At 42.8% G+C, this 144,179-nt stretch overlaps 6 protein-coding genes and 1 long non-coding RNA gene across 20 annotated transcripts in view; 5 read left to right on the forward strand and 2 right to left on the reverse strand.

The window, feature by feature from the left end:
• Positions 1 to 4,420: 4,420 nt before the first annotated feature.
• LOC132977739 (mucin-4-like) lies at positions 4,421 to 15,244 on the forward strand. Of its 2 annotated transcripts, XM_061042674.1 has the most exons (14): positions 4,421 to 4,582; positions 5,859 to 6,064; positions 6,714 to 6,854; positions 7,403 to 7,541; positions 7,630 to 9,012; positions 9,076 to 9,130; positions 10,212 to 10,353; positions 10,441 to 10,584; positions 11,029 to 11,087; positions 11,782 to 11,972; positions 12,065 to 12,465; positions 12,672 to 12,771; positions 13,778 to 13,967; positions 14,071 to 15,244. In XM_061042674.1, the coding sequence occupies exons 1-14, from the start codon at positions 4,445 to 4,447 to the stop codon at positions 14,205 to 14,207; spliced, it is 3,426 nt and encodes a 1,141-aa protein (XP_060898657.1). In that variant the 5' UTR covers positions 4,421 to 4,444; the 3' UTR covers positions 14,208 to 15,244. The 2 variants fall into 2 exon arrangements, with proteins under 2 accessions (XP_060898657.1, XP_060898572.1); XM_061042589.1 differs by having other exon boundaries at positions 7,630 to 9,130.
• Positions 15,245 to 26,863: 11,619 nt separating this feature from the next.
• On the forward strand, positions 26,864 to 36,812 carry LOC132977946 (CUB and zona pellucida-like domain-containing protein 1). The gene is made up of 13 exons (XM_061042919.1): positions 26,864 to 27,022; positions 27,977 to 28,182; positions 29,465 to 29,605; positions 30,690 to 30,828; positions 30,917 to 31,148; positions 31,689 to 31,830; positions 31,918 to 32,061; positions 32,655 to 32,713; positions 34,005 to 34,195; positions 34,283 to 34,686; positions 35,911 to 36,010; positions 36,226 to 36,415; positions 36,519 to 36,812. Exons 1-13 carry the CDS (start codon positions 26,900 to 26,902, stop codon positions 36,653 to 36,655), a joined length of 2,208 nt encoding a protein of 735 aa, XP_060898902.1. The 5' UTR covers positions 26,864 to 26,899; the 3' UTR covers positions 36,656 to 36,812.
• Positions 36,813 to 40,101: 3,289 nt separating this feature from the next.
• Positions 40,102 to 53,770, forward strand: LOC132977863 (uncharacterized). Its single transcript, XM_061042801.1, has 13 exons — positions 40,102 to 40,263; positions 41,311 to 41,516; positions 42,395 to 42,538; positions 45,023 to 45,161; positions 45,538 to 46,303; positions 48,574 to 48,715; positions 48,800 to 48,943; positions 49,474 to 49,532; positions 50,997 to 51,187; positions 51,280 to 51,680; positions 51,858 to 51,957; positions 52,395 to 52,584; positions 52,688 to 53,770. The coding sequence occupies exons 1-13, from the start codon at positions 40,126 to 40,128 to the stop codon at positions 52,822 to 52,824; spliced, it is 2,757 nt and encodes a 918-aa protein (XP_060898784.1). The 5' UTR covers positions 40,102 to 40,125; the 3' UTR covers positions 52,825 to 53,770.
• A 2,174-nt stretch (positions 53,771 to 55,944) lies between these two features.
• On the reverse strand, positions 55,945 to 57,260 carry LOC132978019 (uncharacterized). The gene is made up of 2 exons (XR_009673863.1): positions 56,998 to 57,260; positions 55,945 to 56,400 (listed from the first exon to the last, which is right to left on the reverse strand). It is a non-coding gene; the product is annotated as an uncharacterized LOC132978019 (long non-coding RNA).
• A 4,268-nt stretch (positions 57,261 to 61,528) lies between these two features.
• ppfia1 (PTPRF interacting protein alpha 1) lies at positions 61,529 to 106,531 on the forward strand. Of its 11 annotated transcripts, none has more exons than XM_061045845.1 (31): positions 61,529 to 62,587; positions 66,001 to 66,261; positions 77,101 to 77,202; positions 78,425 to 78,589; positions 78,744 to 78,818; positions 80,482 to 80,583; positions 82,278 to 82,511; positions 82,735 to 82,881; positions 84,674 to 84,808; positions 86,319 to 86,402; positions 86,981 to 87,112; positions 87,282 to 87,344; positions 87,922 to 88,001; positions 88,092 to 88,242; positions 89,552 to 89,775; positions 89,857 to 90,088; positions 92,997 to 93,026; positions 93,582 to 93,706; positions 93,789 to 93,964; positions 94,911 to 95,001; positions 95,399 to 95,410; positions 97,861 to 97,942; positions 98,937 to 99,137; positions 99,446 to 99,508; positions 101,130 to 101,156; positions 102,414 to 102,589; positions 102,685 to 102,782; positions 102,870 to 103,042; positions 104,040 to 104,108; positions 104,322 to 104,499; positions 105,836 to 106,531. In XM_061045845.1, exons 2-31 carry the CDS (start codon positions 66,001 to 66,003, stop codon positions 105,895 to 105,897), a joined length of 3,750 nt encoding a protein of 1,249 aa, XP_060901828.1. In that variant the 5' UTR covers positions 61,529 to 62,587; the 3' UTR covers positions 105,898 to 106,531. The 11 variants fall into 11 exon arrangements, with proteins under 11 accessions (XP_060901828.1, XP_060901748.1, XP_060901993.1 ...); XM_061045765.1 differs by having other exon boundaries at positions 61,530 to 62,587; positions 102,867 to 103,042; XM_061046010.1 differs by lacking the exon at positions 95,399 to 95,410 and adding an exon at positions 105,502 to 105,566 and having other exon boundaries at positions 61,530 to 62,587; positions 102,867 to 103,042; positions 105,814 to 106,531.
• Positions 106,532 to 109,414: 2,883 nt separating this feature from the next.
• LOC132978074 (src substrate protein p85-like) lies at positions 109,415 to 126,312 on the forward strand. Of its 3 annotated transcripts, XM_061043126.1 has the most exons (16): positions 109,416 to 109,583; positions 112,034 to 112,134; positions 112,250 to 112,323; positions 112,418 to 112,547; positions 113,784 to 113,894; positions 114,629 to 114,683; positions 116,610 to 116,720; positions 117,561 to 117,671; positions 118,875 to 118,985; positions 121,176 to 121,286; positions 122,688 to 122,743; positions 122,814 to 122,883; positions 122,972 to 123,249; positions 123,368 to 123,491; positions 124,436 to 124,504; positions 124,844 to 126,312. In XM_061043126.1, exons 2-16 carry the CDS (start codon positions 112,051 to 112,053, stop codon positions 124,978 to 124,980), a joined length of 1,632 nt encoding a protein of 543 aa, XP_060899109.1. In that variant the 5' UTR covers positions 109,416 to 109,583; positions 112,034 to 112,050; the 3' UTR covers positions 124,981 to 126,312. The 3 variants fall into 3 exon arrangements, with proteins under 3 accessions (XP_060899284.1, XP_060899109.1, XP_060899196.1); XM_061043301.1 differs by lacking the exon at positions 116,610 to 116,720 and having other exon boundaries at positions 109,415 to 109,583; XM_061043213.1 differs by lacking the exon at positions 121,176 to 121,286 and having other exon boundaries at positions 109,418 to 109,583.
• Positions 126,313 to 129,131: 2,819 nt separating this feature from the next.
• Positions 129,132 to 144,179, reverse strand: part of LOC132979130 (SH3 and multiple ankyrin repeat domains protein 2-like) — a 240,976-nt gene continuing 225,928 nt past the window's right edge. Inside the window, exon 24 of the mRNA XM_061044700.1 lies at positions 129,132 to 136,855. Coding sequence (XP_060900683.1) covers positions 136,333 to 136,855 — 523 coding nt within the window. The 3' untranslated portion in view covers positions 129,132 to 136,332. The remainder of the gene's footprint in view (positions 136,856 to 144,179) is intronic.

Here is a 144,179-nt window from a genome sequence, read left to right on the forward strand (position 1 = left end):
TCAAAGATGTTAAATTCAGTCACCTTCATAATCACCGCAGTTTTTGTCAGGCTTGGTAAATCGCAGTGCGATGCCTTAATGGCAAAAATACTAAATGGACAATGCGTGTTGTTTTGCTCTAATGAAAGACGCAATCCTCACTGCGCGACATTAGTAGATCAAATAGTACATTTTTTGCTAGTGGTATCAAGTTTGCACACTTTTTAAGACACGCAAACCTTTAGTAAATCTGGCCCATAGTATGAAGGCTCATCCAGGATTACCCTGATGAAGGCCACAAGCCCAAACACGTCAGTGCTATTCATGAATGAAGTTAATATGAAGCTCTAGCGTGAGTTCAGTCAGGAAGACTATATATAATTGCCTTCGCGATCTTTCTCTCATTCATCCCTTTTTGCACGCTCATTCACGTTTCCGCTGTCATTCTTGTGCTTTAATTTTCTGGGGCTGTCATTGCATAATCAGCTGTCCCGTCAGCGGTACTCATCAACCAAAAATTTGAAAATCATTGGCCTGGATGAACGGTCAGGTTTATTGACAAGTTACATACACAGCACTTTAAACGACAAAGCAGGTGTGTGCTAAAGTACTCTAAAGAAACACAAGGACTTAAAAACATCTCTCCTTTTTCCAGTCTAAATAGGAGTCTCGCTACAACGATTAGCACCGGTTGTGAGCACGGTAGTCCAGTCATTAGGACATGAGAGCTTTTTTTAACCTTGATTCTTATCTTTCAAAAAAATCAGAGCTGGAAGAAGTGTGATCTGACATGTGCATATATCTATCTGTTCAACTGCTGAAAATTATAAAAGTCCCAGAACTTTTCAAGGAATATACCCCAGGTACATGGGCCAATCGGATCATTTGGTTCAGTCAGGAGGATGTACAGCTGAGTGTCATCTGCGTAACAGGGAAATTAGATATTGTGGTGTTTTTTTTAATTTGCCCAGCAAAAACATTTAGATTAGTTGGGACCAACGACTGAATCGTGAGGGACCCCAAACGAGATATAAGCAAAGGGTTAATGTTGACTATGTATTTTTGTCCTTACCTGTATGTTTATGTGTAAGAAGAGAGCACATGCATGGAAAACAAACCAGTGTTAAGTTCTGACATTCAGTCAAGCTTCTAAGTGGACAAACTGGTCTGATGAGTGGGAGTTTTTACTTTCATTTTCCCGGCATCACTGTAACATTATTTCCTGGTGACACAAAACAATGATTGCATGGATGTGTGCCAAGTATGCAGGGGTGGAGCAGCGATTTTAAAAGTGCGGGTGTTCAAATGCTGATATATTACCACACTCTAGCAAATCAACACATTCTGTTTCATTTCATGTCCAATAACTAATGTTAGCTGACACATCATACAACAAGACAAAGTTACAAAAGATAATTAGACACTAACTTTATGAACATCCATTGTGAGTAACCCAGTTAGCTCTAAAAACGAGATTCAAAACTGCTCTTTGTGATGCTTTTATTTTGCTTTTCTTATTGCCTTATGCCTCAGTCTCTTTATTTCCGGTCTTCAAATATAATGCGCTTTTATTTTGAAAAACTGCAAAGGGGACTTCCGCTACATCGTTAAGTTACGCAAGTAAATAAATACAGCTAAAAGAACATCCAAGAGGAGAAAATGTTACACTTACGTTGTTTTGTGAGGTGGATTTATCTTAAAAACATTTGTTTGGGTGATTAACTGTCTTTCAGAAGGATGCTACATGTAGCATGTATCTATTTGTTAGCGCTGACTCAACCAGTGATGAGTGACAGGAGGATTAAATGCACGTAACTTTACCGTGCTTCAACTGTAACCGAACAGCTATGATTGGCTTAATTGTCACTTAATAAATCTTAACTGACCAATAGGTTTTCATCAATGACTCCACTGGTAAAAAGTGTGGGGGGTGAAAATACGTTTCAGTGAAAGTGTGGGTGTCACAACACCCACAACATCCACGGGTGAGACGCGCCTGCAAGTATGAATATCGCAGCTGCCTCAGTTCTTTATGCACAATGGGGTCAGTTAAATACATTGTAAGGTAGATTGTATTTGTAAGGAAAACAAAATGTTTTTCAGCATTTCTTGATTTGATTTGAATATTTCTCATTGGCCTTGCTCAGTCTGCCTCACCCTGTTTTGTTTCTGAATTTAAATTCACAGTGCGGCACACCTGCAAAAGTCTGTGTTTCTTTAGTTTAGGAGCAGCACTTTGACACAAACCTTTTGTTCCAAAGCACTCTATAAACAAATCTGACCTTGAACCTTGGTTTCTTTGTATTGATAATGAGGTCTTGTGAGCAGGTTTGAGCAGGGCATGTTGTTCATGCATGATACAATAACAGGATGACATCAATCAATGTGGACAAACTGGTCTGACGACGGAGTTTTTGCTTTCTTTTTACCAGCATTGCTGTGAAATTATTTCCTGGTGACTAAACAATTGGACGGATGTGTGCCAAGTATACAAATCAAAGCTGTCTCAGTTGTTTGATCGATTTGTCTCTATGTTGCATTTCCAAGAAAAATTCTGCATTATCACCCAAACAGTTTGTCGTCAAACATCATGGAGATCATGTATCATTGTATGCAAAAGCTGCATTATATTCAGAAGCTGTGAACTTTGTCATCCTGAATTTGGTTTAACTTCAGTTTGCATATTTATACTTGTAGGTGCATGATGTGACATACAGTATGTAACACAATGGCGTAAAACTTCCAGAAATAATTGAAAGAGGTGACTTGCCATGTTGCAGTGGGACCACAGATTGGATGGATAATGGACGAGGCGATCATGACATCATCCATTGGTTTATACAATACATTTCTGAAGCATCAGCAATTTGGTCAACAGCATGCTGCAATTGTTGGAGCCAAAAATTGGTACACATTGGAGGACATTAGTTCAGAGGCTGTAGCTAGGGAAGATCAAGGGCTGGTGAACTGCAAGTTTTCATAACATGCATCCCTTGGCTTCATAACTAACCCAAAAACCCCTTACTCACCACTGCAATCTTTCAGATTCGGTGGGTTGGACATCATTTACAACTCACAGACACAACAATACTTGGCAAAATTTGAGATTACCTAGGTACGCTGCTTTATTTCAGTCCTACTGGTTACCAAATGTGATCCTCAAGTTGGCTTCTCTTCACTGTACCCTGAGTACAACATAAAAATAGCTTAAACTAGACAAACTGATGTCTCCAAAGAAATGTTAAGAGTATAAGAAGGAAGGCGGCGAAGGTGGGCATGAGGTTGTTTTTCCTGAAAGGTCGCTCTGTATTATAATGATGGTAAGGAGTGACAGGTCGGACTTGGTCCCGGGCTGCTCACTTGAAGGACTACAGCCATATGGGGTGCGACCTAACCACGAGGCCATTTGATTTTACATTTGAATTATTTATTATTTCTTGCTTTACCAAGCTGGATGCTGTAGAGGTAAATATGAATCATCATATAGGGCACTGATCTCACTCTGTCTGTAACTTTTAATCTAAATTAAAGGGGTCATATTATGCTTTTTCTGGTTTTATATGCTCTTTAGTGTGTTTTCCATGTGTCCTGTGCGTGTTTAGGCACATCTATGTGCAAAAATTCAAGACCGTGGAAACGCGGCTTCTCCTACGTCCTCCTGTTAGCTGTAGCATTAGCTGCATGTAACGCTCGGTTCTAGCCCCCCTCGAAAAAAAATTCTCAGTGTTACGTCTTGTCAGTGTGATATCACTGATCTAAGCCCATTGGCTCGTTGTGGCAACCCAGCAGCTCATGTTGTATGCCCATTAACTTCTGTATCAGTAACTTCTTAGCACAGTAGTGCTAAGGTGCTAATGTTTTTGCTCCCCTGAGCGACTGACCAATCACGGCAGAGCCGACAGGCCGACCAATCAGATCAGACTTGGCAAATGCGGGGACTCTGAACGTGGGCACTTCAGAGCCTTAGAGAGAGAGTCAGAAGCGAGCCGGTGCATGGAGCGGCAGTACATGAAAACAGACACTTTTTTATAACTTCAGCTATTGTGAACATACTTTAGTAGGAACATAGATTAAATATACGAACCCCAAAAAGGGCATAATATGGGCTCTTTTAATATCTGCTGTTATTGGTTGTTTCACCTGGATGTATCCATTACCTTTGTTACATGAAGATGGAAGTATTGACAAAACTGTACAATAAATTAAATTTGATCATACACTACAATGATTGATTCTCCTGACAGTTTGAGTGACAACAGTTACATATTAAAACAAGACGTTTCAAAAAACACCTTTAATTATTAGTACAAATATTTTTAATCCTTGAAACCAGTTCTGAAGAAGGCCTTTTGTTCTGGGACATAGCACTCATACCTTTCAGCTTACATCAATGCCTTCTGTCCGGGCTGGAGAGGTATAAAAGAATGATGCATGTGGATTTGGCTGCGGAGGATCTGAGGAAGAGATGAGTCTGAGCATCATGGCCTTCACACTGGTGCTCCTGCTTCAGCTGCTCCTGGTCTCACTGACATCTGCCTCTCATCACATTGGGGGAACCACGACCTACACCTACAGAGGAAAAACCCCTGATGGGAGACATATTGTAAGTGAAACAACTTTAAATTAACTTTGTGCAAATATAATTTTAGATTAATTCGAGAGGATTTTTGTCTCATTCTGAGAACTGCCTTTCTTATTTATCGTTACAAATGTCATTCTTTATTGGCATTTCATTACTCTCATAGAATATACACAACAACATTAATTTCAGTATCCCATTTATGAGTGCAGTAAAAAAAGGGTCGAGACCTGAGAAAAATTGAGGTTATTTCTGTTAATGCTGGAGTTTTATTTAACATGAAAAAGAGGGATCACAGTTCAGGTTACATTCTGTGAAAGCAGTCTCATAAAAACAATGACAACTTTTGAAAAAAGCATGCGGGGAGGTGTGAGACTCAGGGCATCGTGTAAATTAACCTCGGGTGCGTCGGTCCTGGAGAACATTTTGAAAAATTGTGAATTGGTGTCAGATGGGGGAGGGGGGGGGGATCTCCTGAGGTAAGATGTGACAACGCAGAAGTAGCGGATGAAGCAACAGTCCTCTATACGACGCTATAATGAGAATATGTGTCTTTATATCAATGCTGCGTGTAGTTGAACAGAATCTCAATCTGAACTAAAGAGTGGAGAAGAACATCCTGGAGAACAGGAAACATAATGCAGCAGGTTCATTAGAGCACGGAGATGGTAGAGGTGGCGTGCAGACAGTCTATGGTCGTGCAGCGATCACAGGGAATAAACGTCACCACCCCCTCCCACTCGCTCCAGGTGAATTCTCCTGATTATATCCTGCTGCGTTCTCACATCAGCTCACTCTGACTTTCTGCAGAATAAATACGAGGAGGCTGGAGGAGAAACTCCGGGTGAAGAGAGAAACATTCAGCTGTTTGTGTTCACACGTGACACTCAGTCTGCAAATATCCAAAATTTTTCTGCAAGTGTGACAGCCCTTAAATATAATATTTATTATCTAAACAGGAACAGAGTAAGGTACTGGTTAGTCATAAAGTTGGCTCGTTTCGACAGCTCACACGCAGCACACTGATTAATGAAAGCACGTGAATTTAACACGGAAGCTAATGAATACAATATTGTTATATGGACATTTTAGCAACACAGAAATTACAGTAAGCCTCTCTTAACTTGCACTTTATATAAATCCTGACATAATCTTTGTAATGGTTTGTAGCTTTATCAATAAAATTGATTGACCTTTCTTTAAATATATTGAATTGCAAAGATACATGCAGTTTTTGTTTTGTTGTTTGCTGAATTTCATCTAAAAAACAACCTAACCACAGAATTGCTCTATTCCACAGGTGGACTTTCACAACAGGGACACCTACGACCGCTGTTCCTCCTCACACTACTGGTCTTGTCACCAGGGTCAGTGTGGCTCTAAAGCCAATAGACAGCATGGGGTAATAGACAACAGCACCAATGCTCCGTCTAACGAAAGACTTTGGTGTGAAACTGAAACAGTTGATACGAGATACATTTCCAGTGACAAACCTTTTCAATTGAGGTGAGCTTTTTCATCAAATAAGCATTGTTGCTGCAGGATATGTACTTTTTAATGATTTATTCCAGCTTCATTATGAATCAAAAAAGGTCCAGAATGTAAATAAGGTTGAATGTGAAGGAGAATAGCCGTAAAAACTGTGAGGTGCTTGTAGAGTGGGGACCTCTAGACAATGTACAGCGGGAGATAATTACAGGGAAAAATAAGTGATTGAATATTTTTCTTCCAACTAGGGATGGGTACGGGTACTCGAGTACTTGTTGCAGGTGTAATTATTCAAGAATCATTGAATAATTAAAGACTATAATCAGCTCTCTCCTAAGGAGTCATGTGTTTACCATCACTCCTCATTTAATTTAGAACTGGGATTTGAAGACTGCTGTCCTACAGACACACAATACTAATGAGCAACACACTGCAGGAAACAAAGCAGAACGTTTTCTTTTTCTGAGGAAAATATTATAAAAAAGTGAGAACTGGCAGTATTTGAGTGTTAAGATTGTAAATGCTCATCCCTAGTTTCAACCAATTGTTCTCACATTGTAACCAGACTGTTCTGCCCAGAGCCCAGCAGCAATGCCTCTAAATACTGATCCACTTATCCATGAAATAAAGACGAAAGTTAAGAAGTGTTTTTCCTCACACTATCCAGGGCAGCTAGCTGTTGTTGGATTAGAACGCGTAATGCAGGTTCTTCAAGTTGGAGGCTACTGACTACTGTGGATTTGGGAACCAGATCTGACACCCAAGAACCCAACAGATCACCAGACATCGCCATCCTACCTGTCCTAAGGTGAGTCCCCTGCTCTGAGCATGAAAAGTTTAGGCTTACCTTTCATCTATTTTGGAAAGATGTACATTGAAAATGGCTATTTCTGGCAACTCCAGCGGTGAATAAAAACAAACTGAAGCAACCATGTAGCAATGATAGTTCACAATTACTAAACACAAAGACTACCACAATTACACTGCAAAAACAAATGCAATCAAAGAATTTGAAAATGTAGTCATTTAAAAAATAAAATAAAACAAAATAGCTTCAAAATGATTTCTGAATAATGAAAGTGCAGAACACATGGCAAAAAGTTTACCACATTTTTTCAGTGAGAAAGATGCAACAGATTTTTTTATATGAAAGGTCCAGGCTAACCTGTCATCAATCAAGAGAACTTATAAAAACTTGTATTTTCAATAGTTTTTTGCACCCTAGTGGTACACAAAAAAAACCCCATCAATGTCTGTCAATATATGCATGTTTGTAATTTGTCTGTTGGTATTCTTTAGTGCTAAGGATTCTTACCAGCACACTGTCACTTACTCTTGTTAATATGTGTGTTGAAGAGTTCCTCAGAATTGCCCACGGACCTACAAGCTGACTACCTTTGATCCTGACGGTGACAAAGTTCGATGCCGATACGGAAATGTCAGAAATGTGGAATGTGGCTCATGTGACCAACCTTCAGGCTTCCACTTAAATCCGGTTAGTTCTAAAATCTATATCCTAATTCATAGTACAAAACTGTACTGATGCTGTACTTAACCTAAATCCTGAATGTTCACATTATTAGGACTCCTGCACGTTACAATACAACAGCGCCAGTTATGACTACAGAAGTTATGCGTTTGAGATGGTGGTGGAAGACTTTCCACGAGGGCACATCACTCTTCAATACTCAGACGGATCTCAATCCTCCAAGAGTGCAGCATTGATGAGGAAAAAGAGGCAGCTTTATTATGCAGCTGCAGCAACAACCACAACTCCTTGGTGGTGGTGGCAAACTACAACAACTGCAGCACCAACTACAACTCCGTGGTGGTGGTGGCATACTACAACAACTGCAGCACCAACTACAACTCCTTGGTGGTGGTGGCAAACCACAACAACTGCAGCACCAACTACAACTCCTTGGTGGTGGTGGCAAACTACAACAACTGCAGCACCAACCACAACAACTGCAGCACCAACCACAACAACTGCAGCACCAACCACAACAACTGCAGCACCAACCACAACAACTGTAGCACCAACTACAACAACTGCAGCACCAACCACAACAACTGCAGCACCAACTACAACAACTGCAGCACCAACCACAACAACTGCAGCACCAACTACAACAACTGCAGCACCAACCACAACAACTGCAGCACCAACCACAACAACTGCAGCACCAACCACAACAACTGCAGCACCAACTACAACAACTGCAGCACCAACTACAACAACTGCAGCACCAACTACAACTCCTTGGTGGTGGTGGCAAACTACAACAACTGCAGCACCAACTACAACTCCTTGGTGGTGGTGGCAAACTACAACAACTGCAGCACCAACCACAACAACTGCAGCACCAACTACAACAACTGCAGCACCAACCACAACAACTGCAGCACCAACCACAACAACTGCAGCACCAACTACAACAACTGCAGCACCAACCACAACAACAACTGCAGCACCAACCACAACAACTGCAGCACCAACTACAACAACTGCAGCACCAACCACAACAACTGCAGCACCAACCACAACAACAACTGCAGCACCAACCACAACAACTGCAGCACCAACTACAACAACTGCAGCACCAACCACAACAACTGCAGCACCAACCACAACAACTGCAGCACCAACTACAACAACTGCAGCACCAACCACAACAACTGCAGCACCAACTACAACAACTGCAGCACCAACCACAACAACTGCAGCACCAACCACAACAACTGCAGCACCAACCACAACAACTGCAGCACCAACTACAACAACTGCAGCACCAACTACAACAACTGCAGCACCAACCACAACAACTGCAGCACCAACTACAACAACTGCAGCACCAACCACAACAACTGCAGCACCAACCACAACAACTGTAGCACCAACTACAACAACTGCAGCACCAACCACAACAACTGCAGCACCAACCACAACAACTGCAGCACCAACTACAACAACTGCAGCACCAACTACAACAACTGTAGCACCAACCACAACAACTGCAGCACCAACCACAACAACTCCAACTTCTCCTCTCAGTAAACTTCCCCTACAATTCTCCCTTCTTGGTAAGCCAGATTTAACTTGCTCCTTATTTTTTTCACCTTTTTCTCTTTGCGGCCATTTTCCTGCTAATCAAATGCTCATTGTGTGGAGCTCAGATGCTGTTGTAATGTCCTCCTGCATCTAAGATGCATCAAAGCCTTATCCCTCTATCCTTATTTTCAATACAAATACATCAGATCAAAACAATCTAAAGGAGGGGTAAGAGCATATTTCAAGGTAAAAAAACATAGATTTCATAACCAAATCAGTACATTTCTTCATTTAATTTGATTTTTTCTGCTCATTGTAATGCTCACAGCTTTTCATAATAAGGTTTACAATTAGAACACGTTTCATGTAGGCAGAGGAAAAATCTAATTTTGCCTGTCATCATCATCAGTGTGGTTCCATCCGGATTTAATTATTAGCAATAATATCGTCATCATCCAAGGTAGACTGACCACAAGCTACCCAAGAGTGAAAGGATGGTATATGCTCCTGTTGAAGACCCAATTTTGTATTTCAAACTTGAAACATGGTTAAATCGATCTCTTGCACCAATAATGCAGTAGCCAATTGTAAAAAGAAACAATAACAACTTTGAAGCTGTTACATACACTCCCCAATTAAAAATAAAAAAGCACATAAGAAAATAGTCAACATAAGCGTTCAACTAATGTTTAACTAATACCACCATTTGATAGTTATATACGGTATGTTTCTAATTGCTGATCAATGGAGAACCTATTAAATTTAATCAATTCATCAGATTCTCTACATCTATGAGTTATTTATTCTGACAAAGAATAGTACGTCATTTTAACACCATTTCAGCTTGGATATTTTGGTGCGTTTTTGATGGACATTATACTCTCACTCAGATTGTCAGTGATCCATCTTACCTCGTAAGGTGGGGTTTGGATGTTATCAAAAACCAAATTTACCAGAAGTTAAGATTTCGACAATTTTTTTTTCAAATGAACGTTCACATTAAAAATTGATAAAAACATTAACGGCTATAATAATTGGTTAATGGTTAACGGACGTTTGACGTTTTAGCTCTTCTACTAAAAAAACAATAATCATTTTTTCATTTTTCTCCAGTGGACAAACCCGTTCCCTCATGTCAGCCAGGACAATACTTGCCTGAGTATGTAAGCCCAACACCCCAAAACGGAGCACACATTCATGCAGAGGTCGACATGGAGGTGGAGATCAGAGTCAAAGCACAATCTTCACTTTCAGTGTAAGTGAAACAATGCAGCAAAACATTCTCATCATATTGACACGTAAAAAAAACCTGGGAATGTTTGAATTTCTTGTTTTTATGCAGAATACAGGACATCATCTTCAGCGGGCCACTGAATACCAGAAAGCATAGGACCACCCATAACGAGTTTGTCATTACATGGACACCAACTTCAGACCACCTGGGAAATCATTACGTCATCTGCTTTGCTGTAGAATCAGTGAGCGGGTAAGTGTGTTCAGCTTATTTACTTTTAATGACTGTATTAGTATGTGAGGGCATCTCCTTCAATCTAAACAAATGTTAGTATATCTTGTGTTTTGATATGCTCTGATACGATGCAATATGGTGATACAATAATGAACAAAACTAGACTACAAATTGTGAAATGATAATAATACCATATTATAGGATATGAAATGATATAATACGAGAAAAAACAATGAGATGATTTTATAATTTAATATTAATATCTCTGGGTGCCAATGTCAGTGGCACTGGTAGTTGTACTGGTATGTTTGTCCGTGCCTGTTCTTTGAGAGTGCATGCATTAGACTGAGTGTGCATAATGGAGAGTTGGGTGACGGTTTTGGGCTGGAGTTTTTGATCGGTGCAGGGCTTAGTTGAAAAATAAGGTCGAAAGAGATACATTTGTTCTCTAATATTTTTCAGGTCTAACGTCTATCAGTCCGACATGAGGTGTGTAGTTGTGGACGTTGGCAAGAAGCAAGGTGAGACATCCATTTGCCACTTTAACTGAAAATGTTGAAGCAGTTTAAGGCCATTTATAACATATGCTGTTAAACTATTGGCGCCGGATTGTCATCATTATCATAATGTTTATTTTATTTATTTATTTAAATAAGCAGCGCAATGTAAGTGAGTGCTATTAGACGAGACCCCAAAGGGAGGTTTCATACTGTCAATGAAAAATGTACACATTTTGAGACACTGTGGTTTGAAGTTTGATCAGTATTCGGGGCGTCCAACTGGCCTGGGGTCCCTAGCATTTACCTGGCTTGTCTGTTGACAAGCAGTGCTCCTGTATACAACAAAGTACATGGCAAAGGTGTTTAGATCAACAGACACTGAATCAGTTTGGATTTCTTCCTACTAATTTAGGAAGGTTCAGTGGTACTTAGCTTCAAAAATGTTTCCAATGTTTGAGAACCACTAAATGAAAAAACATTTTCAAGCTGCAAGACATGCACTAAAGGAAGGAGCTCTTTGGACCAACTTTTCTACCACAAAATAAATGCACTGACAAATTAAAGTCCCTCGTACAACCCCACGTAAAAGAAATCAACACTATTCCTTGAAGGAATTATGTGTCAAAAACGTGGTTACTGATACAAAGAAAAATGTGTACAGTTCTCAGCTTAATGCATTTGCTTTAAATGAATACATTTCTATCTCTTGTTCAAGTTGAAGCCAATGTGATCTGCAGTCAGTCCACAATGAGAGTGGAGATTGAGAAATCTTCATTCCCCCGACTCAGCGAGGATGATTTACGGCTCAATGACCCCTCAAACGTCCTCTGCAGCCTGAAGACTCATTCCAACAGCACTCATGTCATCGGCATCATCCCTCTCAACTCTTGTGGCACCCAGATCGAGGTAACACAGTGTTTTTGTTTTTTTTTGGTAGATGTTGCTTTTCTTTCTCATAAACAGCGAGAGAACTGAATATACAACCTCTAACTCTGCAGGAAGATGAGGAATTCCTAAAGTTCAAGAATGAAATCACCACTTTTGATAACAGCAACAACCTGATCACCAGAACACACTTGCTGGAGGTTAAGTTCTACTGTCAGTATCCCAAACGAGGGAACGTGACTCAGAGCTTCACAGCACACAGGAATGCAACCACTGTGTGGGAGAAAGGCTTCGGCAAGTTCACGTACCAGTTTGAGTTCTATCCCAACGTTCAGTTCCAGACCATGATCGACCCGCACTATTACCCTCTGGAGTACGACTTAGGGAGCCGCATCTACATGCAGATCGAGGCCACGTCTTCACTCAACAACACCGAGCTGTTTGTGGAGTCCTGCAGCGCTGCACCGTATGACAACCCCAACTACATGCCAGTCTACCCTATCATCCAGAATGGGTAAGTGTGCTTATGACCCCGACTAGAAACAGATTTGCCTCTAACCTATTCTGGCTCTTCTCACTTTTTGGCGTATTTTATATTTAATTCTCTATTTCATCAGTGTTTAAAAACTACAATTCAATAATTATCTACCCCTGCAATGACTTCCATTCTCTTTTTAAAAAAAGGTGATATTTATTATGTTATTTATTTACTCTCAATAGGTGCGTAATGGACTCGACTGTTGTCATCCACTCCCCCGCCCACCAGAGACAGTTCAAATTCAGCATGGAGGCCTTCAAGTTTATCGGATTACATGATCAGGTGAAGAATGCACCTTGTGGTTAATCTGACTGGAAATGGCATAAACTCTGTCCTTTTTTTTTTTTCAACTGAATGTATATTTTGTGGGTCAAGCAGGTGAAATAATATGGAAGAAGTTAGGAAAATCCATTGTATTTGGTCAGACTTTTGACTTCCACACTTTCACTCTTATTTCTCAAATGGAGTGGTGGTTCACTTCTGCCTTTTGTGGCCTAAATGAGGATAACACCAACATTTATTCAACTTCCCAATGATCCAAAGATAAAAAGTAACTCTGAAATATTATTATTACACATTACACTTAAAAAATGCAAAAGAAATCACCTGTTTGAAAGAATTGCAATAAAAGTTACTTATAGAAAGTGTTGTAGTCAAGACCACATACCTGAGACCAGAGTGCCCTGAGACCAAGACAAGACCAAGATATTTAGGGATAAAGACCAGGTCAAGTCCAAGACCAAGGCAAGGCCAGACAGAGAGAAGATCAAGACCATAAATATCACTGAAAATCATCATCTTAGGGAAGGATGCAGCCGTAACCGGGGGATAAAAGTCAAACCACAAATGAATTGAAGTTATTTGTTCTTTTAGAAAGGGGTGTTTTCGTTCTCATCACAGTTATGACGTGGAGAAATAGCCAATCAGTGGTGGTCTTGACTGGTATTGATTTAAAATCCGGAGTCCATTCAGTCTGAGACCAAGACAAGACCATGTCTAAATTGCTTTTGATTCTGAGACAAGACCTTCAAAAATTGGTCTCGAGACTAAGACCGATTTAAAGTACTACAACACTACTCCTAGAAATGACTGAAGAAAATAATTTGTCCACTTGTCTGAACGCTTTCTTTATAACACTTTCAAAGATTTAATAAAGATTTAATTTTTTCTCATGACTAAGAAGCAGCTAAGAGACCATAAGAGTTTTCTGTTTTGTGTCTTCTTCTCAGGTAACCTGTTAAAACAGTTTTTCTGCCCTCATAATTACAGCATGTCTTGTTGTATTCAGGTGTACATCAGCTGCTCAGTCCTGATGTGTCAGGCAGGAGAACCCAACACCAGGTGCTCACAGGGATGCATGACAATGAATCAAGGCCTCGACAGGCGTAAGAGAGAGACTGTCAGCCAGACTTCATCCCACCTTGTCTCCCAGGGTCCCCTGCGCATGAGGAGGTCAGCAGAGAGAGCAGAAAGCCCAGGTAAGAAAACAGGACTTGCTTTGTTTACAGCACACCTTAAATTTTTCAAACCCAGGTACACTTTGATGAGGTCAAAATAAAATCTTTCACTTTTTTCCTCCAGTGATGAACCTGAATCTGAACCTGGTTTTCATCGCTGGATGTCTTGTTGCAGCCGTTGGCATGATCAGTGGAGTGGCCGTGTACAAAGCCAAAACATCAAGGGTCAAATACCAGCCTCTGCCCACATTTGAGGATTAAGACAGCTGCATGTGCATCTCTATTAATTACACAGGAATATAGTTATTGGGATTTTTTCTGGTAATGGATATGGGGTCTTGTTGTGTCTTATTATGTACACTTCAAAAATAAGTAATTTTTTACTGATACTCATTCCGCCACATGGTATAGTCCACTGGTTCCCAACAAAACAATTCTGTATAAATTACATTGGAATATATTGTACTAATCCTTGAGGATTGAGACAAAACCCTAATTTTGGGTTACCCTAACCCTAACCCCTGTGGTAAGTTCTCATTTCAGTTTCTAAAGTTGCTAAGAGTTCTCTCAATGCTAATCAAAACACATTAATAAACCATAAACCTAATTTAGTTCTGATTTAAAAGGGATATGACTTTCTTGAAAAATTGAAAGCTTGACGATGCTTGAAAAACACCCTCTCCTCCCTGCTTTTTGAAACCAGGGGTCCTTTGGTTGTAGCTCACCTCTTTTTATGCCTGACTATTTTATGTCTTTAGAAAAGTCTGACGAAGTTGACAAAAATCTGTGACAAAACTTTAATGGGTCAAAATCTTCATAGAAAAATACATCTAATATGTAGATGACTATAATAGTATTTTTTACAACTATTATATCAGTAGGCATTGTAGTTTTAGGATTTTATATGCTTTTGAAACATTTAAATAAATAGTTTAAAGTTTTAAATGGTTGTCTGGGACAAGGTGTTTTCTGGCAGAAATCGGAACTAAAAGGTGGTATTACATGTTCGTTTCATCTATAAAAATCTTTTAGAAGAGATTTTGATTTAAAAAATAGGAATAAGCATTTTAGTAAGTGGGATTTTTAAATTTGTTTGCCTGGGACATGATTTTTCCCAATTCTCAAGAATAGGTGATAGTTATTGCATCTACGTGTTAAGAATTAAATCATTGAAGTCATTGAAGATATCCATAACATGCGGATACACCTATGTTACTGTGTACTCTCATTCACCCTTTTTTGAATATTGACATGATCCTGATACAATCCCTCATTCAATAAAATATTATTCTCTCACATTTATGTCTCTTCCTCTCTTGCACACAAAAGCACTCTTATTCCAGTTTAGTGTATGTCACCTCTAGTCATGTTCAAGTTCTCTTTATTGTCTATCAACTATATACAAAGTTCACAGTGAGATGAAATTTTCTTCCTCTAGGACCGTGAAGACATTTGAGAATTAAGAATCAAGAGGCAGGAATATGATATTAAATGCAGTGATAAGGCAGTGGCTAAAATTAGGCTAGTAAAGTTAGCGAACAAAATGAAGTGTATTAAAAACACAGTTAAACCAGTGATAATCAAAATTACTAAAACGATGAAGGGGCAAAACAGATAAGTTGGCAAAGTTAAAGTGACATTTTAAGTGGCAGAGTTATTTTTTAAAAACAGACCAGAATTAAATGAACCACTTGTACTTGTAAAGTGCAGCTATTATATATAATTCAGTATACTCATGTTGGGGTTGTATCAGGTCAACTTTGGTTATATTCTTTAATAATTATATTTAATTATTAATAATATAAATAACAATATCATTAAACTATGTTTAATCTCATTCGGGGCACCACCCTGTAATCAGGGAAATATAACCAAAATATCACTCGAATCAGTCTCAAATTAGTTACTTAATTACTAATATTCTTAATAATTAATAATGTAGCCGTTATCAGCAGCCACGTTTTACAACCTCTCTTCCTGCAGGACTCAGGACTGTGGATTAGCATCTGGGTTTATTTTACTAAAGAACAAAGGAACTGATCAATGATTTAAGTATCCCTCTCAGACAGGATATTATGAACTTTTACAACACCTTGAATAAACAACCGAGCGGAGACAGAACACTGCTATCTACGAATTGACCCCAAAGACACGAACTGTGACCGAAACCAGTCTCTGCAAAGTCGTAAAATTGACCATCTGTTAAAGGACTGCTGGAGAACTGAATTAAACCACAGCGTTCAATTCTGCATCAATTGAACATTTATTAATGTAATGTTTTAAACTCAAAATCTGATCTTCAGAACAGGAATAAGAGTTATATGAGTTTTAATATGAATTTGACGTGGAGCGCTATTGCCATCTAGTGTTAGAATATCCATGAACACGTAACCTTCATAACTATACATTTAGACGTGATATAAAGCATACTCTTTGATATTAACTATAGGAAGTGATATTTAAAGACACCAATTTATTTTCCTACTTTATTAATATGTCTTATTAAGAGTGCTGACTGTATAACATGTTTTTGTTCACCTACAGGCTGGGATTGACTGAGGATGTTCCCAGATGGTGTGATTTTCATCTCAACATGAATCTGATAGAAATGTTTGTCTAAATATATGACGTGAACCTACATCAATGTGGATCTGATAGAAATAATATCGAAATGAATGTATGGTGACGTATATATGTGTAGATTCTTATTCTTAATCTTATTCAGTAAACTCAGTTTAGTTTAAACTATTGTCCTCCGATCAGAATGGGAGTGACCCTTCTCATGCAGGCCAACCTCCTTCGGCAGCAGCAGATAAGAGTTCACACTCAGCTCAGATCGTTAGTTTTCTGTTTGTTTTTGGTTTGTGAAGTTTAGAGCTTCAGCTCTTGCTCGCTTCTCTTTGGACTTCGGTCCGAATCACTTCTTTTAAGTTTGTGCCGTAGAGACGAGTCTCTGCCAAACTTTCTTTTTCACGCACAATTTTTGGAAACATCAATTCTTTCTGGCTCAAGCAAGGTTTTTGAACTTTCTTCTCTAGAGTCTTTGCTCTTCAATTTTGAACGCCAATTCCTTAGTTTGGATTCATCGAGATGGCCAGCCGGTTAATCTGAATTGGAAATCGACGTATCAAAAGACTCTTTAATAATTTCTTTCCTGTCTTTCCTGAAAACAGACACTTTTTTCGAATGCAAAGGCGCATCCCAAGACCTCTCCTTTTTCAGCACGGTTCTCGGAAATGTCACGCCCCTTTTACCATATTGGGAATGCAGCGACTTTGGCTCCGAAGGGAGCAAAAACACTGGTATACAAACAGCAATTGCCGGTTTTCAACTTCACCAATCTGACAACGGAGAGGAACAAACACAACAACCCTTGCCACGAAGGCATGAGCACGACGTTTCAGTGTTGTAGGTATTTATTTTGCAGCCTTTTCAGATGTAATATGTGTGTAATATATGCTCATCGATTGAAGATGTAATGAAATCACAGTGTTCTGATATTCTTGATGAGATTTCAGCAGTTGGACAATTTTTTAGGTGTGTGTACGTACGTTTGCTTGTCCCTTAGTGTACCCCAGGCCAACGGTGTGTGGACTTATGACCCCTTTGGAGGTAGGTATGTCTGTGTGGTCTCTGAGACTTGTGGGGAGTCTGTCTGCCACCCAACCTCATCATGGAACCTTGGTACACTCGTTGGGATACTGGAGCTTGTTGTCTGTGTAGTCTGCTGTATGTACTCTGAAAAAAGAGACAGCAAAAATAGTAGCATGGCAATCTAACGTGATTCAGAAATGCACTGTCTTCTTGTTCATAGCTAAATAATCAGACCACTCATATCTTTCAAAATAAAGTGCCTGCTGCACACATCTTTACGTTTCTCGTGTTATTGAATAGCCTATATATATATGAGTTATATATATGGGTTAACCCGTTCTTTTGCAGTCAGTGCTATGATTAAACAACACCACCTGAGTACTGGCCGAGCTGTTTAGATCAATTATCAATACTTTAGCAATGGTACGGCTTACTACATCAATAAAAAATCACCACGTAACGAAGCAGTTTCACGCAGAGGTGGATAAGAGAGTAGAAAGAGGACAACAACAACAGTGTTAGCCGGGAAGTTAGCAGAGTCTTATAAAGCTCAGATACTGTAACAAAGCAGATTTTACATTAATTAGACTGTATCCAACCACAGTCATAAACCCGAACTTTAGCACCGTTCAAGCTTCTCACACCAATAAACAAATGCAAAGTAACAAAACCGTTTTATGCAGAAGTGGGGACACAGCAGAGTAGAGAGAGGCTAACCACAACAATGTCAGCCATTTGCAAAGTCCAATAATGCTCTGAGTCCATAAAAAGCTGATCAGGACCCCTAAAACTTACTTACATGTCTGAGGGTGGTTAACAATGCTATACCTGTAACCGCTTTAGGTGAAAGTTGATAAATAGTTTAGTACTGCTCAAATTTTGAAAAATTGCATTACTTAGCATGTTAGCCGAGGCTTACAGTTCAGCTACAAAGAGCCTTCACAGAACTAATGTATCCGTAGCAGCTAAAAAGTTGTTTTCAAACAAATTAAAAACACAATTAATGAAGCGTACTTACATGTTGTGGTTGTGAACTTCCAGAAGCATCAGAATCTCCATAGCTGCCACAGAGAGTAGGAGCTGAAACTTCTTTCCAAGTCTGTTTTTTGCTCAAGCTAACGTGCATTAGGACCTTAGCACTACTGTGCTACCACAGCCTGCGGCATATCGTGGGCGTGCCACAGAAGTTTAACGGGCGTGCAACATGAGCTGCTGGGCTTGCCACAACGAGCCAATGGGCTTAGATCAGTGATATCACACTGACAAGACATCACACTGGCAAACTTTTTTCGAGGGGGGCTAGAACCGAGCGTTACATGCAGCTAATGCGACAGCTAACAGGAGGACGTAGGAGAAGCCGCATTTCCGCAGACTTTTAATTTTTGCAAATAGATGTGCCTAAACATGCACAGGACACTTGGAAAATACACTAAAGAGCATATAAAACCAGAAAAAGCATAATATGACTCCTTTAAGGATTGGAACTTCTGGGGGTTTACCTCAGGCCTCTTCCAATGAGGATAGAGAATTCAGACACCCCCCACTTTTCACACCTATTTGTTAGTTGCTGTTGGGGGGTGCTGGGCTAAGACTCCTTTGTATAGTTCCCTCCAAAATAACTATACAGGCCTGAGTCCTTTGTCCAGCACACTTGGCTGAGGCCCAACAACACATTATCTACCACGTAATATTTCAGTCAAGTTACTCCCCAAAGTGCCTTGTGAAACACATCATCTAGTGGAAGCAACATAAAGAACACCACTGCCAACCTGTAACACACCACAATGTGACAGTGACAGAAAACTAAAGAAAGTGGGGAAAGAGTGAAACAAACAGAATCTATAGAGTTGCAGACTTGTGATTCAATATGTATCCAACACTACTAACCATCAAACCCACCACCTTGCTCACCAACACAACTTACTGCCAAACCAGACACACATCCCACAGTGTCAAAAGATCAAAAGATACTGGCACTTTGCAGAACATGGTGGACATCTCTGTCTGCTCCTCCTTTGCCTCTTCTTCAGGTTGGGTGTGGCTGGACCTGAACAAAAAGTTGGAGGAGAAACACTTTCCTGTCCACCGAGATCCTCCTGATTCAGTGGCAGCGACACTTTAGGAGCAGATATCGGCTGCTCCGACACACCTTCAGGCTCACCTGAAGCACAGTTCTCAGGGTCACCAGCAGGTGATGACCGCTCTTCACTATCTTTAGGAAAGACTTCACAGTTTAAGACAACAGATTTTGCGCACACAACAGGAGCCATGGACTCAACACAAGGAGAAACATTTTTGGTCCTGTTCACACCCTTGGACTTTAATATCCGAAACTGACATTTGACTGACAGCGACTAGGTGACCAACTTTATGGCAGTTAAAACATTGCCTGTCTGACTTCAGACGTGATGAGCTCTAGATCGCTGGCTTTGTGAGTCAATATCTGACAAAACATCTGCATGTACAGGTGTTTCACAGTTACCAGCGGATATGCTTCTGTATATTAGGGCAAGCTCTTCTGCCAAGATGGCAGATTCCTGTAAGGAAGTTACCTTCTGCTCTTCCAGGTAAACCATAGTTTGCTCTGAAACACATTTTTTAAATTCCTCCAATAGCATTAATTCACACAATGAGGTAAAGTCAGTGGCTTTTCTAGCTCTGCACCATTTATCAAAGAGCTTCCTCTTCTCCATAGCAAACTCATTAAAGGTCTGGTGAGGAGACTTCCTCAGGTTAAGGAAGCGCTGTCTAAAGGCTTCAGGTACAAGCTCATACACACTCAAAATGGCATCCTTAACCTTGTCACAGTCAAGGATGTCCTCAATTGACAAGAGTAAACCTCCAGGGCCTTACCTTTTAATTTACTCTGTAGCAACATTGTCCACACATCCTTAGGCCAACGCAAAACTGTGGCAATGCGTTCAAACATAACAAAGAAAAACTCAACTTCAGACTCTTCAAAAACAGGAACAAGAGAAATATGTTCTGTTACATCAAAGTTGATTCCATAATCTGAAGAGGAGCTCAGACAAGCAGAAAAAACAGAAGACATAGCTGCTTCAACACTACTACAAATAACACAACACCGCTTTTCTGTGTCTGTAGCTTTAAATGCAAATGAGCTGTGTCTGACCACGCCCCTCTCTGGACAAGGATGTGGATCAGGCTTTCTTGTGTCATGCCCTGTTGTTTACAATGAGAAGGCAGACTTAGGGGGCGGAACAAACACCTAGCTGTGGGAGTGTCACCCACCTGGGGGAAGTAGGCCCTTTGTGATGTCATGAAGGTAAAATCTCCAAACGGCCTGTTTGAGCACACATTTCCTGAAAAGTGGAGCAGACAAAAGATGGAGGGGATGGACTTTTCTATTAAAATTGGGGGGTTTTGTAGACGGACTAGGGACACATATTAGTGTGGTTTTTTTTTGCACAAAATCTGGTTATTTTACTGAACCTTGTAAATCAGTTTACACGTCTTTGCTGGCTCTGACACCCTTTGCTTGTTAACAAATGTATATGATTTACAAAACAGGGGGAGGCTTTCTGTGTCGTAAGACAGTGCGGTTGCACTCAACGAACTGCAGAACTGCAAATTCCTACATATTATAGCTGTCAGTTAAAAATAGCTCTAAGTAATCTGCACAAGTGCTGCCTTTCATGCCTCTGAGGCATGTTTTCTATTTTTCTTACATGAGCAGTTAAGGCATGAATCAAATAACATATTGCAAATTGCATTTCTTTAATTTTCCAGTCAGCATTTCTCTAATTGAACATGCGTCACATGAGCTCTGTTTGCCTTCACTTTCATTTTATGCAGGTGTGTTGGTTATATAAGGCTTACATGTGCTTTTAAATTCATAACCAGAGACGGCTATAACACTCATCATTGTATTCAGAGGTGACATAAATACATCAATAAATCAATCAATCAATCACAATTTGTATACCGCCAATTCATAAGTGTTCTCTTGAGACGCTTTACAAAAGAGCATATGGGATCATATACAGGAATGAGTTCTCCTTTGTATTCCCCGCATTCCTGTTGTCCACACTTCCTTGCTGCTGAGGTGGGGTCGGAGCAGGCTGGGCAAGAATGAGGACGGCGGTTGTTGTGGAAACGACACAGTTTGATGGGGTGGCTGGGCATTGGGCAGTGGATGGAACAACACAGTCTGAAGGTGGAGGCTGGTCAGCGGGCGACGGTTGAGGGAGAACAAAGTCCGATGGTGGCTGTCAAACACATAAAAAAAGAATACTCTGGTGACACTTAATGCATAACGAACAATCAACAGAACAATGGCCCTTTTAACAAAACTATTTACAAACACTATTACTAGGTCCCTCACAGGCCGTATTACGGCCTTTAAACCTAAGAACTGACTGCAAAGAGTGAGATTTAAATCTCCTTTTGGGTGGAGGACCCCTTGTCTGACTCTAAATGCAAGCATTTATTTTTCCTTCCTTAGCTGGCACAGTAAATAATCATAAATGTATTTATGTATATCAATCTTCCTACCACTAAGAATTATTGCCAACATCATTGATATACTAGAGAAGGAGATGTGCCAGAAAACTAGTAAAGAAAAAGCATAATTGGTAGATTACAGTTCCTGTTGGCAGCAATGAATCTTACAAATGTTTTTGTAAGCAAAGAAAATAAGGGGAGACTATGGCCAAGTTCAAAATTACACAAAAAAAAACATTAAAATAATTTGTAGTTAGGTTGAAGCCTCCAAGTCTTCAATGTAGAAATATACCATGCCGCATCATTATTTTGTCATCCTCAAGCTTCTATATAAATAAGCAACTTAGATAACATAAATGTACCTGAGATAAAAAGCTTTAAGGAGCGTTAACTATTCTCCCCCATAAAGCTTAACAAAACACAGTATGGCAGGATACCCCTAAGATGTTTAAGAGACCGATTTAAGCCCTCCAGGCAGACAGGTATGTTTAAATGTGAGCACTGCTCTCACGCCATATATAAAAAGAAAAACGTTTTTTGGCTTCATTTGTGTATTTTAAGTCATCTGCAGAGTGTCAACAAATGCTGAGGCTTGCTCTGGAGAGTTAAATGTTTTAACAGTGTTATTCACCGTGATCCTGAGTGAAGCGGGGTAGATCATGGCGTAGCGGGCCCCGTCTATGTTCTGGAGCTTCTTCCTCACTTGGTCGTACTCGCGTCGTCTTTTCTGTGTCGCCGCAGAAAAATCAGGAAAGAAATGGATCCGTGTACCGTCGAGTCGGACGTCCTTGAGATGTCTGGCTGCATCCATCACTCTTTGGTGATCACTGAAGTTGTGAAACCTCACTATCATGGCTCGAGGAAACCTTGACATCTCGGGACCCGGGAGCCTGTGTGCCCTTTCCAGCTTGACGCGGCACGCTTTGGTGTCCAGGCGAAGGACCTTTGGGATCCAGGATTCCATAAAAAGAGATACGTTAGTACCTCCAACTTCTCCGGCAGGCCCATGATCCTTAAGTTTTTATGTCGACCTCTATTTTCATAGTCGTTAAGCCGTTCAGTTAGCTCGTGTACTTTTTTTTCCATAACCACCAGACGTTGCTCAGCGCCGGTTGACATGTTTTCCACAGCTAGTATCTGCTGCTCCGCCTCATTAACTCAGTCGGTGACTTCTTTTAAACTATGGGAGATATTGGCGTTAATGTCATGTACCATCTTTTCTAGCTTCTCATCCATCATAGCGGCAATATTTGCTGTCATTGTCTCCAGAGCTTTGGTCAGCCTCGGGTCTGCCTCGGAGTTAGCATCACACGCTTTTCAAGTTTGACCAATAGATTCGCTCCGTGGTCAAGACCATTGTTTTGAGACTGTTAGGAAAGGTAAAGCCCTATTTTCCACCAAAGGAATTTGAGAGAGACTGAAAACCTGACGCGACTCAGTCAAATCTGTGCAACAGTTTACATGTTAACTTCAGAACTGTTCAATCAATTTAAAATGTTAAATAATTTCTTAAGACACACCTATTTTCTTTGGTTTTTGATACAAATTGAGCTTGACATTTTATTGTGCTCCTATTTATTGTTTTTTAATTTTATTTTACTGTTCATTTTATTCATATTCGTCCATTATATTGTGTTTTAAACCTTTCCAGCACTTTTGTCAGTTGAGGTTGTTTTAAAATAAACTTTGACCTGACTAAACTTGACATATGTTCCTCAAATATGAAGGTTACGGTAAGACCAATGCTGCAAGTGCCAAAGAGACAACTGATCCAACTAGCTCTGCTAGAGTATCAGCTGCTTCCCAGAACTGTTCTGTTTTAATTACAAGAATGTGGCAGGTATGTCAGACATGGTCGATGATAATCTCTGATTTACGGGAAGATAGATCTGAAGGTACAGTTTGTGTGACTGTAAAAATTACAACGTGTGGATGAAAAGGCGCTGAGATTGCACAGCAGCAGGTGTTTTCTGTCAGCCTGCAGGTTTTGTATATTGGATACATTTTACAGACATGTTAAAGAAACAGCAGCAGTGCTAGGAAATCAGGGACACTATGGATTGTTGGTAGCACATGCTAATGCTAAAGAGTTTTGATGAAACAAAGGTAACACTTTTTATTATGACTGAAAAACAAGATTAAACTATTCTATTCTGGATAATTGGGATGCACGTAACTTTGTTAAGAATTCAAGCATAAATGCATGTGCAATAATATTGAACGATTTATCTTGGGCAACTTTTTTCATATTCAAATGTATACATCTATACATTAACCCAAAGTTAGGCATAACAAACTGAATACCTTGGTGGAAGGAAAAAAAATAACTTTTACAATTAAGAAACATAATAATTTACAAAACATTAATTTCTCTGACTCGTGTGTATTATGAAAGTGCATATCTTGCACCCTGTCATGAATTGATATTAATCATGCCTCTATGCTTAGTCAGAAGTCAGTTTTAAAACTACAGTCAAACAATAGAAGCATTACTGCTTGCCATGTTCACAGAGCTGTGGTTTCTTCCTTGTAGATTTTATTGTTGTTACTTGGCTTTGAAAGAGCAAACCTGCCGCCGAGTAATTTACTTTGGCTCAGACTCAACTCTCTCTCCAGGAACCTATTCTAATATATTTTTTATTCTTAATAGAAAACGGGACTGAACACTTAACAACCAATGCATTATACTATTTAAGTCTCTGGTAACCCAAATCCACATGAGTCCCTCTAACTATGTAATATAGGGTCTTATTATGTACATCATAGAAAAGCCTGGCCCACACCAAAAATATATTTAAAATATAAAAAGATTTTCTAAAAATATGAAAGACCTCTACATGAGAATCATTGATTAAGGAGTTTGTTCCTATGGTGTGTGTTGTGCTGTCTTGGTCACATAGTTGCTCTCCAAACACTAACAGATTTATTCAACAACAATGAGAGTTTTGACTCTCAAAACCATAACCGCATCAAATTTCTCGCTGTCAGACGCGACTTCAGAGTAAAACAAAACGGTGGGCAGGGAGGAATTGGGACAGTTTTCGGACTTCTTGCAAAGGAGCAATCAGTGAGATGTGTAGTGAGTGAAAAGATAAAGTGACCTTACTATATGATCAGACATTAAGGAAACATGCTATGTTGCGACCAGATATACCAGATATGAGAGCAGTTATCAGGTCAACAGGTGTTGCAGCGATGGAAGCGGGCAAGAAAAGTGGTTCAGATAGAAGTGATTGTACCCGACCTAAAAAGCCTCTGCATGTTTCTAATAAGCTCCACGAGCAGAAACGTGCTCAAACTAGGATCAATATTGGAGATGTTTTTGAAAAATGGAGAGAGGTTAGAACACAGAAAGGTTTACAGACTGATGCAGAGCTGGATAAACACTGAAGCTTCAGTATCCACCACATGGTGACCTGTGTGAGCATCGACTCTAGAGAGGAGGGGGGGAGACAGCTCTCTACAATGTTTAGAATTTAGACTGCAGTATCCATTTTAAACACTAGGGGTCAGAGTTATAGCTGCAACAGAACACAATACGTGATCCTTACGGACCGAGTCTTTATGTTCAGGAATGCATGTGACCTGGACAAACAGCTTGGTTTTGATATTCTCCATTTACTCTTACTGTGTCTGAATTAATCAGCAATCATTAACTTAATGATAATAAAGTTATCACAAGGCCTGCTGCAGTCTGTAAAATTCTCCATACAGACTCTTTTAAACAGGGCTTCGTTATAGCCAAACACTGAATATACAGCGCCCGCTAAATGCAGGCTTCCCTTTTAACTTATATGAATGAGGGGTTTCAGAGGGTAGCAGGAGTGGCCTGGGCACTACTACCTGTGATGACGGGTACTGATTTGGTAAAAATGCAGTATGTAGTATGCAAACAAAAGAGAGATCGGCAGTCTGCCAACAATACGCCGTATGTGTACTGATATTGAAAAAATCTACAGTGTGCATCAGATTTGTTTCCAAAAATGCAAAGCGCCATGTCCGAGGTTGAAATGACGGACAGCAACGGCCATCGTAACAGGGGAAATAATCACAATCAGACCAAACCACAAGAAGATAACACCAATTATCTTTTTTTGATTCTCAAAATCATGCAAATCTCATGATCTTGAGATTTGTCAGCTTTTTTCAGCAATAGTAGTATCCAGTAGGCGATTTCAAAAAAACCTCAGTCTTGTTGTGCTCTTTCCATGTGCTAGGAGGTGGCATGTGGTTTGTGCTGGGAAGGTTGTCAGCTGATACCTACTCAGCTGAGTAAGGCCTTCTGAAAGGCATATACACTCATCGACCCCCTTTGGCCGTCAGACCTGTCTTAATTCTTCGTGGAATAGATTCAACAAGGTGTTGAAAACATTCCTCAGAGATTTTGGTCAATATTAACCTTGACCTCTGTCATCAACAAGGCATTTTTCGCCCAGAGAACGGCTGCTCACTGGATATTTTCTCTTTTTCAGACCACTTTCTGAAATACTCAAACTTGCCCATCTGGAACCAACAACCACGCCACGTTCGAAGTCACCAAATTCACCTCGTTCCCCATTCTGATGCTCAGTTTGAAATTCAGCAGATCGTCTTGGCCATGTCTACATTCCTAGCAGAGACTGAAGACAGCAAGTGCCTTGCCAAACATGTTTTTCTTTAGCATGCCAAGCATTTACTGGAAGATGTTTTTAACAAGGCATTTAAAAAAAAAAAAAAAAAAGTGCTGACAATAATGAATCAAATCCTTGTAGTTCTGAAGGCAGCTTTTTGTTCTGCAACAAAGTGTTCACACCTTTTAGCTTGCAGCAGCGCCTGTGTCAGGCCTGCAGAGGTATAAAAAGCTGCAGGTGGATGTGAGCTTCAGAGGATCCGAGGCAGAGACGAGTCTGAGCATCATGGCCTTCACACTGGTGCTCCTGCTGCAGCTGCTCCTGGTCTCACTGACATCTGCCTCTCATCACATGGGGGGAACCGCGACCTACACCTACAGAGGAAAAACCCCTGATGGGAAATATATTGTAAGTGAAACAACTTCCAATGAAATTCAACTTGCATAAATGATCGTGTGCCAATTCACGAGTTTTAAATATCTATCTACTAACTGTATTATGTATTTTTTTCTTTTGACTATCTTTTCAATCAACCTTGCCTTAATTATTTTTTACATTCTTTTTGTCACCCATTTATGAGTGCAGTACAAATAAAGCTTTAGATGATGAAGCTGTTCTGTGGTTGTCACATTACAGAGACTGAAACTTGAATTACTTTTGCAAAGATGAACACCCTCCTGATACTAATTTTGACCGCATGCTGTATGTTTCAAAATATAGATGAATGCCTATTTTAAAATTTATTTTTAATTTAATTTCTATGACAACCAACCACTTCTCAAGGGTAGAAACCTGAGACATATTCAGGTTATTTTTTGTTAATGCTGGGGAATTATTGAACATGACTTAGAGAGTATCAAGTTTGAGAAGAGGACATTTTTGGGTTAGATGTCAAATCATATGGATTTCTTTGGCTAAATGGTCAAACTGTTTTTGATTTCTCCTTTCATTACTTCAACAAGTCCACTGAAACCTTAAAAGATGCTTTTAATTTGATAGTCAATCCAAAATGCTTACCATGAAATTCAATGTATAAGACGTACGTTAAAGGCCTATTTTTTAATCTAATAAGTTTTCTGCATCTTATACACCGGTGCGACCTATACACCAGTATAAAATGCCGACACGCTGTCATTACCGAGAGTGCAGCCGCCACCATCACACACCACATCACAACTTTCAGCCGAATGTGTCTGTGGTTGTTGTAGTTATAACATGTTGAAGACGGAAAGTGAGAAAGTGACTTCTATAAATTAATTGCATTGCAAAGATATATTCAATGTTTTTTGTTGTTGTTTTTTTCTGATTTAATATAAAAAAAAGAACAACCATCTCAAAACGCAGAATTGCTCTATTCCACAGGTGGACTTTCACAACCGGGACACCTACGACCGCTGTTCCTACTCACACTACTGGTCTTGTTACCAGGGTCAGTGTGGCTCTAAAGCCAATAGACAGCATGGGGTAATAGACAACAGCACCAATGCTCCGTCTAACGAAAAACTTTGGTGTGAAACTGAAACAGTTGATACGAGATACATTTCCAGTGACAAACCTTTTCAATTGAGGTGAGCATTTTCATCATATAAGCATTGTTGCTGCAGGATATGTACTTAGTCATTTTTTATTCCAGTTTAATCATCATGATAAATTAAAAACAATCCAGAATGTAAATAATATTGAATGTGAAAGTGAATAGCAGTAAAAACTGTGAGGTGCTTGTATAGTGGCAACCTCTGGACAATATACAGAAGGAGATAATTACAGTGAAAAATAAGTGATGGGTACTTAAGTACTAATTTAGCATCCATATATATATATATACATATATACTGTACATTCTATATATTTATTATATTATTATACTAGTCTGTATTATATAACACTTCATTATACTACACTATATTGGTCATACTGCACTATATTATATTATATTATACTACATTATATTATATAACTACACTCTGCATCTTGCTGCTATTTATCACACAGAGTCACTTTAATCACAGTCACTTTATCTTGTCATTCTCTGTAAATACTGTCTCAATTCTCAATTCCCCCCTGCTAACTTCATTCATTCATTCATTCATTTTGTACTTGTATATACCCCTTGTTTTTTATTTTTTATTTTATTTTTTATTTTTTTTTTATTTTTTTTATTCCTATTTTTATTTTTTTTTTATTTTATTTTTATTTATTCTGTTTAATGTGTATTTTGTATTTTCGAGCTTCTTGTCTGTGCTGCTGTAACACCCGAATTTCCCCTCTGGGGATCAATAAAGTATTATCCTATCCTATCCTATCCTATCCTATCCTAATTGTTGCTGTATTATAGAATCATTTCAGTACTTGCGCGCCGGCGCCAGTTTTGTTACAGGCTTTAATATTTCAACTTAGTGCAATACTGCCTACTGCTTACTAACCCGACTGTTAGTATGCCGTTAGCAATGTACTTGACTACGGGGCATGTGATGAACTTCCAGTCCGAGCTAGGTTAGATAAGGTAGCATCAAGCTAGCTCCATCGTCGGTTATATGTTGTTATAAGCACATATTTTATATGTTGTTTGCAACAAATAAAATGTATTTCAGTATGGTTACTTTGATTTCTGATCTATGTCACTTTATTTTTCTGAGGAAAATATTGTAAAAAAAAAAAAAAAAAAAGAGGACACATATTGGCAGTATTTGAGTGTTTAGAATATTGTAAATGCTCATCCCTATTTTCAACCAATAGTTCTGACATTATAAACCAGACTGTCCTGCCTAGCAGCAATGCCTCTAAATACTTATCTACTGATCCATGAAATAAAGACAGTACTTAAGAAGTGTTTTTCCTCACACTTTCCAGGGCAGCTAGCTGTTGTTGGATTTCCGCGCGTAATGCAGGTGCTTCAAATTGGAGGCTTCTGACTTCTGTGGATTTGGGAACCAGATCTGACACGAAAGAACCCAACAGATCACCGGACATCGCCATCCTACCTGTCCTAAGGTGAGTCCCCTGCTCTGAGCATGAAAGGTTGAGGCCCTTTCATCTATTTTGATAGTTATATGTTGAAAATGGCTATTTCTGGCAACTCCAAAAGTAAATAAAAACACAAACTGTAGCAGCCATCTAGCAGTGACAGTTCACAATAGCAATGTTATGACTCGGCATGAGAGTACGACCCAATAGCAAAACTCCAGACTCAGAGGCACAATCCAAACAGTCTTTAATGTGCAACAAAAAAACACAATGCCAAAAGTGCATTGGGAGCTCGAAAAAACAAAATCCACAACGTAGAGGCTTCCACGGGTAAGCGGGCAGGTACGAGCACAAAACACCAGGTACTGAGGCAGAGAAGCACAAAGGTAGATGTTAGCAAAAAACACTCAAAGTTCACACCGAACGATTCTCAGAGAAGTAGGCCAAAACGAGGTAAATACCACAGAGGGATTATAGTATACTCAGGCGACGAGTGGTGAAAGGACCAGAGTGGATGAAGGATGATAGGAGATGAGGATGATTGATTGCACCTGGGCTGCCTGGGGCGAAAACTACGCTCACCAGCACTCACACACACCTGACACACAGGGGAGGAGAAACAGAGGGTTGAGACAAACAGAGGAAAACAAACAACAAACATGAGGAAGGGAGGGGCTGCAAGCAACAAGCAAACAAAGACTACCACAATTACACTGATTGCTTCATGAAAAAAAGATTTAAACAAATGCAATCAAATAATTTAAAAATGAAATACTTATATGAAAAAGGTCAGCTTTAAAATGATTTATGAATTACGATGGTTCAGAAAACATGCAGAGTTTACAATATTTTTTTCAGTCAGAAAGATGTAAAAGATTTTACTACCTGGGATGATTTAACAAAACTTATAGAAAAAAGCTAATTTCTGTTGCCCCCTAGTGGTACACAGAACAAACAAAAAGAAAACCATGCGTAGCTAAGAAAAATGAATCCTTTTCATCATTAACAACAATAAAATTATTCTTGATCCTGCATGTATCAGAAATCCATGTTTTACTTTTACATTTTTGCAAATTAGTCTGTTACTATTCTTTTGTGCTGTCTGTTGAAGAGTTCCTCAGAACTGCACACGGACCTACAAGCTGACTACCTTTGATCCAGACGGTGACAAAGTTCGATGCCGTTACGGAAAACACAAAAATACAGAATGCGGCACATGTGACCAACCTTCAGGCTTCCACTTAAATCCGGTTAGTTTTAAAAGCCATATCCTTATTCGTAGTACAAAACTGTACTGATGCTGGGCTTCACCTAAATCCTGAATGTTCACATTATTAGGACTCCTGCACGTTACAATACAACAGCGCCAGTTATAACTACAAAAGTTACGTGTTTGAGATGGTGGTGGAGGACTTTCCACGAGGGCACATCACTCTTCGATACTCCGACGGATCTAAATCCTCCAAGAGTCCAGCATTGATGAGGAAAAAGAGAGCACAGTTTAATACAACAGCAGTTCAAACCACTCCAGCTTCTCTCAGTAAACTTCCCCTACATTTCTCCTTCCTTGGTAAGTCAGATCTAACTTGTATAAATAATTGTCTGACTGTGATTTTCAAGAATAACTTAATAAAAACAACTTACTAATCCTATTTTGCCACTCACTTACTAAAAACAAATGTGTACAGTAGAAATAGATGATCTGTCCAATAACAAATTACATAGCAACCATTATTACAGTAATGTAACAGAAAAAAACTATTTGGATTCTTTGACTACTCTCCCCCATTAATAACAAAAACGAACATTAGAAAATAGTGTTTCAATTTTTCAAAGAACAGTACGACATTTTAACAATCTGAGAGCTTGTTAGGAGAAAGTACCTTCATATAGGTCAAGCAGTACAATAAAAGCGTCCCAAGCAGAGACAAACGTTTAGCCTGCTTTTTCAATGAGCTCTCTAAAGTACAGGCTCTATGCTTTCTCTCAGGTTATCAGCCATCCGTCTTAACTCATTGATAAGAAAATTAACAGCTATGATTAAGGGTTAACGGACGTTTGCCCAGCTCTGCTATTAAATAAACAACCATCTTTTCTCCTTTTTCTCCAGTGGACAAACCCGTTCCCTCATGTCAGCCAGGACAATACTTGCCTGAGTTTGTAAGCCCAACACCTGAAAACGGAGCACACATTCATGCAGAGGTCAACATGGAGGTGGAGATCAGAGTCAAAGCACAATCGTCATTTTCAAAGTAAGTGAAACTACGCAGCAAAACATTCTCATCATATTGACACGTAAAAAAAACCTGGGAATGTTTGAATTCTTTGTTTTCATGCAGAATACAGGACATCATCTTCAGCGGGCCACTGAATACCACAAAGCATAGGACCACCCATAACGAGTTTGTCATTACATGGACACCAACTTCAGACCACCTGGGAAATCATTACGTCATCTGCTTTGCTGTAGAATCAGTGAGCGGGTAAGTGTGTTCAGCTTATTTACTTTTAATGACTGTATTAGAGGGCATATTCATCATTTTAAACAAATGTTCATATATTTTTAGAAATGATACGCCCTGATGTTACAATTCACTTATCAGACGCTTTTATCCAAAGCGACGTACAACACTAATCCATTCAGCAATGCGGGTTAAGTGTCTTGCCCAAGGACACATCAGACATGTTGCTCAGCTGGGGATCGAACCCTCAACCTTTTGGTCGAGAGGTGACGACTCTACCAACTGAGCCACAGCCGCCCATATGATATGATGCAATAGAATACAAAACATTTAAAGTGTGAAATGATATACCATATGATGGGATGTGAAATTATAGGATGACAAAATATGATAAGAGGATACCATACCATACAAATGATAATATAAAGAATGTTACGATTTGTTCAGGTATGATGTCACACGTTATGATACAATCAGTGGGGTGCGATAGAACAGGAGCTACAACATGATGGAGAGCTTGGTGATGGTTTTGGGTTGGCGCTTTTGATCAGTGCAGGACTCAGATGAAAAATCAGGTACAAAGAGTTAATTAAGTGTTCTTTCATAATTTTCAGGTCTTATGTCTATCAGTCAGACATGAGGTGTGTAGTTGTGGACGTTGGAAAGAAGCAAGGTGAGTCTAATTGTAACTTCAGCGTAAACATTTCGTAGTAGGTTAAGGCCATTTCCACATGCCTAAAGCTTTGTTAAAGTATTGGCTTCAAGCATCTTATACATTACAGTAAAAAAAAAATAGCTATGGGGTTGTTGTCCTTATCGCAGCAGCCCAAGCTTACTTTTTCACATTTCCAAACAAAAGTCCATCATAATACAAATAAAAATCGAATAGAAGACATACCAAAGTAACAAGGAAAAACAAAAGCAAAGGCGAACGACCAAAAATGGAGAGAGCAGGTCCAGGGGCAGCTGGGAGTCCAACCAGGCGAGCAGAGCAGACCGAGAGGCCGACCAGGTACGTTGAGCAGTTCCAAAGGCTTACCCGGCAAACTCAGGAACAGGCAAAGTTAGGACCTCAGACATGGTACCAGAAACATTGGTCCTCTGGGTCGAAGACATTGGACCAGTGAGAGGAGGAACCAGGACAGCCAGGCACCCACAGGACCACCTAGGAGGAACCAGGAATCAAGGTGGAACCTGGGTGTACCTCCCTCTCTGCAACAGGGGGTTTAAAGCGCTCAGCTGAGTAAAGGGGGCAAACAAAGCTCTGTCGGAAAACATGGGGCAGAAGGAGCTCTGCAAGGACAGGCAGCAGGCAGCTCTGGAAAGCCAGGAGGTCAAGGCTCTGGGAAGACGGGAGGCTTGTCCACAGGCCAGGTCAAGTACAAAGGCAACTGAAGCGCTGTATCCGTGAGCCCCAGTGACCATGGCAAGTCGGGGTTCCAGACAAGGGAGATTAAGAAGACTCAAAATCATAAAAATCTGCTGGGTCCATTTTGGTCAGTTCATTCTCTCACCAAAAATTGTCCAAACAAAAAAATCTATGAAATTGGTGAAACAAGGAACCATGAGGAAACAGCATAGAACATGAGTAGACAGACGTTTGAACTGACTCAGCAGGTAAGAGACTAAATACAGGGGGCAATCAAACACAGGTGAGACTAACAAGACACAGCTGAGAACAATGGGGGCAATCAAAAAGGTAGGGAAACCACATAAAGTAACATTGGAGGTGATACAAAAAGGCAAGAACAACAAAGTAAAACAAGACACACTTAAAACTAGACCCATGAAAGTGAACAGGAAACAAAAACATGAGAATACAACTAGGCCCGTTGGAAAGAAGCAAGGTGAGTCTATTGAGGCTATTTATAACAAATGCCTAACACTTTGTTAAACTACAGTTCGCAGCTTAATTCATATGCTTTAATTAAATGAAAAGAATGCATTTCTATTTCTTGTTCAAGTTGAAGCCAATGTGATCTGCAGTCAGTCCACCATGAGAGTGGAGATTGAGAAATCTTCATTCCCCCGACTCAGCGAGGATGATTTACGGCTCACTGACCCCTCAAACGTCCTCTGCAGCCTGAAGACTCATTCCAACAGCACTCATGTCATCGGCATCATCCCTCTCAACTCTTGTGGCACCCAGATCGAGGTAATACAGAGTCATATGCTTCATTTGTTAGATGTTGCTTTTCTTTCTCATAAACAGCAACTGAATATACAACCTCTAACTCTGCAGGAAGATGAGGAATTCCTTAAGTTCAAGAATGTAATCACCACGTTTGAGAACAACAGCAACAACCTGATCACCAGAAAAAACCTGCTGGAGGTTCAGTTCTACTGTCAGTATCCCAAACGAGGGAACGTGACTCAGAGCTTCACATCACACAGGAATGTAACCACTGTGTGGGAGAAAGGCTTCGGCAAGTTCACGTACCAGTTTGAGTTCTATCCCAACGTTCAGTTCCAGACCATGATCGACCCGCACTATTACCCTCTGGAGTACGACTTAGGGAGCCGCATCTACATGCAGATCGAGGCCACGTCTTCACTCAACAACACCGAGCTGTTTGTGGAGTCCTGCAGCGCTGCACCGTATGACAACCCCAACTACATGCCAGTCTACCCTATCATCCAGAATGGGTAAGTGTGCTTATGACCCCGACTAGAAACAGGATTCAACACGGAATTTAAAAAGAGTTGTTTGACTTTACATGCCATTTGTGACTAAGTTTCCCAGAGATATAATGGGCTCCATCTCTCCATCTTTTTAAGACAATGGATGGATAGGTGGACATTTTATATTTGTATGTTTCCTCTCCACTCACCAATGCAATATGACTGCCCGAATTCAAAGAATTACAATGGAATATTCTCCCAAGGCCTTTTAGGTAATTTTGAAAATACAAATACACTACACTGAGGGACCAAATAGGTAATTGGTCTATAAAATGCTTCTATAGTCTTTCGACCACTCAAAGCGCTTAACACTACATGTCATTTACTCATCAACACACATTTTCATACACAGATGGCACAGGATATACCAAGTGCCTTTAAGTACTAAGCCTGCACACTGAGAAGAATGTGCATAATATTGTTCTAAGTTCAAATAATGATAATAATTGTGATAAACAAACAAAAGATAAAGAGTGCATGTTAACTATAAAGCATAGTTTTGATTTCTATCTGATGTTCTTAATGATTTACACAATACCTGTGTTTGAAACACATCCCTCTTGAATTTAATAGATACTTTTTTTCACAACTTAATTAGCATCAATTGATCTGACAGTACATGATAACTACCTTTAACTTAATCTGACTGCATCAAAATGGTGTGAAGGCATGACCATTATACCCAGGTCAACATCCAGCATGTAAAAATGTACACATGCTGAGTAACAAAGCATTGCTTACAGACTCCATAACGATATAATCGCGATTAACTGCGCAGACCTACTAAGTACTTGTCTAGTATGCAGTACTACTAAGTCACATTCACTAAACCTTCCAGAGTAATTTGGCGTTATATTTCTTGCAGAGGACAATGAACCCTAAATTGAAATCCTGGATAGGAACCAGGAAAAAAAGTCACTGTCACCTCCCCAAAAAATGTCGATCATTGTTAGTTAAAGACAACATTTGACATTACACAAAAAGGACACAAAAAATATGTCTTTTTTTTTCATTCATGCTCTCAACTGTTCTGGCTGTACTCATTCATTGCCATCTTTGTTATTTAACCTTTTTTCCAGTATTTCCATGACAGAGACAATGATAATATGTGCCTGTAAGGGCTTCCATTTCCTGATAAAAAAATATTAGAAAGGTTATATTATAATGTTAATTATTTACTCTCAATAGGTGCGTAATGGACTCGACTGTTATCATCCACTCCCCTGACCACCAGAGACAGTTCAAGTTCAGCATGGAGGCCTTCAAATTCATTGGATTACATAACCAGGTGACGAATGCATTTTTATGTAATAATTGTCCCACATAAATTGAACATGTATTATTATTGGTTTTATAAAATGTGGAATCAGGCTAAGTAAGTGTCCCAAGCAACGTTAAGCAGATAAGGGACCATAAGAGTTTTCTTTTTGTGTCTTCTTCTCAGGTAACCTGTTAAAACAGTTTTTCTGCCCTCATAATGACAGCATGTCTTGTTGTATTCAGGTGTACATCAGCTGCTCAGTCCTGATGTGTCAGGCAGGAGAACCCAACACCAGGTGCTCACAGGGATGCAAGACAATGAATCAAGGCGCTAACAGGCGTAAGAGAGAGACTGTCAGCCAGACTTCATCCCACTTTGTCTCCCAGGGTCCCCTGCGCATGAGGAGGTCAGCAGAGAGAGCAGAAAGCCCAGGTAAGAAAACAGGACTTGCTTTGTTTACAGCACACCTTAAATTTTTCAAACCCAGGTACACTTTGATGAGGTCAAAATAAAATCTTTCACTTTTTTCCTCCAGTGATGAACCTGAATCTGAACCTGGTTTTCATCGCTGGATGTCTTGTTGCAGCCGTTGGCATGATCAGTGGAGTGGCTGTGTACAAAGCCAAAATATCAAGGGTCAAATACCAGCCTCTGCCCACATTTGAGGATTAAGACAGCTGCATGTGCATCTCTATTAATTACACAGGAATATAGTTATTGGGATTTTTTCTGGTAAGGGATATGGGGTCTTGTTGTGTCTTATTATGTACACTTCAAAAATAAGTAATTTTTTACTGATACTCATTCCGCCACATGGTATAGTCCACTGGTTCCCAATCTGGGGGTCGCAAGATTCTTTCCAAAAACTTCTCAAAATGGAAAATGGTTTAAAATTGCATATTTTACCCATTATTATGAAAATACATACAAATAAGTAGTTGCTTACAACAAATTACAAAAATAGTATGATGGTGTTTGGGCTATTGTGTGGTGTTCTAATGCCAATGTTTGGATATGACTTATAGTGTGTGTGGCTGTGTGCAATGTTAAATGTTTTAACCAACTTCAGGGACAATGGGGGTCCCCAGTCTATAGCACCGTTATATTGGGGGTCACGAGCTGAAAAGTTTGGGAACCCCTGGTACGGTCTACAACTTTTGAATTCAATAGGTGATCCATGGAAGAAATTCCGATATTTAGAATGATTGATCATGATGATAATCAATAATAAAACTATTTCCTCACACATGTATGTCTCTCCCTCATCAGTTTCACCTCCGTCGTGTTTGTCACACCTGTGTCCCATCACTCCAGGTTTATTTAGTGTCTTTATGCTTTACCTTCTGTGTCAGTTCATCGTCAGAATGTCCCTGTTGTCCATATATTCCTAGTGTTTCCTCAGTTTTTTCTCCTCTTGTATATGTTAGTGGACTTCAGTTGGGCTTTGTTTTTTTGATCTGGAAAAAGTAAGCTTTTGTGTTATTGCCTTTTGGTCTTTTTGTTTGAAAAATGATTTGTATTAGTTCTGCACATAGGTTCCAGTTCCTTTTGATTTGAATATTAGCACAATTTCTTACTTTTACTGGTGCAGTCTCAGTGCTGTGCTGACTTATAAGGTGACACATAAGGTGCTGTGCTGACTCAAAATCCTGAAATCAACTCTGTGTTGACTGTGGGGCTCTGACAAATAAAAAGATACAAACGTTAAAGTATTAAAAACAGGTAATAAAATCTTAAAGTGGAACCTGAAGCTGACAGGAAGCCAGTAGAGAGAAGCCAGTACAGGAGTGAGTCATGTCATGTCGTCTCTTCCCAATAAGAAGACAACTGCAACTGCTTCATGAATGACTCTCTGAAATACCTTTGGAGGAAAATAGGTCTTTGTCTTACCTTAACAGTCTCAACAGAAAAGAGCTGATCTTGACCACTGTGCTTACATTTTATTTTGCTCCTATTTGTGTTTTTTATTTATTTTACTGTTCATTTTATTCACATTCATCCTTCATATTGTGTTTTAAACCTTTCCAGCACTTTGGTCTGTTGAGGTTGTTTTAAAACAAACTTTGACTTGACATCACTTGACATACGTTCCTCAAATATGTTTTTTAAGGCCAGACCCAAACTGCCCCGCCTCTGCTCGAGCATTAGCTGCTACCCAGAATTTACCTGTTTAAAATACAAGAATGTGGCAGGTATGAATGTAACACAGGTCGATGATAATCTCTTACTTACGGGAACAAACAAGTTTGTGTGAGAATGAGACTGAAAAGGCACTGGGATTGGACAGCAGCAGGCGTTTTGAGTCAGCCTGCATGTTTTGTATGTTGCGTTCGGGTTACATTTATAGACATGCTGGTTGAACATCACCAGTACAAGGATTTGCTCCTCTCTCTGCTGTCATGACTGTGAGCATCGCGGGGCACGCTGAGCTACACCAACATACAGTACATTGCTGCACAAATGCGCACACACACTGGAGCGCCAGCCAACACACGCACTTTTTTACTTTAAGTGCAACAGCACAAAGTTGATCCGTGATCCGTACAGACCAAAGACTGCACATATTAGGTACGGACCGAGTCGGGAACACACATGATCCGGTCAAATGGTCGGTTCAACTTTACTCCGTTCCCACTCACCGTGTCTACAGCTAACTTAACAATAGCAACGTCATCTCAGCCTGCTAAAGTAATGTAGAGCACAAAAACACGTTTGATATAAACGTAATATTAAAATATGTAAAAAAGTATGGCACATTTGGGTTTTCTATCAGCCTGTTGCAGTCTATTGATGTAGTTAAAGAAAGATGCCCAAGTATTCCGGGAAACACTGGAGCACATAAATGGAAAACAAACCAGTGTCAAGTTCTGAGATTAAATGGAGCACCTTCTAAGTGAACAAACCGGTCAGATGAGTGGGTGTTTTTTCTTTCTTTATCCTGGTGATCAAAAACAATGTATGTTTGAATATTTGTGTTAGTAGACCATGCCTAACACAGCTGCCTCCCTTTTTTTTTTTTTGCACAGTGGGCCAGTTATTTATTTGATTTATAGATTGCATTTATAAGAATCAACCACATTATTATCAGTTAAACATATCAGGAGATCATGTCTGCAGCAGCCTTGTAGGCAAAAGCTGCCTTTTATTCAAAAGCTGTGAACAATCACAGCTTGGATTTCTTCTCAGTTTTAGCTTCAGTTTACATCTTTATACTTGAAGGTGCATGAAGTGACATGTTACACAATGGCGTAAAACTTCCAGAAATGATTGAAAGAGGCGACTTGTCATAGTGTAGTAGGACCACAAACTATATAGATAAAGGACAAGGCCACCGTGACTTGAATCTTCCATTGGTTTCTGAAAAGCCAAAAAAGACCACATTGTTTCAGAGGCTTTAGGTGGGGAGGATCCAGGGATGTTGAACTGCAAGTTTTCATATCTAAACAGTCCAGGAAAAGGTATTCATCTTATATGGAAGTGTTTCCCTTAGAATGAGATTTTATTGATGGTGGTAACTGAGCAAAGTTGAGCATTTATTGAACTCAAGAAGCTATGAGAGCTTAAGTAGCTTGTCGCTTAATCACTCACTTTTTTTTATTGAAAAGGTGAAGCTCTTCATAGATGGCAGGCTTTCAATCAATTACTAATATAGTTAGAAAGCTCAACGTCTTTTTTATTTTAGACATAGGTCTTGCTTTACTTTCAGTGCCAAGACAAAGCTTTAAGCTACATTTCTGTCTGTGATTGTTGATGGTAACATATTGTATTTGCATGCATCCTCATTCATTTTACGGACCCTTGATTCAGTTTATCATGCATCTCTTTATCTTAAGTGAATTTGGAAGTATTTACAACAGTGTACAATAAATTGCAATTGATAATACACTACAATGATTGTTCTAAACTTTCAAATCTCCTGACAGTTTGAGTGACTTCTGTTTTATGAGAAACTGAAAGCAAGTGCCTTATCAAAAAAAAAAGATTCCAGCAGAGGTTGAAATCAAAACCAGTTAAGAAGAACGCCTATTGTTCTGCGACATAGTGTTCATACCGTTCAGCTTACATCAGTGCCTTCTGTCCAGCCTACAGAGGTATAAAAGAATGATGGAGGTGGACTTGGCTGCAGAGGATCTGAGGACGAGATGAGTCTGAGCATCATGGCCTTCACACTGGTGCTCCTGCTTCAGCTGCTCCTGGTCTCACTGACATCTGCCTCTCATCACATGGGGGGAACCGCAACCTACACCTACAGAGGACAAACCCCTGACGGGAGATATATTGTAAGTGAAACAACTTCAAATGTAATTTCTTGTGATAAGATTTGTCACATTCTATAAAATGTTTTTATCATGACAAATGTTTGCAACTTGATTCAAAAGGTATCTACACTGGTTAAAGGTCTATAAATGACAAATGTTATTATAACAAATGTTGTTTTATAAGGGTTACATTACTCTGAGAGAATAAAAAGAAACATTCAAGAGTTGCTTCATTTATACAGTTAATTAAATCCCACAAAAAAAAATTCACCTAAAATTTTGACTGAATAGATTAAGAAAACTCAAGTTGAGGTTTCATTAATAATGATTTAAATATATGTGCTGGTAATTTCTGTTAACAATGCAAAAGAAAGGATCATGAGTCAATCAATGTCTTTGTTTAGTTTAATTCTTCTCGCAAGTAGAAGGAACAAAGCTTCAGAGTGTCAATACAGTCTGAAGGAAAGCTCGAAGTAATCACAATATGCTCGGGTTTATATACACATGCTTCACAGAAAAACCTTCATGACTAGATAAGGATTGCCGATACAGGCACAGTCAAATATCAAATACATTTCGTCATACATTTCAACACGTCGCACAACAGAAATCTCAAGGAAACTTAAAGTCTGAGTATCTTTGATATTTAGCTATTTGTAAGAAACCTTCATCCTTGGGTAAAGACAAAACAAGAATATTACGTATTAAATTATTGTTGCATGTCTCAAGCGAGCTGTAAGTAAAATGTGTCTTCGACAGTAAACAGAATTTTTCCATTGCATATACACCCACTTACTTAATTTTACTGTAGCAATACTGAGATTAAAACCAACAGACTGTTGGAAATCCAAAGGTCCCGACTTATTTTTTTAATATAATTATCCAGACTGGAGGGCGAATGAGCTAAACCTCTTAGTTTACGGCCCTGAGCTGTTTCTTCCACGACAGACATCACCATAGGAACCCCTGACTTCCACACATCCCTGCAGCCCAATTATGATTTTTATTGCTGTATTTAATCTAAAAAAGAACAACCATCTCTAACCGCAGAATTGCTCTATCCTACAGGTGGACTTTCACAACAGGGACACCTACGACCGCTGTTCCTACTCACACTACTGGTCTTGTTACCAGGGTCAGTGTGGCTTTAAAGCCAGTACACAGCATGGGGTAATAGACAACAGCACCAATGCTCCGTCTTACGAACAACTTTGGTGTGAAACTGAAACAGTCGATACGAGATACGTTCCCAGTGACAAACCTTTTCAAATGAGGTGAGCTTTTTCATCAAATAAGCATTGTTGCTGCAGCATACATTCTTTTTCAGTCTTTATTCCAGTTTTATCACCATCATAATGAATTTAAAAAGATTTGGAATGTAAATAAGGTTGAATGTGAAGGAGAACAGCAGTAAAAACTTTGAGGTGTTTGTAGAGTGGCAACCTCTGGACAATATATAGAAGGAGATAATTAAAGTGAAAATTACGTGATTGAATACTTTTGTTTCAACTAGGGATGGGTAAAGGTAATTATTCAAGAAACATTTCAGTACTTGCGCATACTTTGTTATTGGCCTTTCAAGGCGAGAGTACATTGTAAAAAAATTAACAAGGACAATAATTCGCAGTGCAAGATAAATGGTGTTAAACCAAATAATTAGCCAAGCCAGTAAGCACATGATGTTGAGATGATACCAGAGTGGAGGAGATGAGCTTTATGTCCGGGAAAGCTGAAAGCCAAATAACAAAATGGTGATGAGAGATAAGCTCTCATTAGGTTGTGTGGAAAGAGAAGGCTTCTTCGAGTTGATGGCATTTGTCAAGTTGGCGTACAATCCGCCATCACGGCTAAAAACAGCTACGAGAGCGGAAAAGATGTGAAGAGGGGACAGCTGCAGAATTGTGCAGAACTGCAAACAAAGACCTATGGGAGGTCTGTGTCAAACATTGTCTTTTATTTTAGTAATGATAAACAAATACTCAAGTACTTAGATTTCTGTAAATGCCCATCCCTAGTTCAACCAATGGTTTTTATATTATAAACCAGACTTTTTTTGCCCAGATCTTGACAGCACTGTCTCTAAATTCTGCTCTACTCATCCATGAAATAATTGTGACAATAATCCATGACAATTTTTCCTCACACAATCCAGGGCAGCTAGCTGTTGTTGGATTAACACGCGTAATGTAGGCGGTTGGTCAAATTGGAGGCTACTGACTACTGTGGATTTGGGAAGAAGATCTGACACCAGAGAACCAAACAGATCACCAGACATTGCCATCCTGCCTCTACTACGGTGAGTCCCCTGCTTTGAGCATGAACGGGCTCAACCGTTCATCAATTTGTAAAGTAATATGTTGAAAATGTCTGTCTTTAGCAACCCCAGTGGTAAATACAATTATACTGCGATTGCTTCATGAAATGTTGCTTCAAACAAATGCAATCAAATCATTTAAAAATGCAATACTTTCATAAATAAGGTCAGCTAAAAATGACTTGCCGAAGTCAGAAAGCAAGTCGACTTGCTCTCTGGCGCCCCCTCGTGGTAAACAAAACAAACTAAAAGAAAACAAATACACTGAACAACAATATCGCAACACTTCAGTTTTTGCTTTAATTTTTTTATTAGTTGAAATCAAAGATCTAAGATTTTTTTCTATGTACACAAAAGGCCTATTCCTCACAAATTTTGTTCACACATTTGTTTAAATCTGTCAGTGAGCACTTCTCCTTTGCCAAGGAATCCATCCACCTGAGTGGTGTGGTATCTCAAGATGCTGATCAGACATGATTATTGTACAGGTGTGCCTTAGGCTGGTCACAACTAAAGGCCACTCTAAAATGTGCACTTTTATCACACTGCAAAATTCCACAGATGTCACGGATATGTTTAGGCAGAATGCTTTTGGCATGCTAACTGCAGGAATGTCCAACAGAGCTGTTGCCTGTGAATTGAGTATTCATATCTATACCATAAGCCATTTCTCAAGTTGTTTCCGACAATTTGGCACATGCAATCACGTTATTTTATTGCATTATTATGCACAGCACAATGTTGCAAGGATCTGGGCACAATTCCTTGAGCCTGAAAATATCCCAGTTCTTGCATGGCCTGCATACTCACTGGACATGTAACCCGACATTAATGACAGCATGTTTAAGTTCCTGCCAATATCCAGCAACTTCCTACAGGCGACAATCAACAACCTGATCAACTATATATATATATATATATATATATATATATATAAGGAAATGTATTGCAATAAGTGAGGCAAATGGTGATTACACCAGATGCTTACAGATATTTTCAGTCCCCCGCCGCCCCATTGTTCAGTGTATTAAACAAAAAAATATATTGTTTTTTTCATGAACAGTAAAGTTATTCTTGATTCTGCATGTTTCACATATAAACATGTTTCTCTTATAAAGTCAACAAAACTGTTAATTAATTCTTGTATCAGAATCAGTATAAGCTTTGTTGGCCAGGTATGCTTAAACACACAAGGAATTTTACTTTGGTAAACTTTGCTCTCTTTGTACAAAGGTATAACAGTAAATATCAACAATAAACACAAAAATAAACAAATAAGCAAAGACTAATATGTACAAGGCTAAATAAGATAATAGTGCAGTGGTGAGTAGTGCAGTAAACATGAGGTAGTTTTTACAGTATTTACATTAAAAAGTGTGCATGGATGATAATTTAAGTTAAATAATATACGTATATGTACATTCATAGTGAGTTTTGTTCGAGGGTTACTTCACAGTCTGACGCTCTGTGACTGTTCAGCGTTCATCAGAGTGACAGCCTGTGGGAAGAAACTGTTCTCATGACGGGTTGTTTTGGCGTACAGTGTTTGCCTCCTGCCAGAGGGGAGGAGTTTGAAAAATTTGTGTCCAGGGTGTGAGGAGTCTGCTGTGATACTACCTGCCAGTTTCCTGGCTCGGGACCGGTATAAGTCCTAGATGGTGGACAGGTCGACACCAATGATTTTTTTCTGCAGTCCTTATAGTCCGTTGCAGTCTGTGTCTGTCCAGTTTGGTTGCAGATCCAAACCAGACAGTAATGGAGGTGCAGAGAACAGACTGGATTATGGATGTGTAGAACATGATCAGCAGCTCCTGGGGCAAGTTGAACTTCCTTAGCTGACGCAGGAAGTACATCCTCTGCTGGGCCTTCTTTCTGATTGTGTCTATGTGGGAGGTCCACTTCAGGTCCCGGGAGATTGGATCCCAGGAACCTGAAAGAGTCCACAGTAGACACTGTGCTGTTCAGAATGGTTAAGGGGGAGGGGGTGGGCTTCTCCTGAAGTCCACTGTCATGAGCGGGTTCAGCTCCAGATGGTTCTGACTGCACCAGAGAGCCAGCTGTTCCACCTCCCGTCTGTAAGCAGACTCGTCTCCGTCCTGGATGAGACCGATGACGGTGGTGTCGTATGCGAACTTCAGGAGTTTCACAGAAGGGTCCCCTGAGGTGCAGTCATTTGTGTAGAGGGAGTAGAGTAGTGGGGAGAGAACACACCCCTGGAAAGGGCGCCAGTGCTAATGGTCCAGGTGCTGGATGTGATACTCCCCAGCCTCACCTGCTGCATCCTGTGAGTCAGGAAGTTGGTGATCCAGGTGACAGGTGGAGGCCGGCACTGTGAGCTGGTTTGCTGCTAGTCCTATTTAGGTATCAATATGTGCATGTTTGTAATTCGTCTGTTGGTATTTTTTTGTGCTAAGGATTCTTACCAGCACAACCTAATTGTCACTTGTGTTAATGTGTCTGTTGAAGGGTTCCTCAGAACTGCCCAAGGACATACAAGCTGACTACCTTTGATCCTGACGGTGACAAAGTTCGATGCCGATACGGAAATATCCAAAATGTGGAATGTGGCGCATGTGACCAACCTTCAGGCTTCCACTTAAATCCGGTTAGTTTTTAAATCTATATCCTCATTCATAGTACAAAACCAGTGTTTCCCCTACCATTATATTGCCCCGCCCCCCCGAAGGTCAAGTAAAAAAAAAAAAAAAATTTAAGATTTATTTTTGGGCTTTTTGTGCCTTTATTGTAAGGATAGGATAGTGGATAGAGTCGGAAATCAGGGAAAGAAGTCATTTAAAGATACCTTTCCGATAGAAAAGGACAGCTGTCATTAAAAGTACCACGAGACACCAAGACTCCTTGAAGTGTTTGTGTCGTCGTGTCGGCTTGTCCCCACCCCCCAACGCTGTAAACCTAGGGGAAACACTGAAAACTGTACTGATGCTGTACTTAACCTAAATCCTGAATGTTCACATTATTAGGACTCCTGCACGTTACAATACAACAGCGCCAGTTATGACTACAGAAGTTATGCGTTTGAGATGGTGGTGGAAGACTTTCCACGAGGGCACATCACTCTTCAATACTCAGACGGATCTCAATCCTCCAAGAGTCCAGCATTGATGAGGAAAAAGAGGCAGCTTTATTATACAGCTGCAGCAACAACCACAACTCCTTGGTGGTGGTGGCAAACTACAACAACTGCAGCACCAACTACAACAACTGCAGCACCAACTACAACTCCTTGGTGGTGGTGGCATACTACAACAACTGCAGCACCAACTACAACAACTGCAGCACCAACTACAACTCCTTGGTGGTGGTGGCATACTACAACAACTGCAGCACCAACCACAACTCCTTGGTGGTGGTGGCATACTACAACAACTGCAGCACCAACTACTACCGCAGACCCGTGGTGGACGTCAACAACTGAAGCACCAACAACAACAACAACAACTGAAGCACCAACCACAACACCCCGGCCTTGGTACACAACACCCTGGTGGTGGACGACACCAACCACAACAACTGATGCACCAACTACAACATCAACCACAACACCCTGGCCTTGGTACACAACCGCTTGGTGGTGGACGACACCAACCACAACAACTGCTGAACCAGCAACAACTGCAGCACCACCAACCACAACTCCGTGGTGGTGGCAGTGGCGCACAACCACAACAACAGCACCAGTTCAAACTTCTCCTCTCAGTAAACTTCCCCTTCATTTCTCCTTTCTTGGTAAGTCACATTTAACTTTAAAAATTATTGTCTGAATATAATTTTTATTTTATCACATTGCAGTAATTAAACCTGCTGCTTATTTGTTCTGCTCATTTTAATGCTCTCAGTTCTTCAGTTAAAAAAGGAAGCGATTCACAATTTTACTTAACGTGTTACATGTCCGGAAATGAGCAGGCGGAAGACACATTTTATTTTGCCAGTCACTTATTGAATGCAAATGTGAAAAATAGAAATAGGTGGTCTTACCAATTAATGTAAGCAATCCCCCTGTTACGTTCAGGGAAAAAATAAGGAACTGGACCCACGTGCAGAATTAACTAAAAGTATTTAATAATCAAAAAGGCCAAAGGCAAACGAAAACTTACTTCCAAAAGTTCAACAAAAAAAACACAGATCAAAAACAGGAAGCCACACAGGAGCACGAGCAGACACTGACACTCAACACTCAACACTCAACACTCAACACTCAACACTCAACACTCAACACTCAACACTCAACACTCAACACTCAACACTCAACACTCAACACTGGCTACTTACAACATACAATGAACTGACAACACGAGGGAAGGAATACAGAGACTAAATAGACAGGGGTAATCAAACACAGGTGAGACTAACAAGACACAGGTGAGGACAATCAGGGCAATCAAGGCAGGGAGAAACACAAGACCAGAAACACAGAGGACAATACAAAATAAATCATGACACACTAAAGACACACAGAACTCAAGATTCTAACAAAACACACTAGAACACAGAGATACACGAGGATAATAAATGACAAAAATAAAACAGAAAACACTAGGAAACATTAACACTCAAGGGAAACAAGCAACACTGGGATAAAGCAGGGAAACTCAAATACAAAATACAAAACCAAATCATGACACCCCCACTATTAAAATTAAAACAAATAAGAAAATAGTTAACATAAGTATTCAACTAAGGAATACACTATATCACTGAAGTTTCACTACAGATTGTCCTTTTGGTTGCTGATCAACAGAGAAGCTATGAAATTAAATCAATTGATCAGATTCTCTACATGTTTCAATCTTTTAAAGAACAGTACAACAATCTTAATATCTGCCCATCCCAATCAATTACATCAGAAGAAAATGGCTGCCATGTGAACCAATGACAAGGGGTCAGGGGTGACCATCTCGCTGTAAACTTAGACCAAACTGTTTGTTCGTTAGTAAGAAAAAGTTGTTTAAAACGTCCGTAGTTCAAACGCAGAGAGGCAGTCAGCGAGGGCGTAAAAATCTAACGAGGATAAATCCACAAAATAAAATAAAAAGTTTAAAACCAGACAAGCAAACACAAGAAAAACAAGGCTGGAAAGCATGAACACACTAAGAAGACAATGACAATCTGGCAGGGGGCTGGTAGAAACACAGGGGTATGTATGGGTCAGACTCATTTCTAATTAGATACGTGTGTTGGGACAATAGGTGGGAAACAGAACAATGGCAGGTAGTCAAACTTGACACAAAAGAAGCAGATTAAAAAATAAAGTGAACACAGGAAGTGAACACAAAACAAGACAAAACAAAATGGTAGACTAAGATGGACATTTTGGCCCGTTATTCATTAAGCTCTCTACCATACAGGGAGCGCTATGCTATCGCTCAGGTTGTTAGCATTCCATCTTCCCTCATAAGAGCGGACGTGCAGAAACCATATTTACTGGAAGTTAACTGTTTTTCAAATCAACATCCACCATAAAATTGATAAAAAAAACATTAACAGCTACAATAAATGGTCTACACCTCATGGATAATTTCCATGAGGTGAGGCAGTGCTTCCCAAAGTGTGGGCCGCGGCCCCCCGGTGAGCCGTGTGGGTACTACAGGTGGGCCGCGAACAGGCCTCTACCAGGTATTTAAAAATAAAAAAAATATCACAATATTCAGTGTTTGCCCCCGGTGCGGGAAACGGGAGAAAGAAACGGGAGATGCAGGAACAAAAGCTAAGCTGGACTGACTGTAACAAATTCAAATAACTGTTCATTTGTTATATTGACAGCTGTTATTAAAAGAAACACATGAACACCATGATTCCCTTAAGTGTCTGTGGCAGTGTCCGACCGACAGCTGTAGTCATAACTTTTATTTTATAACGGGCCCCGGAGTAATTTTGTATTTCAAAGTGGGCCGCAACAGTCTTAAGTTTGGGAAAGGCTTGTCTACAGATTAACAGACATGTGCCCAGCTATTCAACTAAATCAGAGTGAACAATAATCTTTTTTCATTTTTCTCCAGTGGACAAACCCGTTCCCTCATGTCAGCCAGGACACTACTTGCCTGAGTATGTAAGCCCAACACCTGAAAACGGAGTGCACATTCATGCAGAGGTCGACATGGAGGTGGAGATCAGAGTCAAAGCACAATCTTCACTTTCAATGTAAGTGAAACAATGCAGCAAAACATTCTCATCATTTTGACACGTAATAACATATGAATGTTTGAATTCTTTGTTTTCATGCAGAATACAGGACATCATCTTCAGCGGGCCACTGAATACCATAAAGCATAGGAACACCTTTAACGAGTTTGTCATTACATGGACACCAACTTCAGAGCACCTGGGAAATCATTACGTCATCTGCTTTGCTGTAGAATCAGTGAGCGGGTAAGTGTGTTCGGTTAATTTACTTTTAATGACTGTATTAGTATGTGAGGGCATCTCCTTCAATCTAAACAAATGTTAGTGTATCTTTAGAAATTATACGCTCCACAAAACACAACTTCCAAGTGTGAAATGATAGATAACCTATGATAGGATGTGAAATTATATGATACTACAAATTATGATTGAACAAAATACAAATAGACAATATTATACCATACAAATGATAATATTTAGTATGTTACAGTATGTTCGATGGCAAAATATAATATGATGCCACAGGATATGATTCAATACAATAGGACAGGAGATACCAGTGCACTTTTTATCACAACATACAAATGATAATACAATGTGTAACAACTTCAAACGTTGGGATGCAATTCGATTTAAAAGTTGGTCCAGAGCATCAGACTGAGTGTGCATGATGGACAGATTGGTGACAGTTTTGGCCTGTAGTTTTTGATCGTTGCAGGGCTTAGTTGAAAATTGAGGTCTCAAAAGTTAAATCAGTGTTCATTCATATTTTTCAGAAATAACGTCTATCAGTCAGACATGAGGTGTGTAGTTGTGGACGTTGGAAAGAAGCAAGGTGAGTCAATTTGCTACTAAAACATTTTTTTAGTCGGGTAAGGCCATTTTCACATGCCTAAAGCTTTGTTAAACTATTATCAAGCATCTTTTGCATTTCAGCAAAAAATAATTCTCGGATGGCTTGTGGTTATGTCACGCGCCCCATTATCAGAGGCTGTAGTCCTCATCATGTTCCGAATCTGACCTCGGCCCTGTGCTGCATGTCATCCCACAGTCTCACTCATCCCTGTCATTAGTGCAAACCACAAAGAGGAGAATCCATATGCAATACTTAGCGAAGATATTTATTTGCAAAAGGTAAAAACAAAAGCTTATATTTTCAAATTTCCAAACAAATGTCCATCAAAATCCCCAAAAAGAATCCAATAGAAGAAATACCAGAGCCCCGAGAAAATTTACCAATACAGGAACACGGGTGGGACGACAAGTGAACTGACACAGAGGGGATGCAGGCAAGCTGAACAGATATGTTGAGTAGTGTCAGAAGAATCAGAATCAAAAATACTTTATTAATCCCAGAGGGGCCATTCAGATGGCTCAGGAACAGGCGAATGTAGGCCCACAGACAGGGGGACCAGGAACATTGGTCAGCTGGGCAGTAGATGTGGGACCAGTGATAAACATCATCCCCGACCCCCGAGGAGAAAGCAAGAGAACAAGGCATCCACAGGTCTGCCGAGGGGGAACCTGGGTGGACTTCCTTTACTGCAACAGGGGGTTTGAGGTAGTGCTGGGCTATAGATCGATTTTTTTAAATTAATTTGAATGTATTGTTTTGGACGGTTTTTAAAAATTAAAATCGATTTTCACTTTAACATGAATAATAACGGTAAACAACCTTCACTGCTTCTCTGGGCTCCCGTAGTCCATAAAGCCGCCTACCCCGGAAAGTTGTCTCTCAAGACAGTGAGTGAAAACACCTTATTCATTTCCATATCCGAATTGGAAATGTGCCTTGTTCTGTGTTTTGTAGGCTGTTTGAGAAAAAAAAACGATTAAAATCGTAAATTAGTGTGGTGTAAAAAAAAGAAAATCAGGGATTTTATTTTCAGGCCATATCGCCCAGCCCTAGTTTGAGGCTCACAGCAGGAACATCGGGTGTGAGGCTCTCAGCAGGGACGGGGGGCATACACCGCTGTACAGGAACAGTTTACAGACACTGCTGATGCAGTTTGGATTTCTTCCTTTTAATTTTGTACTGTTCCAGAAGTACAAAACGTAAGAAACATTTTGTTTAAGAACAACTCAAGCTGCAAGACATGCACTAAAGATAAAGCGCTCTTTGGGCCACAAAGATGCACTGACTAATTAAACTCCCTCATACAACCCCATACAAAAAATCCATACTATTACTTAAAGGAATTTTGTGACGAAAACATTGTTAGTGATACAAAGAAAACTTGTACAGTTCTCAGCTTAATGCATTTGCTTTAAATGAATACATTTCTATCTCTTGTTCAAGTTGAAGCCAATGTGATCTGCAGTCAGTCCACCATGAGAGTGGAGATTGAGAAATCTTCATTCCCCCGACTCAGCGAGGATGATTTACGGCTCAATGACCCCTCAAATATCGTCTGCGGCCTGAAGACTCATTCCAACAGCACTCATGTCATCGGCATCATCCCTCTCAACTCTTGTGGCACCCAGATCGAGGTAACACAGGGTCATATGCTTCATTTGTTAGATGTTGCTTTTCTTTCTCATAAACAGCGAGAGAACTGAATATACAACCTCTAACTCTGCAGGAAGATGAGGAATTCCTAAAGTTCAAGAATGAAATCACCACGTTTGAGAACAACAACGACGTGGTCACCAGGAAAAACCTGCTGGAGGTTCAGTTCTACTGTCAGTATCCCAAACGAGGGAACGTGACTCAAAGCTTCTTGGCACACAGGAATGCAACCACTGTGTGGGAGAAAGGCTTCGGCACGTTCACGTACCAGTTTGAGTTCTATCCCAACGTTCAGTTCCAGACCATGATCAATCCGCACCATTACCCTCTGGAGTACGACTTAGGGAGCCGCATCTACATGCAGATCGAGGCCACGTCTTCACTCAACAACACCGAGCTGTTTGTGGAGTCCTGCAGCGCTGCACCGTATGACAACCCCAACTACATGCCAGTCTACCCTATCATCCAGAATGGGTAAGTGTGCTTATGACCCCGACTAGAAACAGGATTCAACACGGAATTTAATAAGAGTGGTTTGATTTTACCTGCAGATTTGTTCAATGATTATCCTACCCTGTAATGGCTTCCATTGCTTGATTACAAAATATTAAAAAGGATATATTCATAAAAAATGTTATTTACTCTCAATAGGTGCGTAATGGACTCGACTGTTATCATCCATTCCCCCCCCCACCAGAGACAGTTCAAGTTCAGCATGGAGGCCTTCAAGTTCATTGGATTACATGACCAGGTGACGAATGCACGTTGTGGTTAAGATGACTGGAAATGGCATAAGCTCTGTCCTTTTATAAATGTTAAAGCATTTATGAAATGTATAATAGGTTTAATTTTGTTTGTCGAACAGGTGAAATAATGTGATATTCATGTGAAACAACTCATTTTTAAATACAGCAACAGTTTGTCAGCAAGAGGAAGACAATCTATAGACACCTGGGAGACTTATTGCACTAATAGTTAATTAAAAATGTAAAGGAAAGTTGTTCAAATAAAGGCTTAACTCCAATAAAAGCATAGTAAGAAAATGCAAAATAAAAACATTTTTAGTCAAATAATGTTTCAATAAAGTTATTATTTTTCATGAAATAATTGTCCCACGTTTTAAAATAAGGTAACCTGTTAAAACAGTTTTTCTGCCCTCATAATGACAGCGTGTCTTGTTGTATTCAGGTGTACATCAGCTGCTCAGTCCTGATGTGTCAGGCAGGAGAACCCAACACCAGGTGCTCACAGGGATGCATGACAATGAATCAAGGCCTCGACAGGCGTAAGAGAGAGACTGTCAGCCAGACTTCATCCCACCTTGTCTCCCAGGGTCCCCTGCGCATGAGGAGGTCAGCAGAGAGAGCAGAAAGCCCAGGTAAGAAAACAGGAGTTGCTTTGTTTACAGCACACCTGAAATTTTACAAACCCAGGTACACGTTGATGAGGTCAAAATAAAATATTTCACTTTTTTCCTCCAGTGATGAACCTGAATCTGAACCTGGTTTTCATCGCTGGATGTCTTGTTGCAGCCGTTGGCATGATCAGTGGAGTGGCCGTGTACAAAGCCAAAATATCAAGGGTCAAATACCAGCCTCTGCCCACATTTGAGGATTAAGACAGCTGCATGTGCATCTCTATTAATTACACAGGAATATAGTTATTGGGTTTTTTTCTGGTCAGGAATGAAGGGTGTTATTGTGTCTTATTATGAACACAAAAATAAGTAATTTTATATTGACTGCTTGAGAAGTGTCCACATGGTGACCATTAAGCTAACATATACCTGTGCTTCAATGGAACAACATTTTTTTTCTAAATGTAATTTAACATATTTAGCACTGCAGCTGCTGGGTGATTGTTCAGTTGCTTTATCTTAGCTTCTTGGGATATGTAGCTTTAAAACTGCACACATTTGTTTTACAGAACGATTAAAAGCAGATCTCTTGACTGGGAAAAGCGTCCAAATACTCATAGATGGTTATTATCATTTTTATGTTAAATGCCTTCATAACATTTTGGTACAACATGCTAAAACATGCTCAAGTCGAGGGTTTGATCCCCATCCCCTGTATGTTTTGAAGGATCCTTAGGCAAGAAACTGAACCCCAGATTGTCCCGATGCTGTGTCAGCAATATGACAAAATGCAATATAATCCAATCAATACATTATGATATGAACTTCCATACTATACAATAAATAATGTAACGATATGATGAAATGAACAGTAAAATACGATACAATTAATATCATATTACATAATGTACAATAATGCCCCTGTGAGGTAATTTGAATGAGGGACTTTTAAACTGTTTTTGGACATTGAGATTCTCTTTCCATTCAGCCACAACTATTTTAGCAGAGCAGATTTTGGAGAGTTAAAACAGAATAATAAATGTTTTTAAATTGCATCGATTTGCTAAGAATTCAATCATTGAAGTCATTAAAGATTTCCATAACATGCTGACATCCCCCATGGTACTATGTTCTCTTCATCAGCCTGTTTGAATACATGATCATGATACAATCGCTCATTCAATCAATAAAATATTTTTTTCTGTCATATGTCTGTTTTTTCGTCTCTTCCTCGCACACAAAAGCCCACTTAAAACATGATTAGATATGATATTCACTAAACTGGATGAAATACATACAATAAGCACCGAAAGCTTTGAGCTGTACATTCACTTTCAATCTCCTAAAAAACCTGAAGCCAACTGATCTGATTCTTCACAAGAAATCTTAATTCAAAATTATCAACCCTGCCTTTATAAAGTGAATGGAAAGATCCATGGTGCAGAATGGCAACCGTGGTGGTTACTAGTGTTAAAATTGATGTGTTAAAGACATTGAGATGAAGGTATCATCCAACATTTTGTCTGAAATATGTGTTTTACAAAACATACAATGCACTACACAAAACATGTCAACATATCAACTGATATACAAATGTACAATTCTTTATGAACTGTAAGAAGATAGAGATTGGGCAGTAAGGGGAATTGTGGTAACTGTAATAGGTCTCTGTGACAGCATGGTGGAGACATTGCCGCAGTAATGGGATTAAAACTAGGTCCAGCAGTGTGTTTTTGTCTGTTTCAGCAGCGGTGATAAGTTGAGCAAATCTTTAGGACGGAAGAACTCAACAATCATGCTTTAATCACGATAACAACAACAACGGGTTAACAATCCATGATCCCCAGTAAGTCCAAAAGGCTTCACAGATTGGACAAGAGGATGTCACATTGTAGTCTTGAATTCTATACACAATCAGTAACCTTCAAAGCAACAAACTCAAGGTCAGTTATATTATGCATGAACTGTTCATGCACCTGCAAGGGGTTTTTCACATAAACAGCAACCCGACCACACCCTCTGCTGGCCATGTGTGGACAAATTGAAAAAGGACCGGTGTATGCTATGTTTGAACATCTTGTAGGACTCTAGAGAGAAACAGTCTGCAACAAAGGAGCCTAGTAGGTGTGTCATAGAGTGACCACATCTACTCTATCATCACCCATACTATGGGTGACTCCAAAGTCCTGCTTCCAGATGTGGCTCCAGCTCAAATGGGTACATTTTTGTGTCAAAAGATTTATGAAACTAATAGAGGCCCTAAGCCAAAGGTATACTTTACATACAAATACATATCTCTAACTAAATTCAAGGTACATCAAATTACAACCCTATCAGTGTTTCCCCTACCATTGCCTTGGCCGCCCGCCATGTACCGAGCTCATGTTAATAATAAATGAGTTACTGTATGTTCTGTACTAAAGCACAGAGACTGTTAATGATTTAAATAATTCAGGTTATATTTGTTTCATGTTAAGATGAAGTACTATCCACAATAAACTGCTCAATTTTTCCTCCAAAATCTGAGGCAATTTGATGTGGAATATCATTGTGCAAGTGAGTGAGAGAGCTTACAATCATGATTACAATAAAGTTTATCTTCTTAACTTTGAATAGATGTTGATTATCTGAATACTGTACCTTTGTTGTCTGGGTAGTACACTGTTGAATTTATAAATGTATTCTTACACACAGATGAATACAGAAAAATAGATGAGAACAAAAAAATAATAACTGCTATTTTCTCTCTTTCTTTGCCATCCTGAAGACCCCGCACTAAAAGTCCATGTTCTCCTGGATCCATGTCACATGCTCGAGCTTCTTCTGAATGACTTTTCAACAGTCGAAGTTCTGGTGAGAGAAGATGGCCAGCAGATAAGACGGCAGTACATGAAGGAGCTCCACAGGCTTCAGGAGAAGGAGGAGGGTTTGCACCTTGGAAGACTGTATTCATGCTTCAGCTGTTCAAATAAAAATAGATCTCCTCCAAACAACTTGCATTCAAACTATTTTCTTCCCATTTTAAAACCATTTGTCCAGTTTAGATGGGAGAAGTTGATATTATGTGATATTGATCTGGGAAGACTACATTTCTAAATCATTCTTAACTGTTTTCATTCACAAGTTATTGATCTTATTTACTCTCCATGTATCTTGATTTAAGAATGGGGCTGTGTTTAAGGGCATATTTTGCAATGACTCTGTTCCATCCCATTTTCAGAAATGAACTACATTAGTATTTGGTAAAAAAAAATGTCAAAAGAATAAAAAGTTGTGTAAAAGTAGACTTCCTTCCCTTAGCTATTGAGTTGAGCATTAATGCACATTTTAGTCTTGTCAATTCAAATCTGAAATGTATACTCATAAGTAGAGACAAAGGAGTGCATTTATATAGAAATATTTATTTAATCTGAAAAACCACATTCAAAAAGCCTGTTTTTACAGCAGAGATTAACATGTTTACAGCTTGGTACAAAACAAACAAACAGGTCTGATTAGCTCATGTCTCGATCGACACACACTGTACGGGGGTCGTTTGATTTGATGAAGGATAAGAGTTATTCACAATAAGGCTGACCAGCTTGACAGGCGGGTGTGGTGTAACGGTTTGTCAGGAGGTTTAAAACCCGCCTCAGCTCCAGCTCTCAGCCTGTGGGTGACATCACTCAGGCCATCCGGGGGAGACCTCCCTCGCAGCGAGCTGTTGAAGAGAAGCAACCGAAGTCCACCCCAGAAGAACCAACACATACAGATGTTGTTGAGGCTCAGGTTTCTTCCTCTGTCTCTGCAGCTCTCTGGGCACCTCGACGGACAAGTCACCAATAATCCACACTGTGTCTATAGGAGAAATACAAAGGTGTTCAATTAATGCCTCAGACAAGACAAAATGTACAGTTAACTACATGTGACAGCTCAGGCTGTTTTTTTGTTATTAGTCACATCTGCAGGAATAATATTGAACAAGGTAGCTGCAATAATAATAGATGCCAGTCTTAAACACTATTTTTTCTAATACTTAAAGTTTTTGGTGTGAAGCTGACACTGTCCACAGACTTCATGACTTCACGGGGTTCAATAGAAAACAAATATCTTATAATAAATACTAAATAATTATTTTTAAATTGTCATGTTCACCCACATCACTGTTGACATCAGTAAATATAAAACACAGACATTCCTCTTTTTGTTAGAACATGAACTGTATGCTTTGTAATATTGATTTCTTCTGGATGTTTCATATTTATTTACAGTTTATGGATAAAACTTTTCTAATGTATTTCTCTGCTAACACTGACAAAGTCTAACTGCTCTGACAAATAACTAATAACCATAGTTGTATATTTTAAAAAGTGTAGTTTTAAGACTTTAATTAAATATTTGGGTTGAAGATAATTCATTTTAACTGTGTTGTAGAAAAGTTAAATGTTAACTTACTGTTTATAGAGTTTTCTCAGGACGAGCAGGAATAGGGGATGATAGCAGCCTAGCCGTTAGCTATGCTGTGAAGTGGACTGCTAATGTCGCGCTGAATGGGCGGAGTTAAGTCCCGCCGGTCCCGCCTTCCTGCTGTGGCTAGGTTGATCCGAAGTTAGGTTGAGACTGCAAATCCAATTTGGATGCGGCCCTCGATTGGACTCATTTGCTGCCTATGTAACAGACGGGTCAGGGTTTGTCCAGTAATATTTACAGTCTATGGTTTGCACACCGCATGTTAGCCAAGTGCACTGCAGGTAACCTACTTAAAGTGGCAGTATAGAGAGGAAACAAAATTAAGTATTTTTGTAGGCCAACCTGGAAGTTAGCGCCACTATGGCCCCATCCACACATATACGATTTTTTTGAAAACGTAATATTTTCTCTCCCTTTTGGCCTCCCGTCCACATGAAAACAATTGAAAACTGAGTTTTTGGTCACTGCAAACGAAGTCTTTTAAAAACGCATTCCAAGGTGGAGATTTTTAAAAAATCACGTTTACTTGTATTCGTGTGAACAGTTAAAACGGAGCTTTTTGTAATAGTGACGTAATTATATCGACTTGCGTGTTGAGCATGCGTCATGCGTCATAACCAAGATGGCGGGCTACCGGTTTGTTTACATCTGTTCGCTGCTGTTAGGTTCGTCCGTCCAAAACGAATTAATCGGCTTTGTGTTTGTTCGTTGTGTTTTTTGACTTGTTTCGCCATCTTTCCAACTCGCCGCTGTCAAAAGAATGCTTAATACGCATACAGTGTTTGATGTGAATGAGACACAGCTTTTATCGCCACCTACTGGCCTGGCATGCTTATGTGAGCGTTTTCCATCGTTTTTGCGTTGCCATGTGGACTGAGAGATTTTTTTAAAACTGTTGGTGTAGACAGGATTTTTTTTGCAACCGGAGGGGGGGGAAACGGGTTTTTAGAAATATTCGTATACGTGTGGACGTGGCCTATGTGGTCTTTCGAAAAAAGGCTATGGGATTCAGGATCATTGCAGAAAATAAGCTCTGTGGCAACAACGTTTATTACACTTACACGTTTAGTTCAGAAAGATAATCTTCTCAAATGAACTCCAATTTTATGATGGTAAAAGTAAAAAATTAACATTATGCCACAATTGTTCCATGGCTTCAACGTCACCACGACTATGCCTCCGACAAGCTAACTAGCAGTTTTGGCTAGCTAGCGACACCGTAGCCTAATAAATTGTTTGATAATCTCATCTTTGCCTTAAGTTGTTTCACCAGGGCGTTTGATAATAATAAAACTTTGTGTTAGTTTACTGAACTAGTTCTTCAATTATTCTGAATCTGAATATGGATAGCTGACATGATTGACAGGTGGGCGCGGTGTAAAGGTTTGTCAGGAGGCTTAAAACATTACAAAGTCAAACTCTTTACGCACCTGTTGTACCTTTAAGATGTCCGTTCTTCAATCTCTGGAATAAAAACTGTTAAACTGTTTCTGTTTGTTTGATTGTATCATCCTTTGAACTGTATAACCAAGCGCATTATATTGGACATGTTTTTAAGGCCTATACTTTCTCAGTATGTGGCGTTTTTGGACCGCAGGAACTTTGTCAAAGTTCCAAGAACTGTTGGAACACCTCCCCCGTTTTTATGGATTCCACACCGCAGGAACTTTGAACTTTTTTATTTCCTAGAACCACGATTAGAGGAACCTTTTTAGCTCCTGCTTCAGAGTACATACTCTCCCAGCACGAGGGGGACTTTGAGCGACATTAATGCACAGTGGTTGGTCAAACACAAGAGGCAACCCAGACTTTCCTCCCCCCAGCAATGTGTTCTGGCTCCGGGGTCTCCTCCCAGTTGGGCGTGTCTGTAAAACCTCCAAAGGGAGGCGTTCAGGAGGATCCTAATCAGATGCCTGAACCACCTCAACTGGCTCCTTTCGATGTGAAGGAGTAGCGGCTCTACTCTGAGCTCCTCACCCTATCTCTAAAACCCTTTTCACACATACGGAAATCTCCTGAAAAACTCCAGAGATTTGGCTAGCCAGAGGTTCTTTAGGCTATGTGTGAACGCAAACAGACGCATTTTTCGCGCAGACTTTACCCGGAGTTTATCCGGCCAGACCCCTAGTATTTTATCCGCAGAATATCCGAGTGAGCTGATGTCTGAACGTGGCCGCATATACTCCGGAGATTTTCAATTTGAGCCAATGGGACCGGCTAAAGTGTCTGCACGCGACCTCTACGATCTCCGTGCACATGCATTATGTTTTCTGATCGTCAGTATGTTGTTCTCCTCTCTTTTGTGGATGATGCCATTCCATTGGATTACACATAGCATTGATATAAATGCAAATATTCTCATTATAACGCTGTGTAGCGGACTCTGTTGCTTCGGCCGCTACTTCTGCGTTGTTTATTTACGTCACGTCTTACATCGGGAAATCCCCCCACGCCCCTTCCCTCTGACAGGGAAAGTCCCTCGCTGTGAGGAGCATATGTGAACGGCGAGTTTGGGAGAATCTCCAGAGAAGTCCTCCTGTAAATATCTAGATATTATCCGGAGTGCATATGTGAAAACGGCTTGAGGTTGAGCCCAGACACCCTGCAGAGGAGACTTCTGTCGGCTGCTTGTATCTGTGATTACATTCTTTCGGTCACTACCCGAAGCTCATGACCCACAGGGGAGGGTTGGAACGAAGATCGACCGGTAAAAGGAAAGCTTTGTCTTCCAGCTCTGCTCCCTCTTCAGCACAATGGTCTGACACATGGCGGATGTTGCACCAATCTGTCTGTCAATCTCTCAATCCATCCATAAACAAAATGTTATTCTTCTAAGTACACATAAATGTCAATAACAATGAAGCAGTCAACAACGGCCAAAATGAAAAGGGAAATATGTTGCAAAAATGTATTTTAGGCCTTACCCATTATAATACACTCTGTATCATAAATACGAGCTGTGTGGCCTTGATTCAACACAAGATGGCGCCACTGTTCCAAACTGTGCGGCCTTAATTGAATGTGTTGTCTTACTAGATATTCAGTTTGTTACGGCTGAATGTAAGTCACTCAGGGAAATGTTAAAGCTTTTTAAATTCAATTTATCATCATATCATATCACAACTCAGGGTCCAGATAAGACAAAACGGAAGACATTAAATACAAAGCACAGTATAAAATCACATCATCATAAATGCAATGCACGGTATAAAACCTCTAAAATAAATATAAACAACACCCTGAGAAGATACAGCTGCACCAGTGTGTCCATATCTTTGATTGATAGTGTGCAGGGCTGCACCTCATACTCTTCAAGGTCAGGATGATTTCATTTTGTGAGACAGTGAGCTGACAAATAAATGTAAAAATAAGGTTTCTTAAACTATTAAAAGAGTTTTGACCCTCTTTAAGGGAGCAACCAGCATCGGGAATCGTGCATCAAACAGATTAACAGATAACACATTATTTCTATAGCGCCAATTCATAACAAATGTTATCTCAAGACGCTTTACAAAAGAGCAGGTTAAAGACTTTTCTCATTGTTGAGAAAGATGGGATAAGGGGAGATGTGATAATATGCAGGAAGGATTTCTCCTTTGTGTTCGTCCCATTCCTGTTGTCCACACTTATTAGCGCTGAGGTGGAGGTCGGAGCAGGCCGTGCATGAATGAGGACGGCGTTGGTTGTCCATGTTTTTTTTCTGTTCATAACTTGAAAAGCGAAGGATCAGAGAAATTTATATATTACACCTCTATCCTGGCTGCATGGTGCTGCAGAGGTCAGCACTGTTTCCTCTCTGTGAGGAGGTTCCTGGTTTCAGGGGTGCAAACTCATCAGGGATGAAAAAGGTGACATGGATCCAAACCCCAGACGATGCCTTCCAGGGGCATGCTCCCCCGGGAAGATTTTATTTAATTTTTTTTAAATATCAGCTTTAAAAATGAATTGAAGAGTGAATTTACAAACTATTTTAGCATTCAGACCGATTAAAGAAGCAGTGCAAACAATAAGAAAAACACAATTGCTTGTCGATATCGATAAATAAAAATAAAAATAAAAACAGGGGGTATATACAGTACAAAATGAATGATGAAGTTAACTGGGGGGAATTGAGAATTGAGACAGTATTTGCAGAGAATGACAAGATAAAGTGATGTAAAACAGCAGAGAAGAGAGGCAGTGTTGTACCACAGTAATGCAGAGTGCATTTATATAATATAATGTAGTATAATATAATATAATATAATATAATATAGTGCAATATGAACAATATAGTGTAATATAATGAAATGTTATATAATATAGACTAGTATAATAATATAGTAAAATAATATTTTTATTGCAGCTATTGACCTATTTCGGATCCAAAACGGTGAATTTGGCCGAAAGGTGACAAGTTTGCACCCCTGAAGTTCTGAGTTTGGACTGCAGTACCCGTTTTAAACGCTAGGTGCCAGGGTTACATATTGCTCCTTTAAAAACTGGGCTGAGCTAAAAGATCCGATCCCTGAATCGAGTCAGACTCCCCTCCTCTCCCTCCTGTTGCCAGCCTGAGCAGCTCTCCTCCTGAGCATTCAGCAGAGGAGGCTAATGAAAAGTGCTAACGACAGAGAGCCCACCATTGGCTGTCCCGACTGCCGAGGCTGGCAGGCAGTGGCGACAGGGAAGGACCGGACTGACGGTGGAAACACCGGGAGAACTCCACGAACACGGACGGAAAACGAAGGGAATACAAGTGTATCATTTTTTACAGTTTGGATTACCCAAACGGACCTAAAACGTCGCTAACGTTCAATGTTAGCTGGAACTTTTTTTCCGAGCCGTGATGTGGTGACGCGACGGGGAAGCTAACGTTAGCCGCTGCTGCTAACCACACAGATAAATCATTTCATAATATGTTAGAATCAAGATGTTTTTAAAACTTGTTATAACACTCTCAGCGATGTTTGATACACATTTATACTAATTCATATCAGGTGGTCAACTTTTATACGGGATTAGAGCATTATCTTTATCATCTGAAACTAGCAAGGCGTTAGCTACCTAGCCGGCTAGTAGCTAACTACCGTCTATTTAAACTGACTGCAAGCCAAAGAACTCTGCTTCAAATTAGCTCAAGCTAGCGATGCTACAGCTGTTTCCACGTCAGCTAACTGTGTCATAACATATCGACTTGTTGTGAGATGTAGATTTTTTAGAGTATTTGACTCTATCTCTTGGTTTTTCTTAGCAGAGATAGACAACTGTACTTTTTAATCCACGTATGCAATCATCGAATCGCCAGCTAATGATGCTAGCGTGCTAAAGGTTGGTTAGCCGGCCAAAGTTGGATTACTGCCCCCTCTGCTCACTTTCTGAGGGTTTCTCTTCGAGGCCTTTAGGATCCAATCTTTCCTCTTGTCGCAGCCTTAATGCATCCACAGCCTTTGAATGGAATCTACATGTTCTGATATAAATTGACTCGGGATATTTCTTGGTGCTGGGGACTTTATTTGGAGCACCTGGACTTTGTTTACTTGACACCATAAAATAACGTGGATTTCAGAGGCATCCGGAATAACTCCATTTATCCAAGGTGAGAGAACTAACACACTTGTTGTTAAAGTTATAGTTTCTACTTACTAGTGACTAACATAATAACGTTTTATCCACATTTTATGGTCACCCACTGAGTCCTGTAAACATTGTTACCCCTCCTTCATCAGTCTGAACTAAGAAGAGGATTAGGGCCAGTTATGAGAAATCAATAGAGGAGGAAGAGTTGTTTACATTATGCACTATGAGGAAGTACGTAGCAATATCAAGAATAAAAGTGTAATAAGATTATGAGAATAAACTCGACATTGTATTAAAACTTTATTCCTGAATTTTAGATTTTTCCCCCCACAAAATTTGAACTCAAAATGTTGTTTTTATTTCTACATATTGTATTTTAAATTTATTCTAAACATTTCAACTTCATTCTCTACATCTTAAATTAAGTCTCTTAATTTAATGTTTAACTACATATCTCTATATATTGATTCAGTTCTAGAAATTATGTTTTAAATTTATTCTTATTTGACCTTTTCCCAAAATGTAGTTTTTATTCAAAAACCTTTTTATTTTTTTTTCAACATTATTCTCGACTTTTTTCCGGACATTTCAAATGAATCTTATTTCAACTATATTCCTGAGTTTTCTGAAATTTTTTCTTAATATTTTGTTTTTATTCTCAAAATAGTTTTCAACTTTATTCTCCACATTTCAACCGTATACCTGACTTTTTTTCCACGACATTTTGTGTTTATTCTCGATATTTCTACTTCATTTTTGACATTTTGACTTTTTTCTTGAAAAGTTAAATTTGAAATAAATTCCTGAAATTTAGGCTTTTTTCCCCAACAACATTTAGGCTGTATCCTTAACATTTTGATTTATTCTCAAAATTGTATCTCAACTTCATTCTCGAAATTTAGTTTTTTTTCTCCACTTTTAGACTCGATTCTCAAAAATTGTGTTTTCTATTCCTGACATTTAAACCTTTTAATAAGTAAGGTCGATTTATAATTGAATTCTGTCGATGTCTTGCACCGCTCCTTTAAGTCTTCCTTCATGCCTGATTAGCTTTTCAGTTCCTCCTGTATCATCTCTGCCCTGTGTTAATAAATCCTCCTAAAGTTGAAGTCGTTAAACGTGTCCTGCTGTCAGACCGTGGTTTGTCAATCTTTACTTTTTGACGTTTGGGATTTCTGTGCTTACACTAGACCCACCATCTGTCACTCCCTCTCATGGATGCTGAGTGACCCTCCCCCTCATAAACATTGTTGAGCCTGAGTGGCTTGACCTCGATATAGAGCGTTGGTTTTGTGTTTTGCTTTAAATAAATTAGGTTAAGTTTTGTTCCTTCCATCAGAAATTTTAGTCGTCATCTAAACATGAAATTTGAGTTTGTGAATGGTTGCAGGTTGTTTTTCTTTCTTTTTAGTTTGTGTGTAAGAACAGGTAACGACGTCCAGTTTTATAACGCCGTTAGTGGAAGATACAGTCGAGCGTTGGTGCACTGAAGCGCACACAGAGCTTTTGGCATCTCAGGGGATGCAAAGACTGCGAGATGAAGGAGTAGCCTCTAACTCGGCTCCCGCTGAGTTCCTCCTCCACTTGTAAACTGTTGTCCCTTGTGGGTATGTGAAATCCAGCTCACATGATTCTTGGCTTTTTGTCGAACAGTCTGTCTACAGCACCTAAGCTCCTTGGTGTGGAGGGCGGTTCTAATTCCCCAGACCTCCTGCCCAGCTGTTCCTTGATCTGACGTCACATACAGAGCTTCAGACACGGCTAGTTTAGCTGCCTGTGATTGATTAAAGGCTCTTTGGACTTTTATAAACGGTACCAATGTGGGAGAACTTCAGCTAACTCTGGGGAAGTGTATAACAGCAGTACTTCACCATTAGTAACAATAGGTTCAGTTAATCAGCCTCTGTAATAAGCTGTACGGGGCCCTATCAGTTTTATTTTATTCCATTTAAATTTTCCTTACTTCTGATTTTATGATGTAATTGCATTTTGGAACCTGAACGGAGGCTACACTCGTGTCCTGGCAAAGCTCCTCCTTGTTTACAAAGCTTTACCAGAAAAAGGACGTAGCTTTCAGCTTGCAGGGGAATTCCTGATTCTGCACATCCAGAGATAGATTCAGCTTCCTGGAGACACCTTTAAGGTGTGCTCATTAGCCCACCTGCTGTCACCTGTTTGATCTCAACTCATTTTAGGTACCAGAATTTGACTGCTGTATGTCTTAAGCCGTTTTCACGTCTGCACTCCTCAAAATATCTAGAATATATCAGGAGGGCTGCTCCTGAAATCCCTCTGACCTGGTTGTTCACATATGCTCCTCACAGCGGGAGAATATTCTTGTCAGATGGGAGGGCGGGCGGGGGGTCTCCTGAGGTAAGATGTGACTTAGAAAAAAACAACACTGAAGTAACGGGGCGACGCAGCAGAGTCCCAGTAAACTCCTTTTTCCTCATATGAGCTTTGACATGGCTGAACAGGTAACACACACACTGTTCATGTAGCGGATGTGTGTGTGTTGTTTTCACAGGCTGATGCTGCAGCGGGTGCAGTGCCAGTCAGACAAAACACACTGGGAGCGTGCGTTTAGGATGTAAATCTTCAGGTTTTGGAACGAACACTGCGCTTCTGTCTGTTATATGACTATCGTTGAGTTTGTGATTGTTGTTACCTGTAACCACCAGCTGATACGTGCATGATAAACAGACACGCTGACATGGAAGGGAGAAAGCTGAAGCAGCATCTGATACAAAGTTATCATAAACAATGAAATATCAACGCTCTCCTACGACCCATTTCTGTGTGAAAGTACATTTTAAAAGACTGAACAGTCTTTCTACTTGTACAGTGGATCTCCATGGCAACTACATGACAACTTTAATGCTGTATTCTTTTCACTGAGATGCTGCACAGGGATTTAGCGGTTGTACATTTATTTCATTTTGCTACTCAGATCCTGGGGAACGATCTGAACAGATAACGGATAAACTGTGATCCATTTCACCTCCAGACGGAAGTCTTTTTTTTAGTATCATAGAAAACTGTTCTCTAGTTTTTAAAAGTTGATCCATATGTTTAAATTTGGCTGCAAACTACAACAAGTTCAAAGTTTGTTTACATCTCTGAAAATTATATCTGGAGAATGTTATGGCAAAAGAAGAAAGAAGTTTGTAGGATGATTCTCTGACCTCACTGTGAAGAGTTTACATTTTCTTATGTTTGTTTGTTTATATTAGAGTGAGGGAGTTACTGGCTAAACTTTCTTTTAAAGGGTTTTGTGTAAGACGGGGGGTTTGGTCCTCTGCAGAAGAAGTTTTTCACAGCATGTCACAGCAGAAAAAAATGACAGTAATGTTTTTAAATAATAACCTAAACTCTTTCTTCTCCTGCTCTGTCCTTCGACCCCGCTCTGCTCCGTCCAAACCCGGGCTATAGATGATGTGCGAGGTGATGCCCACCATCAGCGAGGCTGAAGGGGGAGGCGGCGGTGGTCGTCGGGGCTCAGGCTCTCCCCTGCAGTCGGACTCAGAGGGTCACTTTGAGTCGCTGATGGTGTCCATGCTGGAGGAGAGGGATCGTCTTCTAGACACTCTGAGGGAGACTCAGGAGAACCTGGGCCTGACTCAGGGCAAACTGCACGAAGTCAGCCATGAAAGGGACTCGCTGCAGAGACAACTGAACACCGCTTTGCCCCAGGTGAGTGTGAGGGCCACAGCCACAGAGTTCAATTTTATGATATATTATTCCAAGAGATTTGTCCTCTGAAGCTGCTTCCTCCACGTAACCTTCCTACAAAACTAAAACCACTGTTCCTTCTCCCTTCTTCAAGTGGAGAGCCATTTTTTAGTGTCTATACTTTTGTTTTATGTCATGAACGTAGACTTTTACTCTTTCAGTAAATTAGTTACTCTTTTCAGTAGTAAAGCTCGTCAATACAAAGCACCAAACTTCAGTTTGTCCACCTTCAAAATAAAAGCACCACACTTCAGTTTGTCCACCTTCAAAATAAAAGCACTAGATGCCAAACTGTTTGCATGGGGAAACTGATTGTGACTGTAGTCCACGACCTTCTCTCACAGTAGAGAGAAGTGACACCAGAGTCCGTTCTTGTTCGGCCGACTGACTGCACGGTGCTGTGACGTGTGCACAAAGGTGAACCAGGCACACGTGGTTTGATCTCAGCCATTTCTTCACGAGTTGTCCTGTGCATGTGGATTGTTTAGGATAGGATAGGATAGTACTTTATTGATCCCCAGAGGGGAAATTCGGGCGTTACAGCAGCACAGACAAGAAAGCTCAAAAATACACATTAAACAGAATAGATAAGATAAAAAAAAATAAAAACAGGGGGTATATACAAGTACAAAATGAATGATGAAGTTAACTGGGGGGAATTGAGACAGTATTTGCAGAGAATTACAAGATAAAGTGACAAGTGATTAAAGTGACTTTGTATGATGAATAGCAGCAAGTAATGTAAACAGCAGAGAAGAGAGGCAGTGTTGTACCACAGTAGTTTAGTTTCTTTGTTTACAGGTTGTGTAGTGTAGAGTGTTTCTGTAAGGTTAGACGTTATTGCAGTGCGTCTTAGAGAACACAAAAGCTTTGTAGCGTTTCTTTTTTCGAACATGGTGCTTTAATTACTGCACAATTCTTTCCTTACTCTTATAGTGCTGACCAAGTTGTGGCTTTATTTGTGATATTTGCATAACTGAACATGGAGGGACTCGTGGTCCAGACTCTGTCCATCTGCTGCAGCTCTCCGTTATATTACCGACTCATATTTCTGCCCGCTGGGGTCTTACATTGAAACCAAAGGGATCAGGTTTCCAGGTTTAATGATGCATTAGAGAGTGGTAATAATTTAAACCCTGCTGTTGTTGTTGGTGTTTGGGTTGAATTTATGAATTTGATCAAATGTGAGTCAAGCCCTAAACGAGTGAGGGAACAGACGGCGTGCAGACGGTGAGCGATCACAGCTCAGAAGATAACAGATGAAAACAAGAGAGGTCTGTAGATTGTGAGGGATCATTGCATACAGAAAACAAAATAAAGATAGCATGGTGCTCTCCTGATAGGATAACAAGCTTCCTGGAACATCGGATAGTAGGAAGTGATGTTGAACACGCTTGTAGGACGCCGTTCAGTGCTGCAGTGTTGAACAGACAGAAAAATCTCAAACTAAATTGTAAATGCTCCTACTGTGTTTCTAAATGCTTATCACATCCAACCTTACAAAGTGCTTTGCTGAACATAACAACCCCAACAGTACAATACACAACAATAAAACCATAAAATAGAAACGACTAAAACAATGATTGACTAGAAGAGACAGTTATTAAATAAAACGGATAAAACATGAAGATTACAAGAAGGCCTTTTGATAGCAAATAAAGCCTTTTTCACATCTGCACTCCTGGAGATATCGAGATAACTCCAGATCGAGATAACTCGAGATAACGTCAGATATCGAGATAACTCCAGGAGGACTGCTCTGAATATTCTCCTGATCTGGTTGTTCACACATGCACCACACAGCTGGAGACAGGAGGGGCGGGGGGTCTCCTGAGGAAAAAAAAACGACGCAGGTGAAGAAACAGAGTCCTCTATTTGCCTTTACATCAAAGCTACCTGTAATTCAAAGGAACTATAGCATGCATTTTTATTTTTTTGTCTCCTCCCTCCTGGTGAGAGTACCCTTCATCTGGAATGCACAAACAAGTTATACAACGCAAATGTTGTCAGAGAGCCCTCTCAAAAAACAACATCCTCCTTTAAGTTTTTAAAAATGTCATTGATTGCTTTAAGCTTCAGGTTAATGTGTGTATGTGTTGCAAAAACAAGAATTAGAGATAAGATTAAGATGCGTTTTGTTGTTCCTTTTCTATATTACACTGCATCAAAAGTCAGCATCTCAGTTTCATTCTCTGATATCTCACTTAGACCAAAGTATAAGTGTGTGTGTGTGTATACGTTTGAGTGTCTTTGTGTGTTTTTGTGTTCGTGTACGCTGCTGCTCATGATGCTGTGATTGTCAGCTGATCATCTGGCTTCCTGCCAACTCTCCAAGGATTTGTAGCCGGAGGCAAAAAAGAACATAGCTGATAATAAAGTGGAGGCACTTCTGCTGTTATCTGGTGTTAATGCACTTTGTGACTTGTCTTGGTTTTCAGTGCACGGTGCTTCTACATCTCAGATACAGAACTTCCTTTTGAGGGGTTTCTCTTCTCACATTTGAATAAGATTCGAGGACTACACTAAGTAAAGTGTGGCACCTTCACAGCAACCATACAAGCTGAAGTCCATTTAACATTTATCAGAATAGTGAAGAAGATCTGATTGGACAGAAAACATGATGCGGCAGTTTCATTATGTGCATGTAGGTTAATGTAAAAGTTTTCAGGACATTTGTAAACTTTGAAAGCTCTAATTGATCAGTCAATTTAAAAACCTCAGGAGGAGGCTTAAACATATCAGATAGTATAAGATTGCCGCAAAAACAAATGTTGCAACTTTACTGCTGCCTGAGAACCTCTTGCTTGAGTTCCAGCTGTCTGTCAACTTGCCTTCTTGTTGTCTTTGCTCTTGAAAGAAACAGTAAAAGCGTCAGATTTCAAACCAGATTTGTTCTTACTGAGGGACTCTTAATAATAGTATTTTCCATAAATCAGGTTCTTCAGGCTGGAGTGGGCAGGTAGAGGGGAGAGGGGAGGTGCATTTTTCTTTTTTTGTCTCCTCCCTCCTGGTGAGAGTACCCTTCATCTGGAATGCACAAACATTCCTGTGTAGCTTGCTCACACGTCAACGGCTCTGTCAAACGCCAGCGTTCCCAGTGGGATGGTCCTTATCTGTTCTTTAGTTTTCCTTTTTTGTGCATTGTGCCGGCAACATCGGTCTGACCCACATCCAAATGTAGTCTTCTGGATATCTCTTCAGTGCATGCACATATTTCCAGTCCATTCGATTGTATTTCTATACATATGGTGCTCACATGTTGCAGAAAAGTCCATTCCTGTGTTCCTGTGTCACTCAGGATTTGCACTACTTCAGCTCGAGCCTCACCTGCTGAGCTTTGTGTCAGGTGTAGGTGAAATTCAAGCTGTTTTCTACAACTGTGAAAGCAATTAAAGAGACAGTGGAAGTGGAAGTAGGCTTTACATTCTTTGTTCTGCTTTTTGCACACATTTTCTCCACACATTTTTTCCCAGCAAAAATTTCTTTGGTAGTATTCAGGTCCCAGTGGCCTAATGGATGAGGCATCAGCCTCTGGAGGTGGGGATTGTGGGTCATCTGACTTAAATCTTCCATACAGGCCAGAAGGTTTCAAATAACAATGGAAAAAGTGGACGGCTGTGGCTCAGTTGGTAGAGTCAGTTGACTCTCAACAGGAAGGTTGGGGGTTCGATCCCCAACTCGTGCAGCCACATGTCCGATGTGTCCTTGGGCAAGACACTGAACCCCAAGTTGCTCCTCGTTGACGGCGTATGATTTTATATGAATGGATTACCGTAATTACTTCTGATGGTCACTTTACACAGCAGCCTCTGCCATCAGTGTGTGAATGTGTAGGTGTGACCTGCAGTGTAAAAGAGCTTTGAGTAGTCAGAAGACTAGAAAAGAACGACATAAGCTCATTCACCATTTATCTCTGTACAGTCTTTGGAGGTAGTAATAAAGGCGTTAGAGGAGCGAGACGGGTTTCTAGTATCATAACAAGGTTTAAAGTTCTGGTATGATGATCATGAAAACCAGCTTCTTGTGCATCTGTTTCTGTTCCTGTTCCCTGTTTCCTGTTTTTAGTGTAAGTTCCTAGTGGTGAACCTGTGAGAAAGACCTCCTATGACCTCTGGATAAACCAGCGTCGGCTCACCTCCGATAGATGAACTTCATCTCTCTCTGTCTGTGTTTGGGCAGCGCTCTAAGCAGCTCTGAATAGCAACCATTGTGTTGTCTAATTAGTTTTTGACGGTGAGTCCTCCTCCTCCAAGAGAACAGATGCCCTCTGCACAGTGTCAGATTTCAGCACACGCTGTAAGCTTTTAAGAACAGCTAAAGTCATTATGCAGGAGGAAGGCCTATTGGTTCCGATCTCACTTCCAAATCCAGAACAGTCTGACCATCATATGGCGTAGCAAAGAAAGAGAGCTTATTCTCAAACCAATTAATCGGTTGCACTGCTCTGATATGCTGCCAGATTTTGAGAATCCAAAAAAGAGAACCAATACTTCCAACAAAACTGTGTAAAGTAAAGAGTGTTTTTTTAAAAACATCTGCAATGCTGACTTATCCAACAGCATCCTTCAGGGAAAGTCGACATGACATGATGAAACTAAATGATATTCTGAGGCCATGTTAAAGTTCATTAAATCCACTGTCACTTGGAGTCTGTTTTGCATTCTTGAGCTTTCTGTTGACTCAACAGAGAAAAGCGTCACTGTGTTCTGTTTCCCTTCAGCAGCATCAGAGCTGCAGTGAAGTCGGTTCCTCCCTTGTAGCGTTGAAACGATCGGCCTTTAAGATTAAGGGCATTGTCACGTTTTTTTTGACAATGTGATCTTCTGCCCATATTGCTTTCTTACACATCATTATACAAGAGTGCAACCACTACATACAGTAGTTTAGTAAGGATGTTTATTGTGCCAGAAGAAGTCTGGTCATGGTTAATTCATGGTTTCATTCAAAGGCAACTGGACTTGGTTGAAGATCCTGAAGGCTTTTCAGAGGGAGGTTGTTCGTCTTCAAGATGTTCGACCAAGTCCAGTTGCCTTTGGACGAAGCTTCAAATGTGCCAGAAGAAGAATAAAGTCTGAGTGAGCCGATGTGTAAACAAAACAGGGAAAAATTCAGGAAGATTCCCTGAGAGCGAGCAGCGGTGATGACGTTCATATCACACAACCAGCGCAATCTCTGTGCATTGGATGAAACTTCTTCTTTTTTCTGCTTGCCAGTTTGTTCTTCTCTGCTCTTTAGTGGATACTGTCAACATGACAAGCTCACCATCGCACTGATATAAAGGCATAAATTGTCATTATATGATCCACCTTTATCTGGGTCTTTTTTATGTTGTGTCCTGCCTCCCGAGATCCCGCCCTCCTTCCCAAATTTAAAAATATACCGCTTTCAGATGCAGTTTCTGCAAAAGCGCCAAATCTAAACTCAGCCTTCATCACGTCTTTGTACATTCATATTGATTCTGCGTTGGTGAAATAATCTTTTAAAGTCACATTGCGCTTCGTCGTACACGGCATATCAGGAGCTCAACTTACACACTGACACAGCCAGACATGCACAAACACACAGCGACAGAGCTCCCCCGCTGGCTCAGCTGATCTGGTCTCACCTCTGAATACGGTACAGTAGGGGGATCACTTAGTTCACCATTTCGCCTCTGCAACATTCAGGTTGAAGGCCAAACGTCACAAGAGCGTAAATATCACGGCTTGAAAACGCGGTCTGAACAGGGCTGATGTAGACGGGGCCAGACGTGTGTGTTAGCATCAGCTCAGCTCAGAGCCCCCCTGATGTCCTGTGGCTCAGCGGGAGCTCCAAATACACACACGGCCAGACATGCACGCACACGCGGCAGCGCTGCACTCCCTTGTTGGCACGGCTGATCCCCTCTCACCTCTGTTACGATCTCCAAGGACGGTACAGAGGTGGGATCACTTTGTTCCCCCATTACACCTCTACGACATTCAGATTGAAGGCGAAATTTACAGGGGTGTAAATATAGTGAATTATACTTTGTGTTCGCATCAGCTCAGGCACCTGGGAGCCCCCCTGACGTCCGATGCATCTGAGAGAAACACATTTTTATCATGAACTGCCTTAATCTGTGATTTTACTGTTTGTTTTAAGATCTCATATTTGTTGCCATACCAACCAGCCCTGACAAAAAAAAAACACATTCAGGGACACTGAGAGCCTTAAAGGATTTTAAAGAGATGTTATGTACACAGTTTGTGATGTTTTACCCTGCGTTACGCCGAGGTTACTTCGATTGTCGGGTTTGGTAGGAGCATTGTTTTGGTATCTTTTAATTGAATGAAGTACAAGAACATCTTATTCTTCTCCATGAATGAGTTGTTGAAGATCTCGGCACAGAGTCCAGTTATCCCTGAAAAGCTTTGTGTGTTCGCCGTGTTTTCATACGCGGTTCCTTTAATAGGTTGGCACACATTTTTTTTTATGTCCCCCCCCCTCCCCCTTAATCCCCTCCCCTGTTCGAAGGCTTAGAGAGCAGCTCAGTCCACTTCTAACCAGCATGTCGCTCATCCAAACTGGCTGAGCCACACACCAGTTTACACTGCTGCAGGGAGCAATGGGATCACGCCTGAATACACATGGCTGCACTTGTACATGTACAGTACGAGCGTCTGATTCTGCTGCGTTCAATCTGCATGTTTGACTTGAATTCATATATTTAGGGATGCATTAGTCATATGCACCTTTTGAATTCCAATCCCTCGATATCTACGCCCTCCTTACCTATTTGAAATGTTGGCAACATGAATGAGGACCTACAGAAAATATAAGCTGACATAGGGCTCTGGAGTAATCCTCTGACATGTTTGAATATAACATTTTAACCGCCTGCAGGCATCTCATCAGCTCTCCAGCTCTCCAGCTCTCCGACCCATGCCTAGTGCTCCGTCTGTATTGTCACAGTTAATGAACAAAAGGATTAAGCGTTTGCAACTCCACACAACATGTACACAACAGGTTTTATCCTGCACTACTCACTCGGACAGTTCATGGTGATGTATATGGAATTGTTTTAATCCCTGACATCAAATTGTCCGTCAGGAGGGATGATGCAGAATCTATAGTTTGGTTATAGTGTCAGGATACCCAAACTGTAAACTTAGATATGATTCTTTTATATAGGGCTGCGTTCTAAATACTGGTGCGACAAATACCATATACCAGTATAAACACACAGTATATGACACGCATGCTGTCGTGACCACGAGAGCAAGTGCCGCCATTACACATTTCCACGTGACCAGATGTGTTTGAAAATTCGCCCCCATTCATTAGCCCTTTTCGCTCTGCTCATCCGTCATCACGTCTTCGGCCTAATTTTGGTGTCCCAGTCTGTGAATGTATATTGCGTTCTGGCGTTGTGGAAGCACGGCACAGCAGAAGCTCCACATACACACACATTGCTGCGCTCCCTCGCTGGCTCAGCTGATCCCATCTCGCCTCTTTACCTTTCAGTAAATGAAGCTTGTAAAGTGCTCGACTGCGTTGTTGTTTTAGCATGCTAATGTTAGCGCTCTTTAGTTAGCTCGTAGCTTCACATTGCATGTAAACTGACACAGAATGAGCGTGATCTAAAAACTCTTACTAACATCCAAATAATCAGTGAGTATGTTCTTCTTCTCTCTAGTTCTTGACTAAAAGAGCTTTTATACACAAGGGGAAGAGCCGGCCGTCCCGTCCATGTAAACACGGCTCTGACAACAACACAGCCAGCGGGACTCGAGCTTCTCACTCATTGTAGACAGTCATGATTCAGAGACACATTTAGGTATCTTAAGTATTAAAGGACCAAACATTTTGACAATCTTGGGTAAAGACTTGTGTCCCCAAACTGAGCATGTGCACCAAGTTTCATGCTTTGGTGAGAAATGGATCCTTGTTTTCACATCCTAAGTATATCTCAAAAACTATTATAAATGAAGTGTTAATTTACAGGATATTACTTTGAAATCCTCTTCACTTCTTACATATTATTAAGTGCCCCCCCTCATGTACGTAATGTGCATGTTTTGTCCCGTATAAAAAGGTTCAGCTTCATTTTCAGTCTCCCCGTAAAGAGGACCATGTGTCTCATATTATGTGGTCTTTGTCGGGGATGTGAGCAGTTTGTAAAGTGGGTGGGAGTATCTGTGGGCCGGTTTCGATGCCTCAATCTGGGTTTTATTTCAAGACTTTGCTTTGACCCAACGACTGAACGGAGAAAGATCCAAGTTTCCTCTTCTCCTCCCCTACTAGAAGTTGCATACCTTCCCATGTGTTTCCTCTCTGATTATTTTGTGCAGCTGATTAGATAAGCAACATTACGAGAACATGGAGGGGGTCATAAATGGCGGATAGAGGCATCGAGAAATCTTCATGTTGCTGTTCAACTCAACCTCAGCGTCTGCTCTGGAATGTAGGAAGTAAGCCACTCTGTAATTACCCCTGGGCCCGCCTCTCATGGCCTCTCATTGGCTGGGAAAGAGTGGAGATCATGGTTGTAGCCAGTAGCAAACCCCCTCTTATTCCTTTAGCGAAGCAGAATCTGTGCCAGTCGCTGGAAAAGCTCAGAGGCTGGATTGAAGGGAAGAGAGAATAGTTGTGGTAGTGACTGAAAAGGACGATCCGTTCCAACAGCCCCCCCACCCCCTCTCTGCGCACGCACACACACACACACACACACACACACACACACACACACACACACACACACACACACACACACACACACACACACACACACACACACACACACACACACACACACACACACACACACACACACACACACACACACACACACAACCCTTGGAAACGTAGAAAGAAGGCCTCACCACTCAGGGTGCCTGTGCTAGTTTTAGTAGGGCAAAAAATCAGGATGGCACATTCTTCAGATCCAACCATGCGTGTAATCCCTGAAAGCAAGTGTGTGTGTGAGTGTGCACAACTGTATAGTCTGCAGAGAACCTGAGGAAGATGTGAGCTGTGTGAAGTTTATTTGAACGCAGCTCTCCAGAGAGGGGCGGTACATTTTATTCTCCTCTTTCTTATGGATGTCGATGTGTGTTTAGGGAAGTCTCTGCTGTTTCATTTCCTGTCTTCAGTCGTATTCTTGGTCAACATCAAACCTTGTTTTTGTTAGTTTCCTGTGCTCTAATAAAGGGATATGTTGTCCTCATAATCAAGGCGGTGATAATTCAGTATGTATGATGTAGATCCAGAATGTAACCAGTATATAAGTAACCCATTTATATTAGGTTAGGCTATATGAGTATATTAGCTTGGTTTATTAATTGAGCTTTATCCTCTAAGTTGTGTGTGACAAATGACTAATCTACTCAGCTTACTTCCCCTCACCCACACACACACACACCTGCGCCTCTCTTCTCTTACTCACAGTGGTTTGTCCCGCCCTGCCTCATTCCATCCCTTTGTCTTTTGTGTTTCTGCTGATAATATTCATCAGCAGTACGTCAAACACACTCAAATTACACAATCCTGATGTTTTAAGCGCTTAACCGGATATTTCAGCATGTGTGGAGGCTTGTTGATGATGACATTATTGTAACGAGCATCCTAGAGGAGTGCAAGACATCTTTGGCAGCTGTTACCTGTAAAACATTTAACCAAGGCACGGAAAGATTTTTTTTGGCGATCTTACCTTTTTATTGGATAGGACAGCTGAACAGAGACAGGAAGTGTTGGGAGGGGGGATGACATGCAGCAAAGAGCCAAGGTCGGATTTGAACCCAGGGCCGCTGTGCGCAATATAACCACTAGGCTATCGACGAGGAAGCTTCAGTTTTAAAGTGAGATGTCATACCTCAATCAGTTTGTTTACAGGAGGGACGTACCTGAGAGGCAATACTTTAAGCTAAACCAAAAATTAAAAACCACAGCGTCAAATCAAGTGAAATTACTGAGTTTCTGAATTTTGTGTTAAAGCACACTTGATGAGTCAGAGATCTTTAGTTGCTCCTTTGAGAACAGGAATCCTTCTTCTTGCTTTTGAAGTCGGCAGATTTAAAAACTTCCCGGAGGAAAACGGACTGTGTGAACGTGGAGACGAGGAGAACGTAATTTTCTCTTGAATTGTCCCGTTTATGACGAGTTAAGAACACCTTTGATTTATTGAAATGTACGCCCAGAATCCACAAATAGTGGAGCACTGATTCCAAGCTTGATCCAAAGGCAACTGGACTTGTTGAAGACCAGTCCAGTTGCCTTTAGATCAAGCTTTAAATTAACATACCCTGGATGACTGAGAACCTAAATAGACATCTGAGAGCACTGATGATGGAACAGTTGATTCATTTCAACGTTTATAAGTCGCCCACTTTGTTGTCTCTACATCGTGGAGGAAATGTCAGGATGGTTTGTTTTGTTAGCCTGATTGCTGTCCAGTGTCTGCTTAGTTTTGTGCTCTTTTGTCTTGCCTAAGTATCGTCTGTGTGGTAAGTACTGTTCAGGTAGTGTATCGCACAGGTTGTTGTCGGTAGCCGTTGTGCTTTTCTTCTCGTTGTTGTAAACATGAACGTACCTTTAACCCTCCTTGATGCAGGTGTTACCTGAGGGCATAAACCAGAATCACAACCTGCATCAACTTTTAGGGAAATATGTTCACTCTGGAGGACATAACAGCATCCTCTCTCAAAGTTATCGCTTTAAATATCCACGCTCCCTGTCTCAACGATAGCAACAGTTCCCACATGTCACCTGCAGCCTGCAAAACAAAACTGATCTTAGAAAGCAGCCGTCACAAGTTTCTCTGTTTGTTGTTTTCTTTTCCAGGAGTTTGCTGCGCTAACAAAGGAGGTGAACGTGTGCCGGGAGCATCTTCTGGAGAAGGAAGAGGAGATCGCAGAGCTCAAAGCTGAGAGAAACAACACACGGGTTCGTAGACAGCGTTGCTACACACACAGAATGCAATGAACGAAAAGCACACATTCAAAAAGTTCACGACCTCCCCCACCATACAACACTGTGGAGAGTTTAGCCTGCGTCAGATTCCTGTGTGTTTCTGTTTTGCATATGGATGGTTGTCATAACACTGGTGTACAAATCGGCTCATGTCATAATCAAAACCTTTGTCACGAGTTCTGAGCGTCTCAAATTGCTCAATCAGCAAAATATTTCAGCCAGTGAGGATACATTTTCTCACTGACAGCTGTTTGTGCTGAGAAGAAGCAGGAAACATAACTCAGCCAGTGTGTTGTCAGTCTGTTCTCTTTCTAAGCATGACCTTACTGCCCCTGCACATCGTGTGCACAGTTCATCTATATTTAGCAGAGAGTTCAGAGAGACAAAAGCAGAAAATTATATATTTAAAAAACTGAAACATGCACATTAAAATGCTAATGACAAACCTGAACTCACACTTGAAGCTAATTCAACAAAAATAAAAAAACCCACCTCTACAGAGGAATTGCAAATTACATCAAAATGGATACAAATTGACAGCAATTCCAACTATCCAACCCTGGGGGTGAAAGTTCACATTCAAACTAAAGTCAATCAGGCCGTCTGAAGTAGTCTGCAGTTTGATCCAAAGAGGGCGCGCTCTGTGTAACGTGACCATTGCATGCACTCTTGACCTCAGTAAATGAAGACGGTAATGTTGCAACAAATTCAACGAGGGCCGTTTCAGATTATACAAATTTACATGATGGAGACTCGTCTCTCTGCAGACAGCAGCACACTGCTTTGGTGGAGAGACACAGAGCAGTGAGATACTCGCAACTCTCCAAGCTGGCTCGCAAATATTTGTGTGCCATGAACCTCTGTGCTCGTCAGCAGGAAATATTGTAAATAAAAGGAGAGCTGGGCTCGATCCCTATCAAGTTGAGAGACTAATTTCTGTGGCAAATAATATTTAAATAATGAGTCGGTACTTGCGGATCATCAACAGGCTGCTGCTTTAAGGCTCATTGTTGTTACGCTAAAAATAAGTAATAAAATGTTTTGTCTCTGTGCAGAGGGGGGTTGAATGTGTTTGAACATCACTGTGTCAAATTCTAGTTTATTCAAAGTAAAATAAATTGAAAACATGACAGCACTACTGTACGGTAAGTTTGATCACTTTTGAACCTGTGCCCGCCGTCCTTTGTGTCTCCAGCTCCTGTTGGAGCATTTGGAGTGCCTGGTGTCTCGCCATGAGCGGAGTCTGAGGATGACGGTGGTGAAGAGACAGGCCCAGTCTCCAGCTGGAGTCTCGAGTGAGGTGGAAGTCCTCAAAGCCCTAAAGTCACTTTTTGAACACCACAAAGCCCTCGATGAGAAGGTACGACCGAGTGTCTGTGTCTGAGTGTTTGAAAGGAGCAGATAAAATCATGTGTACATTTAAAGTCAGATACTTCAGTGTAAAGAGAGGGAAGAGATGCAAAGGTTTGGGAAGTTGCTCAGATTTGTTTATATTTTCTTCCACGTTTTTTCAGGTGAGAGAGCGACTACGCGTTGCTTTGGAAAGATGCAGCGCGTTGGAGGAGCAGCTCACCATCTCACACAAAGAAGTAGGTCAACAAAGACCCCCAGATTATTTTAATGAATGTTCACTGATGGCTGTAATGTTTAGATCTATTACCACACACACACACACACACACTCTCTCAAACTAAGCCCCTCTTCCTGGGCCCATCGCTCCCAGAAACTCACACTCACTGCAGAATGTAGTCTGTACGTTTACTGCAAGCTAACGCACGCTAGCACAAGCTAACCGCCGGTGTTTGTCACCTGCCTGTCCAACAGGAAGCAGACCAACTTTACTCCACGAGTAAAAGACAACACAACGTTCACCCTCGTTTTAGAACAAGCTTTAGCCACTTGGTGTTTCTCCTCACTCTGATTATATTTTCTGTTCTTTGCTGCTACGTCCACGTCCGTCATATTCACCGGTTTGAATCACGTCCAATCACTGAATTGCATCCACTCCTAAACTCACCTGCTGCGCTGTCATTGGCTGGAGGAAACACACCAGCTCCACCCAGAAACGTCCCGAGTCAACCAGAACAAAGCAGAACAGTAAAATCCAGTCAGAGGACAGAGTCTCTACAGACACAGTCACCACCACACATGTACGGAGGCCCAGTTGAACAGATTACCAGTTTCGGGAACTGATGACTAGTCGACTATCCATTTAGTAGTTTTTTCAGCCCTTTTGTAGCACATTCATAAACCTGCAGAGTACGTGTCAGACTCTATGAACATGGAGGTGAGCGATGCAGAGCAAGGGGAGACTGTCGACTTGTTCATTGATCTTAGTTCATCTTAAATGAATAAAAAAAAAGACAGATGTCTGTATAGTATGTATATCTGGGCGGGTTACCGAGGCATCATCTTTGTGTGGTTAAATCTTCAAAGTCAAACCGTCACGCCCCTCGGAGTGACCACATGATTCAGGAAAGAATGAAGTTCTGCTTTTGAAAGAGGAGATGTTTTTTACACGCGCCTCAGACGGTGAGATAAAAGTCGCCTTTATCTTATATTAGATTGTAACAAACTGTTACGGCCTTTTAAAAACACCAGATGTGATCAGAGCATTTCATTCACGCTGAGTCTAATAAAAAAAAAAAAAAGAAACCTTGTGACTCTTACTTACAAATGTGCACAAAGAGAGGAAGAGTCTTCAGTCCACTGAGAGCTGAATGGGATTAAGATTGACAAAGGGCCCAGAGGATCTTTGAGGAGTGTCCTAGATTTCCTCTCTGCTTCATGCTGCAGTCATCTTTTGTTCCTGGGAATCCGCCTTGGACCACACACACACACACACACACATCAAATCAACCACTTGCCACTCTGCTTTTATTAGTAACCTCACTTCCTCGGGGCAATGCCGTTTTTTTGTTCTGTTTTGTTTTCCTCCTGCTGGCTCTGAGTTTATTATCTGCTGCAGAGTCAAAACCAGTATAACTGTGGTCTGAAATCAAGGCTGTGGGCGGGGCTTATTTGTATCCATGTACACACACACACACACACACACACACACACACACACACACACACAAATGGACAACTTGCGTCAGTGAAGTGGAGTTAAAAAAACAACACATCATGACAAGTGAATCAAGCAGGTTCAGTGCGCGTTGTTAAGTGGTTAACCAGATTTGCAGTTAAGGTGGTTATTAACAGCCAATGAATGAGCAGAAAAGGTGTTGACTAACCGGTGTTTTCTCCCCAGTTGGCTTACCTCAGGGAGCAGAGCAGCCAGAAGAGAGGGCTGGCGGATGGAACGAGCGAGGTCAACCACAACTCTGAAAACACGCCGAGCACTAACGGCAAGGTACGCTCGCCGTGTGTGTAGCAAGTGTCAAGCATCTGTTCGCATAAAGGATTTAAAATAATGTCTATGATGGAGGATATATGCTGTTTTATTTACTCTTATATTATCACATGTTGTAAAGGGAATGCTGTGTACAGTCAATAAGCTTTAAGCTGACGACTGACGAGACACTTTTCAAATCTTAACTGATTTTAAAAACATGGAGGGCACAGACATGAGGACAGTTTCAACTGATTTTTTAACATTTTAATCCTCGAATGCACAAACTAGAGGACTCGGCCAGACCACGACCACACACCTGCTGTTGTAGAAATGATTCCACAGATACGAGATCTCACAGAAACTCGCTTGATCAAACGTGACTTCAGAAGAAAAACAAACATGGATGACGATGGACGTGGTCAGCTGGCTGTCCTGCTGTGTGTTTTGCAATAAAGAAAAACAATACAGATGAACTCTGACAAGACAGAGTATGTGCAGCTTTATATAATTTGCAGATATTGCAGAATATCAAACATGTCAACAAGAGCGGGGAGTCTCTGACTCGATCTGGAGCAGTAAAATAGTCACTTCAGGGTTATTAGGACAGAAAATCTGACACAATAAGCCTTTAATCAGGCCACGCCCCCCAAGCGTTGTGGGGAGCATATCATGCCCAAAATCATCTGGAATGTGTGGTCAGCTTAAGGTGTAAACTTCAATCCTGCATTAGTACTTTCTCTATTTCCCTCCTGTCTTCCATTTATTGAGGAGACTTGAACCTTTCTGCCCCGGCATGTTATGATTAGCTGTGCCTTACTCTGAGATGCAAATAGGTGAAGAGGAGGAGGGGGGGCTGGAAACAGTCCAGGTTCCTGCTCGCTGACAGCGGGACCTGCATTGCGTCTCTGCTTAAGATAATAAGACATCAATCAGTCAGTGCAGGAGGAACAGCTTAGACGTAGCTGCTTTTGTTACGGGATTGATAGCGTAGGTATAACTGGCTTGATCGTGATGCAAAATGACATCACGCCAACGGGGGTGACTTCAAGTTAATGAGATGTTTGAGGTGAACAGTTCAGATCAGAGGGAACACTTCATGAACAACAAAGAAACTAAAGAATTCATTGATGAAGAAATGTGGTTTGTGCGAAGATAATTTAGTCCTGAAACATCAAAAAAGAGGAGAGAGATGTGCAACAAAGAGCTAGAGACGATGTCCTCAAACGTCTTATTTTGATTCAGTTTACAGTCCGTCACCTACACAGATCAGCAGACGAGATCTCCTTTAAACCTTCCTCCTTTCTTGCTTTTTGATGCATGAGGTCTCCTCTCTGCAGTTGACAAAGTGCCTTAGTTTGTATTTTTGCAGACTTCAATGTCATATGTTGAGTGTTTTTAAATATTTGTGTATTTCATACATCTTGAAGGTTTGTACGTCTATGAAACATAATGACCTGAAAACCTTGAAATTGGGTCGTGATTTAAGTGCATAATACGATATTTTGGCTGATGGGATGTCTGTGTTTTGTAGCTTCTTAAATATCAAACTTAATTAAAGTTAAATAATAATGTCTTGGATCTCACCGGGATGCTTTGTAGCCACTAGCAGGATTGTTTCAATTTGGTCAGAGTTTATTTGTGTTTTTATTTGACTGATGTTAAATGAATCCTCTCTGTGCATTCTTTAACTTCATGTGTGAATTCCCCTGTAGCGTTCCTCGGACGGTTCCCTGAGTCAGGACGAGGAGTCGGGACTCGGGTTCGGGAAGGTCGGTGAGCTGCAGGATGTGGTGGAGCGTCAGACGGCCGATCTCGGCCAGATGAAGGAGCGCATGGCTGCCATGGTCTCACGCATCAACGAGCTGGAGGAGGACCTGGACACGGCCAGGAAGGACCTCATCAAGTCTGAAGACGTGAACACGCGGTTACAGAGAGACCTGAGAGAGGTGGGTGTGTCGTCTGCTTTGTTGTCTTCATCAAAGTGACGAGACTGATGAAGAGACCTGAACGATGCTTTACAACGTCTCCTCTTTGTTGTGTTAGCATCCAGTGAACCTTACCATTGTTACGTTTCTCTCAGTGGGGCTAAAGTAACAGGACAGACTGTCAGGGTCAAGGTCACACTGGTACCATATACACTAATGTAAATGTTGCTCTGTGTGTGTGTAGTCGATGGCTCAGAAGGAGGACATGGAGGAGAGGATCACCACCCTGGAGAAGCGTTACCTGGCAGCTCAGCGGGAGGCTACCTCCGTCCACGACCTCAACGACAAGCTGGAGAACGAAGTGGCCAACAAGGATTCTCTCTTCAGACAAGTACGCCCCCTTTGACTCTTTCATAGAATCACTGTCTACGTCCACACCTGTGTACAATTCACTTCCAATATCCACGCTGTAGCTGTGTCTTTAAGCAACCAAGACGGAGACGTTGGGAGACGTTTTCTGACCCTGTTTTTATTTAAAAACGACCCCTGAGATGTGTTTTGGAAATCATGACGCAGATGTCCTCTTCGGTTTCCTTTTATGATCTCATATTTCATAAAGTCTCCTTCCCTGATGAATCACGCCCCGATCACTTGACCAGTTTCTGCAGGAGAATAAACAACAACAACACTCAGCTCTGACCAGCACCGCTTCATTCTGAATAAATCTATTAAAACAAACTGATATCTGCCTAATATGCAGAACAGCTGACGAGAACGCTGTTAAAAAGCACACAGTTGTTAAGTTGTTTCCGATGAGTAGAGAGCGTTTTAAGCCGCAGGCAGCCACCTGGAGAGGAAAAACGCTGTGCCCAGCATCTTCTTCGTGCACCCACTCCGAACGCTTCGAGTTGAAAAATGTTCAACTTTTCAGAAAGGCGCTGTTGACGTCCCTAGCACTGCAGTTTTTCCTCCTACAGATCGTGTCTTGTCCCCACATCCTCCTCGCTCCGTGTCTGATCGGGTTAAAACGATCTCAAATATAAAACACACAGTAAAAAGTAACGAAGCAGTGACGGTCGCACAGCGGCCGTTATAGACAGACTGTTGTCATAGAGACAAGACGGACGTGCAGCACTTTTATTCTCAGTGTACGCTTCATGCAAACACTCCCGAGCGCACAGTCAGCAATTTCCTGCCTGGAAAAAATGCCAGGTGGGACACGGTGCCTTATTGCTTACCTGAATAACTGCTCGGGCTAAACATTCCTCGGACTATATTGTTGTCGTCGTCGTTGTGCAATGAAGCTCCGCATTTTTTTAAAGCCTTGAAATCTTTAAAAAATGAAATCATTGCACCACTTTGGAAACCCCAATTAGTCCCATTTTTTTGATTGCTATTTAGATTTACTGCTATGATGAGTTACCAACTTCAGCAGGACGTGTGCTATTTTCTGGTGATTCCTGCGTCCGGTGGTGTTATCAGCCCTACAAGGAACACTGCTGCCGTTTTGGCTGAGAACACCAGTGCCTGTTTAGTGTGTTGGTGTTTGTGCGCCCCCTGTCCCCCATCAACAGTATAGGACATAACACTTAACAGTGTTTACGCTGGCACACACACGAGAAGTTTTTGGAGGGTCATGTATTAGACTGTTCAGGCTTCTAACTGTGGATGGAGAGAAACGGATCCAGTGGGGCGCAAAGAGTATGCTATCATGCTCAAACGTGGATTGGATGAGTCCTGGTTGATTTTGGCGTGGGAGTCTCAGTGTTGGTCTGCCAGCAGGAGTCGTCTGTGGTTCTCGTTGCCAGTTTCCAAACCCCTGCTAATGAATTCCTGCTGTATTCACGCTCTGACCGGCGCAGCGGGCTGTGAATGGGACGCCTCAAAGACACTGGCTTGTTTCTATACATGTACTCGCTCAGATGGAGATGTCACTCTCCTCTTTCTCATGGGGGTTTTTGTCACTCTTTGTGTCAATATGAATGCTCTCATCCTAACTTCCTGCATACCCCACCCTTACACATCCCCTCTCCCTTTGTCTCTCCCCGACCAAATGCACAAGTGCTCGCCTTTCTCTGTTTCTCTCTTAACCTTGTGGAGCTCCAAGCGAAGTATGCAGCACAGACACGTCTTTAACCATCACGCTAACGACTGTTTGCTCTTGGGTTTTGTTTGTTTTTTAGACCGAGGACAGAAACCGGCAGCTCCAAGAGAAACTGGAGCTGGCTGAGCAGAAGCTGCAGCAGACCATCCGCAAGGCCGAGACTCTGCCTGAGGTGGAGGCCGAGCTAGCCCAGAGGGTAGCTGCTCTCACCAAGGTAAAAGCACCTGTCCTCTCCCACCTCTGTTCTCAAACCCACATTTTACTTTCAGGATTCTATGAAACAGATTCAAAAGTGAGCCGGAGTACTTCCTTTACATCCGAACAACCTCGAGCTCCCCGCGGAAGCTGCTGAGGAGGCCATTGTTTATGTTGCTCCAAATATCCACAGGGACCTATTTTTAGAGGTCTGCCTCATGTTTTTATCCATTTATAGTTTGAGTCTTTGTCTTGGACAACACGCTGCCGCTGAACCTACACGGGCAATTCAACGCCTTATTAGTATTGGAACTGGCTCGCAGTGCAACTTTGAAATACAACTCATTCTTGTTTGAGTTACCTCCCTGATGAATTCTCATTGCACAGATTCTCCCACATCTTTCATCCTCACTTTGATGTAACATGCATGTGCATATCATCTTCTTGTCTACCTGTTCCACGCTGAGTTATGTCTATGATGTCATGCTCTGTCCGTTATCTGTCTCCACTCATTACATTGAATTGTGCAGATGTGTTTTCACCTCCGTCTCACATCTGTCTGTCTCTCTGTCATGCTCTGTTTCAAACCCGTAGTGTGTTCTGTGTGGCTCTAAAGGCGCTAAGACTCTGAAGAAGGTAGATCAGTTCTACTCACCCAGATAAACCTGTTCCCCAGGGAAACTAGAAAGACTCTCACTCCTCTCTTAGTCCGTCACTGAAACACAACCAGGCTGATAGAACGTGACGTCAGTGTTCACAACAAACGGGATGTAAATAAAGTGAATCTTTACTTTCCTGGTTAAGTCAGTGGCAGACTAAAGACATGTTGACCTGACATGACCTCCTCTGTACGCCCGTGTGTGTGTTTGTTGCTTCATGTGCTGGTGAGCTTTCCTTTCTTGTTCGGTATCTAACACAAACAGGAAGTGCCAGCTGATTTGTTCAAAGACCTGCGGAGACCCCGCCCGTTAGAGTCACTAAAACTGGAACAGGCTGTGCACCAGGAAAAAATGTTAACATCTCTTCCATAGATAAGAAGCAATAAGCTGGTTACACACACTGATTGTGTTTTCACCACACCAGGAAATATTAAAGTAACTGTTCTTCCACGAGGCACTGATGATTATTAAGGCCTGTAGCGGTGGTAGATTTGCATTCTGGGAAATCCGGGCTGCTGTGTTTGGTTTAGTCTTTCTGTGGAGTTATAATCGCTTCATCCTTCTGCAGCTGCTGTAGCTTCTCGCCCTCTAGTGAGTAGTTTATGTATACGTAGACGCTTTCTTTAAAAGCTCTTCAGGTTGTTTTGACCCCCATCCTTTTGAAGGACTAAAACCTCAAACGGGGTCGAGCTCAGGCCGCTCCTCAGCGAGCTCCTTCTCCAGGATGGATGACAAAACACCTGAAGGGGGGAAGAGCAGAGTCCAGTACTTCGCGACACTTTCATTAGAGGATTGTGTTATCTTGCACTCCTTGATACCTTAGTGCAGAAAAGATGTAAATGACTCCTTTTATTTTTTCTCCGTCTTCAGGCGGAGGAACGTCATGGCAACGTGGAGGAGAGGCTGAGGCAGCTGGAGGCCCAGCTGGAGGAGAAGAACCAGGAGCTGCTGAGGGTGAGAAATCTGCCGTCGCCTCTTATCACCTGCTTCTAATTCATCGTCCTGATGACGGGGTGGCACTGATCATCTCTGGTGGCAAAGTTTTTATATTCCTCGGCAAAGAATGTTTGCTTTCTGCATTGGCAGACGAACATCAGAGAGTAAAGGCCCAATTTCCACGAAGCAACTGATCCTGAACATTGGCACAGGGACACTACACACACACACACACACACACACACACACACACAAAAGGGGATGGGTGTGAAAAAAAGCAGAAAATCAATTCTGTTCCGAAATAAACAATGACGGACAAAAAACTGACTCAGTTTGCAAAGGCCTTAAGCGTGACAGGTGCTGACAGGAAGTGACCAGAGGTGCCAACAGGAAGTGACCAGAGGCAGAGCACAACATCATCATCTGAATGTGGGGGAAGAGATATTAATGACAAGAAATTAGACAAACACGTTTGCTTTAATTTGAGTTTCTGCAGTGCAGTTCTTTGTTGTCAGTTTAGCGTCTCTGGAGCTTCACTGCTATAGACACATTAATAACTCCTCTGCCTTCTTCTTCTTCTTCTTCTATCTGTGCAGGCGCGGCAGAGAGAGAAGATGAACGAGGAGCACAACAAGCGTCTGTCGGAGACGGTGGACAAACTCCTTTCAGAGTCGAACGAGAGGCTTCAGCTTCACCTCAAAGAGAGGATGTCCGCTCTGGAGGATAAGGTGAAGAATGCATGAATGATGATCCGCGTTGACGTCATGTTTCATCTGCAACAATAGATGTTTGTTGTTCCTCCACTGTGTGTGTGTGTGTCTCATGACTCTTAGTATGAGATGGCAGTTTATTTCCCAGTCACACTTTATTTACCAGCTCGTTGCTGTGTCTTCACAGAACTCTCTGATCAGAGAACTGGATCACACCAAGAAGCTGATTGAGGAGTCTCACCATGAGAAGGTAACAACATTCGATTTCTATTTAACGCTTTACTGAACTCTCAAAGACGCTTTACAAAGAACAACAACTAAACAAAACAAAGAAGAAATAATGTAAGAGAACGAGGATGAGAGGAGAGTTTGTTCATGGTTGTAGGTTGATGTTGAAGAGAGAGGGTGAAGGGGGGGTCTCTGATGGATTTTGGGAGTGCTGAGGGTGGGAGCAGCATTGGAGGAAGCCCTGCCCCCCCAGGACAGATAGTTAGTCCTGCAGGATGGGGGGGAGGCAGGAGGTTTGCGTCTGCAGACCTTGGAGTGAGAGTGTGCCGGTGGAGGAGCTCTGACAGGTCGGGGGTGTGCCAGCATGTTTCGGCCATGTTGGCATGTTTTGATGAGTCTGTATAAGACTTTTTAAATAACCTCCCCCCTTCAGGACCTCAGACCTCTTCCATAGCTTCTGAGTTAGATTCCCACACCGAAGATCACCAGAGGGACACATTCTTATCCCACCCATGCAGCACTCCATGCATCTGCTTTTTGAGCTACAGTCCATCTTTCTCCCCCGAATGTTCACTGTGTCTATAAATTATTTCTTACAGGAGCAGCTCCTGATCCAGATCGAGACCATGAGGGCCGAGAGCGAACAGGGGAGGAGCCGGAGTAACTCCTTACTACACGGGTAAGTCAGTTCACTCTCTCTCACTTCATGCTTTAAACCTTTGAACCTCTCTGACTCTTTCTGATTGTGTGTGTGTGCGTATGTTTGCAGACGCTCTCAGCTGGGCAGCACTCCAGATTTCAGGTATCCGGTGTCGGCCTCCTCCATGATGGACAGTAACTCGGACCACTACGGCAGCGCTCTGGTGCTGAGGCGGCCTCAGAAGGGACGCATGGCAGCGCTCCGGGACGAGCCGTCCAAGGTGAGCTCTGTCTTAACAACTGAACTTCCACCTGTTCAGAGCTGAACGAGGGGACTTAATTATTCCTGTAAGATGTTTATTGCCATGAAAATGAAAAATATTGTGACAAATTGAATTCACTGAAAGCGACTTTGTGCGTTGTATCTGTGTGAGCGCCCTTTAAACTTCTCTGCCTGCTTCATTCTGATGTTTGAGTTCTTTCTGATGATGTTCTTCCTCTTCGTTTCTCTCTGTCTGCTTCCACTCTGGACATCAGCGACATGTAAGTCAGTGTGACGATAACAGTGACCGTTAACCTGAACATGTGTCATGCAGTAAAGAAAAAAAAAAATGCCTTCCCGCCTGCTTTTCTGTCTTTTGATCCTTTTTTTTGTCTGCTTTTAATATCTACTGTAAAATCTGGAATATAAGTCGCACCGGTATATAAGGTCGTTAACGCATTAGAGCCCCCTCTCCAGAAGTAACCATGGCAACCACTCGAGTGCATCCTGCTAACTGTGGATGTTTTTGTTATTTCTGAGACACCAACAACGACCCTCTTCCTACTTCAACATCTACCGTGCAGCTCAGAGGGCAAACAGGCTCGTGCTGTGTGGATACGATAGTTTTTAAAGCGCCAGGAGCCGTTTAGAATGATGTCATAACGCGGTCCACTTCCTTGTTTGAGCACAGACCGTACTAGAGTATGAATGAATATGAATCTTGAATCAGAATCAGTTTCCCAGAGAGGAAAGAGGTTTAAACTTTCTTTCTGCGTATTGATTGAACGTGCAATTTCTGTGCAGCTGGGTCTTTTAGTAACGCCTATTTTTGTTTTGTGGGCATTGCTTTCCTACTAGCTACAGTATGCTAGTCCAGATCTCAGTCCTTTGTTGGTAGGTGGGAAGTACAGACAGCCCGTGAGTATCTCTGCCCATTGAACATTACACCACCGTTTGCTTTAAACGCACCGTACTGACCTCATGCGGGAGAAACGTTGTTAAAAAGTGGCGCCCCTAGACTGCTCTGCACCGCTACATATCATATAGCACAGCTTGTAATAAACACTGGATGGGCATCAGGTCGTGTGGAAATGTGTGATGATGGCGGCTGCGTACGTGGTAAATGAAGGACGTGTTTCAGGCGTTCATAGAGGTAGACTGACGCACCGGTATAAAGGACGCAGACAACGTTTTAGATTTTAAAAAACTGCGTCTTGTAGACCAGATTTTACGGTGTTCTACTGTCTGAAATTTTTTAGTTTCTTTACATTTCTCAATCATTTTTCCACTTCCTGTTTCCTGTTTGGTACCTGCATGGATGAATCCAGGTGCAGACTTTGAACGAGCAGGAGTGGGAGCGCATGCAGCAGGCCAACGTGCTGGCCAACGTAGCCCAGGCCTTCGAGAGTGACATGGACGCCTCGGACCTGGAGGAGGATCGAGAGACCATCTTCAGCTCGGTGGACCTGCTGTCCCCCGGTGGCCAGGCGGACGCACAGACCCTCGCCTTAATGCTGCAGGAGCAGCTGGACGCCATCAACAATGAAATAAGGTATCAGCGGCTACACGTCTACCAGAACAAGCCCGTCGTTTATTTGTTAGTTAACTTTTTCTCTGTGAACACGTTTACCAGGATGATCCAAGAGGAGAAGGAGAGCACCGCCATCCGTGCGGAGGAGATTGAGTGCAGGGTGGGCAGCGGGGAAAGCTTAGGAGGGCGTTTCCGATCGATGAGCTCCATCCCTCCGTCACTGTGTGCCGGATCTTCGTTGGGCGGCTCCCCCCCGGGCTCTGGTCACTCCACCCCCAGACGCGTCCCCCGCAGCCCCAACAGAGAAATGGACCGCATGGGGGTCATGACCTTGGTAACAATTCCTGACTTTCATTTGTTTTTTTGGATCCTTAAACTGATCAGCTTGTTGTAGGAAAATAACTTTTTCATAGTGTTTCTTTCTGTCTTTAAAGAGGGATTCACTTTTAATTTTTTAAACCTTATTATTATTAATATCTTCTGGTATCTGAGTGACGACAGGCTTTAATGGCAGCAACTGTTCCTTACAAGGTGTCCTATCATTCCAGCGGACTTCTTTCTCTCTCACTTTCTCTGTCTTTCTGTGTCTCTCTGGTTGCACTCACACTAGGCAAAGTTGTTAAGCCCGTTAAGTGGATGCTGTCCAAAACATTTTCTAAACTTTTCACCTGCTGTCATTAAGAAACCAAAGTATATTCAAATACGGATCAGGATTCCCCTCTTTAGTTTTTGGTAATCGTGTACATGTCTGTGTTCTCGGTGTAGTTTAGGTCTAATCTGTTTCCCTCTCTGTTCTATGTTGATATGTGTTCATGCTGTCTCAGTGAACTAACAGTGTGTGTGTATGAGAATGTAACCAAGTGTGTGTGACTGCCCCCCCCCTACCTGCTGGTAGCACTATTGCTATGACCCCTACATCATGCAGAGCTGCCTCTCCCAGCAGACTGTCACTTACCTGCCCTACGCTGCTGCCGCCTTCAGTCCTCCCCCTCAGGCTTATAGCTATGCGCCTTACTTCCAGGTACCTGTAGACCCCTCCGCAGCTCCCCCTGCCTTTCTCCCCGGGTGGGTGCAGACCGCCACTTCCTCTCCGTCCTCTTCCTTTTGACATCTGTTGATATTTTTGCACCTAAAGACAATGCAGAGGGACAATTGTCTTTCTCTTTCTGTCCGAGACAGCAGCAGCAGCCTCAAAAAGATCCTCTCGCTTAAAGACAGAATTTTAAATCATCTGCACTTGGCCCGGGAGTTTTAAAAGCCTTTAGGTCTGTTGGAGATGGCATTATTTACCACACAGAAGCCTTTTCCTCACATGCACTCCTGAAAAGATGTCTAGAATGTAAGAGTTCAGTCAGAGAAACGATGAAAACAGGAGGACGAATCTGCTCAAACTAAAGACTAAAGGACACAGTGGACATTCAAATATGGACAGAAATTGTGTTTCCTGACATTTAAACGTATCTGATGTCAAAGCTTGGGAAGTTCACAAAGCAAAGCTTGAAGGCACACATGAGCCTGGTTTGAGTTTTTAACAGACAAAGTAAAAAAAAAACGCCCTAACCTCGGCACACATACGCTTTCATTCTGTGGGAAAACAGAGGACATTAAAGACAATGACATTAAAGACGTCCGAGGCTTCAAAGGACAGTTTGTAGTTCAGGATAACAAAAGGTATAAAAGTAGACGCGACTGTCAGAGGTCCAGACCGGGTTTCATTCTTCTCCTCCCTGCAGCTAATGCTAATGCTAACACGAGCTGAACAGTGATCGTAGTGCACATGCTCCTCAGGTGAGCTCCTCCTGATCACCTGTGTACCTTAAAGGTGTTTTTAACCCGTTTCCAACAAGTGGTCTGCTTCAGTTCAGTACCGTCGTTTCCACTGTCAGAAGTTGGGATTTGACCGTCCTGCTTTTTAGCTTCCCTTCTGTTGAGGTGCCAAGCGTACCAATCCAACCCTAGAGGGCGGAGCTAGACACCCTGGAGGCTGGTGATTGGCCGAAAGAATCAAAGTCATTTCCTGTGCAACAACGGTTATTTTAATCGCTTCGGGCGATTAAAATAAATGTCTGCGCACCCCCCCTCAATTTCCCCTTCCTGTTTGCCTTTTATAGCTCCTGAATCTCCTCCCTGCTCCGGCCTCAGTGTGTCGTTTGAGGAAAGGAAATGAGTGATTAGGTATTTTCCTCCTTCGGGCAAGAGGATCTCTCTCAGAAATGTGGCACGCTGATGGTTTATTTGCTCTTCTAATGCCAGGCCGGTGAGGAATGCAGCGGGGGGGGAGAAATTACCTCTCCACGCCCCCCTGCCGCCTTTTATAGGTGCACAGCGGAAAATATGACGAGAAGAGGTTCATAAATCCAGGTGTCATGACTCTCTGCCAAATGTACGATACTATAAAGCATCCAGATTTCAATCAAGGTCTTATTTTGAAATATTCAAGGGTCAGCACTCTTAGGGGGGTTTCTCATCAGGGACCCTGGGCCCGGATCTAAGTACGCTTGACCCCAAAGTTTGGTTCATTTGATCAAACGTACTGTACTCCGGTACATCCACATCCAATAAAGGCACCACCATTCAGTTTGTCCACCTTCAAAATAAAGCATCACACTTCAGTGTGTCCACCTTCAGAATAAAAGCACAACACTTCAGTTTGTTCAATTTCAAAATAAAAGCACCACACTTCAGTTTGTTTGTCCACCTTCAAAACAAAAGACTTCCATGTCAAACTGTTTAAAAGGGGAAACTGAAATTCACAGAGCAGAGAATGAAATATTTAACGGAGGCAGTGTGGACAGCGAGCGTGCGATCATGTGCGATGCAACGTGATATCCAACGCTCACGTGCTGTTAGGTCACGGTGTAAGTTCAAAATTCTGGTGGCTACATACTCGGTCAATAACTGATAAGATTTGATACAACAGAAAAAATTATCCTGTTCTCCCTTCTTCAGTTTCCTTGAGGCTGCACCCATCCTTCCCCCCCTCACTCCTCCTGCAGCGTGGTTGTTTTGCGGTGTCTCCTCCTCCTCGGGTGCTGTGAAGCTCCTGCAGATCTGCATGTCTTTACTGTGTTATTAAAATGATTCTCTGGGTCTCCTCTTCTGTGTGTGTGTGTGTGTGAATGTGTATCTTCTCGTCTTGTGTTTTTGTGCATGGCTTGGTTCCTCTGCTGGTCTGTCATGCGTGCGTCTCACTAACTGCTTCTCTTCTCTCTCCTTTTTTTTTTTCCCTCACCACGCTTCAGCCTAGTGACCTGCGCAAGCACCGCAGGAAGGTAAACCAGAGGCCTGTTTCACTGGGCTCTGTCGGCCATGTCCTTTTTATCCTCACTCCCTCAACTCCCAAATATGCTCCTCCCTCTTTAGTATCTCCATGTCATTTCACAGTGTCATATTTAGTACATGCTCCTTTCAAAAACATCCATCTGTATACTCCCCCTTGTGAGGTGTTTCAATCAAGTTTTAAGAGTTTACTGTTTTAATCCTTTTAGCAGTGAGTGCATGTTTTTCAGACATCTCAGAGGTCTTGTCACATCTTCCTTTTTTAGTTTTTTTGTCATTCTGTTCCCAAGATTTAAACGATACAGGAAGCATGTATTTCCAATATCGCCCAACCCTTTGTCTTTTCCAGTTCCCCCTGAGCCGTCACGCCCATCAAACTGGACAGAAATGTTCCCTGCTATATTTGTTCTATATATAAAAATTCCTCGTTGGATGGTATAGAATAAACATCAGAGCGTGCTGTGTAAAGGATGTTTCTTAAAGTCAAAACAGAGTAAAAATCCAGAGATATCCAACTCGATAACATCGTTTAATTTACTGTTACGCAGTCGGCTCAGGACGACAAGGCCACCATCCGATGTGAGACGTCGCCTCCCACCACTCCACGCTCCATGCGCCTGAGCAGGGAGGCGGGCTTTACCGCAAGCCACGAGGACATTCGAGACATTCGAGGGTAAGACCCGCAGAGATACAGACATGTCATTGATTTCCCTCGTCTCCCCTTATTCAAACAACCGGCTCTTTCGTTCCCACAGTCTGGCCGGCCTGCAGGACGGTCAGGGTAGTAACCCCAGCAGCAGTAACAGCAGCCAGGACTCGCTCAACAAAGCAGCCAAGAAGAAGAGCATCAAGTCTTCCATCGGACGCCTCTTTGGGAAGAAGGAGAAGGGCCGACCCAGCATTCCCAGCAAGGACTCCTCCCCCAGCCAAGGTCAGACACGCACAAGGGTTTTATTCCAGGACGGCTCATGTGAATGTTAATGTCAGGAAATTCATTCACAGCGATTAAAGCCTTAACGCTGCTGACATCGCAAATAAAAAGAATGACATAAAGCAAACATGCTGAGCATTGTGTCCCTGCTCTTCAGTTTCTTTATTTGTGCTAAAGAAAAGATTAAAATAAGACAGAAGTTAACTGGTTCATACAGAATGCACAGGTGGGACAGAAGAAACCTCTAACTGCCAATTTCCACATACTGAAATGCGTGCCGCGGTCTGACAGTGCCTCGGTTTATGCTCCATCTGACGGTGCAGATCCTGCTCAACTGGGTCCGTTTATGGAGCGTGAGCGCAGCCATAAGTAGCTGTACACACAACACAGAACTTCAAGATCTCAGGAGAACTAGCTCTCCTGTAAACTCTTTAATTCAGTAAATTGAGCAACAAGAAATTGAGCCACTCTTACAGATGACTGGAGTAGATCCTGAAGTATTTACTAATTCATAAATACACTCAGAATCATTTTGAATCGAAAATCTATTCTGAATCGAATCCTGACCCCAAGAATCGAAATCGATTTGTGAGACACCCAAAGATTCCCAGCCCGTCCAGCATGACGCGTGCTCTGTCGAAAGTAGACTCGCTGCTTATTTGAAACTCCTGGCACGCTCCGTAGACAGACCGAGCAGTCACTTTGGAACAGGAGCGTTTACTAGATTGGGAGTGAACGGCTGCGTTGTGGTGGCGCTGACATACAGCGGTGTGCACTGCGTATATGGCAGTTGGTGGAAAATGTGGAAGAGCTTGTAAAAGGAACCCATCTAACTTTGAGATGAAAGCGTCTGCAACATAATACAAGCAGATTTAGGTACTCATAGAAAGTCTACTTCCTGTTTCTGTCAGCCCTGTGAACGAGGTGTTTGTTTATACGTTTGCAGCCGGCACTCCTGAAGCGGAGGGCTCTCCAAAGGACGGCTTAATGGGAACGCTCGGAGGTCCTGCAGAGAAGAACAGGAAGCTGCAGAAGAAGTAAGTGTCATCCCGCCCCCTCTGCTGTCTTTCCAGTTTAATGTCGACTGAGAATAAAGTTGAAAGATTACCAGATAATACTCGACTCCAGGGCACTGCTGTGTTAATAACGTCAACTTGTTTTGCTTTATTGTGGGCTTGTTGCTGCTCACTCCCTGCCGACTCACTCACGCTCACTCCAACAGACTCATCTCGCTTCCAACCCACACCAGTTTATTTCCATTCGGTCACTCGTTTATGATTTTCCCTTCACGCCAACATATCGCAAACACCATAAATTATGTTTTGCTTCCATGTAGCTCTTAAATTACCATCAGTTCATTCTTTCTCTGTGCTGTTTTTCCAACCCCACCCCCGTCTTCTTTTTATGACCATCCCCTTCTCATTCCATGTGTAGTCCAAAGACAGGGTAAGTCGGTTCACCTTGTTGCTTTTTTTTTTTGCCTTATCTTCTTCCCACACTTGGCTTCACGTTGACCTCACCACTAGGTCTGAGGACCCCAAACAACTGTCCCTGCAACTCTCTGATGGCTTTTCCATGCTGCTCTTTTACCCTGCTTTCCACAGCGGAGCTTAACTAACAGGAATGTGTGTGTGCTGATGTTTTTAGTGAGTGACACTTTTTCCTCTTGCAGTTTTCCTATCGGAGCATGAAGTGATGCACTGCAACTACGGGAAAAAGATAGTTAACGGAAGGCTCTAGTCGGCTCTTTGTCATTGTGTTTGAGGAGATGCGCTTCAGTAGAGTTGCTGTGCTGCTTTAACGTCCTCAGAATGCGAATCTGATCAGAGTTAAGAACATGCTCTATCTGCTTAGGTTTTATTATAACAGCTCAGATCTGCCAAAAAAAAGAAGATGGGCTTGTTCTTTATCAGTGCTATATGTCCCACAGCCCCATCTAGTGGTCATTTTCATATTTACACGCCTTCATGATCCCTGTGAAGGCCCTGACACACCAAGCAGACGGCAAAGAAGTAGTGGCGACGAAGCCGTCTTTGCCAAAAAGTTGCACTAGAACACACCGCGAAGACTACAGCCGACGGTCAACCACCACGTACGTTCTGCTCATGAGAGGAAATAACTCTCCATGCCAGCAGGGGGCGGTAGTCTGTTGTTATGATACGAGAAGACCATTTTCACACCGCTGTCGCTCACCACTCGTATTATAGGTAGACTACTTATGGAGAATAAAGTCTGATAAAAAGTTGACGCTGGCGTTGTCAGCCCTTGGTCTTTTAGTGGAAAAAGAAAAGAAAAGGCGGAGGAGACAAATAAGGAGAAACCGCACTAATGGGTGAAAGCATGGATACTACAGCGGCATGCTCAAGGGGCTTTCCTGAACCTGAGTCGAGAGCTGGAGAGAAATGAAACCTCAGGACAGCTAATCAGATTCCTCTCACAAAACGCGCCAACGCCGATTCAACATGTCGATTTGGCTGAAAAAAGGCGGACGGAGGCCGGCGGGTAGCTACAGAGAAAAACTAGGGGGATGATCGCTCAGTTGGACCGACAGCCGACGATCTCCTTGGTGTTTCAGGGCCTAAAGGTTTCAGAGAGTCTCTGCTTAAAGGCGTTGTTCCTTCATTAAAAACTGTGAATGTGCATGAAGTGGATGCTCAAAGCCATCGCTAAAGTTTCCTTCAGTTCTTCCCTCCGTGCATGTTTTTTGCTCCCTGCAGTTTTTGAGGAATGCTTTCATACTGAAGTCATTCTCTAAGTGGACTCACACAGCATTGGTTCTGGGAGAAAACTACCAACTCACAAAGTTCCTCCTCAATCCTGAAGCTCTTGCTGAGACATACAGTCATCGCTAAGAGCTTTAAAAATGACCCGTGTGGTTTACACGGATAGTCAGGGTTTGAATACGTCTGAGAAAATTCTTCTAATTAGGGTTCGACCGATATGAGATGATTGGGGCTGATACCGATAAGGACAAATTGGCCGCCATTTTTCTTTGATCTACCTTCGATCTTTAGAGATATAGAAACCACTTGACACTCTGGAGAGTGATGATGCTTTTTGTAATCCATACAGCGCCCTCTGCTGGAGACAGCCAGAAAGATAATGAAATGCTATTTGACTGGTGAATAAATTGTGATAATTTATGGCCGATAGTCAAGTTATCAGAGGCGCTGCTTTTCAACAGGCAAGGCCAGCATCTGCTTTAGGCCCCAGGCCAGTAGGGGACCCAGACGGCTGACTAACTCTAAATCACAGCGTTGGCTCAAATTGTGCAAAATTTGCAATGACGGTAGGAAGACTCCCTAAGAGGGCCCTATCCAACAGTAGCTCTCTCCTCGTGCTGCATTAGAACTTTAAAAACCAAAGTTTGTCAAAGTCGCCAAAAACAAATGAAGAGAAATTCTCCGTCTGAGAGTGAAAAAAAGAACGAGGAAGTTAAGACATTGGATCAATACGTCAGTTTATTGACACCAACAAAAGAGGATAAATTGCCCCCTCCAAGCTGGTTACTTTGACTTACAACATAAAGGTGATTAATGGCGGTTATTGAGCCCCCCTGATCTTTTGCTTAGGGTCCCAACAGACTCAAGAATCGTCGCTGCACGCTATATGCTAACATCATCTGATATTAATCGGCTGGACGATTATCGGTCAGGCTCTAATTCTTATAAAGGTTTTCCAGATGAGCATGTCTCTGTTCGATACTTCCTGGGTTTCAGTTTCTTTGTTTTCTCTCAAACTCCTGCTCTCTGGTTTGATGCATGTGTATTGACACCTTGGGTCCGAGGGTAAATATGACTGAGTGCGTACTGCAGGTTGGGATATGCTCTGTGGAGTTGCTGTGTTTGTTTGTATGTTTTTGCATTCTCTCTTTAATATATTGGTTTGTGTCTCAGGCATGAATTACTGGAGGAGGCTCGCAGGCAGGGCCTGCCGTTTGCCCAGTGGGACGGACCAACTGTCGTCGTTTGGCTGGAGGTACGCTGAAACAACACTGATGTAAAGTAACCGGGGAATCATTGTTTTTACTGTTTGATTAGAGCTTCATTTGCTGCTTTATATGTCGACAAAATCTTCTTCCTCAAGAAGCTCTTTCCCTGCAGGTATCCTTTCTAAAAAAACAATCTGAACCGGTACAAATACAACTTTTAGGGGACTTACTTTGATTTGGCATTGATAGGGATAACGTTGCAGCCATTTCAGGAGCAAACTACTGGAGCAACCCCGAAACTTTCTACTCCTATTAGTCCTTAAAGGAGCAATATGTAACTCTGACACCTAGTGGTTAAAATGGGTACTACAGTCTAAATTCTAAACATTGTAGAGAGCTGTCTCCCCTCCCCCTCCTCTCTAGAGTCAATGCCCACGCAGGTTGCCATGTTGTGGACACTGAAGCTTCAGTGTTTATCCAGCTCTGCATCGGTCTGTAAACCTTTGTGTTCTAATCTCTCTCCATTTTTCAAAAACATCTCCAATATTGATCCTAGTTTGAGCACGTTTCTGCTCGTGGAGCTTATTAGAAACATGCAGAGGCTTTTTAGGTCGGGTACAATCACTTCTATCTGAACCACTTCTCTTGTCCGCTTCCATCGCTGCAACACCTGTTGGTTTGACCTGATAACTGCTCTCATATCTGACAAACCGAGGGGCGTCCAAAACGGCCGTGTGGGGGGTGTCTTAAAACCGCCTACCTTCTCTGGTCCAAACAAATCCAGAGCATTCAGGACCAGAATCTAAAGTTAGAAGGAGGACATACTGACTGCTGCATTGTTGTCAGAGAAGCCAGCACTTCAACATAGCATGTTTCCTTAATGTCTGATCATATAGTAAGGTCACTTTATCGTTTCACTCTCTACACATCTCACTGATTGGACCCAGCATATAAAGTTAAAACAGGTCCTGGGTTTATAAACTCTTGAATGACTCTGTAGCTGATGTCTCCTGTCTCTCCTCCTCCTCCTTCTCTCGTCAGCTGTGGGTGGGCATGCCAGCCTGGTACGTGGCTGCGTGCCGTGCTAATGTGAAGAGTGGAGCCATTATGTCAGCGCTATCGGACACAGAGATCCAAAGAGAGATCGGGATCAGCAACCCGCTACATCGTCTGAAACTCCGCCTGGCCATCCAGGAAATCATGTCTCTCACCAGCCCGTCGGCCCCGCCCACCTCAAGAACGGTAATTGTCTGTTTGGTTAATGACAGGATGCACACACATGTTGCTATTTATCACCTTAATACCTACAATATACGGGCTGATGATGCCGTTAAGCTCTCTTCCTACACATTCTTGTCACTGATGAAGCATGAAACTTTGTATTTACAAACTCAACATGTACTAAACCCGCGGTCAGACGAGCTTGATCCGCTTGCTAACAGAGATAACAGTGAATGATCTTTTTCTCCATCCTGCTTTCTCTCCGTCACTCTTCCCTCTTTAAACACTTCTCTCACTTGTGATCGGGGGCGGGGGTGTCACATGATCAGACCACAGGAAACGTTTGGGTCACACACGAAGAGATGGAAAGTTTGGCAGCCACACCTCCCACGGTTAGTCTTCCCCCGATTGGCTGGTGCCTTCTGGCCTCTGTGGTGACCGTCGAGGCTCGTTCCAAGCTGCCTTACAGACACAGAGAGAGAGAGACAGACAGGCAGACAGAGAGAGAGACAGACAGAGAAACCTGTCTCACTCACTCACTGCATGCTTGTTTTATTACTTGATAATCTGATTTGATTCAGTCTTAAGGCAGCTTGAACACGCCTCTTCTCCCTCCTTTCCCCCGTCTTGGTTATAGTTCTTTTAGTCCTACATTACATACTGTGTGTGTGTGTGTGTATCTTTGTGTTAGTGCTGTGTAGTTGAGTGTAATAAAAAAAAACCTGATACTTAATATTTTGCAGTTTTTGATCTCAGCCAGAAGAAGGGCTGCCCCAAATTCTAAATATTTCCAGTCGACCAGTCACCGCACATTTCTGTTATACATAAACTTTTGGAGACATCAGAACCGCTAAAGTTCTCGGCCTGCAAAAGAAAGTTTTACGTCACATTTTTAACGCCTCCAATCGAGCAAGATCAGTCCCCGGGTCATAAAATCAAGAGCACGCTTTGAGGATAGTGTCAGGAGGTAGGCCGATGATTGTTGATAGTGGATTGGGAGGAATGGTCTCGCCGTATGCCTCGCTTATTGTGTCGAAAATGCTCTCCCAAAAGGTTGTCAAATACCAGATTTTAAACAATAGATACAATACCATTAAAACTCTTAATGGTATCAACACCTATTTCGTGACCACAGTAACAGAACTAGAGTCATTCTCACATCAGCTCATCCCGGCGTACTGCAGAAATTGTACTAATGGGGCTGGCAGATAAAATTCTATTTGATGTCGTGGGGTTTGTGTTCACACATGCAGCTCACAACGGGAAATGAAGAGACATTTTCAGGAGTTTGGTTCTTCTGTGAAAACACGTTAACACTCAGGAGAGACGTGGACATAAGGCCTCCTGCTTCAACTCTACACATGGAATAGAAACACAGCAGATAGATCAGAAACACAGCAGATAGATCGTAACCTCACTCAGACAAACTAACCCATGAAACTTTGTCGACTCAGACTTTTTCTATCGACTCAGGCTGAGTCGGGGCAGCCCTTACAGAGCAACGTAGATCTGCATGAATAACCCCCCCTCCTCCAGCCGCTGTTACCTGTGTGTTAGGATTTGGCGATATGAGGAAACAGAAAGAAAATCTAAACATGCCTAATGTCAGAGATTCCACTTTACGCTTTACAATGAAGTGGCGTCCGACATCAATGTCTGGTTGATTAAAGGTTTGTGGGTACTTTTACAAATCAGTGATCACTTCTGCTTGATTGGAATGTCAGATCAGGAGTTTGAATTCACCGGATGGCTCTTGTAAAACAAAAGGATAAAAGTACGCTTGACGTCTTGTTCCTTGAATCGCCAACTCCTCCTGATATTTGTAGTTCTATCCCCCCGTGTCTTTCTGGTTCGTTGTCATTGCATGAACTTGTCTTGCTTGTTGTTGTTTTTATTTTGAAAGATTTTTATTCTTTCTCCACATTGAGCTGCTCTAACAGCGCTGCGGCCTCACTAACCCCTCGACCTTTTCTGTTCTTCTCACCATGCTCACTCTAACCATGCTAACACCAGGAGGATGACGAGGGTAGCTGGGCACAGGTTTGCACACGTTCACTAAACCCCCAACCACCCCCCTCCCCCCCCCAGACTACACTCACCTTCTACACTCTTCAGAGCTCGATCTATGTGACAGTTTTCTTCACTCAGTACGTTTACATGTGCAGCTAACGATGTGTCAGCAACGCACAGGTTTTTGCAAATACTCAGGAAGTTGCAGAGTCACAAACTGCACGACTACAACTCAGCTCCTTTTGAGATTATGTCCCATCATGCACCTGCTGAAAAGGAACACCTAGCACTTTTAAGCAGAAAAACTGAAAAAGGAGGAGAAGTTGATGGTGTCGTGGAGAGAGTGAGAACGACGCAGGGGATTTCCCCTGACCTCACCGTGGATTTTGAGGGCTGCGGCAATATCTGTCCCCTTTTTCTCCTTCCCGCTCTATAGTGGTATAAAGTAGAAATAAAATGACTGTTTATTTAAAATGGGGGATCTGGACTCTTATAGATCTTAAATATTGTAAATCCTCTGTTCTAGTTTCAGAGACAAATGCAGAATTTCAATGACTTACAGGTTTTGTTTTTCATCACAGTGATAATAAATGTTTTGGTGCGTTGTTCTCAGCTTAGCTCAACTCAGTGAGTTATAGCGTGTCCTAACAGCACGGGATGCAAGTGAGCGTCAGCGACTAAAACTGGACTTTAAAAACATGTTAACATGTTAGTCTGACAGGAAGTTGAATTTCTTAAAGTCCGACTAACACACCTGGATGATGTGGTGTCAGATCGATTCACTGGTGCATTTTTACACCTCCATTAGATCCAAACAAACCGGACTAGGCGCTCTGAGCATGCTCCACAATCTCCACGCCGTGCACAAGTGCCTAGCAGAGCAGAAGTCCTGCTTTCACCATTCGACTTAGAACTTGTGAGCAAGGTCAACAGAGAGAACGTCCAACAGTCACTATCTGAAAGGGGGAATATCACCACCTGCTGCAGAAGAGTCTGACATGGTTTCAATAAATTCTCCCTCGGTGTTCGGACACTGGGACAAGAACAGTAAACGTCCTAATCGAGCTGTAGAGCGACTTCACTGTGCATGTAAACGTCCTGACTGTCTTTGATCAACATCATAACAATCAGATCCTTTGGAGTTTCTGTCAGGTCACCCTTACCCTTAAAGTACGATAGGCTGCAGTCAGCTTGCAGGTTTTTTACAAACCATGAAAATCAGTTAAGAGAGCGCAAAGTTTAAAAATATCACCATCACATGCTGAGCAGTCTCCTCTCTGACCGCAGACTTTGGCATACGGAGACATGAACCACGAGTGGATCGGTAACGAGTGGCTGCCCAGCCTGGGTCTGCCTCAGTACCGCTCCTACTTCATGGAGTCCCTGGTGGACGCCCGCATGCTCGACCACCTCACCAAGAAGGACCTCAGGGGACAGCTCAAAATGGTGGACAGCTTCCACAGGTAACACAGCCGACAGGTCTCATAGGTGTTATTTTATCGTCTTTGTGATGTCATGATTACATGTGAAGACATCTGTCTCTGTGTTTGTGTAACAGGAACAGTTTTCAGTGCGGCGTGATGAGTCTGCGGAGGCTCAACTACGACAGGAAAGAGCTGGAGAGACGAAGAGAGGAGACTCAGATGGAGCATCAAGGTAACCAACACACAGCCGATTCCTCAGCTACACTTAAACTGCTGCTCAACGGTGCGAGGATGTGACGTTATTCTGTCGTTTCAGAAGTGCTGGTGTGGAGTAACGAGCGCGTGATCGTCTGGATTCAGGCCATCGGGCTCAAAGAGTACAGTGCGAACCTCTACGAGAGCGGCGTCCACGGAGCGCTGTTCGCTCTGGACGAAACCTTCGATCACAACACTCTGGCTCTGCTGCTGCAGATCCCCACACAGAACACACAGGTACACACAGCTGGTCAATCCCCCGATTACTGAACGAGTTCAACATCATCTGTGGTCATTTCTATTTATATGACATCATCAAAAATGACCTTAAATGCTCCCAAATCCATCATTTAAGAGACCTGGTCCAGATAGAACTGGCTCTATGATGCATTCTTAGGCCCCGAGTCCAGCGTCTTTTTACAACCGTTTTCAATCAGGAGAGAGGAGAACAAGTGCGGCGCCCAGCGTCCTTTTTCCAAGCGCTCAAGTTGGAAATCTTTTCAGAAAGGCGCTGTTGACGTCACCGGCGCTCTTTTGCACGTGTATGTTATTTCCCTAATTTTTGCTGCCTACAGATCATGTCTTCAATCCTCATCCTCCTCGCTCCGTGTCTGATCAGGAAATAAACGATCCCAAATATAAAACATACAGTAAAAAGCGGCCGTCATCAACAAATCCTTCAAAAACTCCCAAATGCACAGTCAGCGCTTTCCTGCCTGGAAAAAAACTCTATGTGGACACGGGGCCTTTACATTATTCCCTTTAAAACAAACCTCACACTCACTTACTCTTAAATCGAGTTTAACAGCGAGAGGTTACACGTTCCTGAGAGTGGAGACTCTGGTCGTTGGTGAATTAATCTGTTAGTGTGTGGCGTGCTGAGTCAGATATTATTGCTCTACACACACGTTAAGAAAAAACTGATTTGTCGTCATGTGGGCTCTTTCACGTTTTCAACATGTTTTTTTGGTTTTTAAGATCTAATTTTGGGTTTCTGGCGCCTTTATTCTAGAGATAGGACAGTGGATAGAGTCAGAAATGAGAGAGTGGGGAACGACATGCACCTGGGCCGCCCGCTTGGAGGACTAAAGCCTCCATACATGGGGCCCACGCACTAACCACTGCGCCACCAGCGCCTCATCATTTAAGATTTTTAGAAATCTTTTAGTGTGTGCCAGGTCTCTGAGTTTCTCTGTTCAGTAACAGTTTGTGCTTTCCTCTTTGTGTCCTCTAGGCCAGAGCGACTCTAGAACGTGAATACAACAGTCTGCTGGCCCTCGGCACAGACCGGAGAATGGAAGAGGTGACAAACAAACACACACACACACATGCACATGCTCTCACTCACACACTCACACTCACACACACACACATACATACACATGCTCTCACACACACACACACACACACACACACACACACACACACACACACACTCTTCCCTGCACAGCACCACAGACGAAGTGAGAACTGATCCGTGAATCCAACACCTCTCCTGGTGATCTCTCTCCTCCAGGATGACGATAAGAACTTCCGCCGAGCTCCCTCATGGAGGAAGAAGTTCAGGCCCAAAGACGTGAGGGGGATGTCGTTGGGTGCGTCCGACACCCTGCCCGCCAACTTCAGAGTGGCCAGCAGCAGCAGCAGCGCAGCTTCATCTCCCTCCCCGCAGCCAAAGAGGAGCCCGATGGACGGTAAGATGAGGCTGCCAGACGTGTGAGCATGTGTGTGTGAGCTTGTGTGTGTGTGTGTGTGTGTGCGCGCGTGTGTGTGTGTGTAATATGCTGTTACTTACTCAATAATAACTTCTATGACGGGTCCAGAAGGAGCCCAGACTCCTCGTGTACTCTCTGAGCCGGTTCACACCTGGTTTTAACGCGCTGCGGAGCGAGACCCTCAGTACAGCTGGTTCTAGGGTTGAAGTACTCAAAATCAGTCACGGCCTCAAGACCGGCCTCCAGACCTGTTTATGAAGGTCTCGTCTCAGAAACTAAAGCATCTTTACTCGCTCATGTATCGGTCTCAGACTGGGTGGACTCCAGATTTTAAATCACGACCGGTCAAGACCACCACTGAATGGCTATTTTTCCACCTCAGAATTAATAACTCTTCTGTAGTTTGATTTTTATCTCCTGGTTATGGCGGTGGATACCCCGGTGTTACGGTCTAAGTGAGTGACACGACCCCTGCAAACAAGATCAGGGTTTTTCACTGATATTTATGGTCTTGGTCTCGCCCTCGCCATGCGTTGTCTCGGTCTCGACCCCTTAATGTCTCGGGTCTCGGTCTCGCCATGCCTTGTTCTTGATCTTGACTCGGTCTCGATCCCTTAATGTCTGGGGTCTCGGTCTCGCCCTGCCTTGGACTTGACTCGACCCCTAAATGCCTTGGCCTTGACTCTGTCTCGATCCCTTAATGTCTCGGGTTTTGGTCTCGCCCTGCCTTGGTCTTGTCTCGGTCTCGACCCCTAAATGTCTTGGTCTTGTCTCGGTCTCTGAGCCCTCTGGTCTCGGTTACTGTGGTCTCCCCTGCAACACTAGCCTGCTCTTGTCGCTCTCTCGTGCTCTCACCACGTCGGGCGCGCGTTGAAACCAGGTGTAAACGTCGTCTTTTGTTTCTCTCTGATTGGCTTTGCTGCTCTGCTGTTTACGATGCTGTGACTAACTGCATGTCATTCTACCAACATGGCCTCGCAGGAAGTCAGTCTATACAGAGGCTGGACACTGCCACAGTCAGGACCTACTCTTGTTAACACACAACGGTGAGTTCACCTTCTAACACCAACCACACTCCAAGCATTGTGTACGACCTCACTGCGGACGTCTTCTTCTCCTCGTGCAGGCCGACCGCAGCTCTCCTGTTCTTCACTTCTTGGCTTTATTAACGCACGTTGCTTCTCCTCTCTTTCTCTCCGTTTCCTCCCCCCCCCCGTCCCATCCCTCGCTTCTGTCCTGCTCCACCCCCCTCCCCATCTCGTGTCCGATCATCTCTCTCTTCCCCCTTCTCAGTTTATCCTCATTATTTCTATAGGTAACCGCTGGTCAGAGGACGAAGGGGAGTTCCCCGCGTTCAAGACCCGGATGATGAACTGAAATGACTTTAAGGACACTAAGAAAAAAACAAGATTTTTTTTTGTCGTCAACACACAGAGAGAGAGAGAGAGAGAGAGAGAGAGAGAGAGAGAGAGCTTACTCACGGATTTCAGTCTCCCTAGAGGAAACCTTTTTAGATGTATCTACAGGTGTTGTTATATTTATGTCGACCGATGGGACGTTTTAATTGATTTTTAGAATAACCATGTAATCCTCTTTTTGTTGTCGCCTCTATCGACCCACTTTTTAACGAAAGAATAATTCCTCCACTGTGCCCGTATTAAGCTGAGCTCTCAGATGTATGTAACTGAATGTTTTTATGGTCTGGAGTTTGTATATTTCTACCGACAGACGTTTTATCTAATCTTTTTTTATAATCCTGATTCTATTGACGAGATGTACGTTATTGTCTCCTTCTCTTTTGATTTGACTTCTAATCATCAAGTGACTTTGATACGTGATATATAACTTCCTCATATCGCCCCGCCCCCTTTTTACCTGTCGTCATGTTTGTAGCTTCTCACCTGTGACTTTGTGTGAAAGCAGCTGTGAGGTCAGCAGGTGTGTGACTGTTTCACAAACCTCTCCACGCTGTGAGTCGTCCGATCCGTCGTCCGCCGATTTAAAAAAATAACTGCTGGCAGGCCGGGCGACGGTGACGACAGATATCATGTGAAACACATTATCTTCTTTTCTTTACTTTTTCATATCTAAGAAACCAAAATGAAACTCTTGAATTTAAAGAATTAAAGCCATATATCAGTAGCGAGACAAAAAAAAACTAAACAGAGGGCTTCTTTCGTTGAGCTCGAGGTTTTCTCTCGTTGACCTTGCATGCGGAAACTTCTCCACATATCCCCCCCCCCTCCTCCCCCTCTCCTCCTATCACAAAGCAACCTTCCTCACCTCTGGAGAACCACGCAGCGCAGGCTCACCTGTACAGGAGGACTTTAAACGTACAGACGAGCCCGACGTGGACACTCCTTCCTTCGATGGACCAACTTCACTGAGGCCTCAGTCGATCCACGCTGTGACTCGAGGCGGTGCGATCCACCCAGCAACCTTCTTTTTTTTTTAACACTTTGTATGACGATATCATATCGAGCCTTATTGTTTTCTTAACTCTTCTCTGTCGTCTCTTCTTATTTATTATCACTCACCCTCGCTGTGTTTTTGTCAGGTGTACCTTCATAGCTGAAGCCCCAGTTCGCTCCTATGAATGTAGCAACGTCCCTCACGTCTAAGCTTCGTCCCGTCTTCGCTCCAAAACACAGGTTCCAACGCCGGCTCTCATTGAGAACGAGAAGGAACCGCAGATTTTCTCCTCCACCCTCTGAGTGGTTAAAGCTGAACGTAGATTTGTTTTTTTTCTGTTTGTGATTTAGTCATTTATGCACAATGCAAATCATGTCGCTGTTGTTTTTATTCCTGCTCTTCCCGTTGAATCCTCTGATCTTGTAACAATGATGTACAGTCTGAGTACTTATAAACTATTTTTATCACAATATTATTTATTGCTTACTTTCAATAAAATACTGAAACTTATTTTCCACAGCAGATTAAAGGACTAAAGATTTTCTTGTCTCCTCCACAACCTCTTTCTCTGTTCGTCTCTTGCTTTTGGTTCGAGAAAAAAAAAAGGAGTAAAGTCCTAGTTCAGTGTGTTCATCATGACGGTTATTTAACAATGTATGACATTAAAGGTCACATATCCTCCTCCTCTTCAACCAGTTTAAATAAGTCTCAGAGCTCCTCAAAACATGTGTGTGAAGTTTCTTGTTCTAAATCCACTCTGATCCTGTATTTGATCATGCCTATAAACCCCTCTATTTCAGCCCTGCTCAGACCAGACTGTTTCTGTGTCTGTACCTTTAAATATGTAAATGAGCTGTGTCTGACCACGCCCCCTCTCTGGAAGGTCTTGAGTGTCTCGGGCTTTCTCTCTCATGTCCTATTGTTTACAGTGAGAAGGCAGACTCAGAGGGCAGAACAAACACCTAGCTGTGGGAGTGTCACCCACCTGGGGGAGGAGTTACTGCCCTTTGTGATGTCATGAAGGGAAAATCTCCAAACGGCCTGTTTGAGCACACATTTTCTGAAAAGTGGAGCAGGCAGAAGACGGAGAGGATGGACTTTTCTCATCATTGGGGGGTTTGTAGATTAGGGACACATATTAGTGTTAGAGAAACATGGTGGAGTGGATTTTCAATCATATGTGACCTTTAAGTTGATAACATTTTAAATTAAAGCACAATATTCACAGTTTACTTGCTGCTTTTTAGCATGCTAATTATTTTTGGGCTTTTATTGTGGAGTCCGGCCCGGACAGAGAGTGAGAGAGAGTGGGGAATGTAGCCACAGGTCGTCTTCTGTACATGGGGCATGTGTACTAACCACTCTGCTACCAACCTCCCCACATTCATTCAGACTTAATGCAGATGAAGTAATGACATTAAATTAGAAACGTCAAAGTCATCTTTATTGTCAATTTTTGCCAGATATACTGAACATACAGAAAAAATCGTTTCTCTCTGAACTTGGGGCAAACTGCAATAGTATAAAGAAATACAAATACAGATAAACGTGCATTTAAAAACAACAAATGTGCATGGACTTGAACTAAATTTAAACATAAATAATGCACTAACTGGGTGGCGGCAGTAGCTCTGTAGAGACTTGTGTTGGAAACCAGAGGGTCGCTGGTTCAAGTCCCGGTGCGGACGAAGTCTGGGAATTGGTCTGGTAGCTGGAGAGGTGCCAGTTCACTCCCTGAGCACGACTGGAGTGGCCTCAAACAAGGCAATGATCCCTCACCAGCTCAGGAGGGCTTGCAGTGGGCAGCCTCCCTCACTCTGACATCTCTCCATTAGTTCATGTCCACAGGATCCTGTTTGTGCAGGTGTGTATTATGGAATGTCCCCTCTGTGGGATTAGCAAAGTATAACTTCTTCTAATTTAGAGAAAAAGAGGCCACAATTAATTCCTTGTAACTCACAGATTATGTGTTATATAAATCAGTATAGCTGAAAAAAATTCGAATTTCAAGGAGAAATTTTAAATTTTTAATATTAAATTTACGGAAAAAGATAATAAAAAGGAACTCATGACGTCAGTACTGGCTGAGAGTGGGAAGAGCTGCAGAGAAACTTGAGTCACTCAGGATAATAACTTTCGTGCATGTTGTTATCTTGTAAAGCACAAGGTGGTTATATTAAAAATGTTCACTTTTTGGGACTTCAGGGTCTCCGTAGAATCCTGCAATTACCAGGTGCATTAATTTATGTACAATAATTATTTTATTTTCAACTTGATCTAAGAAAAACTAAGTTGGATGCTTTCAGATTGTGTTTTGTTTTCATTGTGAATTTGCCCTAATGAAGATGGAGGAATGACATTAAATGGAAACAAAATGCCTGGAAACATAACTCTGAAAAAAAAAAAAGTGAAATTTAGAAATTATTCTGAAATTCACGGGAAAAATGTACAACATGTTGAGGCCCCGCCCCCTCGTGACGTCAGTGCTGGCTGAGCTCGGGATACTGGGAGAGCCGGAAGAGAGCCATCAGATCCCTGAAACGTAACAGTTTCTCCATCAAAGCTGGAGGTCTGAACGGACCCACATACACCAGGGGAGGATTTTTATAACCTGTAGAGAGTGTGGCCGGAGCTACCTTTTGTCGAACAAGGTGAGTTTTACAAGATGTCTACCTGCTGTCTGTGTGTAAAGATCAGTTAATCATTCCGGGAGGGAGGCATGTTAGCATTAGCCGGCTAGCTGACTGGAAAACTGGAACAGGAAATACCAGCGGTCAGGCAAGACTCATACACCACTATTCTGATTTAATTTAACCTAAATTCATCACATTTGACCTCTTTTCATCACTCGATGTTAATTCCCCGTCGTCGATTTAACCATTAAGGAGATTTTCATCCTCATTTAAACGTCTGTTTCATAAGTGTGATCGCGAGCGTCAACGTCTAATTAAATGCGTTTTAATTGGGAAAAGCTGCGCGCGCATCCTGTTAAGTTAAATACATAAAGTGGTTTGGCCTACTTCGACTGAAGAAAACTAACCTACATTTACGCAAAAGGTAGGTTAACGTCAAACAAGCTTTACGTAAATGACGTGCTTGCAGCTTGTTAATGTAATTTATCAGCTGTTTCCTGTTATTTAAGAGCTTTTTTTAACACGTCGCATTTTATTGCATCTCTTCACGCAGCGTGGTCACAAAGAGAGTTCAGATTTGGATAGTAGCTGTATATGGGTGTGGCTGTGTTGTGGGGAATTCTCTTGACAGACTTAAAGTTGAGACTTGGAGCTACTTCCGGGTCTGAGGTGACTCTCCTCTGTGTCTGCACCCCCCCCCCCCCCCCCGTGAGGTGAGCAGAGCCCCTGATTCAACACAGATGTTGATGCCCACATTGTGCTGAGTCAGGAATCAGGTTTAGCACAGAAAGCGTTTGTTCCTCTTAAATGCTAATGCAGACTCACAGACACACTGTTCAGTAAAGGCAGTCCAAATCTCCGCTCTCTGTTACCTTTTTGATGACAGGATTAAAAGGGCGGCTGCAGCTCAGTGGTAGAGTCGATCGTCTCTCAACCTGAAGGTTGCGGGTTCGATCCCCAGCCACAAACTTGAGAAGTCCTTGACACCCACATTTCGGAAATTTCTTGATTTTAGTTATGAAAAATGTCAGACAAACTCCTGCAAACTGTCTCAATTGCTGCAGTCACGTGGCCGATGTGTCCTTGGGCAAGACACTGAACTCCAAGTTGCTTCCATATTTTCCTCATGTTTACCTTCCATGTTGTCAGTCTGTGAAACCAGCAGAGCAGCTTGGCATGATTTGCAAAAAAAACCTCTCACTGGCATCACTAAAAACCTTCACATCAGACTTAAAAACGGTTTGTTTCAGCTGCTGTCTCTTTAAGGCCCCACTCCCCAAGTGCCCACTTTCCACTGATTGGCCCGCTCTCTTGAAGCCTTCTGAAGGGGACAGAACGCTGCACGGCTGCCAGGTGAGGGGTCCTCTCCAGAAGAGAGCCTATCACCCTTGTCAGGCTGCTTTTTTTTTCTCCGCAAAAGTGCAGTAACTAAGCTCAGCCGTCATCACGTCTTCAAAGATTCATATTGATTCTGTTACAGCGTAATTATGGTGTCTCGCTCTGTGACTTCACATTGCGTTTCAGCGTTGTGGAAGCATGGCACAGCGGGAACTCCACACACACACAGTCAGACATGCGCACACACACACACACACACACACACACACACACACACACACACACACAGCGCTGCGCCCCCTTCTGGCTCTTTTTGTCGTCTCATAAAGATGTGAAAGTGACGATGATGTCGCATACAAACAGACGGAAAGCAGAGGAGTTTAAGTTGTCTTGATTGCAAGAATATGCTGGCAACATTTAGGTACAGATACATTGCAACTGTGTTTGTGCAACTTCGAGAGTTTGCAGGAGTTTCTAAAAACGTGCCCCATTTAACAGAGGCTGCTGTCCTCATCGCAGCGACCCTTTGCTGCATGTCTCCGACCCTCTCTCCTCCCAACATTTCCTGTCTCTCTTCAGCTGTCCTATCAAAAAACAACCCCAAGAAAAACCCCAATTTTGGCTGCAAAAGACGTCTGATTCTGTTGCTGTGGTATCAAAACAGTTAGTGGTATCACACAAATACCAGTGTCATATTGAAGTTTAATGTTCTGCTACTGTGACCACGCTCTCTTTCAGCACGTAGCTCTGCAGCATCTGTGTTTAATGCAGGTGAGAGGGATTCAACACGACAGCAGGATGTCTTGCTAAAACAAATTTCAAGAGTAAGTCTGCTGAGTTTAAGGTTGATCGATGAATCGGTTGAATGTCTGTGGGGGCCGATATTTGCCCTGTGGACCCCTGCGGACATCGACCTGTTACCAAATATTGTGGCATTGAGAGATTTAAGATGACTCCTTTGGGACATTAGGGGCAAACAGAAACACTCTATAAATATAAATAAGCGATACATTGAGACAGTATTCCCTCAGCTTTTCACCATGTGCTTTCTTCTTCATCTTCTTAAAACAATCCCCTTTGAATCAGGCAGATAAAGTGTTTATCTGATTTTATGTGATGCTGTCTTTCAGTGTGTGTTGCTCTAAACATGTGGAAGGCAGCAGCAGGACAGTCCATCGATGTGGCTGTGAATGACGAGGGGGACGACTGGGAGACCGACCCTGACTTTGAGGTACCAAAGCTCCCTTCACTTGTCCTCAGTGCGCTTCTAAAACCTCTGCTCCCTCTCCTCACTCGCTGCATGATAATCATTGAACCCTCTTCTTCCTGTTCTCGTGGATTTCTAGAACGATGTGTCGGAGAAGGAGCAGCGCTGGGGGGCCAAGACGGTGTCGGGCTCAGGACATCAGGGGCACATAGAGTAAGGAAGCACATGTGGATTCCTCAAAGTATTAAAAATGGCCAACACAGTCCCACAGATGTGTCTTCCTAACGCTGTGCTTTTCTTGGTTAAGTATCCACGAACTGCGGAACACGGTGTCGACGGAGCACACCAGCCTGAAGCAGAAGGAGCAGGAGTGCATGCCCAAGGCCTCGCATGGATACGGAGGAAGGTTTGGAGTGCAGCAGGACCGCATGGACAAGGTAAGAGGGGAAACGAGACACAGGGTCACAGAAGGACAGTTTGACCTTTTCAAAGAGTCCTGTTTCCTGATTTAGTTTTTGGATTGTGCTAAATGATTCAGAAGCTCACTTACTCAAATGTCACAAAAAGTTTTATTCCATCACAATCGCAACATTTGGGCCCTTTCAGCGGTCTTCTCCAGGTGATAGTTTGTGACCAAAGGAGGAGGGGCCACACCCACATTCATAGATTTCAACACCAATAGGCTGATGGCCGGTGTGGTCAAACATTCATTTCTCGCACCGTCATGTTTTTCTTTGAACGGTGACACCAGTTTAGTTGTATTTGTGATTTTCCTGCAGCAGACTCTAAATATAATCCGGTTTGCATTACAGAAATATCTCCTTCATATTTCAAAGAGAGCTCTCCTCTTCATTTAGCCGACGTTTTCACAAATCTCAGGACTTCAGGGTCCCTTCAGCTTTAGGAGCAGTTTCTTGTGTGTCTGTCTGTCTGTCTGTCTGTCTGTGTGTGTCTGTCTGTCTGTGTGTGTGTGTGTGTCTGTCTGTCTGTCTCTGTGTGTGTGTGTGTGTGTGTCTGTCTGTCTGTGTGTGTGTGTGTGTGTGTGTGTGTGTGTGTCTGTCTGTCTGTCTGTCTGTCTGTCTGTCTGTCTGTGTGTCTGTCTGTGTGTCTGTCTGTGTGTGTGTGTGTGTGTGTGTGTGTGTGTGTGAAAAGGCTGACTCAGTTGTGGCTGTTTCACACTCCATAATCTTTCCTGGCGAGCGGCTCTGTCCATCCACACCTTTCTGTCTCGTTGTTTCGGCCGTGCGGTCACAACAGCATGAATGTGATGACCCTGCACTGTTTACACCACAGTGTGTGTGTGTGTGATGAGTCAGGTGTCACCGCCTCTGAGCGCTGGCTGTGTTTCCTGCTGAACTGTTCTCTTCATAACCCCTCCACCCCTCCTCAGTTGTTCCTAATCTGTTCTGATTTTTGTGTGTGTGTGTGTGTGTGTGTGTGTGTGTGTGTGTGTGTGTGTGTGTGTGTGTGTGTGTGTGTGTGTGTGTGTGTGTGTGTGTGTGTGTGTGTGTGTGTGTGTGTGTGTGTGTGTGTGTGTGTGTGTGTGTGTGTGTGTGTGTGTGTGTGTGTGTGTGTGTGTGTGTGTGTGTGTGTGTGTGTGTGTGTGTGTGTGTGTGTGTGTGTGTGTGTGTGTGTGTGTGTGTGTGTGTGTGTGTGTGTGTGTTTCTTCACAGTCTGCTGTGGGTCATGATTACCAGATGAAGTTGTCCAAGCACTGCTCCCAGACCGACACATCAAAGGGTTTTGGAGGGAAGTATGGAGTCCAGGCTGACCGTGTTGACCAGGTATTTCTTTCAGCGTGTTCACTACATCTCTATACTTTTAAAGATGATGACTGATTGGTGCAAAGGGTTGGGGACTTTTCTACTTGAATGCTTCAGTTGGTATCCAAAACCTGCTGCCTGGATTATTGCTTAGTTTGTTTGTGTTATTGTGTGAAAAGCAGACGCGCACTGCACCAATTACGATTTAGACGACTCATTTTGAAGTCGGACCGAGTTTCAGCTCTATCACCCGGCATCAGTCGTGCACTGAAGTAGGACGTCCGATCTCAGCCCAATCAGCTGTCCTGCCTAGTCAGCTGAACGTCTGACATGTTTGATGTTTTACGTCAGCACATAATCACACTCGTGTGAGCAGAGCAAAGAGCCGATACCCAGACCCAGACTTACCCCTGATGTGACCTGCTCAAACTTACATACAGCATCTGAAATCACCATGGCAACAGAAGGCACGTCCTATTTTATCTGTCCCCCCTCCCCCCCATCATTGGAGAAACTATGGCAGAAATATCTGCGGACCTCCGACTGACAGTCAGTCTCTTTAAGTCATTTAGACCCCCATCTTTGGTCAAGATAAAAAATTTAAAAAAAGCAAAACAAGAACTACCCTTACAGGAAGTGATGCACAGCTGGGCTGATGCAGCTCCAGGACATATTCACAATCATGGTGACTCTGATGTGGTTAAGACATGAATGTACAGTGGAACAATAACTTTCTTCTTTCTCTCTATTTCCAGTCAGCGGTTGGGTTTGAGTATGCCGGGAAGACGGAGAAACACGCTTCACAGAAAGGTGATGTCACACCTGTTGTCTCTCTCTGAACATCTATTTCAGCTTTTGACAGATTACCTGGAGTTCAGTTTGTCAGACTAATCCTGAGTAATATGCTGCATGACCCAGCACGAGGACATCCGACTCAGACGACACGTTAGAAATGTAAACTTCTTGACCGTGTGAAGTGTGCAGATTGCCTGCAGGAGACACATTGAGCAGTTTGGCTGCAGCACACACACTCGTGTTGTGCTGATCAGAAGCTGCCTGATCTCTGCTCTGCCAGGTTCCCACTCTCCAGACGCACCATGTGAGCCTGTTAGCGGTGTGGGCTGGTGAAGCTGCTGTTTTGTGTTTGTTTTCCTGGCACAGAATGAGTCACAGAGCAGTTTGTAAGAATGAAGACAGCATCATGTGGCTTTGTTCTCCAGCACATTAGATTTAAAATAAACACTTTATGATTGGTGTTATAATCCGGAAAACTTCCATCTGAAGGTAGAGTCAGGAGAAATGTCCGTTGCAGCATGGGCAGCTCATCGCCCCCAGAAGCTCACCCTCACTGCAGGACGTAGTGTGTACGTTTACTGCTTGTCGCTACACGCACGCTAGAACAAGCTAACCGCCGGTGTTTGTCACCTTCCTGTCCAACAGGAAGCAGACCAACGCCACGTCCACGGGTAAAAGCCAACACAAGGTTCACCCTCGTTTTAGAACGAGCTTTATCCGCTTGGTGTTTCTCCTCACTCTGATTATATTTTCACTTCTTGGACACTACGTCCACGTCCAATCACTGACTTGCATCCACTCCTAAACTCACCTGCTGCGCTGTTATTGGCTGGAGGAAACACACCAGCTCCGCTCAAAAATGTCCCAAGTCAACCAGAACAGTAAAATCCAGTCAGAGGACAGAGTCTCTGCAGACACAGTCACCACCACACATGTACGGAGGCCCAGAAGGGACGATGGAGCAGCTTCACTTTAGAAGTCTGTATTTTATTTTGAAGGAGAAAGCTGCTGACTCTGCCTTTGAATAAATATCTGTTAAGTCACTATCTTCTGCAGAATAAGTTTAACACAGTGGTGATTGAGTTGATGCCCCGTGGATGAAAGTCCGCTGCATTTGTTTTATCTGGTTGTCCGGTTGGTTTTCCTGCAACCACTCATGACCATATGTGTCGCCAAAGAGCACCAAACTGAGATCTTTGGTGTTTACACTTTACAGCTGTATTTTAACCCTGTAGTCACTGTTACATTAGAGGTCCAATGTGCTGGAGTAAAAGCAAAACAATACAACTCACTGCAGACTGAGGTTTGACTCATAGTGACCCCGCTGCCCCGAGAGTCCACGTTGCTTCTTAGCTTTTAGTATTTGTTAGGCTGCCTTTTCATGTCGGCATATCATCATCACCTTTTGTTTTGCTTTCATCCCCCGCAGACGAGTGCTGAACATTTGCCCAATTCCAGCGCTTCCTCCGTCATCAGGAATAGATGAAATGTGCAGAAAACAGGATTGTTAAGCCCTGTTTCCACCAAGCGGTTCCAAAATCACCGGTCCATACTGTCCGACTTTTTTTCTACCCTTCTGTTGAAGTGCCGAGTGCCAAGCGTACCAATCCGACCCTGAAAGGCACACAGCTGTTTGTAACAAACGATGAGAAAGAAGACGAGTTACTTGACATCCCCTTCGTTTACTGTGTCATGTTTTTCTTCTTTGTTGAATTTACTGTGTCGCGCTGCTATGATGTCACGCTATTACGTAGCTGACGCAGCTATCGGCGTCCGGCTTACACACGCCCCCTGATCCTTACCGGACCGCTTGGTGGAAACGGGGCGTAAGTTAAAGTAAACAGGGAATTTGGAATAGGGCTGCTTCTTTATCACTGCCTACCATGCTGCTTCACCCTGACTTTGCCCCCTCCCTCCCTCCCCCCCTGCTTTGCTGTGTAGACTACGCCACTGGGTTTGGGGGGCGATACGGTGTGCAGGCTGACCGCGTGGACGAGAGCGCTATGGGCTTCGATTACCAGGGCAAAACCGAGAAACACGAGTCCCAGAAAGGTTTGTATGGAATCCCCTTTAACCTGGAGAGAAACGGCGAGAATGGATACACACACACACACACACACACACACACACACACACACACACACACACACACACACACACACACACACCCTCTCACACACAGCGTGGTCTGACTCAGCGAGCACAGGTCCTGACAAATCCAGTTATTTTGCTTTTTCTTCCTCTTCCTTCATTCCTCAGCTTCTCGTCTGCTGCAAACGATTTCTCTGTTTTTCTCTGGGTTGCAATGCATGATGGGATTTTTCCCCACCGACCTTAGTTTTTTAAAATACGAATGCCTGTCACAACATTTTTAAAGATACGCCACACACAGAACATCTGCCTCAGAGGAGTTTAAACACCTTTTGGATGCAGGTGGTCGTTTACTCTCCGTCTCCTTTCATGTGTTTCTGCGGCTCTCTCCACGTCTCAGATTACAGGGGAACGCCACCGTGTACCAGCTGGTCTGTGGCTTCAGCCTGACCCAATTGGTTTCCCCAGGGGAGTGGGATGCTTTCATTTATGTAAACTTCTTCTTTTTGTTCAAGCCTTTTGTTGTAAATATATCAGCTTTCCTCCTGCTAACTTATTCTTTTCTCCTTAAAACACACTTATAAAATCTGCTCAGATGGCGTTCTATGGTTTTATTTTTGTATTTCTTGCTTGTTTACTATCTACAGGCTGACAGAGCGTGCAGAAAAACGCGCCGCCACGACACCTCAGATTAACCGTACAGATTCAAAACACAAACACAAGAGTTTGCTCCATGGGATAAAGTCATCTCCACCTTTTCTTGTGCTAACTTTAGTTTTTTCTCCTCCCGGCCTCCGGCAGATTACGCTAAAGGCTTTGGCGGCAAGTACGGTGTTGAGACCGACAAGGTGGACAAGAGCGCGATGGGCTTCGAGTACCAGGGCAAAACGGAGAGGCACGAGTCCCAGAAAGGTTAGTGTGACGAACGAGACGACATCTCCCTGACTCTGCTGCTGCCGATGCTATCAGAGAGGCTAAAGGCTCGTTGAGTCCCTCCCCTCTCTCTCTCTCTTTCTCTCTCCCTCTCTCTCGCTCTCCCTCTCTCTCTCTCTCTCTCTCTCTCTCTCTGTCTCTCTCTCTTTTTCTTTTTCTCTCTCTCTCTCCCTCTCTCTTTCTTTTTCTCTCTCTCTCTCCCTCTCTCTCTTTTTCTCTCTCCCTCTCTCTCTCTGTCCCTCTCTCTTCTCTCTCTCTCTCTCTCTCTTTCTTTTTCTCTCTCTCTCTCCCTCTCTCTTTCTTTTTCTCTCTCCCTCTCTCTCTTCTCTCTCTCTCTTTTTCTCTCTCCCTCTCTCTCTCTGTCCCTCTCTCTCTCTCTCTCTGTCTCCCTCTCTCTTTCTTTTTCTCTCTCCCTCTCTCTCTTCTCTCTCTCTCTTTTTCTCTCTCCCTCTCTCTCTCTGTCCCTCTCTCTTCTCTCTCTCTCTCTCTCTCTCTCCCTCTCTCTCTCTGTCCCTCTCTCTCTCTCTGTCTCTCTCTCTCGTTTCTGTCCCGACTCGTCTGAACAGCAGAGGCAGCTTCACCTGCAGATTCCTGACTGACACACCTGTGCAGACTTTACTGCCTGGTTGGCCAACAGCAGCTGATAGTAACAGGCTGATACTGGAGGTGTTTATGTCCTCAAGCATTCCCCACAATGCACCGGGACTTGGTTCGCAAACATGGTGCAGACTGTGATAACTGGGTCGACCTCTAACATGCACCAGTGAGAAACTTACGGGGCTTAAAGTTGTCCGGCACTGTGCTAGATGTCTGATCTGAGGCTGTGAGGACGCACTCACCCTAACCAATGTTACTAGCCAATCAGAAACAAAGTAGGGAGGGTTTTGGCAACACTGGAACTTTGGGATCTAGCGATGCAGCATGTTAGTTGAGAGTGATGTCACTCTCAACTAACGGGGGGGGGGGGTCAACATGAGCTAATCAGATGTATTGTGTTTTTTTAACCATGTTAATTTCAGTTTTTTGAATGGGTGTGTATGTGACTTCCTGTGCTTCTGCAGCCAGCCTCTAGTGGACACCCAATGAACTGCAGTTTTTTTGCACTTGTAATTTTATACATGTCATACAGAGAACAAAATTCTCAGAAACATGTTAATGTCGTCATGCTCTGTGCGTCTGCAGACTACGTGAAGGGCTTCGGGGGCAAGTTTGGCGTCCAGACGGACAGACAGGATAAATCGGCGCTGGGATGGGACCACCAGGAGAAACTGCAGCTCCATGAATCCCAGAAAGGTACTGCTTCTGATCTGCTTCTAGAGGCTTTTTTTTTTCTATATTTACAGGTTTGAGGAGATGCACCTACATGGCTTCACCTTCAGCTGTAGCTTGATAAAGGTGTGACACATGAGTTAACGTCTTCTTTTTTCTGAACTTTTCCATTTATAATAAAAATAAAAAATTAGGGCCCGACTGACGTGAGTTTTGGGGCCGATGCCGATATCTTTTTTAGATCTACGTTCAATCTGTAGAGATAGATAGATATGGATATACACATTTATTGTGTTGATGGTAACTACCCAGACAAGATGGCTACCCATCTTGTCTGGGTAGTTAGACAAGATAGTTAGTTACAGGATGCGAGCCGCTAAAACAAGATTCCTCCGTAGGGTGTCTGGGCTCAGCCTTAGAGAGAGGGGGAGGAGCTCGGAGTAGAGCCGCTACTCCTTCACATCAAAAGGAGTCAGCTGAGGTGGTTTGGGCATCTGATCAGGATCCTCCTGGACGCCTCCCTTTGGAGGTTTTCCGGGCACACCCAACTGGGAGGAGACCTTGGGGTGGACCTGGAGTTCACTGGAGGGATTATATATCATACATCTAGCTTGGGAACACTTCTGAATACACCAGGAGGAGCTAGAAAAGGTTACTGGGGTGGGTGGAAGTGGGTGGACTTACTACAATTGAGGCCAGGATAAGCGGAAGAAAATGGATGGATGATCACCGCTCGACACTCTGGAGAGTGATGATGCTTGTTGTAATCCATATAGCGCCCTCTGCTGGTGAAAGAGAACTGCTAGTGTGATTACAATGAAACTCAAATTAAATGCTGTTTGACTTGTGAATAAATCGAGTAATATCGGCGCATATCTGCGATAAAATTAGCCGATACCGATTGTCACTGGATATGCTGACATCAGCCGATATTATCGGCTGGCAGATTTATCGGTCGGGTTCTAATAAAAATGTGTAGTTGGAAGTTGTTTAATGTTATTAACTCTAAAATCTTCCAACAGCAGATCCTGTTGACCAAGTTGAAGAATAACATGCTTCCTTTTGTTAAACGGTTCCACTTCAAACTGTCCTTCTTCTTCTTCTTCTTCTAGGAGGGCTTTTAAATCCGCCTCTTCTAGTCTGTCTGCTTTGAATTCAGCACCCTTAAATCTTTCTTCCTGTTCAGCTCTGATGTGGTTTCTTTGTGGCTTCGGATGTGGTCTTTCAAAGCTCGATAACTTCCCCAATCTGTGGGAGAAAAAGAAGCTCTGATAAGAGGAAGTCAAAACCACACACAATGGTAAAAGAAGAAAAACACAGTTATACCGTAAAACTTCTATTAAGAGCTGCAGTCTATGAAATGAGCCGGCTCTTATTTACGAGGTGACGGACAGCAAAGATCGGACACTCGCTTTCTTCCCTCAGCAGAGCGTGTTTGCTTGTTTTACAAAGTGGAGATAAAGGTGCATTAATAAAATCCACATCATGATTGAAATGTTGACCTTTGTCAACACCGGAGAAAAACTTACATCGTCTCACTGCGAGCCGTTTATCAAGTGTTGAGATTTGAGTCAACAGCTCAATACAAAGCATCAAACTTCAGTTAGTCCACCTTCAAAGTAAAAGCACCACACTTCAGTTAGTCCACCTTCAAAGTAAAAGCACCACACTTCAGTTAGTCCACCTTCAAAGTAAAAGCACCACACTTCTGTTAGTCCACCTTCAAAGTAAAAGCACCACACTTCAGTTAGTCTACCTTCAAAGTAAAAGCACCAGATGTTCTACTGTTGGCAAGGGGAAACTGAAATCCACTGAGTAGATAATGAAATATTTGACCGACAGTGTGGGACAGCCAGCGTGCGATCATGCATGATGTGTCGCGATATCAAGCGTTCGCGTGTGGTTAGGACACGGTGTAATCGAGAGCTGCCTTAATTTTTTTAAATGTGCAGCAGCACCAGGCTAATGAAAGTTACCAGATCTTAAATATGGACAGGCTTTTATTTGAAATTTTACGGTGAGTAGATTATAGAAAGCCTTTTTTCTTATTATTTAAAATCAAATGTTTGGTCTATTATCCTGGACCCTCCTCTCTGTCTGCTGTATCAGCGTGTCTATACGTTTGTCTGTATATATATATATATATATGTGTGTTTATATATGTGTGTCGGTTATCATGTGTCCATATATATGTGTGTGTGTGTTGTATTGCAGACTATAAGCGTGGGTTTGGAGGGCAGTATGGGGTACAGGTGGAGAAGCAGGACCAGTGTGCCCTGGGATATGAGCACAAGGAGAGCCTGGCCAAGCACGAGTCCCAGAAAGGCACTGAAACTCCCCTGACCCCCCCCCCCATTTTAAATCCCTGCCACCCCCTCCTTACCCACCCTTCTGTTTTCCTCCGAGCTTGACGTCCTGCCCTTCACACCATCCTCCTCATCCTCAGCCTTGCCCCCCTTTCCCCTAATCCATAGTACACCCCTCCCGCCTCTGCATCACCAGAAACACAAAAGATACCCTCATGTTAGCTCACACGTTTTAACGTTTTTAAAGTTAAAACCAGAAAAAGTGTTAACCCTAACCCCTCCCCCCCTCCGCCCCCCACACCCCTTCCTCCTGCTGTTTCCAGCACGGCCATGATGTGCTTTCATTCATTTTGTGCATGTCATTGTCCCACATGCGTTTGAAGCTCACCTGCTGCGACCTCACAGAACCACAGCTGATCTTAAAGCAAAGATTGAGCCAAGATGGCTGCTTGACCCACCCCCCCCCCCCCAATTGTCTGGCTTATATCATATATAAGATTCTCTCCTCTCGGCTCTTCTGCTGTCACCGCCTGCGTTCAGTTTTTATTTATTCTCTTCTTTACAGGTTTGCATGAACGCATCCGCCCGTCCTCTGACCCTTTTAGTTCTTCTGTTTATCACTTTGAACCAACCACAGTCTGCGTTGTCTGAACACAGAGAGGGCTCCAATACTCACCTCTAATCTGTAGGGATTCTTTCTGTAATGATGTCACACACTTGGAATAACAATCTGAGTCTGCCAGGGACAAAAACAACTTTTAGGGGACCCACTTTAACAGTAAGGTTACCTTTTTTCCTGCTGCTCTCTTACCCCTAAAATCCACCAGATGAGTGTTCGGTCCGTCTCTCCGCCCCGCCACACAGAGCTGATAGTTTTTTACTTTATTCAATGTGTGTGCTTCCTCTGACTCCGCTGCGTCTCAGCTCCGTCAGTCTGGAGTCCTCTGCAGCAGATTTCTGCAGGATGCCGGAGTACGGAGCATCAGTTTAGCACAGAGCAGATAGAGCGGGACAGGAAGTCAGACATCGAAACGACATTAAAACATCCGGTTGATTTTCAGAATAAAACACCCAGTATTGACGGTTCAGAAAAATGACCTTATGTTTGTTTGTTGATGTTTTTTAAATAGTTTTATACCACATACATCGGGATATCTCGGGCTGTAGCGAGTGTAATCTATAATAACTTTCCGGCGGTGCTGCTGAGAACGCAGCCTGTGGATGATGACAGATGAGGAGTGCACACGTATCTGGTGGAAGTTTAGGGTTAAGCTACTGGAGCGATTCCAAACAGTTTGTTTCAGTAGTAATTATTTGAAAAGTGGCCCAGCTCTGAAAAAGAGTTTGAACGATGCAGACTGTGGTTGTGTGGTTTACAGAGCGCACACACTGACGCTGCGTATCTCATATTTGTCTCCAGATTACTCTAAAGGCTTTGGAGGGAAGTTTGGCGTCCAGAACGACCGGATGGATAAGGTACGGAGTGTTACTTTGTGCGTTTGTGTTTGTGTTTGGAGAGCTCCGTCTGACGTCTTTGTCTCTACAGAGCGCGGGAACTTTTGAACACGTGGAGAAGCCGACCTCATCGTACCAGAAAACCAAACCTGTGGAAGCTGGTGAGAATTCATCGCCATCAGCTGTGTGTGAGCCAGAACTTCCACCCGTGTCTGAAATCCTCACATAGTTTCTGTCTCTTCTCATCAGCCGGCAGCAGCACAGGAAGCATCAAGGCCCGCTTCGAGAACATCGCCAGGGAGAAGGAGGAGGAAGACAGGAAGCGGGCTGAGGAGGAGCGGGTGCGTCGACAGGCCAAGGAGAAGCAGGAGCAAGACGAGGCACGCCGTATAATCGAGGCTACGCCCAAGGCTCCCTCTCCTGCTCCTGCTCCTGCTGCGAGTACCGTCCCCGTCCCCAGCCCGACCCCCAGCCCGACCCCGAGCCCGACCCCGGCCGTCCAACCAGCTGCTGCTCCAACACATGAGGTGAGTCGGGACGTCTCTCGGACGTAAGCAGGAAGGGTGTGGAAATACTTTGATACGACGGGACGTGTAGATAGATCTGTTGCATGAAATGTAAACGGTTGATGTTTTGTCTTGTTAGAAATCAGAGGAGCCGTATTACGATACCACAGAAGAGAACGGCGAGCAGCTGTACGAGGCGGAGCCACAAAAGCAGCAGGAGGAGGAGCTCTACCAGAACCCAGACGAGACCACAGCAGCAGGAGGTGAGCATCGTTTTTTATTAAGTGATGGTGCTGACTTCTTTCTTGTGTGTAATGCCTGACGCGTAAGATTATATAAGATTTAAAGGTCCAATCAGTGAGATCTCTGCTGAGTAAAATGATAAAGTGATCTTACTATATGATCAGACATTAAGGAAACATGCTATGTTGAAGTGCTGGCTTCTCTGACAACAATGCAGCAGCCAGTATGTCCTCCTTCTAACTTTAGATTCTGGTCCTGAATGCTCTGGATTTGTTTGGACCAGAGAAGGTAGGCGGTTTTAAGGCCCCCCCCTACACGGCCGTTTTGGACGCCCCTCGGTTTGCCAGATATGAGAGCAGTTATCAGGTCAAACCAACAGGTGTTGCAGCGATGGAAGTGGGCAAGAGAAGTGGTTCAGATAGAAGTGATTGTACCCGACCTAAAAAGCCTCTGCATGTTTCTAATAAGCTCCACGAGCAGAAACGTGCTCAAACTAGGATCAATATTGGAGATGATTTTGAAAAATGGAGAGAGGTTAGAACACAGAAAGTTTTACTGACCGATGCAGAGCTGGATAAACACTGAAGCTTCAGTGTCCACCACATGGTGACCTGAGTGAGCATCGACTCTAGAGAGGAGGGGGGGAGACAGCTCTCTACAATGTTTAGAATTTAGACTGCAGTACCCATTTTAAACACTAGGTGTCAGAGTTACTTATTATTAACTACTCAAAAAACTCATGTGAATCTTTTCGTTGATTGAACACTGAACATATTAACCGTCTTTAAAGATGTAGTGATGCAGGAAGTCTGCACACTGAATTCCTTGTTTTCATATTTTCTTTCTGTGAGATTTCTGATTTCATGTCCTCAAACTGTACTGAGAAGTATCCTGTAGCCCCACAATCAGTCCTCAGTCAGTTCACTTAGATCACAAACAATCCTTTTTTTTCTTCCTCTGACAGACGGCCAACAGTACGACTATGGCGAGGACCTCGGGGTGACGGCGGTGGCTCTGTATGATTACCAAGCAGGTGAGAGACTGAGAGCTGTGACTCGGACTCAAAGGCCCTGCGCTTTAAGAGTCTGCAGAAGGACTCAGAAACTTTTTCACATCATTTTGGGGAATTGTTGAAACGTGGCCCAGCTTTGTGTCTGTGCTGCTTTCTGACAGATGCACCAGGATCACAACCCAAAAATGATCATCAGGTGCACGCTTGAAAAAAGTATTTTTGGCAAACAGTCACAAGCTGTGACAAGTTTATCCTCCTCCAACACGGAGAGAGCAGCTCGAGAAGCTGGTGATGTCTTTGTTCATGTCATTCATCACCTTCTGTTCGCCTCCCTTTAATCGATCTGTCTTCCTGTTTCAGCCGGCAACGACGAGATCTCCTTCGACCCCGATGACATCATCACCAACATCGAGATGATCGATGAAGGCTGGTGGCGAGGCGTCTGCAGAGGCGCCTACGGCCTCTTCCCCGCCAACTACGTGGAGGTCCGGCAATGATTGATGATCCGTGTCCCTGTGCAAGAAAAAAAAAAAAAGAAGAGAGAAAGGAGACGTTTTCAAACCCCTCTTTGTCCTTTTCATACCCCGATGATTTCTCTCCTCACCTCATCTTAGCGCTTTAACTCCGGCTTTTCTTTCCCTCCTCCTCCTCTTCCAAAAGTTTCTCTCCGCGCTGCAGGAGGAGGTCAACGACTTATCCCAGAATGGATTAACACTAAGAGAATATTTAGACGTCATTATATAGATTAAAAAAAACAGACGCAAAGCGTCGTTACAGTCAAAGCTCCAAAATGCAGCTCGGACGTGGAGATGCATTTTGCGGCTTTTTATTTTTCTAGACACGGTGTTCGAGTGCGATCAGGTTCTTCTTCACACATGCTAGAGGAGAGTTTTTAAGTCTCACCAAAGACCAGAAGGAGGGGGGGCGGGGGCTCACTGCTGAGTAGCTCAACCTTCATGTAAGCAGGAGCAGACTGTGGGTGATATCGTTTGGAGTATTTGTATATTGAGGCTGATTCCTGACGTCGACCAATCGCTGATCCACGTTTTGCTTCTCGGTGCGTCTGCAGAACGAGGATTTTAAATCTCCTGATCGACGCTCCAAGCCGTCTAATTTTTTTCTGAATATTCACATCTGCCACAGAGCTTGTTACCAATGATTCAAATTCAAGTTTCCTCCTTTAACTGGCACTTCAGCTGCTCAGAGTAAACGGCGCCATAAAGTTTAGGACTTCCTTTCCACTGTGGGTAAATCATAGAAACGCCACAGCTCACGGCGTTTGAATCATCTCCGCTCATCGTTGTACAGAGAGATCAGGATTTATGAGAATTTGTGCTCGTCTTTGTCTTTGTGTCTCGCTGCCTGCGGGTTTGTGTGTCGTAACGTGTCGATGTGCACACGTGGTGAGGCACGGCGACGGAACAGCTGACATCCTCTATCAGCCGCCGAGCCGTGTGCGCCAACCTCAGAGTGAGTGACCTTTTCGAAACGAGAGGGCTTACGACGCCTGTAGACGCGTTTATCAGGCTGCTGTTAAGGGAAAAGGCTTTGTTGCTTTATTTTCTCTCCTAACACTAATTATCTCTAACAGACGGCGTCTGTGATCGCAGTAGTGTAGCTCAAACAGGTGTGTGTGTGTGTGTGTGTGTGTGTGTGAGAGAGAGAGAGAGAGCTTCATTAAAATCATCTTCGGGGTTTTTTAATAAAAAAAAAAAAGTGACCTTTTCAAAAGCATTATTTTTATCTGTACCTCTGTTTGCTCGAGTCGCATCATTACCTGCTTGTTCTTTTTTTTTAGTTTCAATAAATAAACTATGAATTATAAATCAGTCTGTCTTTTAATGTCAACAAACAAAACACATGATGCATTACACACTTCACCATGTTTCTCTAACACTAATATGTGTCTCTAGTCTGTCTACAAACCCCCCAATGATGAGAAAAGTCCATCCTCTCCGTCTTTTTCCTGCTCCACTTTTCAGAAAATGTGTGCTCAAACAGGCCGTTTGGAGATTTTCCCTTCATGACATCACAAAGGGCAGTAGCTCCTCCCCCATGTGGGTGACACTCCCACAGCTAGGTGTTTGTTCTGCCCTCTGAGTCTGCCTTCTCACTGTAAACAATAGGACATAGAACGAGAAAGCCCGAGACACCAAGCCCTTCCAGAGAAGGGGCGTGGTCAGACACAGCTCATTTACATATTTAAAGGTACAGACACAGAAACAGCCTGTTCTGAGCAGGGCTGAAATAGAGGGGTTTATATACATGATCAAATACAGGATCAGAGTGGATTTAGAACAATACACTTCACACACACGTTTTGAGGAGCTCTGACACTTATTGAAACTAATTGAAGAGGAGGAGGATATGTGACCTTTAAATAAAATATAAGAATTGTGTAAATGTTTTATTGTTTCCTGTAATAATAGGACAAAGTTCATGCAGAGCCTGAAGACATGAGCAGTGAAAATTAACCCGTCAGTGCCCTCTGGTGGAAAAACTGTGAATTACGCATCTCTTATGAGCTGAAGTAGATAAAGTGAGTCAGGCTTCAACTACAAACAAACACACCAATAACCTTTTTAACGATTACAGGTAAATTGAGGAATAGGTGCTCTCTAATGGGCATAGACAGACACTGAAATGGATTAGGCCCAATCATAGAATCCAGTCAGACTTTGTGTAATCATCAACACTATGAAATTAGCATCTGTGTGTGATAAACAATAAGACGTACTTTAAAAGTATAACACCTACAAGAGAACATTTCTCTGTTCCCTCCTCAGCTTGAGAAACTCTTCATCCTGCTAAAAGTCCTCCTCACAGTTTAACACCTCAGACGCTCTCTGAAGGGCTAAGACACTTTGTGAATAACTTTCATCTTTTAACTTTAAGGGAAAATTCTTATAAAATGTCCTGAGAATTTTGTCACTCGGTGCAACTCTTAGTACTGAGGAGGCTTTGTGATTGGGACGAATGCAGATGCATGCAGTGCACAGATTTACCACCAGGGGGCAGAAAGCATTGCATCATAGGACTTTAGTGCAGCACATGAAGAATTTAGAAAGTCAGTCAGTGACAAATGTGACTTTTCATGAATACTTTATTCCGTTTTGAAAAAGAAAAACATTCAAACTGTTGTTTAATCAGGAATATTTACTGGATTGAGGGAACATATAATTAACTACAGCAGGTTTATTTGTGATTTAAATCTTGTTGTCAGAGTAACATATCACTCCTTTGATTTCATTTTTGCAGACTTCTGCTCCGTCCCAAACACACAGTTTACTTTATAAAGGATATTCTCATCTGTACGTATGTTTCACTGATTGCAACACAAGCACAGAAGATCCAGGACACTTAAATATGTTCAGGAAACGATAAACACACCGACGACTCCATTCAACTTTACCTTCAGATGTTTGTCAGACTTACAGTTTGTTCCTGGAGCTCACATCGTGTCCACAATCAGCTTCAACTTTCTCCAGCTGTCAGGAGCCTTCATTTGCTTAGTGCAATGCATTGTGGGAAATAGAGTCCATCAAAAACACATTCCTCGTACAGTTTCTGAATCCCTCACTAAGTAGAAAATTAAACTTTAGATGAAGTAAGCAGAGAAATGACTTAACGGACGTGTGAGGACAGAGGCGCTGCTTGTGTACAAGGGCCCCAGACAAGTAGGGGGCCCCAGAGCAGTTGGGGCCCCTTGAGGGCCGACAAACTTAAACCAACACAGTGGCCCTAAATCTTCAAATTTTGCATCGGCGGTAGGAAACCTTCCTAAAGGGGGCCCCATCTGACAGCACTCACTCGTTGCCGTGCTAAGCGTTGCATGCTTTATTGCAGTGAAAACCAAAGTGTGTCACCGAAAGTCAATAAAGAAAAATGAAGAGGAATAATCCGTCAATAGGAGAGAAAAAAGTAGAAGAGGAGTAAGCGTCCGGACCCTGGCAGACATGCTGGTGATGACTGCTGGTTGGAGGACTGGTTGATTTTTGCCTCGAGCCCCAGCCGACTCTAGAACCGCCGCCGTGTGATGAAGATGATGAGACTTCAAGGTGCAGTGTTGTCTTTTCATTCTGCAGAATGTCACCAGATGTGGGAGGACCTGCTGGTGTTTTGGCACACGGCATTGGACAAATGTATAATAAAAAAGTTTTTTTTTAAAAATCATTTCAGATTTCTGACGATGAACGAGCGACACTGCGCGACCTCTGGCACCAAGCAAGTGATTCATTTGTCCAAGGGAAACATCACTTCAACATCTCTCTCCACTCGTTGACTAAACAAGAGGATCAGAGGACAAGATAAGAAGCAATAGGTCCCAAAAGTTGTAAAATGCAATTAAAGTTGATTTCAGAGTTTTTTTATGAACGCAGATCAGAGCCACTGGACTACGACTCCAAGTGAGCACGCTCGGTGGGCCCAGGAACGAGGAAGATAAAAGAGCTTTGAGTAGTCAGAAGAACAGAAAAGAAATATACGAGCATTTTATTTTGACACAGAAAGCAACTCCAGTCAACTTCCTTTGAATGTGTTTACATCCCGAGCTGGAACAGCTGATTTAACGAGGTACGATGCTGAAGATCTTCAGAGATGATTCTGGTGTGAACATGCAGACGTTAAGGACAGAGAGAGGGAGACGACACTAGTGCAATATTATATTTATTTCTTACAGTGAATTTTGGTTGCCATACAAGAAATCTTGAGGATTTGAAAGGGGGGGAGGAGGGGGCGGGGCTTAAGAGTGCAGTTACAGGAAAATTCTCTCTCTTTTCATTTCAGTAATTAGTCGACTCTATGATGATTCAGTAGCACAAAATTACAGCAACATAGAAAACATGAACACAAGTCTTTGCACAAATTACCGAGAAAACATTTCTTAGCCTCTATGAAGACTTAAAGAATAAAATCTATCGATGAGGAAAATCAATTTAAGAAAAAGAAACGATGATGAAGGTGGGAGCAGTGTTTCAAAGGGGGGGTGGGGGGGGTGGCTGGGTGGAGGTGGGGTTAGTGAGCCATGCCTGGTCTAAACACGGCCTGGTGAAAGCTCCACGCCATGGCGAGGCTTCAAAAGATTCTTCTACATCTACTCAGATCTACAACAGAGAGAAAACTGTCGGTGACTGAAGGACGGCCACCGCTAATCTTTTTGGCGGCGTTGTTTGTTTACATTTACATAGGTTTCATATATTTCTACCAAATGGCCTCTTCTTTTTTTTTTTTTTTTTAAATTTACACTTTTTTTTTGCTTCTTTTCATACACACACTCTAGATTGAGGGATTTCAGGGGATGAGAGTCAGGCAGACGGTGGTCGTCAGAAGATTTCTGTACGGTGGCCTGAAAGGGAAAACGCACTGAAACGGTGAAGGTCGAGATGTGCTCGGGTGGTCACATCTGCTCGGGGTCCATCGCCTGCGTTTGTATGATGATGTAAGCACGCTGTGATTGGCTGTCAGAGAGTCGGCGAGAGAGGTCGACGTCTCCTCATGAAAGTGGAAGAAATCAAACACACACAGCATCCAAAGTGCCCTAAATCAGTGGTTCTCAACTGGTGGGTCGGGACCCTGAGGTGGGTCGCGGGGCCTTTTTCGTTAGGTCAAGAATGTGTGGCTGGAAAAAAAAAGTCTTTGAAGCGCTTTTTAAACATGTTTGTTTTGTTCAGTTTCTTGCTTCTGTCACATGTTTTGTACCGACTGATGTCCAAACTGCACAATTTTTCAGTAAATAAATCTGATTGGTCGAATAATTTGGGTCGAGGTTCTTCTCACGGAGGAGTTGGCGTTGGGTCCTGAGACTAGACGAGTTGACAACCACTGACTTAAATGTTACACGGTTGATGAGAGTCCCTGTCTGAACACATTTACACGGCCACTCTTCAATGTTTGTAATGACGCCACCTGCTGGTGACAGACAGTAAGCCTCGTTTAACATCAAATGTAGGTTGCACCATGTGCTCTAACTTCTTGTTGTGACAGTTTGTCGTTCGTCCATATTCTCCGTCCGTAGACCCGTGAAAACTACATCTGTAAACTCTCCGACCAACAGCCAATCACGGTGTGCTACATCATCACACAGTCGATCGTATTGTGTGACGTCACCGGCAGACGCGGGACCCCGAGCAGATGTAAACACCCGAGCAGATCTGGGACCTACAACGGCACAAAAGAGTTCAGTCAGGAAAGTTCACGACGAATACACCCACAGAGACGAGCTGAAAATGCAAAGACGGCTGCAGAAAGCCGAAAGAAATGATTATCAGCAGGCTGCAGGAAAACAAGTCCTTCTAAAAGACCCAAATAAAGAAAAATGGCGGCACTTCCTGTTTGGTTCTCACCATGACGATAAGAGACTCTTTTTGTAGATCTTTGCATGATACATACGTCTGTGCACGGAGGTGAAAACACTACAGAGGGTGAATTTTTTTTAAAGCATAAGGGGGCGCTATGGAGCCATTCTGCAAAACTCTTGTTCAAGACCTAAAAAAATCAAAAAATTTTCACATGGCCTGATGCGTGTGCAAAAGTCAGTGAGATTTGGGGGCATGTCACAGCCCTCGAATAATCAATTAAATCCAGAGATAGATTATGAAATCAATTCCTTGCATTCCAGCAGGGTCCTCACTGCGAGGTCTGTGCTCAGGTTTTAAAAGTGCATAAACCCGGTAAATAAATGTAACAGAAAAATGGTGCATATTCAGTCACCACAAAAAAACGTGCTCCAACGCTGTAGGGGGCGCTAAGAGGAGATTTATTCTGATGTGAGGCGACCACATGAACTGTTAATAAGACAACAAAATGATTCAACATTTGTGTAGGATGTTTCTTAAGGCTGACTACTGGGGTAAAAAAAACAACTTAATAACTTGTAAGTCAAAGCTGAGGAGCAAAAAACTGCAGTTCCTCAAGTGTCCACTAGAGGGTGGCTACAAAAGACCTGAAAGTCCCATACACACCCATATAAAAATGTCAAATTTTAACAAAATAACTTAACATGTTTACAGCTTTTGGTTATGATTAGTTAATTTCTTAATAGGAGCACATCGTAAGGAGGGTTGTATTTTTTCCTAACTCACCCGTTTTGATTTGAAAAAGGATAAGAGTTATTCACAATAAGGCGTGTAGAGGGCAGGCGTTTGGTAGCTGTTTGTCTAGAGGCTTAAAACCCGCCTCAGCTCCAGCTCTCAGCCTGTCGTTAGATTGACTGAAAGTTAGACTGAGAGAGCATTTCCAGCATGGAGGGTTAGGGTTCATTAAATCAAAACGGGTGAGTTATTAAATAAAAAACAATGTGCTCTGATTAAGACATTAACCAATCAGAACAGAATCGTTTTTTTGAACCAGGCTGTGAACATTTTAATTTCTGCTGTCAAAACAGACATTTTAACATAAGGTGTGTATGGGACATTAAGGGTCTTTCACATCCAGCCTCTAGTGGACACTCGATGAACTGCAGTTGTTTTTTACACTTCCACATTTGCTTCATTCTTAAAACTGGAGGATACCGCTTGTCTCACACCTGAAAGCAGCACAGGAGGTTTGAAATGAGTGTCTTCAAAAATGTTTCACCAACATCCAGTTCCAACAAGCGCCCCCTACAGGCCTGGAGCCTTTCCGCTGTGATATCTGGAAATATAAAGCATTTTTCATTATTGACGTTTCCTGCAGCACATTTCTCTTTGCGTTTGCAGCTTGTTTCGTTGTAATTGTTCTGGACTTTTGTGTTTTTTTTTTTTCAACGTGCTTTCATCCTGAAGTTGCCGCCTGTTTCTCTGTGTGACGATGATCTCGCCCGTTGCAGCGCGTTTGCCCTCGCTGCCAACCGTACACCTTGGGATTCACTTGATTGGCCAAAATATCTTACACTGCAGTAGTATCTACGTTAGGCAACACTTCAAGAAAACACTGACAAGTGAACGCATCATGATATGTAACTTCAAAATGGGAAAAATAAAACACAACCAAGGAGATTCATTCAGAATAAATATTGCTTCTTACATAACCCAGAAGTCTAATAATAATCACATTTTTATCTATATAGTATTTCTCTTTTTTTTGGCAATCCACGCATGAGTGTCTTGTTCGGATAACCTCTATAAAATTTCATAGAACTCTATACAAATCTTTAAAAATACTGTGCTTTTCTATCCCACGGCCGACGCGTCGCTGTTTGTTTTAAAATATGGAACAGGATAATAGCAGCATTGTCCCGCGCAGGCTGCCTCCGTACGGCTGAATGTTCACAGAACACAGAGCTTGTGTATGTTTCATTAGTCTCCTCGAGAGCTGCACCTCAACATGAAGCCGCGGAGTGCGATATGAAACCAAATAAAGGTGTTTTGAAATCTCTCTCTGCAGACGTCGGGTTAGCGTGGAGCACATACTGGATCGTCCACACGTGAGGCGTGCTCTGAAAGAATCTACTTTAAAATACGACACGAGCTGTACGAGCGACAGTGGTGCAGAAGGGTGGAGGTGGCGGGAAGGGGGCGGGGCCTGTGAGCTATTTAAGGCATCCTCTGCAGGATGATTGGAGGAGGGTGGGGGTGGGGGGGTGAATCCACTGCTTTGGTCCTCAGGTCAGCTCTGGCAACAGTAGATCCTCCTTCATAGATAATCTAAACCTCTTAATAGAGCTATACATTGAATCAAATATCCTCTTAAACACTCTTATATACACACAGTTCAACACATACTGTACTTCTACTTCTGACCAGCCTTTAATCGTCACTAGCAAACACGTACACATCATCTCCAGCTTTAGAAATGCGGATCTGGTTTTAAAATCTGGACTTTAGAAAACATGTTTGACCGCGGTGTGTCCTTCAGGAGCTGCAGCGGAGTACGAAACGTGAGACTCGGAGAAACTCACATCCCACCAGAAATAATTTCTATCACTTTGTAATCTGAAAAAAACATCTGTCGGCTTTGTCATCTCATTCTCTGCTCGTGTTTCTGACATAAAACCCTGACGCTGCAGATTCTCCATCTGCTCGAAAAAAGCCGACGGTTGTTGCAGTTTTTCACGTCATCGGGATGAAGACGATCTCCTGTAGCGGCTGCTCAGTTTAGCTTCTGCAGCCTCCTTTAAGATGAAATAAAAGAGCTGCACGAAGGCTGCGCTGGTCACAAACTTTACTTCTCCTTTAACGCTCTGCTCCAAAGTCCAGTACTGGACCCAAACCACAGACCTGCTCCTCCTCACAGCTGATCCCATCGGGGGGCGCAGTTTGGTTGATTTTGGATCTGGTTGTGTTTGAGCTCCAGTTAGCTTCATGCTAAGTCTCCGCTCTCGTTATAAACAAAGAACGATGTATAAAACAGGTCGGGTCAGTCGATAGGCTGGAATAGAAACGTTATAAATTCTGAGATTTTTTAAACATCAACCTGTGAGTTAGAGATCTTTAATATCAGGACACTAGAGAGGGCGGCAACGGGATCCGAGTCGCGATCTATTGGAGGTCGTCCGTTCATGTTTTGACATTTGTTGGAAGAGTTCGATGAGAAGATTGAAACCACTGAGTCAGAGGCAGAAATAAAGTATAAACTCGAAGGTGAGGATAATTATCTGCACTTATAAACTGTATGCACGTCTTTTAAAGAGAAGCTAAATTGTTGAAAGCCGATTGGTTTAGGGATGTTACTTGATGCAGTTATGTTGGCTACATACGAGAAGATTTTCAAATCTGAACCGATTTTAAAAACGTTAGAGACCACAAACATCAGGTCAGTTTAACAGATGTTTAACATCATAACCCTCCTCATGATGTCACAGAAACTCGAGTGATCAAATGTGACTTCAGAGGAAAAACAAAGATGGAGGACGATGGACGTCGTCAGCTGGCTGTCCGGGCGTTTTGTTTTGTGCGGAAATTAACAAATTCCACTCGGCATGGTGCTCAGGTGTGTTTATGTTGCGACGCTTCCCGGTTTGCTCGCTCTCATTGGCTGTTTCAGGAAGAAGCAGCCTGATCTGGAATCATAAATATCAAACATGTTGGACGAATATGATTCCAGATGGAGGAGGCTCTGACTCCATCAGGAGCGGTGAAATCATCGTATCGACATGACACACTTCAGGACAAATAATCGGTTGAATCAGGCCACGCCCCCTGATCATTAGGTGCGGGAAATCTTGACCTAACATCGTCTCGTGTGTAGCCAGCTGTTGCCTCTTCGTTTCCACATGGACTGAAAGCTGAATCAGAGGTGACACAGCTTCTGAAGAGGAACGAGAAAAAAAAACACCAAAAAAAAGATCCCTCACAAACAGATTGTGTTTGTAGATATCAATGAGCGTCTGAACGAGCCGGACTTCCTGCTTCCTGCCTTTATGCTAAAATAAAAACTTCTCTCGACTCAAACACGAGAGCTTCAATCTTCTCATCTCACTCGCCGTCCAGAAAAAGTCAACAAGCCGATTCCCCCCCAAAAAATCAAACTTTTCTCTTTTAAACAAACCATGCAATTCTCTCGTTAAAAAAAACATCAACTTCTACCACGTACGCACGGGGTGTGTGATACGTCAGCATCACTGTGGGGCCGCGTTAACGCCGAGTGTCGACCTGCTTAAAGTGAAGTGGAGGGAGCGCTGACACGATGAGAAAAGAAAAGAACAGCTCTACTTTCCCTACAGGCTGGCCTATTTAACAGATCCATGGAAAGAGATAGACTGGCCTTAATCATTCGGGTCACCCATTAACGCACACACACACACACACACACACACACACACACACACACACACACACACACACACACACACACACACACACACACACGCACACACACACACACACACACACTGAAGTAGAGGGAAAAGCCAAGTGTGCCCTTTGCAGACGAGAAGCTGGTTCAACCGTCTCAGCGTCCGTCCGTCTCGTACCTCGTGTCCTCGCCTTTCTTTTTCTTGTGTGAAGAGGTGGACACTGAGTGGGCGTGGTCTGCTACAGCGTAGCTCCTCCTCCTCCGGTGACCACCTCTCTCCATGCTTTGCTCTCTCTCTGGAGAAGAAGGCCATCGACGTATCCGTGTGTGTATACATGCTCGGGGTGTGTGTGTGTGTGTGTGTGTGTGTGTGTGTGTGTGTGTGTGTGTGTGTGTGTGTGTGTGTGTGTGTGTGTGTGTGTGTGTGTGTGTGTGTGTGTGTGTGTGCGGTCATGAGATATCGTTTCATATTACTTTAAACATGTCATCTAATGTTCTTATTTTGACACAAACAGGTGAAAAGCAAGAAAAATGAAGTCTATCGCAAATTGTTCTCTACAACCTTAGATGCACCCAGAAATATAACTCCGGTAGGACTCTAGTGAAGAAATATTATTCTCTGAACAAACTCTAGCAAAGATAGAAAAGGAGCAACAACCAGCTCAGCTGGTTTTCATGCACCCACACCGGGGTGCACGGACAAAGTCTTTAGTATTCCAAAGCGGTTGGGTGAGCACGAGTCTCTAAGAGAAACTTCCAGACGAGTGTTTCTTTCAGAGTTTGAGTTCAAACTATTCCAGAGTTTTAGTTTCAGTCCTTTGTGCTGGCCTCCTCTGCTTACACTCTCCTTGATGTGACATAGCAGCTATTCTCTTCTTTTTCCCCGACTGTCCCGCCCGACATCCCATGATCCCCTGGTGCTCAGGGCGGGGGGGGAGGAGGAGGAAGAGGGCGGATAACACCGGAGCACTGGATGAGGGCGACGGAGGATGAGAGAGGACAAAAACAGCAAGAGGCAGCATCAGCTTGGACAAAACTTCTACCCAGATCCACGACTTGAGATAATGTCTGATGAAGAGTAAAAGTGATCGGTAACACCTCCCTCTCCTCGGCCCTGACTCCGCCCGCCTCCTCGGGGCTTATCTGTCCTGCAGCAGCTTGAGGGCCCTCTCGATGTTCATGCGGTGGCCGACCCTCGTCACGCCCAGGTCGATCAGGTCCTCTTTCTGCAGGGATGGCAGGTGTGCGCCCTCGATTTCATTGTCCAGGAAGGCGTCTTTGTGCTCCCCCAGATTCAGGCTCTCCAGCCAGTCGGCCACGTCGTGCTTGTTCCAAAGCTCCATGGGTTTGGAGGCGAAGGGCTTCCCCGAGGCCGCCACCGCCTGCATCAGCGTGAGCGGCGACGGGGAGCGCGAGCTCCCGCTGCCACCGCACGAGGAGCTCAGGCTGTAGCCGCCGCCGCTGCCCATGGGCGGGGTGGGCAGGCCGAAGACGTCGGTGAGGGTGGGCGACACAGAGGGTGGCAGTGAGGAGCAGGGCGTGAGGGAGGAGGCGGAGTCTGGCGGGCTGCAGGGGTGTGTCTGTGATGGGAGGCTGCTGGGAGGGGTGGAGGTGAGGGCAGAGGCCGCGTTGTTACGCATTCCTGAGTCTTCTGTCGGAGGCCTGAGGGACACAAAAGACAAAAAAAAGAAAAGATCAGGTCGGATATTTTTAGCACGGGGCGAGCTGAACGCCATCTTTGAACGACATGTTCCATAACCAGCTTTACACCCCGTCTGTTTATCTTAAGAGGTTTTCTGCTAATGCGTTAGCGGACATCTGAGCTGTCTTTCTGTCCCCTTGGTGAATGAAGTCCTCCAGATATCCAGCGAGTCCTGAGAGTCGGGGACGTTATCAGAGCTGACCTCTGCAGCAGGAGGTCGGTGAAGATGCTGCGCCCGTTGACAGAATCAGAAAGATGACGGAGTAGATATTTAATCAGAAGACAAACCAATCAGACGTAAAGATGAGCTGGCAGGTCACCTGACATTGAATGGTTCCTGAACTGAAACCAAAAAGCTGCCCAGAGGGTAAAGTGCTTTTTCTGAACACTAGGTGGCGTACTGTGACGTGGTGCTTTAATGGGTCATCACGATGGTCTGGAGTCATGATGAGAAAGATCTCTGTTCATTAAACTCAAACTACAGCTGTTCATCAAGTCACTGCTGCGAGGATGTAATGCTGCTAAATGACCACTAGGTGGCGACTCTTCCCTGGTTAGACTTAAGGCAGGACGGCTGGTTTTCTGTGAGTCTCTGTTCAGACCTTTGAGCTACATGAGCTTCATACTTTGAGATATTTGTACAGATTCGTCCACTGTGTCATGTTCTTGTTATTTATTTTTTATTTTTCATAAGATTTTATTTTTGGGCTTTTTGTGCCTTCAATGGAGAGACAGGACAGTGGACAGAGTCGGAAAATCAGGGAGAGAGAGAGAGAGAGTGGGGAATGACATGCGGCAAATGAGCCACAGGTTGGATTCAAACCTGGGCCGCCCGCTTGGAGGACTGCAGCCTCCATACATGGGGCGCACTAACCACTGTGCCACCAGCGCCCCTGTTCTTGTTATTTGTTATTTATTAAATCTCTCTCTCCGATTCATCGACTCACAATGTCACGTCTCTGAACGTGGAATCTGAAGTCTGAAGATGAAACCTGTAACCTATAAAGTGAACAATTACATTTTATAACATCAATTCAACTTTACAAAGTCAAGACCAAACCAACAGAGAGCTCCAGGACCTACAGCTGAATTGAAGGAACACAAACTGGGGATTCATTTGACGTAAGAAAAATCGTGGACTCATCTCAGACTCGTCCACGCTGAAAATAAAAACATGTGAAGGACGGCGAGGCGGGAAAGTTTCTCCGACACAGCAAATCCAACCACAGCAAATAAAAAACGCTCCATCCATCACATTACCTGCTGGCCCACGTGGAGGGATGTGACGGATGTGCTGATATTCAGAGCAGAAACACACACACACACGTGCAGCTTCCCCTCAGGATCCTGTCTGTTGATTCTCATCCTCATAAACGGATCTAAACGTCACTAAGAGTTGTTCTAATGACTCAGAGGGAGAGAGTCTGACCTCCACACTTTCTTCTTCTCTCGTTGTGTCGTGTGGCAGCCTAGATATTTCTCCCTCCTCCTTGTGACATATGGGACGGCCTGAGGGGAAGTGAAGGGGGGGGGGGGGGGACAAAAGGAGGGTCGTTCTGCCAAAATGGAAGTGGGCCACCGTCGAAGTGCGGCCTCCTCCAGGCCCCTCCCCCTCCCCCTCCTCCAGGCCCCCCCCCCCCCGGCATCTCACACACAGAGACTGAATCAACTTACATACAAGCTTTACTTTTCAACAGCGGCTGCTCCACAGGAAGGTCATGATGGATGGAGGGACGAGGAGGACACAGAGGATAACATTAGACACATGATCAAAACACACACATGAAGACACACACATGATGAAGACACACACATGATGAAGACACACACACATGATGAAGACACACACATGATGAAGACACACACATGATGAAGACACACACACATGATGAAGACACACACACACATGATGAAGACACACACACATGATGAAGACACACACACACATGATGAAGACACACACATGATGAAGACACACACACATGATGAAGACACACACATGATGAAGACACACACACATGATGAAGACACACACACATGATGAAGACACACACATGATGAAGACACACACACACATGATGAAGACACACACACATGATGAAGACACACATGATGAAGACACACACATGATGAAGACACACACACACATGATGAAGACACACACATGATGAAGACACACACATGATGAAGACACACACACATGATGAAGACACACACATGATGAAGACACACATGATGAAGACACACACACATGATGAAGACACACATGATGAAGACACACACACACATGATGAAGACACACACACATGATGAAGACACACATGATGAAGACACACACACATGAAGACACACACACACATGATGAAGACACACACACACATGATGAAGACACACACACATGATGAAGACACACACACACATGATGAAGACACACACACACATGAAGACACACACATGATGAACACACACACACACACATTAAGACACACACATGATGAAGACACACACACACATGATGAAGACACACACACATGATGAAGACACACACACACATGATGAAGACACACACACACATGATGAAGACACACACATGATGACACACACATGAAGACACACACATGATGAAGACACACACACACACATTAAGACACACACATGATGAAGACACACACACACATGATGAAGACACACACACACATGATGAAGACACACACACATGATGAAGACACACACACATGATGAAGACACACACATGATGAAGACACACACACATGATGAAGACACACACATGATGAAGACACACACACATGATGAAGACACACACATGATGAAGACACACACATGATGAAGACACACACATGATGAAGACACACACACATGATGAAGACACACACATGATGAAGACACACACATGATGAAGACACACACATGATGAAGACACACACACATGATGAAGACACACACATGATGAAGACACACACGATCAAAACACACACGATCAAAACACACACACATGATGAAGACACACACACATGATGAAGACACACACACATGATGAAGACACACACATGATGATGACACACACATGATGAAGACACACACACATGAAGACACACACATGATGAAGACACACACATGAAGACACACACATGATGAAGACACACACACATGAAGACACACACACACATGATGAAGACACACACACATGATGAAGACACACACATGATGAAGACACACACACATGATGAAGACACACACACATGATGAAGACACACACACATGAAGACACACACACACATGATGAAGACACACACACATGATGAAGACACACACATGATGAAGACACACACACATGATGAAGACACACACACATGATGAAGACACACACACATGATGAAGACACACACATGATGAAGACACACACACATGATGAAGACACACACATGATGAAGACACACACATGATGAAGACACACACACATGATGAAGACACACACATGATGAAGACACACACACATGATGAAGACACACACACATGAAGACACACACATGATGAAGACACACACACATGATGAAGACACACACATGATGAAGACACACACATGATGAAGACACACACACATACATTCATCTAAAGCTGACCCGTTTACTGTAATGCTCTTTTAGCTCGTCTTTTAAAACAATCTGTTGATTATCGGGTCACATAAATTAAATCTCTGCAGCAAGACGGAAAACTAGAGTCCCTCCATGTGTCACTAAGGAGGTTTATCTACGGTGCACCTGAAGGGACAAAATAACATAAATTGCGATTAAAAAAATGAATGCATTAATTTCAGACCTTAACAAGTTAATGCTGACGTCATCTTAATGTTCTGTATTATGAAGCGTTCAGAACAACTCCTCCTGCATGAACAGGAGTCGTCTGTGAGTTTCTTCTTCTACTACTTCTTCATATCGTTCTCTTTGATTCTTCTTCACCAACCCTCGCTCTGCTCCGGCTGCACAACATTTTTATTCTAATTTTCCCGTAATGACAAACACGCCGGACACCCGAGCTCTGACTCTGATTTCAAACAGAAGCACGGATGCTTCACAACACTTGACCTGAGTCGAGTGTTTGGTGTCCTGATGTTTTATCGTCTACTAATCACTTTTTATATCACGAGTTAAAATTGATGTGAAAACTATGTAATTGCTTGTTAGCCTAATTAGCACGGCGCCCCGCTTAGCTCCTCTGACCTTATTAACGGAGAGTCACGCATAACAAAGAGGACGGAGCTGTTGTGAGCTTCTCTCTGTGCAGGACATCAAGTCTCATTACTGCTGTGTTTGTGTTTCAGAAAAAACAGGTAGCATTTATTTAGTGATTAGCTGGATGTGTCCTAAAAGCTCCAAAAAATGAAACAGGAAGTGATGAAAAATGTAATAAAACGCCAAAAGGAACAAACTGGATAGGTCATGTGTCATGTTGAGAGAATAGATATGAGTGAAAAACAAACAAAGTTAAACGTCCAGTGTTAAAAACAGAAGCCGATGCAAAATCCTGCAGTTCCTGGAGTGTCCACTAGAGGCTGGCTGCAGAAGCACAGGAAGTCACATACACACCCATTCAAAAAAGTCTGTTTTTACAGCAGAGATTAACATGTTTACAGCCTGGTTCAAAAAAACAAATAGGTCTGATTAGCTCATGTCTCGATCTGCACACTAGATCCTGTCTCCAGTTCTGCCTCAAACTGACATTTAAAACATTTTCTGATGCCAACTGCCAATTTCCAAACATCACAAATGGCGGCACACAGCGGTTCACTGTCACTCTATTTAATGCTCCTGTTTCCACATCCCGCGTCGTGGGCCGGCAGCACCGCTAAGCTCTCCTCCGTTTTAAATACGCTGCGAGTCTTTTTTTTGACGGAGTTAGCTGCAAGCACGTGTCAAGCTGGACAGAATAGATCGACTCGGACAGGAAGTCAGACAAGGAAACTCACAGAGCGTCCGGTCAGTTTCAAAATATGTGGATTCACGGCCTGATGTTCCATCACTTTATCAACATTATGTCAGCAGGCAACTATGTGGAACTATGTGGAAACACGCAGTTAAAACAACAATCTGTAACTCCTCCTCCTTCAGTTGTTTCAGAGTCGATCTAATAGAACAATAACCTCCAACAGGGAGAATGGCGTCTCTCTCGTGTCCACAGAGCGCCCGCTCGCCTCTTTTCAGCACTATGTAACTTTGTCAGCGGGTCGAGGTCGTCTGGTGAGAAGTGCGTACGTCTTTACGGCGCTAGTTCACACAGCAGCCTTCAGCTACAAAGCAGACAGTTAGCCCGTCTCTGTACTGTTTGATACAACGACTGAGAGAGAGAGAGAGAGAGAGAGAGAGCATCAGGGAGAGAGCGAGAGAGAGAGAGAGAGAGAGAGAGAGAGAGAGAGAGAGAGAGAGAGAGCATCAGGGAGAGAGAGAGAGAGAGAGCATCAGGGAGAGAGAGAGAGAGAGAGAGAGAGAGAGAGAGAGAGAGAGTGAGCAAGAAGCGGGAAGACTATTATACCTTATAGATGCAGTCTGACAAAAAATTGACCAAACCTGAAAATATAATGAAGTCCAGTCCACTAAATTCAAACCAAAAGATGAAAAATGTGAAAGCTATGAAAAAAGAGCTTTAAAAATGTAGGAACAAGCTGAGGGTGAGATTTGAAAAGTGCAGAGAGAAACTTAAAGTTCAGAGTTCAGACGCATTCTGCAGATACACACACACACACACACTCACACACACTCACACACACACACACACACACACACACAGACACACACACACACAGACACACACACACACACACACACACACACACACACACACACACACGTAAGGTTAGCACGTGGCGTTCATCTCAGCGCTGAGTGAAGCTGTGATATCGATATAAGAGGTGGGAGACCTTCATCGCCTTCATGGCGCCCACACACATCATCATCACATGACTGCCCGCTTCTACAACACAAACCAGCAAGCACACACACGACCCGTTCATCGGCATGCACGCACACGCTGCCGTTTTATTTATAGAAACACACAAACACACGCACTGACTCGGCTGTGCCGTCTTACATAACGGTGACCTACTAAAGCAGCGCGGCACGTGACCTGCGTGAGATGATGTTGAACTCTGCTGAGGGTTAGTCCTGCCACCACACACACACGCACACACGCGCACACACACACACACCCCCCTCCCCCGACTCAGACTGACATCACTGCAGGCCTCAAGGCTGCTCTCATCCTACGGTTGCTAAGCAACCCTTTCGTCCACAGGCACAACCAACGCACATTTAATCTGGGAAGCTAAGAGACGGGGATAAAAAAAAAGAAAGAAAATAAGACATTAAAAAAAAAAAAAAAAAGCCACAAATGTCCAACAGAGAAAATCTGATGATCCCGACATCGCCGAGGAAGAAAAAACAAAAGAGGAAGAGCATGAGGGAGCAAAGGATGGAGGGAGAGAGAGAGAGCATGTGTGAATCTAGGCCATCTTCTGTGCCTCTCTGTTGCCATCTGTTTGTCAGGATCAGAAGCAGGAGCACCTTTCCCCTCCCCGGGCTTCTTCATACGACGACAGCGTGCTCTCTATGAACCCACAACTGATCGGCTGCTCTGATACCTGCCGACCCTCCGATATAAGACGAACAAATGAGGGAGGTTTAAACGACATCTGACATGAGAAACACACACACACACACACACACCTCAGAGCAGCCATCAGTAGGAAGAGTTTATCAAATTGTCCGGGCGCAGCTTCAGGAACGTGTGACGCTGCAGTCACATCAGGACAGGATCACATCTGGCTGTTTGATCCCACCACAGTCATCGAGTGACTCAACCAAATTAAGCTGATCAGACCAGTTAGCATCACTTCAAACTTCACTGATCACAGATTACAATCCAGCGGATGCTCTGGGAAAAAAAGCAGTAAATAGCAGTCGCAGCCATTTACAAATTTTAACACATTTGTGAACCAATTTGACATCTTTGCACCAACCCTCTTCTCATAACCCATTAGCTATATTCTGAGGATGTTTCAGCCGTTTGGGATCAATGGCCGACTTTTGGGTCTTCCAGTGCAGTGGCAGTTAGCAATGGAAAACGTCTTCTTGGGCATTGACGCGTTGTTATGGCATAAAAGGCAGGGTTGGTGGTTTTCTAAAACTAGCATGATTTTGAAAGTAGCATTCCCTCAGTGCTCCGTCTGCACCCACCCCCTCCCCTCTGTGCTCCCTCTAAAGCCCCGCCCCC

Source organism: Labrus mixtus, chromosome 1 (assembly GCF_963584025.1).
Source record: "Labrus mixtus chromosome 1, fLabMix1.1, whole genome shotgun sequence".
NCBI classification, from domain to species: domain Eukaryota; kingdom Metazoa; phylum Chordata; class Actinopteri; order Labriformes; family Labridae; genus Labrus; species Labrus mixtus.

Bases quoted from the DNA above. Each gene is read 5' to 3' on its own strand.
- LOC132978074 (XM_061043126.1), top strand. From the start codon at position 112,051: ATGTGGAAGGCAGCAGCAGGACAGTCCATCGATGTGGCTGTGAATGAC. The intron at 112,135-112,249 runs GTACCAAAGCTC...GTGGATTTCTAG, and splicing joins AGACCGACCCTGACTTTGAG to AACGATGTGTCGGAGAAGGA. The intron at 124,505-124,843 runs GTGAGAGACTGA...TTCCTGTTTCAG, and splicing joins TCTGTATGATTACCAAGCAG to CCGGCAACGACGAGATCTCC.
- LOC132977739 (XM_061042589.1), top strand. From the start codon at position 4,445: ATGAGTCTGAGCATCATGGCCTTCACACTGGTGCTCCTGCTTCAGCTG. The intron at 11,973-12,064 runs GTAACACAGTGT...CTAACTCTGCAG, and splicing joins CTTGTGGCACCCAGATCGAG to GAAGATGAGGAATTCCTAAA. The intron at 12,466-12,671 runs GTAAGTGTGCTT...TACTCTCAATAG, and splicing joins TACCCTATCATCCAGAATGG to GTGCGTAATGGACTCGACTG.
- LOC132977946 (XM_061042919.1), top strand. From the start codon at position 26,900: ATGGCCTTCACACTGGTGCTCCTGCTGCAGCTGCTCCTGGTCTCACTG. The intron at 27,023-27,976 runs GTAAGTGAAACA...TCTATTCCACAG, and splicing joins CCCCTGATGGGAAATATATT to GTGGACTTTCACAACCGGGA. The intron at 29,606-30,689 runs GTGAGTCCCCTG...TGTCTGTTGAAG, and splicing joins GCCATCCTACCTGTCCTAAG to AGTTCCTCAGAACTGCACAC.
- LOC132977863 (XM_061042801.1), top strand. From the start codon at position 40,126: ATGAGTCTGAGCATCATGGCCTTCACACTGGTGCTCCTGCTTCAGCTG. The intron at 41,517-42,394 runs GTGAGCTTTTTC...CACACAATCCAG, and splicing joins GACAAACCTTTTCAAATGAG to GGCAGCTAGCTGTTGTTGGA. The intron at 48,716-48,799 runs GTAAGTGAAACA...GTTTTCATGCAG, and splicing joins GCACAATCTTCACTTTCAAT to AATACAGGACATCATCTTCA.
- ppfia1 (XM_061045765.1), top strand. From the start codon at position 66,001: ATGATGTGCGAGGTGATGCCCACCATCAGCGAGGCTGAAGGGGGAGGC. The intron at 82,882-84,673 runs GTACGCCCCCTT...TTTGTTTTTTAG, and splicing joins AGGATTCTCTCTTCAGACAA to ACCGAGGACAGAAACCGGCA. The intron at 104,500-105,835 runs GTAAGATGAGGC...TTATTTCTATAG, and splicing joins AAAGAGGAGCCCGATGGACG to GTAACCGCTGGTCAGAGGAC.